The sequence below is a fragment of the Dasypus novemcinctus genome, chromosome 19 (assembly GCF_030445035.2).
Source record: "Dasypus novemcinctus isolate mDasNov1 chromosome 19, mDasNov1.1.hap2, whole genome shotgun sequence".
Lineage (NCBI taxonomy): Eukaryota > Metazoa > Chordata > Mammalia > Cingulata > Dasypodidae > Dasypus > Dasypus novemcinctus.
The window spans coordinates 82,538,104-82,676,275 of NC_080691.1; the positions used below are offsets into that span (position 1 = coordinate 82,538,104).

Below are 138,172 nucleotides of genomic sequence, written 5' to 3' on the forward strand. Positions count from 1 at the left end.
CACCATCGTCCGTTGTTCTTACCAGCTTTCTCTCCAGAGTAGCCCAGAGTTGCCAGATAGAAAACAGAATGTGTCATTAACCTTGAAGTTCAGATAAACAACAAATACTTTTTGATGATGTGTGTCCCACTTCTTCGTCTGACCTTCAAGGTGAACCACATGTCTTGTATTTTTAACAGCTAAATCTGGCAACCTTACACTGGTTGTATCTCGTGCCAAATTACAGAGAAGAAGGGAAAAAATGGGAGCAAGTTGCACATTGAAATATATTATTTGCCTGTCTTCTTGTTATTAAACGTCCTGTACAAATTCCTTTGAAAGTTACCCTTTTCCTCGGCTAACTAAGCGTGCATGTTCTATTTTACTAAATATTGTTCAGGCTTTCTAGTGCCTGTTTCCATCACAGTTGACATTGCGTTATGTATTGAGTTTTTCTTCTGTTTGCTTTCTATCAAAATCGCAATGCAGGGAGCGGATGTGGGCAAGCGGTTGAGCACCTGCTTCCTACCCGGGAGGTCCAAGTTTCCGTCCCCAGTGCCTCCTGAAAAAAAAAAAAAACAAAACAACAAGCAAGCAAAAAGAACAACTTGGGGGGAGCCGAAGTGGCTCAGTGGTTGAGCGCCGGCTTCCCACACACGAGGTCCCAGTTTCAATCCCTGGTCCCTGGTACCTCAGGGGAAAAAAATGCAATCCAAGTGTTTCTCTTAGATGTTATAGATTCATTTTTTTTTAAGTAACAGATCTGTTGAGATACAAGTCACACATGAGTCAGGAAAAGATGAAAATTCAGTGGTTTTTGAGATAGTAACGGGCTTGTGCAACCATCTGCACTATCACCCTTGGAACATTTTATCACCCCCAGAAGTCAGCCCGTGGCCATTGGCCATCACTCCCCGGCCTGCTTCCCCGTGCTCAGCAGCCACTTGCCCCCCTCTGCCTCTGTGCATGTGCCTGCTCTGGGCATTTCCTGTAAACGGACGCACACCTAGATGGCCTTTTGTGTCTGGGTGTCAGCGTCCGGTTTTCAAGGTTCAGCCGCGCTGCGGCGTGCACCGGGGCTGCTTTTCACAGCTGAGGGGCACTCCTTCATGCCGATGCACCCCCCTTGTGCATCTCTTTGTCAGTGGGTGGACGTTTGGGCTGTGTCCGCTTTCTGGATGTTACGACTGATGCTGCTGTGAAATCCATGTATTTGCTGCAGATTAGGAGCCGTTGTTTAAAACAGCTAACTTATATGCTCTGATGTCTGTGTGTCCCCAGTCTGTTCTCGTGCTATTGATCATTTAAACCCGGCTTTCCTAGCCTTGGCCTTGTTGACATCTGGGGAGGGGCCGTCTGGGCACCGGGGGAGTCGAACAACCTCCCTGGGCTCCCCCCACCTGGTACCAGAAGGTACCCCTCCCCAGTCGTGCCAACACAGCCCAGATGTCTCCAGACATCCCCAAGCGTGGCTGGTGGAGGGGGGTTGCCAATGATTTTTTGAATTAAAACAATGTTTTAAAAATACCAATGTTACAAGGTACTCAGTTAACACAAGGTAGTAACTACAATGGCAATAAATCTGCTTTAGTCAGTGATTGCTCTCCCCACTTTTTTTTTTTTTTTAAAGATTTATTTATTTTATTTAATTTCCCCCCCTCCCCTGGTTGTCTGTTCTTGGTGTCTGTTTGCTGCGTCTTGTTTCTTTGTCCGCTTCTGTTGTCAGCGGCTTTGTCCGCTTCTGTTGTCGTCAGCGGCACGGGAAGTGTGGGCGGCGCCATTCCTGGGCAGGCTGCACTTTCTTTCGCGCTGGGCGGCTCTCCTCACGGGCGCACTCCTTGCGCGTGGGGCTCCCCTACGCGGGGGACACCCCTGTGTGGCAGGGCACTCCTTGCGCGCATCAGCACTGCGCATGGCCAGCTCCACACGGGTCAAGGAGGCCCGGGGTTTGAACCGCGGACCTCTCATGTGGTAGGCGGACGCCCTAACCACTGGGCCAAAGTCCGTTTCCCCTCTCCCCACTTATTTTTGGTCACTCCTCAGTCTTGGGGGATTTTGGAAGATGACCCCCCTGACTGCTTCCGGCTGAGAAGGGAAGGCGATCTCGCGGGGCAGCAGAATGGCAGTGTTTCGCTTGCAGTTGAAGATACTCCTTGCTTTGGGGCTGGAGCTGGTCGGTCATCGTTGTTTTGTTGGTTGTCCAGGGCAAGCCCAGAGAACGGGAGAGTAGGAATCGGCGGCAGCTCTGTAGGGTTCCAGGGTTCAACCAGCACAGGAACCATCCAAAGGCTTTACGTCTTTGAGAAATATGCTCAATGGGTAGGGTAAGTTACAAGTTATAGATTCAAATAAAAGAAGGAGAGGAATTACGATTAGGGGGTTATAAATGAGTACAACTATGTCACATTGGGGAAATAGATTTTCATTTATTCCCAGATAGAGCCCGCTGAGGGAGTGCTGATTTCATGAGGCCATGTGGCTTGCCTCTGGAATCTGGATGTCCCCAGGGCCCTCAGGAGCACTTTTGTTGGAGGCTTTGTTTACTGGGGCACATTGTAATGTCTGTCTGAGACCTGCCCAAGTGTAATCTCCAGAATGACCTCCAGACTCACCTTGAAATCTCTTAGCTGTTAAAACTCTATTTTATTTTATGTTTCCCACTTTTGATCAAGGATTTCTTCCAAATACATCACTGATTAATGCCTGGTAATAATCTCTTGGTGCCAGGGAGGCTCATCCCCGGGAGTCACGTCCCATGCCAGGGGGAAGGTAGTGAGTTTTTTTTTGCAAAGTTTGGCTGAGAAATAGGCCACATTTGAGTAACAAGGAGGTTTTTTTTTCAGGAGGACACTGCTAGGCATTAATTATAATTGGGCTCAGTTTCCTTATTATAGGAATAAGGTTCATAGGCGCAAGCTTTAAGATCGAGGGCTTGGCTGATTAGCCTGTCTTCTTTTTTAGGCAAGGGTTATATATTCCAGAGCTTTTGGCCATCTTATTTGAGGAAGCAGCAGGATTTCCTCATGAGGGAAGTTTAATATTTTGTTAGCTACTGTGAGGGCCACTATCTATCCAGAAAACATTCCTGTGGCAACAAGGACACATTTATATCCCATAAAGTATGTAGCGATATGATGTTCAAGATGTTCAAGAGGCCCTTTTGGGACACCTGGCTGTGTCCCACCTTTGCCTTCTTACCACCATGATTTGAATTGGTTCAACATTTTCCCTTTTGTCAAATCACAAGAAAAATCTTTCTACATAAAATTCCCTTCTGTTGTATGAACGTTTTCAGAGCTTTTTTTTTTTTTACATCTGACAACCATTTACTGAAAGGGGATTTTATCTGCACTGGCTGAGAGTGTCTGTTTCCCCCCATCTGTACCAGCACTGCCAAGTTTGGGTTTTTGAAATATTATGATCAGTGCTATGTTTGATAAGTACAAAGTGGCATCTCACTCAACCTTTTATTTTCAAATGCTTCTTTTGATTGTGCAACAGGCGCAGACTTCAGCAGCCCCCGAAGAAGCCAGAGATGGAGGGGAGAAATTCAGAGTGTTCTTACCTTACTTTGAAAATGAAGCTACGTGTTAAGTTCCCAGGCCGGCTGCTGGTAAGCTGGGGATATTCTGCAGGCAGGGATTTTGTAGCTACAACCCCATTTTGAAGAGCAACTTGGCAAAAACCACTAGGCCAGCCGTGCACATCTTTAGAAATATAAGGCAAGCCATGTATGTAATTTTAAATTTTTTAGGAGTCACACTGGAAAAAGAAAGAAATAGATGAAATTAATTTTAATAATGTATCTTATTTCACTTAATATAGCCAAAACATTGTAATTTCAATAGGTCATCAAGGCTAAAAATATGAACAAGAAACTTTACATTCTTTTCTTCATATTAAGTCCTTGAAATCCACTGAGTGTTCCATACTTGCAGCCCTTCTCAATTGCATTGCAGAAATTTCATCAGAAATTTCATCTAAATGTGTGTGGTTAGAGTTCATAAAATCTACAGTTGAAAAGTATGTTTGCATGCCCGAGTAGTTCCAAGCATTTTTAAAAGTCTTCCGAGGTTCAAAAAAAAAAAAGGGGGAGGAAAAGAGTCTTCTGAGAAGCGGATGTGGCTCAAGTGATTGAGCTCCCGCCTACCACACGGGAGGTCCCAGGTTCAGTTCCTGGTGCCTCCTAAAGAAGATGAGCAAGATGGCGAGTTGATGCAATGGGCTGGTGTGGTGAGCTGATGCAACAAGAAGATGCAACAAGAAGATGCTACGAGGAAAACGATGAGGAAACCCAATGAGAGACACACCAAGCAGGGAGCAGATGTGGCTCAACTGATTGGGCGCCATCCTCCCACATGGGAGGTCCCGGGTTCAGTTCCCGGTGCCTCCTAAAAAGAAGAGGTGCATACAATGAACAGACTCAGAGAACGGACAGTGAATGCAAACACTGAGCGTTGAAGGGGAATAAATACATGAATCTTTAAAAAAAAAAGGGTCACGTGAAAAAAAAAAAGCTCTTCTGATACCTGAATCAAGTTTTTAAACATAAATGTATATTAATTAAAAATTTGAAATTAGTAGTAGAGAAACCGGAGACCAAACTCAGGGGTCGTTGTTATCGCCAGAAATGGGACAATCAGACATCCCCACGTGTCCACGAGGACACGACATCACACCTGTGGGACACCTGCCCAAGGGCAAAACCTCAGCCTAATTGTGAGAAAACACCAGGCAGACCCAAAGGAGGCACAGCCTACAAGATACTCCTCCAGAGCGTCGAGCCGTGACAAGGAAAGCCCCAGCTTGGCGGGGACCTTTGGTCGAACGCTACATGGGCTCCGGGATTGTGTCTGGAACAGAAGGAGTACACACCTGGGAAAACTGGTGAAAGCCAAGACAAGTCTGTCACTCAGTTAAGAGAATTGCTCCAGTGCTAACTTTTCCGTTTTGATCGCTGTTCCCTGAGCACATGGAAGATGTTAGCATTTGGGGGCTCTGGAAACCCTCCTTCTTACCTGTGCCGCTCTTCTGTAAGTCTAAGATTATTATTTTTTTTAAGTTTAAGGATTAAATTGAAAATCACAATCCTCAGCTGCACTGGCCACGTTTCAGGCCTTGTGGTACTGCTACACCTGCGTTTCCACAGCGGCCACACCGTTTTCAGTTTCCAACAATGTACGCGTGTCCTCGCCAACACTTGTTCTCAGTTTTTAAAAAACAGCCGTCCTAGCGGGTGGATATGGTAGCTCCTTGTAGCTTTAATTTGCATTTCTTTAATGGCTAACGAGGTGGAGCATTTTTCATATGCTTCTTGTCCATTTGCATCTCTTCTTTGGAGGAGTGGGTATTCAAATCCTTGGCCCATTTTTTGAAAAATGGGTTGTCTGTTTTTTTGTGGTTGAGTTGAAGGAGTTCTTTGTTGACTCTGAATAGCAAACCCTTATTGGATATACGGCTCCCAAATATTTTCTCCCTAAACAATCGTTCTGCTAAGGAAGAAGCAAAAGCTCTAAATGCTCTGCAGAGGCAGCTTTATACCATCAGAGGAGTTTCAGATGATATCAAATGGTTATAACAGGGAGGTGGACTTGGCTCAATGGATAGGGCATCTGCCTACCGCATGGGAGGTCCACGGTTCAAACCCCGGGCCTCCTTGACCCGTGTGGAGCTGGCCCATGCGCAGTGCTGATGCGCGCAAGGAGTGCCCTGCCACGCAGGGGTGTCCCCCGCGTAGGGGAGCCCCACGCACTAGGAGTGCGCCCCGTAAGGAGAGCCGCCCAGCGCAAAAGAAAGTGCAGCCTGCCCAGGAATGACGCCGCACACACGGAGAGCTGACACAGCAAGATGACACAACAAAAAGAGACACAGATTCCAGGTGCCCTGATAAGGATAGAAGCGGTCACAGAAGAACACACAGCGAATGGACACAGAGAGCAGACAACTGGGGCGGGGGGGAAGGGAGAGAAATAAATAAAAAATAAATCTTTTTAAAAAATAGTTATAACAATTGAGCAATTGCAGAAAAGAAGAGTGGTCAAGTGAAGACACAGGAAAGAATGAAAGCATATACAACCACTCACCAAATTGGGGGAACTCAGCGTCTGACCTCTCACGGGGCTGGGGACCCCCTTTGCAGCCCACCGGACTCCCGATTGGAGAAACCTTGCCAGGCCCCTCCTGGGGGAGGCCCCGAGTGGCAGCGTGGGGACCAGATCTTTTAAACTCCAAGCTCCAATGAGTCTCGCGACCGTGAGCGATGGCCTCGTGGAAGGCGCCCGACTTCCTCGGGTGGGCTGCGCCGTGTCCGGGGTCTTCGCTCTCTCCTGTGTAGGTACCGGAACAGAATCGTAAAGGTTTTCGGCTTCCGGCGTCACGGGGGCTACATCCAGGACAAACGTCGCCTCTGGTGACTTGCTCCTTCCAAACGTTGGTTGTTTGGGTCACGGGTGACGGGTGCCCGCGCCGCAGGTCACGACGTTCCAGAGGACAAAGGACAAGTGACTCATTCCCACCTCCAGGCCACGACAGCAGACACTCTCGATTAGAAAGCTTCGGAAGCCGCACTTCTTCATTATAATTCTCTTATAGCCCATCAACGATATCCTTTTTTTTTTTCATAAATCAATTTGATTGATACCTATTAATAAAGCAGAAAGCCTTCCAAAGCGGTGGATTTTCTTAATTCACGGGATTCGGTGAGTCACGTATTTGTGCATCCGTCACTTCCATCATTCTTGGAGCACTTGCATGGTCACAAAAATCATGCTAAACCAACAAACAAAACCCATCACCTCTCAATCTCTCTATACTTCCCCTGCCACAAATAGCTTTTCTTTTTCCTTCTCTCTAGGATATTTGTATTCATGTTTTGTGAAAACAGACTTACAGAGGCAATGTCACCCATAGTGGTATTTTACGTGGGGTTTCCCTGTGCTCCACAGTCCACGTCACAGTGTTTAGCTTTCCTGCTAGCAGGACACGGGACCTTAGGCTTTCCTCTCGGCCACTGTCACACCCTTATAACTGCGCGGCTAGTTACAGCACTGCCGTGTGCTGTCACCATTTCTAGTCAGTTCCAAAGATATACAACCCTTTTTTTTTTTTTTTAACAATTCTGCACAGATTAACCCTCAGCTCCCTTCTCTACCCTCCTCCTATTTTCTGGCGACCTCTCTTCTAGTTACTGACTCCACGAGTCAGCACAACATATATGCTTCATAGTAACCCGATCACACAGTATTTGTCCTTTTATTTTATTTTTTCTCTCTCCCCTTCCTCGCCCCCCCCCCCGAGTGGCCGATCTCTGTGTCCATTTGCTGTGTGCTCTTCTGCGTTCGCTTGCATTCTCAGCAGCACCGGGAATCTGTGTCTCTTTGTTGCGTCATCTTGCTGCATCAGCTCTCCGTGTGGGCGGCTCCACTCCTGGGCAGGCTGCACTTTCTTTCACGCTGGGCGGCTCTCCTTACGGGGCGCACTCCTTGCGCGTGGGGCTCCCCTACGCGGGGGACACCCCTGCGTGGCAGGGCACTCCTTGCGCGCATCAGCACTGCGCATGGGCCAGCTCCACACGGGTCAAGGAGGCCCGGGGTTTGAACCTTGGACCCCCCATGTGGTGGGAGGACGCCCTGACCACTGGGCCACGTCCGTTTCCCAGTCTTTGTCCTTTTGCACCTGCCTTGCTTCACGCCACACAATGTCTTCCAGGTTCATCCACGTCCAAACACTATACTTTTAAGGGAGAGAGAAAAAATTATTAATTTTTAAATAATTAATAGGTATCCATAAAATTAATTTGTGAAAAAAGGATATTGTTGAATGGACTATAAGAAAATTATTATTAAGAAGTGTGACTTCCTAACAATAGAAAACAAGATGGGCAGACGTCACAATGCCGGTTTTATTTAAAGCCGTCTGTCTGCACATGTTAAATAATATTAACAGGAAGAATTCCAGAAGCGTCCGAGGACAGCAGCGCCGGCCGCGGGCGGGGCCCCCGGGGCAGCGGGGCCTGGGCCCGCTCCTGGATGCCCAGGCGCTGCTCGTGGAGCCAGGACGAGCCGAGCTGTCCCCCGCCCGGTGGGACGGGGCGTGGAAGGGGTGCCGGGCAGCGGGCAGGCCTGGGGGGCTCTCCGTGGCTGAGGCCCTGCGGGGGCCTGCTCGCTGCTCCCGCCTCTTCCCCTCCGCGGGGACGTGGGGTAAGGGCAGCTCCTGGCGGGAGGGACACGGGGGGCGAAATCCTTCTGGGAATTAATTCCCAGCTAAACCCCTTCCCAGCAGGAGAGGGTCTCGGGTGGGCCAGGGAGGGGGAGCCCCGGGGCGCTCGTCGGGGCCTTCCGAATCCCAGCCAAGGCCCGGGACCCCCAGCTTTGGGAGAGACGGGGTCCCACCCCGGGGAGCGGGGGTCCAGCTACGTTCTCCCGGCTGGTGCCCTTCCAGGAGCCCAAAGGAGCTGGGGAAGGTAGACCAGAAGCCCCTGTGGTAGCCAGAGGGTGCTGACGGAACATGCCAGAAATGGGTTGGCTTTTATCAAGGGTATTTACTTGGGGTAGGCGCTTACAGACACCAGGCCGTGAAGCATAGTCACTTCCCTCCCCAAAGGCTATTTGGAGCAAGAGGCTGCCAATGTCTGCCAGGGCTCAGGCTTCCTGGGCTCCTCTCTTCCTGGGGCTGGCTTCTCTTCCCTCTGTGCGCTGACTTCCCGGCGCTCCAGCTTAAGGCTTCAGCATCAAACTTCAACATCAGAAACCCCAACTCTGTCCTTTGCGCTTTACCTGGGGGCCCGCGCCCTTGGTGGTGGGAACGCAACGCCCTAAAGACGCAGCGCAGTCCCAGCCCCGATCATAACTCAGTGACACCAGGTGCAGACCAGATGACAAACATAATCCATACCTATGGAACTCTTAACCATGCCAAGCCCCTCCAGCCCCTCGCAAGGAGCCCCAGCTGTGCGCCCCGCGGCCCCTCCACCCGCACCGCCCCCACCCCCCCAAATGTGGGCGGGACTCGCTGCCGGCAAGCAGAGCGGGGAGAGAGACGGTTCCCGTGGGCAGCCTGCGCCGGGGCCAGAGGTCAAGGTCATCGTCACCCATGACCCGTGGGTGGCAGGGCCACCGAGGGGACGGGGCAAGAAGGACCTCTCGCCTCCCAGAACCCGTTGCCCCGGGGCGGTCACGGGAAGACGGCGGGCAAGGCGGGGGGGGGGGGCTTCCACGGGACCCCCGGCCGGGCGTCCTCAAGGTCGTAGGAGACAAGGAGAGCCTGGGAGAGCGCCAAGGCCCGCAGGAGGCCGAGGGCACCGGAGGAGGGGGTGCCGCGCGGGCGCTGGGGCAGGGCCGGGGACACCCCGGTGAGAGGTGGGGTTTCCCTGGGGGCACATCCACATGCCAGCGGGAGCTCGCGACGTGGCCCAGAAGTGGCTGGCAAAGCTCTCTGGGTGAGGGTCGCTCTCTGTGACTCTTAAATGCTTCCAGAGTTTAAAGTTTATTTTTAAAAAATTAAGGCAAGAAGAAAAGGAATTTAAGCCAGGTCGCATCCCTCCTCTGCCTACAGCCCTCCTTGGCTCCCACCTCCCCCAAGATTAAAGCTCACCTCCTCCCTGCAGCCCTCCGGGCTGTGCACGGCCCCCAGTCGCCTCCCTGCCTCCCGCGCTCCCCCTGCTCCCGCTGCTCCAGCCCCGCAGGCCTCCGGGCTGAGCCTCCAGCATGGCCAGGCCGGGCGCTGCCTCAGGGCCTTTGCACAGACCGGGCGCACTGGGGATGCGCTCTCCCCAGATCCCCCTGCAGCTCCCGGCTTGCCTTTTGAATGTGTCTCGCCCCTCAACCTTGCCCGCCCCCCACTGCCCACCCCCGATGCTACTCCTTAGCTCCTGCTGTCACGCCGCACTCAGCACCCCCCCCGCACGCCACGCAGACGGACTCGAACCCCTCGCTCACCCCCTGTCCCTGCCCCCACGGGTGGGGACTCCCGTCGCTGGCGCATTTTGTCCCCTGCAGGTGGGGCAGCATGTGCGCGTGTATGAGTCACTGCCTGCTGCGTAACAAACACATCGGACGGTCCTGGTATCAGAAGTCGGACACAGATTCCGCGGGGTTCGCATCGGGGTGTCGCCGGCGCTGCCTTACTTCCGGGGGCCCCGGGGGGGGGGACCCGTTCCTTGCCTCCTGCGCGATCTCGAGGCGCCCACGTTTCGGAGCCCGTGGCCGATGCTCCCTCCGTCCTCGAGCCCGGTGGCGCCTCTGCGCCTTTGTTCCGAAGTCGCAGCTCCCTCTCGCTCCCTCTGCCTCCCGCTCCCCTTGGGATGACATCGGGTCCCCCCCCCCCAGGCCCTCCAGAACCATCTCTCCACCTTAGGGCCCGCTGCTTAGCCCCTTGGGTTCCAACTGCACCCTTAAATCCCCTTTGCCGTCCGACACACCACGTTCGGGGGCCTGAGGCCGGCACGTGGGTGTCTTTGGCGTCCCTTTTTCTGCTGACCCCAGGGCTCAGCAGAGGGATGTTGGGCATGAAGGGTGCAATGAGTGAAGCAGCCAGGAAATGCTGAGGGTCTCAGGGGACCCCTGCTGGGGGCCAACCCAGGCAGGCTTCCTGGAAGAGAGGACGTGTAAACTGGGTTTTGTGGGGCATTCCCGGAGGGGAAAGCTCAGACGGCGCTCTGAGGAGGGCAAGGGGCAGGCACGGAGGCAGCGGGGAGGGGCGCTGCAGGCGAGGCGCCGTGCAGGGGGCTCCCCGAACCTCGAGCCTGAGAATAGTGCAGACCCATTTCTCAGAGGGGGAGACCGAGGTACAGGAAAGAGAAACGAAGCTGCCGAGTCCCTGCTGGGCCCGATCGGATGAGGCGCCTCGCTGCAAAGAAGCTCCGGTCCTCGGGGGTGACTCCGCGGCGAGATGGCCCCGGCCAGGCGCGGCGCCCAGGGGCACGCCAAGCGCCTCAGGGAGCGGGATCCGGGTCGGGACGCGGTATTTTTAAAAAACCAAAACGAACGCCAGTGACTTCCACACCAAGCCCGGGGTGAGTGCCTCACTCGCCTCACCCTGCTCCCAGCCCTGAGATCGAGGAGGCTTTGGAGGGAAAAGCGCAGGCCTGGAGTTGGGTTCGTCGGGGCGCAGGAGCCGTCCCGGCTGGACCGTGCTCTCGTGCAAGACATAAGGGGTGGGGGGCAGATGTGACTCAGGCAGTCGGGCGCCCACCGCCCACTCGGGAGGTCCTGGGTTCGGTTCCCGGTGCCTCCTAAAGAAGACAAACAACGAGCAGACATCGAGAAAAGAAACAAAACAACGAGCAGACAATGAGCAAAAACATAAAAATAAGCAGGGAATGGATGTGGCTCAGGCACTTGGGCTCCAGCCTCCCACATGGGAGGTCCCGGATTTGGTTCTCGGAGTCTCCTAAAAAAGGAAAACAAACAGGCAAACAATAAGTAGACATCAAGGGGAAAAAAACCCACAACAAGCAGACAATGAGCAATGAGAAAAAGCAACGTGCAAACAACGAGCAAAAGACAACAAGCAAACAATGAGCAGGCAGTGAGCAAAAACAAAAAACAAAACGAAAAAAAACAAGCAGGGAGCGGATGTGGCCTGGGCAGTTGGGCACCTGCCTCCCGTCCAGGGTTCAATTCCTGGTGCTTCCTAACGAAGAAACCAAGCAGACAACGAGTGAAAACAAAGAGCAAGACAGACGCAGGAGCCTTCTCAGAGGTGGGGGGGAAAACAGAAGCAAAGTACAGAAAAAAAAATGTAAGGGGCAGCGGAGCACCAAAAAGATGCAGCCGCCAAGAGAAATGAGACGGCGCTCGATGCCAGGTTCGTAAAAGTCAAAACTGACGCCCGCGACCCAGGGTGAGCGAAGCCTCCGTGTGTGGCTCGCGCCTCGGGCGCCCGCCCCTGATCCCGGGCTTGTGGGCTCCGCCTGGCCCTGCGAGGTGGGAAACCCCACGGGGCTCCATCCGCGCTGGGGGGTTATTCCACCGTCAGGGGGACGAAGCGCTGACCCCCGAGGGGACACGACGACCTCGATGCAGCCGAGCGAAAGCAGACACCGCGGGCCACTGGCAAGAAACGTCCAGAAAAATGATAAAAAGGCAGTAAAACCACAACAGAAAAGAAACATCCAGAGGAGGCTCCCCGGGGGGACGGGAGGGAGATTCGTGGGGGCCGGGGGAGGGCGTGGGGAGTGACCTTTTGGGGAGCTGAGAATCTTCTGGAACTAGATAGCCGCGCTGGCTACGCCACTCTGCGACTACACCGAAGCCCGGTGGACTGTACATTTCGAAGGGTTAGAGCGTTGTGGTACACGAATGAGAGCTCAGTAGAGCTGTGGCTAAAAACACACAGGGAAGTGGGTGTAGCTGACAGTTGTGCGCCTGCCTCCCATGCAGGAGATCCTGGGTTCAATCCCCGGTACCTCCTAAAAACACACACACGATGTATTTCGATAAAATTTTATTTAAAAAAAATTAAAACACACACACTCAAATATATCAATATAATTTACCAAAGAGCTGGGCTGGGCTGGGGCGTGGTGTTTGATGACTGACTAACTGAAGGTATTGTGTGACTTGGGGCGGGGATGGAGCGTGAAATAATACACGAAAGCAGCCAGCGGTGGCCGAGCGGTTATTTCCCAGGGATCCGCCAGGCTGGGAGGCAGGGACCCCACCTTCGAGCTGGGGAAACTGAGGCCTCCAAGCCGGCGTCTTGCTTCCTGCGTGCCGGAAGGGGCCTCTTCCTCCAGGAAGTCCTACGGGATGCCACTGCGCCCCCCAGCGGCCACGGTGCCCCCTGAGCGCTGCCGGCACCCAAGGGACAAGGCCAGACAGGGAACGGCCCTCTGGGGACGCTCTTGGCCCTGGGGCCCCCTCTCCCGGGGCTCCGAGCCGCGCGGCCTGGTGTCCTGCCCGCCCCCGTGGAGGGGGCGCCCCGCGGCCGCCTCGCTGGCCCCTCCCCTGCCTCGCCGATTGGCCGGTCCCGGGCACCTCCGGCCACCTGTCCCTGTCCGTCTGGGGCCACCATCCGGGGGCTCCTTCCTGCTCGCCAGGCCCAGCGAGGCGGCCGTGGGGTAAGGGGGCCCTGGGGAGGGGCGGGCAGAGGCGGGGACCCCCGGGGTCTGGGGGGGCACGCCTCCGAGGTCCACCGGGGTCCCCCGCTCCTGTCCCCCCATTCACACACACCCCCGGCCTCCTCCGCCCACTGGGCGCCCCCCAGTCCTGGAGCCCCGAGAAAGGGGTGCCTTTCTCCCAGGGATGGGGAAGCAGGGACCCCAGGGCGTGGACACCCCAGTCTCCTGCCTCCGTTTCTTTTCCTGCTGAATGGGAACAGCCGTAGTAAAAGGCGGGGGGTGCCGTGCTGGGTTCGGGGGGCCCCTGAGACCCTCCCTGCCTGTCACGGGCACAGCAAGGCTGGTTCTGGCTGCTGAGGCTTGAGCCCCGAGATTCAGGGGGGCAGGCGGGGGGTACAGCGCCGGGGCTGGGGGGTGCCAAGCCAAAGGGGGTCCCTGGAGCTCAGGCCTGTCCTGCTGGCCTTGGACGTGGGATAAAAATAGCCCCTGGGCGCAGGGACCGCCCCGCCCCAGTTGGGGCTGTGTGGGTGACTCATCGCTGTGTGACCTTGGGAGGGTCCCGGCCCTCTCTGGGCCCCCGCAGCCTCTGCTCAGGGATTCTGGGGGCTCCAGAGGAGCCAGGGGGAGGGACCCAGAGATGGGGGTGTCCCCGGGGGTCAGGGACCCTCCCGGGGCCGGGCCGTGCGCGGTGGCGAATGTGCTGGGTGGGGGTCGCTTTGGGCAGAAGCACCCCCGTGACTGGGAGGTGGGTGGACCCGTGTCCCCGGAGCCCCCCCGGTCCGGCCCAGGCCCGGAGCAGGGGTCCGGGGAAGGCAAGTCCACGTCCCTTCCGCCCTCTCCCGTGCAGCCCCGCACCCGCTGCTTCTCTGGAAGATTCCATGGCCACCCAAGCCCTGGAGGAGCTGGACGGGGGCCTGGGCGCCTGCGAGGCCGGCGCGGACCCCTCGGCCGAGCCCTGCCCAGGCCGGCCCAGGGAGGACAAAGCTCGAGGTACCCGCTGGGGACGGGGGCTCCCGAGGACGCGGCCCGCCCGGAACCTTCCGCCGAGCCTGTTCAGGGAACGGGGTTTGGTCTCCCCCGTTGGGCCGACTTAAACCGCGCCCTGGGGTCCCGTTATTGCCTTTGGGGTCTGCGAGGTGCCTGATGGCCCCGGTTCCCCATCCTGGGGGTCCGCCGACGTGCTGTGTGCCTTCGGGCAGAGTGCTTGCTGTCTCTGAGCCTGCCTGCGTGGCTTTCTCGCCGTCCAGTGGGCGCGGTCAGCCGACCCCGGGCAGGGGGCTGGGTGGAGGATGGAGTGGGGTGGACGGGGGTGGGCCCGGGCACCCCACGCCCTTCCCTCTGCCCCCAGCAGCGGCGACGGCCAGGCTGACTGACCTCAGCGACTGGCCCCACGTGAGTAGGCGGGGCCCCGCTGGGCAGGGCGGGCGGGTCTCTGCCGCCCCCTGGGAGGGTGTAGCTCCCTCAGAGGAAGGACCCAGGGTGCCTCGTGACCCCTGCAGGGCCCCCAGGAGCCGGAGGCTGAGGGCACCGCGGGGGGCGTGCACACCAAGCCCAAGAAGCTGGAAAAGGAGCCCCAGGTCCGGCGGGCCCCCAGCCCCGCCAAGGAGAGGCCGAGAGCTGGAGCAAGTGCGTTTGCAGGCGGCAGGGATGAGGCGGGGAGGGTGCGGGCTGGCCCTGGGGTGGGGGTGGGGGTCCTGGGATGGTGGGGGCAGGGGTGTGATGGGGTCCCCGTGGGCGGGTGGCAGGGACAGCGGGGGGGCTAGAAACTGGGGCTAATTCTGTTTTAACTTGTGAAACCACGCGGCCTCCCGGCCAAGGGGGCCTGGAGAAACTGAGGCACAGGGGCTCGGGGCGCTCAGCCAGGCGGGGACGCAGCTGGCTCTGGCTTCGCGGGCCGGGGTGCCGGGGGCCCAGCGAGCCGCCAGCCCGCGCTCGTCCCGCCCGTGCTCCCGCAGGCCCCCGCAGCGCCCCCGCGCGGAGGAAAGCGCAGAGCGCGCCGCCGCCGCCGCCGCCCCCGAGCGAGGAGCTGCCGTGGCGGGACCTGACGCTCAACCAGTGCCTGGTGCTGGCCTCGCTGCTGGCGCTGCTGGGCTCGGCCGTGCAGCTGGGCCGGGGTGAGCCGCGCGCCGCGTCCCAGGAAGGGCCCGGCACCCCCCCCCCCCCGGGGCGGGCCTGGGGGACCCCGCACCCCTCCTGCACCCAGGGACCCGCCTCGGCGGCCAGGCCTGGGCCGGCAGCTCTCGAGGACGGCGCCTTCCCCGGCCCTGCGCACCCACGATGGGCCCTGGGTGCCACCCCCGCGGGCCTGATCCGTCCCCTGCCCCCAGGACGCGCGGTGCGCGCCCCCCTCCGGGAGTGCGCCTCCTCGGCAGGGCGCGTGGGGAATGCGGGGTGCGCGCTCAGGCTCGCCCTGCCCCGGGGGCGCGGGAAGAGCGGGGTGAGGGAGCGCGGGGCGCGCCCGCAGCAGAGGACACCTGCAGGGGGCCCGCCGGCCGCCCCAGGGCCGCTGCAGGCCCCGCGGAGGCGGGGGGGCCCTGGGCTGACCTGCGTCTCCCCCACCCCACTCCCAGACGCCCTGGCTGGAGAGGCGCCCGCCCCCACGCCGGCCCCCGAGCCGTGGGTCCCGCCAAGCGCGGCCCCGAAGGAGCGAGAGCCGCCCCCGGTAAGCGCTTCCTTCGGGGACGCGCGAGCCGCGACGCCTCCTCCAGGCAGGCAGGGGCCGAGCCCGGGAGGTCGGCGCTGACCCGGGGCCCCCGCCCGCCCTGTCCGCGCTGCAGCCCGAGCCCGCGGCCTGGGCCCCCGCGGCGGAGCCGCCCGCGCCCCCCGAGGAAGCCAAGGAGAGGCCCGAGGCTCCCGCCGACGGAGAGGCCGCAGAGGTGGAGGCCGCGGAGACCAGCGGGGAGGACGCCGCGCCCCTCGGCGACCCCGGGCCCCGGGAGAGGCGGCAGGGCCGCGAGCGCAGGAAGGAGGCGAGGCCGCGGAAGGAGGAGCGGCCCCGGCGGGCCAGGAGGCCGCGGGCCGCCGGCGAGCCCCGAGCGCTGGGCTCCCGGCGATGGGAGGTGCGCGAGCTGGGCCGCCGGCCGGGCGCGCGGGACTCCGGGGCCCCCGAGCGCAGGCGGGGGCCGGGCCGGGCCTCCCCGGGGAGCCGGGCCGAGGGGGCCCGCGCGCTGGGTCGCCAGCCGCGGTGCGCGGGCGGGGCGGCCCAATAAAGCGAGTGCCCGGCCGCCGCGCCTGCTCCTTCGCGCCGCCGCCCGCCCCCGGGCCCCAAACACGCACGGACGCGCCCGCGGGGTCCTGGCGGCCTTTATTGGGGCGCGAATAAATACGGGGGCTCAGCGGCAGCCGCACTCGGTGGCCACCATGTTGGGCACGTGGCGCGCGCTGATGCGGCCCCCCGCCAGGCTGATGAGCAGCTTGCCCGCGTAGGCCGTGGGCGCGCAGCAGGGGGGCCGCGCCAGGGCGGCGCCGCGCGCCTGCATCTTGAGCAGCAGCACCGCGTGGTTGCCGTAGCGCGGGCTGCGGTCCGACTGCGGCCACGCGCACGCGCCCTGGCAGTTGTTGGCCTGGTAGGTCTCGGGGATGAGCACGGAGCGCTCGGCGCGCAGGTCCACGCTCAGCTCCCGCAGCGCGCACGGGCCCTCGGCCGCCCCCGCGCTGCGCTGCGCGCGCCCCGCCGCCCGCTCCCGCCCGCGCCGCTCGGCGCGCAGCCCCTGCAGGGCCTTGAGCAGCAGCAGCGCGCGCAGCGCGGCGCCGGGCCGGGGGGGCGCCGTCGCCGGGGCCCGGGCACAGCGCCAGCAGGCGCGCCAGCAGCGGCGCGGCGGCGGGCGGCAGGTCCGGGAGGCCCCGCAGCTCGGCGGCCACCCCCTGCAGCTCGGCGGCCACGCGGCGCGCCAGGCCCGCGGCCCAGGGCTCGTCGGCGGGGCCCGGCGGGGGCGCGGGCTCCCCGGCGGCGGCGGCGGCGGCGGGCGGCGGCAGCAGGAGCAGCAGCGGCTCCTCGCCGTCGAGCAGGCGCTCCAGCGCCGCGGGGTCGGACAGGTTGACGACGTCCTGCGCGGAGCCCGCCAGCGCGCCTGCGTCCAGGGCGAGGCGCGGCGGCGAGCCCGGGCCCGGGGGCCCCCGCAGCGCGCGCACCAGGCGCGCCAGCGTCTCCAGGAAGGGGTCGGCGCCGAGCGGCGGTTCCTCGGTCTCCGGGGGCGGCCTGGGCGGGAGGGGGGCGTGAGCGGCCGGCCCGACGCGCGCCCCGCAACCCCCCACAGCCCCCGGGCCCCGGGCGCACCTGGACGGCGGGGCGGGCGCCGTGTCCAGCCGGCCGTGTGCGGGCAGCGGTGCGGGCGCGGGCGGCGGCAGCAGGAGCAGAGCCGGGGGCCTCCGCGTGAAGCAGCGGGGGTCGGGGCCGAACAGCAGCGCCTGCAGCTGGGCCGTGCTCAGCGGGGGCCCTGCGGCGGCGGGCGGGGCTCAGGGGCGGGGGCGCGCGGGGCCCGGGGTGCGGGGGCGCGCGGGGCCCGGGGTGCGGGGGTTGGGACCCGGGGACGCCCGCCACCCCGATCCTCCGCCCCTCCATCCTCCGCCCGTCTACCGTCCGCGCGGGGCCGCAGGGTCAGGGCGAGCCCGGAGCCGTGCCAGGCCCCCGCCGGGCGGTCCACTGCCAGCGCCAGGTAGCGGGTGTCGCGGGAGGGGCAGAGACTCTGCAGAGACGGGGTTCAGCCCGCTGGGGTCCTGGCCCGCACCCCGCCTGCCTGGCGCACCCGCAGCCTGGCTCGTGCCGCCCTCGCGCCCCCCGAGGTGACACCCTCCGGCCTCCAGCACGTCTCCTCGGCAGAAAGCCTTCTGCGTCGCCGCCCGCGCCCGCCCCCCACCCGCCAGGGCTCCCGGCCCGCAGCCCACCCCGCAGTCCCTGGCAGGTACCTGGACCCCCGGCAGCCCAGCTCCTGTGACAGTGACCTCAGGGCCCGAGCCAGGGTACAAAACCAGCAGTGCCCGTTCCGGGGGCCCGGCTTCCCCAGGCGGGGGCTCCTGGAACCTCAGCGCCAGGGTCGGCTCCCAAGTCACTGCAGCCAGGATGGGGGGGTCCTGAGCCCCAGGCCTGTCGCTGCCGGGCGCCAGGCGCAGGGGCGGTCTTGGTCCCCCAGCCCTCGGGGCCTCTGGGCCTGGGCTCCCCGGGGGTGGGGAAGCCCCCTGCACTGGTCCTCCCGGAGGGCAGCGATCCCTGGGGACAGGAGTGCGCACAGCAGCTCCTGGTGCGTGAAGACCCCGAGCCTGAGCACCGATCCAGGCGCTGCGGGCAGGACAGGGAGGGGCGCGGCCCACGGACACCCTGCCCCAGCCCTGGCACGGAGCCGCGGCTGCGCACACCAGGTGGGGGTGCACCTCGCCGAGCGTCGGCTCCAGGGCCTGTGCGCGCGGGAGCCCCCACGTACCTTCCTCCAGCTGCAGGACCACCAGGCGCTGCCCCCGGGGCTCCCGCAGCCAGGCTCCCAGCCGCTGCAGCGGTGCCAGGGCCGCCTGCCTGTCGCCAGGGCTGCAGGCCCCGAAGGTGGCCAGGTCGCGGGACCCCCAGCGGGCGCCCCCCACAGCCTCCAGGAAGGCCTGCTCGTGGCCGCTGAGGGTCCCTGCCACCTGCAGAGGGGCGCTGCCCCGGCCGGCCGTGCCCAGCGTCACCAGGCACAGGGGCTCTCGGGGACTGCCAGCCAGCCCCATGCCGCGGGACGGCCGCTCCCAGTCTCCCCCAAAGCTGGGCTCTCCGCTGAGCACAGCACCCCCGGGTGCCTCCTGGGCTGAGGCAGGGGTGCCGGGGGCCTCTGCGGCCGCCAGCATGGCCACCGTGGCCACGAGCACCAGGGCGAGAGGGGGCAGCCAGCGCATGGTGGGTGCAGAGTGCCGGGCCGTGGGGCTTATATGGACGGGCGGCCGCCGCCTCCTGAGCGTGACCTTGGGGCCCGCGGTGCTGTCTCAAAGGCCGGTCTGTTCTCCGCAGCCCCCTCCACTCCCCAAGCGACAGCGCCCCGTGGCCTGGGGTGGGCGGCTGTCCTTGACCAGCCCTGCCTCGAGACGGGGTGGCCAGGGCGGAGGGGATGCCGGGCCCACCCGCGTAGGGCAGGGGCTCTGCCCGGAGGAAGCTGTGGACTGAGGTGGGCCCGCCTCCGGGCTCGAGGGCGGGCCCCACGCCCCCCACCCCCTTCTGGGGCCCCGACAGCGCCGGCGGCAGCGCATCTGCTCTTCCTCCCTTGGCAGGCTCCAGACATAGGTGAACCCACAGCAGGAACCCCAGCCCTCCCTACCCAGGCACCCCCATGGCAGGCGCCCCAGCCCTCCTTGCCCAGTCAGCCACGTCACCCCACTGCAGCAACACAGTTTAATGAGCTCTGGGGACACAGCAGGCCGGTACAGAGGCAGGGGACCACGGGGCGCCGGCCGGCCCTGCGCGGGGAGGGGCTGCTCAGTTGGCTGGAGGGGGGGGCGGCAGGTTCCCGGGGCCATCGGAGGGGAGGGGCGGCCTCAGCATCGGGGGCAAGGGCGAGGGGTGCACCCCAGGGTTTGCTGGGTGGACCCCAGGAGGCTGGGGGTGGACACCCGGGGCCTGAGGGTGGACGCCCGGGGCCTGGGGGTGGACCCCAGGGGCTGCAGGGTGCATGCCTGGTGCCTGGGGATGGACGCCCGGGGCCTGAGGGTGGACCCCGGGAGGCTGGGGGTGCACTCCCGGGGCCTGGGCGTGCACTGCAGGGGCTGGAGGATGTGCCCCTGGGGCTTGGGGGTGCACTCCAGCAGAAGGGGGAGGGTGGACCCCCGGGGGCTGGGGGATGGACCCCAGAAGTGGGCGGGTGGACCACTGGGGCGGGGGGATGGACCCCTGGGGCTGGGGGATGGACTGCAGACGCTGGGGGGTGGACCCCTGGAGCCGGGGGGTGGACCCCAGGGGCCGGCGGGGGCATCTGGGGTGGTCCTGGGGGCCCGGCGGGGGCAGGCCCGGTGGGAGGCATCGGTGGCAGGGGCAGGCCTCCTGGTGGGGGTGGGGGCAGAGACTCGGGCAGGGGCGGCCGAGGGGGCAGACCATTCATCAGCGGGGGCGGGGGCCGCTTCACCCCGGGGGGCCCGGCGGGCAGGCTTGGGGGGGCAGGCGGCTTCTCCATCTTGAAGTGGAACTGGAGGAAAAACTGGGGCGAGGCGGAGGCGGCTCAATGGGTGCCGCCCCAGGCAGTGCCCGAGCCCCCGAGCCCCCGGGACACCCGTCCCCGCAGCCCCAGGCCCGACCGTCGGGGGTCCGGGGATGCGGCCAGCCCCCCCGCCCTGCTCACCTGCTTGGTCTCCCTGTTCCAGTGAGTCCAAAACTTGCCTTCGGCCTTGTCGATCTCCCTGCTCGGCACCTGGTGGGAGGGCGGCGGGGGCGATGGGCCGTGCCAGGGACCCCAGCGCAGGGGCTTCCCGTGGAAGGGGACGGGACTTGGCACCCACCCCCATCCCGCGGCCTCGAGAAGCCACGGCTCGTGTTTCATTTTGGGGCCCGGCCACACCAACCCTGCCAGCCATCCCACATTGGGGGCGTTTCACTGTGGGGACAGCCCCAACCTGGATGCAGTCCGCCCTGGGGTCCCCACTTCCTCCTGGGCCCAGCGGCCCTGCCCGGCCCCTGCCTGGAGGGCGGCCTGCTACCTTGAAGGCGATGGTCTCGTAGGGCTCCGCGGCCATCAGCAGGTACTGCCAGCGCCTGTCGGGGGGCTCGATCCTCTGCTCGTAGGCGGACATGAAGCGGTGCCGGGGCACGATGCCCTCCGCGATCTCCGGGTAGTCGATCTGTGGGGATGTGGCAGGGTGGGCCCTGCTGCGGCAGGTGTGGGCACCCAGGGCCCCTCCCGGTCCTGATGGGCAGGCCTGGCTCACCTGGAAGAGCAGGCTCTGCTGGCCCATCTCCGTCTCCCTCTGCTTGGTCACTGCAAAGGACGGCGGCTCTCAGGTCCTGCTGCCCCGAGGAGGCAGGACCCCGGGTGGTCTCGCCCACCCAGGAGCGGCCGGTGGAGCTCTGCGCCCGGGGCTGAGCCCTCCGGTAGCTGCCCTGGGGCTGCCGGCCTCCAGGTTCCTGGGTTGGAGCGGGGCTGCAGTGGGCAGCGGCTCTGAGCAGCAGGAGGCGCGGGGGGCCAGGCCGGGGGTGTCCTCGCCGGAGCCCTGCGCCCAGGCCGTACCTGCCTTCACCGGGCTCCAGGGCCCCTGGGCCGCCCCTCCCGGGATCTGGTCCCTCTCGCCTTCTGCCCAGGCTGCCCCGGGGCCCTGCGAGGACCCGCCTAGCACGCCGTTTTAAGACGCTTTCCCTCCTTCTCTGAGGTCCCACGTGCTGGAGCGCAGCGCGCGCTGCATCTCCCACGCAGGTCTCTCCCTGGCCTCGCCACCCCCTGGGTCGGAGCTGGGTGGACCCGGGACAACAGGCTGAGGCCGTCCCTGTGCGTGAGCCCACGGCGAGGACTCTGCAGCGCGGCTCCAGCTACTGCCCAGCCCGGGGGCACCGTCCTGACGGGAGTCCCAGGGGAGGGGAGCTCAGGCAGGAAGCCAGCCCCGAGAGCAAGGGCGGAGGCCAGGGGACCCCGAAGAGAGAGGGGAGACCAGGAAGTCCCCCGTGTGCCCTGCTTGCCCCCTGGCAGGGCCCAGGATGCCGGCGGCAGCCCCCGAAAGCATCGTCCTGAGGACACCTGGATCTCTGGCTCCGCACCGAGCCGGGCGAGTCCCACCGTTTACGCCACGCCCCCCCCACCCCAAAGTATTTGCTTGAGCAGCCAAACAAAACCTCCAACACCTCAAAGGGTGACCAAGGCCCTTCCTTGTTTTTGATTTTAAGAAGAAAATGCCAGGGAAGCAGATGTGGCTCAGGCAGTGGGACATCTGCCTGTGACACGAGAGGTCCTGGGTTCGGTTCCCAGCGCGTCCTAAAGACGATGACCAAGGCAGCAAACCGACACGATGGGCTGATACAACGGGATGACGCAACAATGAAACACACAGGAAACCCAATAAGCAGGGAGTGGAGGTGGCTCAAGCTGTTGGGCGCTGCCTTCCACACGGGCGTCCTGGGCTCAGTTCCTGCTGCCTCCTAAAAAATGACGAGTGCCAACACCGGCAGGGGGCGGGGGGGTAAATAAATAAGAGATTTTAAAAAGTGCCGCTTCACACTCCTCTCTCGATGCTGCCACACTACCGTCACCACCACAGCCGGGGCCCTGGGCCACCACGACTGCTCCGAGCTGCGGCTGTCTTCCAGAGAAAACCTCATCCCCGGCAGCTCTCCGGAATTCGAGCGCGCGCCCAGGGGCAGCGCCTGCCGCGTGCTGGAGCACGAGGAGCCGTTCCCTGCTACGTCACCTGTGGCGGGAGGCACGCCTGTCCTCAGGAAGCTTCTGGAAGGGGTCGGCACCCCAGGTCCAGGTCCGACAGGCGTGCCCTGCTCCCCCATGGGGAGGAAGCTGCCCTCTCTTGCTTTTTGGGGGCAGGTGGGGGAGGAGGGAGGGTTTGAAGAAATCTAACAAAGCCCAGCACCCGGCTGCAACGTCCAAGGAGAGGGGCGGGCCCCAAGCTGCCCTCTCGCCCGTGGACTTGACCTCCACGTGGAGCTAAAGCCCCGCCGCGAGTGTCAGCGACACCCCGACAGGAGAGGGGCAGGCGGGCAGGGTGTGCGTCCACCCCAGCTCTGGGGCCCGGGAAGGCCGGCCTTAGGCCACAAAGACCCTGAGAGGAAACGAGCACAGCGGCTCCCAAGGACAGTGCGGGACTCACGGAGGCCAGGTGCGACGGCGGCACCCACTGCCGGCGGGTTATCAAGCCCCGAACAGCTGCGAGGCCTGTGGGTGTCGGTGCTGGGGGGCGGCGGGCCCGTTCGCAAGCCGGGGGCAGCTGCGGGGGGCAGCGGGCTCCAACCGCCGCTGGACAGACCCACCTTTGTAGCCGGGGCGGCCAATCTTGACAAACTTCTTCACCTCCACCTTGACCTTCTCCGGCGCCGGCTGGGCGGGGGCCTCCTTGGCCTCCTTGGCGGCTCGCCGGGCCCTGCGGGCGGGAGGGACATGCTGTGGCTGCCGGGCAGGCTGCGCCGCTGGGGCTCAAGGCCACAGCCGCCTGCTGGCTGTGAGCCGACCTCGGTCACCAGGGGAGCTCATCTGAAGTTAGGGGACGAGGCCCAGGCAGTTGGGGTGGGGTCCTGGGCTTGAGGGAAGGCAGGGTGGGAACAGGCGCGGCCCAAGGAAAGGGGCGGGGAGCCCCTCACTGTCCCCCGCAGTTCCTGCCAGGCCCTGAAGGCGCCTGCCTTCTCTCGCTCGCCACTGCGCTCTCGTGGCAGGGGTGGGGGTGGGGGGTGGGCTTGCTCTCCGCACAGGCGGTGCTGCGTCCCTCCTCCCACCCGGCCACAGCCACCCACCCCGGGCCGAGCCCTCGCGCACCAGGAAGGGTCCCAGGTACTCACAAGTTCGTCTGGTGCTTCTTCCCTTGGGTGTGCGCCAGGTAGCTGCCCTGGAGCGAGACAGAGGCCACCTCAGCTGGCCAGCCACGAAACAGGGGCGCTCAACCTCCACCCTCCCAGCAGACGGCGCTGGGGGGTGGCTCAGATGACAAGGGGACCGGGCACCGGGCCGTGCCTCAACCCCCTGGGCATGACGCAAGGCAGGCACCTGGCGGCTGCCGAGGAAACGAGCAAGACACGGGTCGAGAGACCATGTGGGGCTCGTGCCAGCGGATCTGCACTAATGGGAAGTGCAAGGAGAGCCAGAGGGCGTCAACGTCCCCAAAGCGCCAGGGACCGGCACTGCTGGAAAGCGGCGCTCCTGCACACTGGGGGCGGCCAGTCAGCTGGACCGCACACAGCTCCCTGGCAACGTCTGGCGGATCAGGAACCAGCAGTCGTGTGCCCCAGCGAGTCACACGTGACCACAGGCTAGAGCCCCCGCCCCCAAAAGGCACAGGATGGTGCGTGTGCGGGGGGGCTTGGCCGGGAGTCACTCTGCCTCCAAGCTCACTTGATGGTGCCCAGAGCCATTTGGGGTGGTCACGACTGGGGTGGGGGCTCCTGGCCTCAAGAGGGGGGACCAGGGAGGCTGCTCCAGGCGCCACAGTGCCAGGACGGCCCCCAAGAAGATGTGGCGCCGATGCCAGCTGTGCCGAGGGCGGACGCCCGGGAAACGAGACTGCTCGTTTCTGCACTATGCGTGGCTACAAGCCAACTGAGACAAGTGACACGTCCAACTACGGGGAAAAAGAGCAACAAAATCTACGCGCTCACTGAGAGCAGCGCAGAGAGGATCTAGAGCTACGGTCCCTCGTCAGGATGAACCAAGCTGCCCAGCGACGCGCGCCTGCTACTTATGGGCAGCTCACACAAGGTGCTCCGCTGCTCCCACGGCGGCTTTTGTTCACAGCTAAACCTTTGTGTGAGCCCACAGTATTAAAAAAAAAAAAAAAAGGACCAGGAAGAGTCGGGGTGAGTCCCCGAGCGTGGCAGCCCTGGGCGCGTGTGGAGACCACGGCTGGGGACAGGAGCGGGCCTCCGTGTTCACCGGCAGCGCGGAGTCTCCTATTCGGAGCGGACGCTCCCGCAGGCTCGCCGCCGGCTCTGGGGCCCAGGCCAGCGCGCCCTCCGTCCTCCCTGGTGCTTAGTAAGAGCTGCCGAGGGAGGTCAGGGCCGCCCCCGGGGCGCTGCCCAGAGCGCCGTGTCGCGCCGCCAGCAGCCCACGCGGCCGCGAGCGGAAGGCACGCACCTCGTTGTTGTGAAGCGTCAGGCAGAGCTTGCACTCGTACGAGCCCAGGTGGTTTTTCATGAAATATGGGTCCTGGAGAGAGGGGACACTCCGTGAGATGGCCGCACCCAGAGAACGAGCCGCGCCCGAATGAGACCGAGCCGAGGGCGGAGGGGCCTGGTTTCCCCCCAGCTCCGCGCCAGCTGAAGTACAGCGGCGCCTTTCGGCTGCACTCCATACGAAACCCGGGGCCCTCTGGCTAATTAAAACAGCCCTGCGTGCTGAACAGAAACCTTCCGCGCTGGGGTGAACCTCACGGCTGAGCTCTGGGGTGACACCGCAGCGAGTGCTGCTCCGTCCTGTCCCCGCTCACAGGTGTGGCGCTCTGGGGCGCCGGGCGGGAGGGCCTGGGAAGGGGTCCGCACGTGTGCACAGGCGGCTGGGGGACTGAGAAGAGCCGCGCGGCGCTGCGGAGCTTCCGAAGCAGCGGGGCCCCCACGGTGCGGGGCGGCCTGCGCCCCAGGCCCCGCGGCAAGCCCCCGCAGCGCCCACCTTGTTGATGTCGATGGTCTCCAGGGCCAGCTGCCGCAGGCGCTCCCTGCGGTCCCGGTTGCTCTCCGAGGAGGAGGCCACCCCTCCACTCCCGGTCTTGCCCCCGGGGCGATGCTGGAAGTCCATGGCGAGGGCCCTGGTGCTCTACCCGCTGCGGAGAAACCTATGGAGGCCAAAGGGAGGGAGCCGTCAGGTTCCGGAAGGTGGGGGCCGCCGCTGGGGCGTCCTCGGCCCGGACACAGCACCTGGAGGCGGCAGACCGCCTGGCTCCCCCTCTGTGCCAGCCGCCCCGGAGCCTGACCCCCCCACAGGCAGACTGCTGGACAGGCAGACCCTGTGCGCTGCCCTGTCTCCCCCAGCCGCCGTGCTCTCCTGGGGGCTGAGAGACCGCCAGCCCCCCTGGGGAGAGGACACCGCCACCTCCCGCAGGTTGTTCCTGCACCGAGAGGGAGGGTGCTGCGACCAAAACCCAGCACCGTGCCACGGCCACTGTGGGACGTCACAGCAAGCGCAGGGCGCTTTTGTCTTCTCTGCGGATGTGCGCAGGGCCCTGGACGGGGGCTGGGACGCAGGACGCCCACACGCGCCACTCCCCCTCCCCACAGGGAGCCTGTTACTTTCACGGGGAGGAAGCATCCTCATCCTCCCCGCGGCTGTCCTTTCCACCCCCTCCTGGCCACCCCAGGGCGGGGCGTCAGCCCGGCCGCTCCTCCCCCTCCGCAGCCCTGACCAGGGCCCTTCAGGACCCACTACAATTCCTGGTGAGAAAAGACTCAGAGGACAGATGTCCCCAGGGGACCCCTCTCAGGACGGGGCTCAGGGGCGTGGCGGGACGAGAGGCACAGCTCTGGGGGCGGGAAGGTCAGCAGCTCGCAGAGGCCAGGCTACATGGACGTGCTGACTTCCCGTCAAGTTTTAGTGATGTCTCCATCACTAAACGGCTGGGGAGAGCTGCTAAGGGACTTGAAGTCAAACTGCTAATCAAGCTCAGTTCAAACCAGCTTTGGGATGAGCCCAAGTGCATCTCAGCCAGCCAGAACGAAGCCACGGGCTGCCAGTGACGGGCTGGGAGTGGGCTCCTGGAGCCACGGAGAGCACGTGCTGAGAGCAGCGGGCCGCTCGCGCTCAACTGCGCAGCTCCTGCTTTCAGATCAGGAGCGCTTCTCCCTGGGCGTACTCGAAACCAAACCCGCGACTTGCAGCCACTGAACACCCCCAGCCAACTGCAGCGAGGGCTGCCCTGTCTTCTGGAAGGAGAGGGGACAGGGAGCTGAGCTGGCGGATGCTGGGATGGAAATGCCACAACTGGGGTGCACAGTGTGGCATGGGCGAGGGGGGCGACCTGCCCAGCAGAACGTGGAAGGAACTGGGGCCCAGAGGCCGGGAGGAGCAAGGGGTGAGGCCAGGGTGCAGGCGGGAGGGCGCCCGACCTCTGGGCGGAAGGTGGGGTTCCAGGACCCCGCCCTGCGCATGTGAGAATGGCGTTCGCTGAAGAACTGAAATGGAGGGAGGCAGAGCAGCTCAGGACCAGGGAGCCCAGCTGTCCCCAGCACAGGGCTTCAGAGGGCAGGCCCCGCCCGGGCGCAGAGCAGAGGGGCCTCTTCTCGACGAAGAGCCCAGACAAGGTGTTCCCGGATGCAGACGTCTGGGGTTCCTTGCACCCCAGCTCCTCCCCGGGCCCCTCAGGATGAGGCTCACGTGATGGAAGCACTGCTCCGGCACAGGGCTGCTGACCTGGTGATTTTACAATACACGCAGGGGTTGACTGCCTGCCTCCCACGCGTGAGGTCCTGGGCTCGATCCCGGAGCCTCCTGAGAGGAGGGAAAGAACCCGCACCTACGTATATAAACACACACAACAGCCGAGGTGCCCTGTCGGAGGGGAAAGGAAACCTGACGGAAACCTCAGTGAAAGGTGCTAGCGCCCTCCTCAGCTCCAGGGAAGACACTAGAGCGGGTGCCAGATACGAACAGGTCGACTGAAACCTGACGATGGAAGACATGGCAAAGCTCTCCAAAGACATCTACAGAGTCACCCAAACCCTTCCAAAATCTCAATAGCCTTTTTTAAAATTTTTATTTTACAGAAATGGAAAAGCCAATCCTCAAATTTCATATGGAACGGCAAGGGACCCAAACAGTTTTAAAAAAGGAAAATAAAACAGGAGATCTCAGACTTCCTTATTTGAAAACTTACAACAAAGTTACAGTAACACAAACAGTGTGGCACTGGCATAAGGACAAGCAAAGTGACCAACGGAACAAAGGTAAGAGTCTAGAAAGAGACCCGCACATCTAGAGCCAGCTCATCTTCAGCAAGGTGCCAAGTCCATGCAGTGGGGAAAGAACTGTCCTTCAACAAAAATGGTGGTAGGACACCTGGACAGTCACGTGGAAAAGAAGAAAGTGAAACTAACTGTGCTATTATTCGATTGGATAAATGACAAATATAAAAGCTGGGACTCTAACACTTCTGGAGGCAAGCATGGGGTAAATCTTTTTGGCCTCGGATCAGGCAGTGGAGCTGAAATATGACACCAAAAGCATCAGTAACACAAGGCAAAACAAAGAAATCAAACTTCACTGAAATTAAAAACTTCTGTACGTCAAAGCACATTATCCGAAAAGTGAACATACAACCTAGAGAATGGGACAAAAAACCTGCATATCCCATATTAGATCAGGATTTAGTAACTCAAAATAAAGAACTTTTAAAACTTAACAAAAGGACAAACCATCCAATTTAAAAATGGGCAAAGGATCTGAAAACTAAGTGTTCCAAAAATACACAAATGGCCAACAAGCAACGACAGGATGCTCAACATCATCAAAGACATAGAAATGGCAGCCACAGCGAGCCGGCACTCCACACCAAGGATGCGTGCAGCACCGTAAAGGAGCCGGGGCGCTCCCAGGCTGCTGGCGGGTCGTGCAGTGCTGCAGCTGCTCTGGAAGCGGCAGTTCGACCCTGTGACCCCGTAACTCCCCTCCTGGTCTACCTCCAGGACTGGAGACACGCCCACACAGAAACCTGTACCAGGAGTATCTACAGCAGCAACATCCGGAATAGCCAAAAAGCAGTAGCCCAAAGGCGCACCACAGGTGAGGGGATAAACAGATGAGCTCTGTCCATAAAACGGAGCACTGTTCAGCCAGGAAGAGAAGTGGAGCTCTGCTGCAAGGCACAGCTCAGGTGACTCTTAGAAACACTTCCAGACAGGAACTGGATGCAAAAGGTTGCAGACTCTGTGACTCCACTGACAAGAAATGTCCACAAGAGGCAAATCCACAGAGACAGAAAGGGGTCAGCGGCTGCCAGGCGAGGGCTGGGAGGACGGGGTTAAGTCCTGGCTACGGCTGGGCTGGCAGGGCTTGCAGGGCGGGGAAGGTGGCCTTGGGAATGCACTAAGCGCCTCTGAACTGCCCCTTAAAGAGGTTAAATGTATGTTACTTTACTTTCACTTCAGTAAAAAAAACAAACAAAAAACCAGTAACTTAAAAAAAAAGTAAAAGGTCAGGCACAAAAGGACAAACACTGAATGGGACAAACACTGAATGATCTTACTGATAGGAAACTGAAATCGTTAGATTAAAGAAACTCCTAGGAGTAGAATCTAATATACATTACCAGGGGACAGGGTGGGTGGGGATAGGGAAAGTTAAGGCTTAAAAAGCACAGTTTCTCTCTTTGGGATGATGGAAACGTTCTGGTAATGGTTGGTAGTGATGGCAGCAAATTTGAATGTGGTTAAAGGGGAACTGTTAAGTTGTATATATATTACTGGAATATAAATTAAAAATATCCAAGAAACTGCACAACACAGTGAAGTGTAAATTAAGCCATGGACTACAATTAAGGGTACAAGTAAATAAATGTGCTGTCGTCAGTTTTAACAAATGTTCCACACCAATGCAAGGTGTTACTAATAGACTAGCATGTGGGAACCCTGTATTTTTGCATGTTTTTTTTTTCCTGTAAACTCATAACTTTCCTAATAAAAAAGCTTAGAAAAAGAGAAAAAACAAATCAGAACACCTGAAAAGTAATAAACAGGATGAGTCTTCCAAGGTGAAGAGTCAAGCAATCAAATCTCTTCAAAGAACAAAAAATTTTTTTTAATGAGAAAAAGTGAACTTAAATGAAATTCCAAAGAGCAAGAAGTGAAAACAAAACAGAATGTACAGAAGATAACAGAGAAATTGAGAGACGAAGAATTTTGTTTGTTTTTTCTTATTATTATTGAAATACTGAAAATGCTGTAACAACAATTGACATAAGTAGCAGACCTACGTAATTATATCAAATACCACTGACAGTAGTTTGGATAAATTGTATGCTTTATTAATATTTATATATCAATAAAACTGACTTGTTCAAAGAAAATGAGAAAAGCGAACAGATGAAATTCCAAAGAGCAAGAAATGAAAATAAAGCAGAACGTACAGGAGATAATTTTCAAAGAAATAACATGAAAATATTACCCAAGTAAATTTCCCAGGACTGAAGGACCAAGTTCTACAGATAGAAACGAGCCACCCACCAAATGCCCAGATCAACGAATTTTACAAGACCCCCAGTAAATGGATTGTGAAAATTTAAACCCCAAGGATGAAGGGAAAATATTAAGCTTCTACCAGAAAAAAAGACAACTGGTCATAGCAATGCCTTCACAATTCTGAGCAATTAGAAAACTGATTTCCAAAGCAGAATTTTATCCCAGCCAAACTCTAATTACGGGTGGGGCCAAATGAAGCCATTTCCAGACAATCAAAAGTGAGTTTATTTCTGCAGCAGCTCCCAGGAGATGTGTTCTCTTGGAATGAAGGATAGAAAGACAGGCTTGGGCCCCAAACAGAAGCCCACGCCGGAGAAGAGCTCTGCTGCGAGGCTAGAAGCAGCCAGTACGAAGCGGAGAAGGGGGAAGGTCTGCGCGTCTCCAGAGTGGGGAAAAAGGAATCAGCTTGTTTGAACTCATGGAAAATATAACTAATAGGAGCACAAGTTGCGAAAAGTTTTGAGGAAGAAACTGACAACAGGTTCAAAGACAATCGGGCACCTAGGAAGAGGAGGAAAGTAGTCTCGGAAGAAGGCACAGATTAGCAGCAAACAACACTTCCAGCCCTAGAAAACGAGACTCCAGGTCTGGCTAAAACTTGTGACGGAATCACCTTTATGTGGACAGGGAAGGCGGGGTGGGCAGGAAATCAGCCCATTAGGTCTAGCTTTTATTTTTAGTTTTATCTTTCGAGGTACCAAGGCCGGGGACTGACCCCAGGATCTTGTTCGCGGGAAGCCCGTGCTCCAATCGCTGCGCTACACCAGCTCCCCGCTTAGCTCTAAAACTTATACACCAAGAAAGAAGCGTGCGGACCAGAGTCGACAACAGTATTTTAATATTCTTCCATTAATTGTAACAAAGGTATCACACCAATGCTAAGCGGCAATAACGGGTGCGGGCGTAAGGGGCACGGGGTTTTTCCTTTTTGGAGTAATGAAAACGTTCTAAAATAAACTGCGTGATGAAAACACAACTCTTTGATTAAACTGAGAGCCAATTATGGTACACTTTGAAGGGGTTGTACGGCGTGTGAATAAAACTGCTTAAAGGAAGAAAGCAGCATGTTATTTATCAAGGTAACACGGCGCACGCCTTTAAGTGAGGTGCTCTCTGGGGTTTTTTTCATCAAAAAAGCCGCCATTTCCTCAACCTGGCACCCGTTTTCAGAGTTTCTCCCGGTTCTTCCGCCTGCCTAGGGGAGACGGGAGGCATCAGGTGACACCGGGGCTCCTCCGCTCAGCGGCGCCAGCTCTCATTTTTTGGGTGCCCTCGGCGGGGGCGAAACGCTTTACCGACAGAACCCTATTTAATTGGGTCCGGAGGCCCCGTTTTACGGTTACGGGAACTGAGGCGCACAGAGCCCCCCCCCCCCAACGCCGAGATCCCAAAGCCAGGCAGCCGAAGGATAACTAGCTCCCAGCAGAGCTCGGTGCTCCGGGGCGCGCCCGCCACCACTCCTACAGCGACGACCGTGAGCCCGCGGACCCCCCCACGGGCCTTCCGAGGGAGAGCGGGAAGGCGGCAGGGGCGACTGGCCCACCACGGCGCCGCGCCGCCTCAGGCCCGCCGGCGGAGCCCGGGGGACACCACGGGGCCGCGCGGCCCGTACAGGCGCCGCCCCCCCTGCATCCGCCCCCTCCTCCGGGGAAGCCCAGGACCACCACCCGCGCCCCGCACCGCTCCTCACCCGAGTCCCCGGCCGCGCCGCCCTCGCCTCTTTTCAGTCGCCGCCAAGATTCCGCCCGCACGCGCGCGTCGCGGGCAAACAAAGCACTTCCGGGGAAAATCGGGGCCGGTCCTCCCTTGTGCGCATGCCCGGCCCGCTTAGCTGGCGCGTCAGCCACTCCCGAAGCCCGAGAGAGGGCAGGTTGGGAAGGCCGGAAGCAGCAGTGCGCGTGCGCACAACAAGGCCCCGCCTTTTCAGGGAGGGCGCGCTTAGACTCGTCCCCTCCCGCCCTAGTGAACGGCGCTACCCATCGCGTGGTGGTTCCCCCGTTTTCACCCCAAGTCATTTATTCTAGGCCTATCTAACGACCGTTCATCTTCCCTACGAGCCTCTCGACTCCGGACCCTTGCGCCAAGCGCCGGTTATTGACAGGCAGGCCTCGCCGGGAGCGCGCAGGCGCACAGGCTGCGGCAGCGCTTCCGGGACTGCGCGTTGAGACTTTTTTGGCGACGGCCGCGGCGGGAGAGGGGACGGCGGCCGGGAGGGCGTGTGCCCGGTTCCGCGTTCTCCCTCCCGGCGGCGCCATGCGCTACAACGAGAAGGAGCTGCAGGCGCTGTCCCGGCAGCCGGCCGACTTGGCGGCCGAGCTGGGCATGCGGGGTCCGAAGAAAGGCAGCGGTGAGCGGGACCCGAGAGGCTGGGGCGTGCGGTTTCCGGACTTCGGGGGGGCCCGGCTTAACGGGGTCCTCGGGCGCGGGGCTGGCTCCTGGGCCGCCTGCCTGAGCCCGCCCTGTGCCCGCAGTGGTGAAGCGGCGGCTGGTGAAGCTGGTGGTAAATTTCCTCTTCTATTTCCGGACGGACGAGGCCGAGGTAGGGGCGCCGTCCCCGGAAAGGCGGGGGGCCCTGGGCAGGGGTGCGAGGGGGACTGCCCCGCGCCCCCGGCCTCTCCGTCCCCCCAGGTCGTCCGGCCCGGGGGTGCCTCGGCTTGGCTCGGCGAAACTCGTCTGCAGCGGTCCGCCTTCCTTTCCTCCCGGGCCCGCCCCTTGGCTGAGGCCAGGGAAGGTGCGAGCTGTTTTAGAAGGGGGCGAGGTCCTGGCCGGCCCCCCCGCATCTGCCCCTCCACCTGTCCTCCAGCCCATCGGAGCCTTGTTACTGGAGCACTGCAGAGTCACCAAGGAAGAGCCCAGCGGCTTCTCCATCAGTGAGTGGGACTGGGGGACGAGGGCTGCCCACTGCCCCCTCCCCAGGCACCCGAGGCCCCAGCTGTCTCCTCCGCCCGACGCTACCCCTGCCCCAGAAACAAAGTACTTTTTAATCTCTGGGCGGTTCAAGGTCCTGCTGTCTGGGGCGGTGACCGTGTCAGGCTGGGCCCCTCCCCACCTCCTTCCCTTGCCTGGCCCTGGACTTTGCTCTCCCCTGCCCAGCCCAGACCGTAATCACGGGGCGGAAGGGATGGCATGCCAGGAAACCACCACACCACCCAGGCCGCTTCCCTGGCAGCTACCAGAACGCCATGGGACCTGCCCTCCTGGGTGTGCCTGGGTGCTTGTCTCCCTCCGTGTCGGGATCTGTGCTGCCACCAGACAGGATTCTCCCCCAGGCTCCTTTCTTGAGGGGTTCACGGCTTCAGGGGGAGATGGACCCAACAGAGACTCACCCAGCTCGGTGTGGGTAGAGCTGGGGGTAAAGGCAGTAAGGCTGCCTGGAGGAGGGGGCGTAGGAGCCGGCCTTCAGGCAGGCGAAGGCCCATGAGCAGGGCCACAAGGCGCCAGAGTGCAGTGTTGTGAGTGGCCCACGGGAGCCCCCTGCGTTTTGCTTGAGTCTTGGTTGTTGAGCATAGAAAGGCTGGCGGCGGAACCTCTGCTCGGGCCGCGTGGCTTGGTGCGGGCTGGAGCACTGTGCCTCGCGTCTCCGGGGTAGGAAGAGATGCGCCTGGGCTGGGCCCGGGGCGCAGGTGGCAGCCGTGAGCCCTGGTAAGAGGAAGCAGGGACCAGTGTGGCCTGGGGGGTGGGGACGGACTCAAGGCTGCTCCCTCCGCAGGTTTCTTCGAGGACGCGGAGAGGAAGTACCACTTCGAGTGCTGCAGCGAGGAGCAGTGCCAGCAGTGGATGGAGGCCCTGCGGAGGGCCAGGTGCGGGGCAGTGGGGGGCGGGGGTGGGCGGGGGCCCGCACGGGCCGCAGGCCAGCCCTGTGAGCGGCTTCCTTCTCTAGCTACGAGTTCATGCGGAGGAGCCTGATCTTCTACAGGAACGAGATCCAGAAAATGACGGGCAAGGTGGGCGAGGGGCCGATGGGAGGGCGGGGGCGGGGGCGGCCAGCCCGTGAGGGCCCCGGGGCTCACCGCCGCTGCCCGCCCCCCCAGGACCCCCTGGAGCAGTTCGGCATCTCCGAGGAGGCCAGGTTCCAGCTGGGCAGCTGGGAGGCGTGAGCTCCGGGCAGGGCCGCCCTCAGCATCTGCCACGGGAGGGGTTTGCTGCCCCGGCCCTCCCCCTCCTGTGGCTTAAATGCTTGAAAAGCCCGAGACTGGGAGGGCGGGCAGGGGCTGCCTGTTCTGGAGGACGCCCCGGTAAGCCTCCCGCCCCCGTGCCCGGGGCCCACGGGACAGGCTCGCACCCCACGGCGGTGCCTTGAGCTGCTGCTGCTGGCCTGCGGGGACTTGGAAGCTGGCCCCGGGCTCTCGTCCCTGGCCCTGCGGCACCTCCGCTGGGGGCCCGGCAGGTGTCCTGCACAAGCGCAGCGTACGAAGCCGGAAGATGCTGTGAAGCGGCGGGGACGGCGCCTCCCCGCCTGCCCAGGTCGGCGTGCCTGTTGTGCTGAAATAAACATACCTCTTTTTTCACTGGACGCTGGTGCTGTGACTGAGGCAGGGGCTGGGGGCCTGGCACATAGAGGTTTCCATGCCCAAGGGGTGGGTGCTGAGTCAGCCGCCGGAGTGGGGGTAGCCCTGGTGCAGGGCGGGGGCTGGGACCCACTCCTGGCCCGTCGAGTGTGGCACAAGTGGAGGAACGCTGCCAGCGTGGTGAAGGCGCGCCTGGGACGTTATCTCTAAGTTGATGGAAAGGGGGTGGGCGGGCCTGGCCTAAGCAGGTGGGCCCGACCCCACGTGCCCTGGCCCTCCCTGCCGGCTTCCCCGTGGGCTGCTGTGTCGGCTGGCAGCCACAGGGACTTGAATTCTCCGGGCGCCCTGAGCTTGGCACTTGGACCCGGCCAAGGCACGCCCAGCCCGATGCCCAGCCCAGGGGAACTTGGGTGGCCGCAGCGGGGAGGATGTGGGGCCCGGGCTCCAGCAGGTGGGGGCCGCTCCTCCAGGGATGGCCTCACGCCCGGGCCATGTCCAGCCCAGCAGAAGGCCTGGGCTCTTGCAGAGGGGACCCCCTCGTGATGCTTTTGTAGCATTGATGCACATGTTCGTCTTTCCCCAAGTGAACCCCTTTTTTTTGAGGGGTGCCCCGTAAAGGGGACGTGACAGGGTGTGGCCACCCCGCGTGGGGCCGACGGTCACTGCAGAGAGGAAGCGGCACTGTTGAACGACAGCCGAGCGAAACATGTTTATTATAGCGTCTGGGGGAGGGGAAGGCAGCGGGATTCCAGTAGGAAGGGGGTTAACCGCGTGGCCCCCCAGGGACGGCTCGGAGTGACGCCCGTGACTAGGATACAGGCTTTGGGATGTGAAGACACGCAAATTGTCGCTGTGGGGGCGTGGGGCCCGGCCGTCCATAAGGAGAGTGGTGCGGGCTGGGGGGGGCGAGGCGGCAACGTTTGCGTCGCTGGGCACCGCCACCTCCCCCGCAAGCAGAGGTGTGGACACGCAGGTGGCAGGAGTCCCGGTGGGCCATGGGCTTCCACGCGGTGCCCCCACCCCCCGTGCCCAGCGCAGCACGCTCGGTGTTGGTTCGACAGATTCCTGAGCAGGAGCCGCTGACTGCCGACGCCTGGCATTCCCTGACCCCCTGGCTTTCCCTGAGAGCTGCCCGTGGCCGGCGGCACCACGTCCCCCGAGCTGCCGCCTCTACGTGGGCGAGTCTCAGTGGCTCACCTTGGAGGGGGACAAGCAGGCACAGCGGGCAGTCCCGGGGCGCGGGGGGCTGCTGGGGACGCCAGCCGGCAGCCAGCCTTGGAGCAGCAGCTCGTGCTACCTGCTGGCGTGCCAAGCGGCGCCGCGGCACTGCTAAGTGCAGCGCCAGCCCAGGCAGGCAGCAGCCGCGTGTCCTGAATGAGCGATTCTGTATTCCCGTGCTCGAGTCCTTGGGCGCTTAGTCTCGGGGTGGGGGGCGATGCAGGGGGCTCGCTAGGGTGTGGGGAGGGGGCTGGCGGCTGCGGGAGGCGTCTCAGGCTGGGCCCCCGAGCTCTGCGGGCGGCAGGGCCCGAGCCTGCAGCGTTCAGCGAGCCTGGGACCGCCTGAGGGAGGCCCAGCACCCAGGGCCGAGCACCGACGCGGAGGGGGCGGCTGAGGGTGGTGGGCACCATCGTCGGGGCTGGCAGTGGGGGCAGGCTGGGTACTTCCAGACCCAGGGCGGGCACAAGGCCGCAGCAGGGCCCAGGATGGGGGGGCATCCTCTGCCGGGAAGGCCATGCTCTAGGGCCCCTCCTGGCAATGAGGTGGCGGCAGGGCTGGCTGGCGGGCGTCGGGCACAGGTGGGGGGACGGCGGGCAGCTGAGGGCCTGGAGTGCACGCCTGGGCGGAGCGCGGGGTGAGAGCTTAGGGCTGCTGCACGAGCAGCAGATTTGAGCCTGGGTGGGGGAAGGCGCCGCGGCCCCTCCACAGGGGGCACCCAGCGTGCAGGGATGTGTCCTCTGGATAGCACCAGCACGGCCGCTAGGACAACCCCTGGGCCAGAGAGCGTGGGCAAGCCGCCACACTCTGGGGACCTGAGGACCTTGTCGGCGGCTTCTAGAAGGATCCGGGACAGCCCCCTTGCCTTTGTAAGGCGCGCCCTGGCCCGTCGACGTGTGGCGACGCGCTCCTGTCCAAGCACTTCGCGGCTGCTGGGGTGGGGTAAGCGGGATGGAGGGGTAGGTGCGGCCCACATGGGCGACTCGGCGGGGGCGGGGGTGGGAGGGGCCTGCTAGGAGCCGGGGGGACGCTGCTGGCGGCTCCTGCGTGCCGCGGGCCACAAGCCGTTTCTGTGCACTTTAATAAATAAAAAGGGTTTCTCCCTCCCTCACCTTCCTTTGTTTTAGATTTTTGTAGGTTTACTGTGCATCGTACAATCTAAAAATAAGTGAAATAGAGTCTATGACATTTATAAATTTCCATCCCTTCTCTATAAAATACTGTCACGCATCAGTGTGACTCTCTTTTGTACAGAAACACCAGGGCCCCGCGCACCTGCTGAGCATGCCACGCGCATCGCGTGTGGGTGGACAGCGGCAGAACCTAGTGAGAGCAAAGAAACACGCCGCCACGCACTGGCCGCGCCGCCCTCCTCGCAGGTGCAGCCTCAGCTCCCCGCCCGCCCCGCCCCGCACAGGCTTCCGGCGGAGTCTCGCAGGCGACGTTCACAGTGACGGCGCCGGCCAGGATGCGCGGGGGAGCAGCTGGGCCCAAGGACCCTGCCCGGGGCGCGGGGCTCGGCAGGCGCGCCGCCCTCCTCCGGGACGGGGGCCTTTGGTATGTGAGGCGGCTGGGATGGAGGCGGCTGGGATGGAGGCGGCGGGCGTTTCGGGACGGGCTTGGTGTGGGTCACCCTCCACGGTCAGCACCAAGGGAGCGTGCGGCAGGCGCGGCCTGACGACGATAGCACCGCGGCCGGGCTGGGCGCCGCGCGGCCAGTCCTCCGAGGGACGTCCTCGCGTGGTCTGCTCGTGCGGGGACGCTTCTGTTTCTGAATAAGTTGTCTTTCACGACTTAGATGGAATAAAATAAGTCAAAATTGTTTTTACTTTTTAGAAAACGATAAATACTTTATCTAAACTATCAACGGTACAAACTGGAGCCGCGCGGGGCAGCTCCTCCGGCCGGGCGCGGCTCGGGCTGCAGCGGAGCGCGCTCCTCGGCGTGGCGGTGGCTCCTGCCGTCCAGTCGTCAGCGGCGGCCCCGGGGCCGGGCGAGCACTGCCGGGCGGCGGCACGCGTTGGTCCACACACCCCGTCCTTGCATAGGTCACGCGGTTGAGGTAGAAGGTCTAGATACCTGGGGGCACACGGGAGAGGGTGGTGGTCAGTGTGGGCCACCACACCCCGCCTTGCCTGAGGGGCTGGGCTTCCGCAGCCGGCCCCGCCCACCCGTAGAGGGGGGCCGCGCGGGGCAGGGTGACCGTGCCAGAGGCCCTGGCCCATGGCCCGAGCCTCCAGGAGCCAAGGTGGGGAGGGTGGTGCATGACCGCGCCGCTCCCGGTCCCCATGGCTGTCGCTGCTCCCGCTGCCACGGGCAGCCCCGCTAACGGGTGGCGACGCTGGGGGTGGCAGTGGCTGGGGCACAGCCAGGCAGCACGCCGTCGAGCGTGGGTGGCTCCTAAGATGGGCCGGGTGTGCCCGGGCGGCGTGCACAGGTCCCCCGCGGGGCACGCGGGGCACCCCGAGGAAGCCAGCCCTTCTGACTGCACACGTCCTCCAGCGAAGGCCGCCCCGCTCGCTAGCGCGTCTCAACGGGACTGCAGCACGTCCACCCCGGCCTTGGGGGGCCTCTCTCCAGCTTGCACCCAGCAGCCACGCTGGCACGAGGCCTACACCCGCTGGAGAGGCGGCCACAGGCCCCCTGCCCTATGGGGCCGGGCGGGCCCTACCGGGCCCCTCATCCCAGGGCCATGACTGCAGGCCCAGGCGGGTCTCCTTGGGTCCTGCAGGGCGGGTGCAGCCTCCCTCCCACCGAGCCTTCTGTCTCTCCCGTCCCCCTCCTGCCCCAAAGGGGACAGCTGCCTACGCTGGTCTAGAAGTCACCACACGGAGCAGAGTCCCAGGAGGGCACAGCGGAGGGACGATGGTGACTTGGGGCCCGCGCCAGGGTTAGAGGCTGGAATGCAGGCCGTGCCAGCCGTGAGGTGACGCCGCTGGGCGGAGGCTCCTGGTGCAGAGCCGCCTGCACCCCCCACTCGCCCCTGCTCCTCTCTGCACCCCTGGAACCCACTGCAGGGCCTGCCCAGCGCTGAGGGACAACTCCGTCCAGATGGCCAGCTCTGTACCTGGAGCCCCAAATGCATTTCAGCGGCAGAGCGGGGCGCACCTGGGACGTGGGCTCCCCCTCTAAGCCTCGGGGCACCCAGGACGTGCCCCACCTGCCCAGCTCGCCTGCCCAGCTCGCCTGGTCCGCGCCTGAGCTGGCCACTGGGGCAGGTGAGGACGGAGCAGAGGCCGTTGCAGAACAGCCCTGCGTCGCCCACCCACCACGAACCCCTCCCACAGGGCCGATGTGACAGGACACCCAGGGGCCCTGGTTGGCGGGAGTCCTCGGGGACGTGGCGGTCAGCGGGGGCGGCGGCCTCGGCCCTCTCCTGCCCCCCGCTGGCCCCGCCGTGCCGGGAGCACAGAGGCTGGTGCTGCAGTCCTGCCTCGTGCACAGAGGCGCCCCGTGCCGCCCTGGGCCTGCTTCCCCTCTGAGCCTCTCCAGACCGGCCGAGGCGCAAGAGGCCCCCGTGCCAGCCGCTGCAGAGGCCGCTGCGGGGCCTAGCTGCCCCGTGGAAGAAGGCAGTTCCCGCATGGCCCCCTCATCGGCTCCGGCCTTACCTTACGAGACACGCACTGCTAGCTAAGCAAGGTCTTTATCGCGGCTTAACCCCCGAAAGGTGCGAGGCATAGGAAGGCGGCATGCCCAGGGAAACCCACACGGCGGGCGGCCCCGCGGCGCTGGCCGGCGGCATCCCGGGCGCGGCCGGCGCCAGGGCCAGCCGGGGCAGAGGCTGGTGGTGGACCGTGAAGGAGGGCCGGGAGCCCTTGGCAGGCAGGGAGGCCAGCTTGACAGACAAAGAGGCGTTAGCGGGCGGCAGCGAGGCGGCAGCGGCCGGGGGCGCGAGCGCGTGGTTAGCGGGGACGGGCGCGAGGCTCTGCAGAAGCACGGGCTCGGAGTTAGGCGCGCGCAGCGGAGGCGGGGGAGGCAAGGCGGCGTTAGGAGGGGGGGCGTGGAGGGCGGGCGGCACCGCAGCTCGGGGGAGGTGCTGAGGAGGAGGAAGCGGGGGGCGCGGGGGCAGCCGCGGCTCCGCAGAGGAAGGGGCCTGAAAGGAAGAGGCGGCGGGGCTGGCGGCCGCCGGCAGCGGGCTTAAGCGAGGCAAGGCGCCGCTACAGACAGCAGAGCTGCCGCAACGGGCTCCCAGCGGATGAGCAGAGGCAGCAGGCACCGCGTGGTTAAAGGCACCTGCAAACAGGAGAGAAACGAGCTTCAGCAGCGGGCACGCGGCAGCGCACGCAGCGGGCGAAGCAGGAGCGGCCCGCCCGTCGCAGGGCAGGTGGGCAGCAGGCAGCAGCGGTGGCGGTGGCTCCCGCGGCCAGGCCGGGCACTTACCTGTGGGTGTGGCCGGGCCCCTGGGCCGGGCCCGAGGCGGCGCCCCGGAAGGAGGGGCAGCCCTGGTGGCACAGCCCGGCCGTGGCCCCGGGCATGGTTCCTTGCACCAGGCTCCCCCCGGCCCCCCGACCAAGCCTGTCTCCTGCGTGCCTCCTGCCTCAGCCGCGTCCCACAGCCGGCGGCGGAGGGGCTCGCAGGGCCTTGTGTGCCCCCAGCCAGCGCCCGGGCCTGGGCCCAAGGGCGGGGGTCGCTCTTGGACGACCTCCCGGGGGGACAGCCCCAGTTTCACACCCCGGTCTTGGACCCCAGGGTTTTCTGTAAACAAGAGGGTACGTTACATCCGGTGAGCCCAGGCTGGCTGGGCCCGCAGCCCGCGGAGCTCCTCGACGGGGCAGCCGCGGCGCATGGCCTGGCGGGAGTGAGCGGCTGGCCCACGCACCACAGGGCGCCCTGGAAGGGAATGTGTGAGCGTGCACTGCTCCCCGGCCGCGGGGTCGGCCGCCTCCCCTGGGGCCCGGGGCCGCGCAGTCTGCCTACCTCCAACGGCCCCGCCCGACACCCCGGAGGGGAAGGTGCCCATGGCGTGCGAGTTGGTCAGTCTGGTGGCGGCGGAGGACGCGTGCACCAGGCCCGCGGCGGCCGGCACGGAGCTGAAGAGCGACTGCAGCATGGACGAGCCGGCCACCGAGCCGAGGTTGGCCTGCAGCGACACGGGGCCCAGCGCCAGGGGCGCCGCGGGGGCGAAGGTGCCGAGGAAGGGGCGGTGAGCCTGGGCGGAGGGGGCTGCACTGCCCACGGAGGACGCCACCGTGGCGAGGCCAGGGCCGCTGAGGAGGCCCCCGGCGGGCACGGCGGCGGCGGAAATGAAGAGGTTGTGGCCGTTCTTGAAGTCCAGCTCGCGGTCCCGGGCCCTGCCCGCCTTGCCGCCGTGCGGCAGGGAGGCCTTCTCCGGGGGCGCGCCCGGGGGCAGCCCGAGCTCGCCATCCCCCTTGCCGCCGCCCAGTCCGTCCAGCTGCCGCTTGTGCAGGAAGGGGTTGGCCTCCGGGGCGCCCCCGTCCTTGGCGCGCTGCGGGGGGAAGCTCGGCGGGGCGCCAGGCCCGGCCGCCTCGGGGCCCTTGTGGGGCAGAGAAGCACCGTCGTGGCAGCCGTGGAAACCCGGCTCTGCTGCCAGACCAGCAGCGAAGGGGAAGCCGCTGGGAGGGTTGGCGCTGGGGCTGAGTGCGTCGGGCCCCGCCAGTGTGCCGGCAAAGCCCTTCCTGGGGTGCGTGGCCGTCTTGGCTTCGGTGGAGCCGGGGTCCTCCAGGGCGGGCCGGAAGGCAAACAAGGAGCCCTGGCTCAGGGCGGAGCCCGCCTGCAGGGGGCTGTCGGACTTGGCAAGGCCGAGGTCAGAGATGGGCGAGAAGGTGGACTTCCACTTGCTGCCGCTGGCCGGCTCGCTGGCGGGCGCCAGCTTCCTGCCCGCCAGGCCGCCTCCTGCCCGGGGGAAGGGCAGTGCCCGTGAGGCCTCCTGGGGCCGCCCTGCAGGCCTGCGCTGCCGCCCGTTCCTTCCCCACGGCCGCCCATGTGGGGGTCTCGAAGGAGGGCGGGAGGCCTCAGAGGACCCGCCTTTCCACGCGAGCACAGGGGACCCCGGGCTGCCCTCGAGGCCAGAGAGCAGCATGGAGGAGGCGGCAGCGTGTGAGGGGACCGAGGCCCCTAACCAGGCCGGGTGCCTGGGTGACCCGTGGCCGTGGAACGTGGATGGCACGACGGGGCTGGGGACGCGGCCCCCGAAGCCCACCAGGCTCCCGGAAGGCGTGAGGCCCGGCCCCAGGGCGCGGGGGCTTCAAGGCCACAGGGACAGGCGGGGCCCGGTGCTGGGGTCCACGTGGGGGGGCCCCACAGGCCCCCGGGAGCCCCCGGGCAGGCAGCCCCCTTGTCACTCACCGTTCTCCAAGCTCTTCGGGGGAGATTTGCTCTCTAAGGAGATTGTTGCGATTTTTCTCTCAATTCTATTTTAAAAAAAAGGAAAGAGTGTCGGTGCCTCCAGCGCAAGCGCACACGGGACGAGCCGTGCACGTCAGCACAGGGCGCAGGAAGGCCCGGGGCCCAAGTCCCCACAGCGCCCACCGCGGCTCCCGCAGGGCCCTGGCAGCCCGGGGCGCCCCAGCAGGCCCAGCCCGCCCGCGGCAGAGTCTGGGGAGGGGCGGCGGCGCGGGGGCCGGGCTCGGCGGGCAGCACGGTGGTAAGGGAGGGCGGGGCCGTCCCCGTGTGCAGGGGCTCGCGCAGTCCCCAGCCCCGGCTGCCGCTGTCCGGGCGCACTCTGTGCCGGCAGGCACCTGCGCCAGGCACTCCTGTGCCCGGAAGTGCCCGAGAACAAGCTTCTCCCCCCCAGCTTCCCTGTGTGGAAAGGAAAGAGGGGAACTAATCTAGGCGGGACACCAAAGGCAGGAGCAGGAAGAGAAAACCTGGAGCTCTGGAAACGGTCGTGCCTAGAGGACGCCGTCGAGAAACGGAGGACAACCCTCACACCGGGAGGAAGGTTGGCAAGTCGCATGTCTGGTAAGAGGAGCATGTCACAACTACAGGAAAGCCTCGTGGGCGCGGGGCAGGCTCGAGCCGTTGAGCTCCCGCTCCCCACACGGGAGGTCCCGGGTTAGGTCCCCGGTGCCTCCTAAAAAACAAACCAAAAAACCAAACAACAAGCAAACAAGTGAAAAAAAAAACAACTCAGGGGGAGCTGACGTGGCTAAGTGGCTGGGCACCGGCTTCACACATACAAGGTCTTGGGTTCAATCCCCACCCCCGACACCATGAAAATAAATAAAAGAACTTTGCTATCAGCAAATAAATATAATGAGTAAACGCAGAGTTAATATCTAGAAAATCACCAGAGAAGAGAATGTGGTTAGAGGATGGAAAGCGAGGTTTAATCTGTGCAGAACTGGTGAAAGGTTGTTCATAAATGAGTGGAGATGGAGCGAGCACACCCCAGGGTTCGTGCTTAGTAACACTGGCACGTGGATAGGACAGTGGTGGTGTTTTTTGAGGTACCAAGGCCAGGGATTGAACCTGCGACCTTCTATGTGGGAAGCTGGCACTCAACCACTGAGCCACGTCGGCCCCCCCCGTGTTAGCTTCTCCTTTGTTTTTTTGAGGCCTTCCATGTCGGAGGCAGGTGCTCAACCACGCGAGCCACGTCCGCTCCCCGAGTGGTTTGTTTTTTGATGATTTATTTTTTGGAGTGATAAAAATGTTCTAATACGACTGAAGTGATGAATGCACAACTCGGTGAATATACTAACTGCCACTGATGGTGCACTTTAGATAAACCATACAGTTCACAAACAAAAAAACAATAGGGTGGGGGGACACAGGACACACAGGGTACGGACTGGAGTTAGCAGTGCTACTTGGACGATCTCTTTCCTAACTTACCACAAATGGCTCACAACGAATGGTGCCGGTGGTGGGTGACACGCGGGAGCCCTGTATGCTGTGGTGCACGTTTGCTGTGTAAGTTCACAACTTACACTGCTCACTTATTGTTTATGTATGTTCATGTATGAATGATATACTTCAATAAATAGTTCTTAAAATTTTAAAAATACATATAAAAAGTCTTGTAAAAAAAAAAAAAGAAAAAAACAATTGAAAAGTGGAGAAAAGGCTTGAATGGATGATTCAAAGGTGATATCTGATGTGGCCAGAACGCACAGCACAAGAGGCCACTATTATTGGCACCTGTAAGAACTCAAAATCCCAGGGACACCACCTCACTCACACGCACCGACAGCTGTTATAAACACAGCCTGGCAAGTGGGCGTGGCTCAAGTGTTTGAGTTCCCACCTACCACACAGGAGGTCCTGGATTTGGCTTCCAGTGTCTCGTAAAGAAGACAAGCAAGACAGTAAGCTGATGCAACAAGATGACACAACAAGAGACACGAGGAGGAAAATATAATGAGACACACAACAAAGCAGGGAATGGAGGTGGCTCAAGTGATGAGGTACCTGCCTCCCATGTGGGAGGTCCCGGGTTCAGTTCCCGGTGCCTCCTAAAAAGGAGATGAGCACACAGCCAACAGACATAGCAAATGTAAACAAAGAGGGGGTGGGGAGAAATAAGTAAATAAAATAAACCTTAAAAAACAAAAAACCACCAGTGCTGAGGAGAAACTGGGGCCCTGATCCACCCTTAGCAGTGCATCACTCAAAGGAGGCTGGCGGGTCCCCACAAAAGGAAACCTGGAGTCACCAGGAGACCCAGCAACTCCACCGCGGGTGCACAGCCAGGAGAAATGAAAAGGTACAGCCACGTGAAAACGCATACGCACGTGTCCTCCAGCATAATTCCTAATCACCACAAGGTGGAGACAACCTGACCGCCCCCCAAGAGGCGACGCATCCACAAGCGTGGCCCCCTACTCGCTGGACTGTTACTCAGCACGGAAAGCATGGGGCCCTGATGCGCCCTGACGAGGACGGGCCCTGGAAGCGCGGTGCTCAGGGGGAGCCCACGAGAGGGCCAGCGACCCACTCCAGGTACAGGGAATGCCCAGCACGGCGACGCTGCAGCCAGGGAGCAGGCAGGGGGCGGCAGGGCTGTGGCGAGCGGCGAGCGGCAGCCCACGAGAGGGCCAGCGACCCTCTCCAGGTACAGGGAATGCCCAGCATGGCGACGCTGCAGCCAGGGAGCAGGCAGGGGGCGGCAGGGCTGTGGCGAGCGGCGAGCGGCAGCCCACGAGAGGGCCAGCGACCCTCTCCAGGTACAGGGAATGCCCAGCACGGCGACGCTGCAGCCAGGGAGCAGGCAGGGGGCGGCAGGGCTGTGGCGAGCGGCGAGCGGCGAGCGGCAGCCCACGAGAGGGCCAGTGACCCTCTCCAGGTACAGGGAATGCCCAGCATGGCGACGCTGCAGCCAGGGAGCAGGCAGGGGGCGGCAGGGCTGTGGCGAGCGGCGAGCGGCAGCCCACGAGAGGGCCAGCGACCCTCTCCAGGTACAGGGAATGCCCAGCATGGCGACGCTGCAGCCAGGGAGCAGGCAGGGGGCGGCAGGGCTGTGGCGAGTGGGGAGCGGCAGCCCAAGGGCACGGGGCCTTCCTCTGGGTGAGGAAAACGCCCTGAGCTCGACGGAGGTGATGGCTGCGCGCCCTGGCGAGCGTGCTGGACGCCACGGGCTTGGCGCCCGGCAGGTGGCTGTGTACAGCGATGGTGGCATCTGACTGAGCGGCTGTCGGCCCGCCCTGGGAGCACGGCCAAGAAGGCTCGGCCTTCAGAGGCACCCACTCCTTCGACTCAGCCCCTGCCCGACAGGCCCGGGACGAGCCCGACGGTGAGCTCGGCTGCGGTGGAGGTGGTTCCGGGCCCCGAGGTGCCTCCCTGAAGGCGCTTCCTGCCAGCAGAGACCAACACGGCCCTGTGACGCAAGTGCCGCGGCAGCGCCCGGAGGCGGCGCACGGCGGCAGCAGGGGGTCCGGGGCCCTCTCACAGGAGGCTTCGTGGGGCCAGGCCCTGAGGGCAAGGGGCCGCCCACGTTCTCAAGGCCACAGCAAACTACAGGCGAGAGGGTGAAGGCCACAGCAGGGACCAGGCCAGGCCGCCCCGTCCCCACGCGAGTTCACCCGCTGGAACCTCTGCCAGGGCAGGCGGGCAAGGGGACGAGCCACAGGCCATCCCAAGTGGAAAGGAAGAAGTCAAAGCACCCAGGCCCAGGGTACAAAACCCCACACACGGACAGTCCTAACGATCCACAAGGAAGTTGCTAGAACTAATACACGAATTCAGGGAGGCTGCAGAGATAAACACGCAGAGAGCTGAGTCTCTACACACCAGTAACAAACAGCCCGAAGACGAAACCAAGAAAGCAGTTCCATTTACAAGAGCATCTCCAAGAGTACAATGCTCGGAACAAACTCAACCACGGAGGGGAAAGCCTGGCGTGCTGGAAACGACGGAGCGTCCCTGGAAGCCAGGACCTACAAACAGAAGACGCCCGCGTGCACGGACGGGAGGACCTCCTGCTGTTCAGGTGCCCTTACTGCCGAAAATGACCTACAAGCTCAAAACAATTCCTGTGGAAATCCCAGGAGCCTTTTCTGCAGAAACAGGAAAGCGGATGCTCAAATTCACGAGGCTTTGCAGGGTCCTGGACAGACAACTCCCCTGGTGGGTGAGGGAAGCTGGAGGACCCCCGCTTCCCACTGTTGGAAGAGGCAGCGCAGGCCAGGCCCGACGACAGCACGAGGCCAGCGGAGAGAACCGCGGCCAGGCGTGAGGCGCACGGCCATGGCCACGGCCACGTGACCTGCCACGAGGCGGACAAGGCCTCCCGGCGAGGAGGAAAGAGGGTCTCCCACACACGGTGCTGGGACAACTGGGAACCATGCGGCGGAGAGGGAGCATGGGCCTGCACTGCGCCAAGTCGACTCAGAACAGCCCAGAGGCCTAAAGGGAGGAGCTGGTTTACAAAACGCTTACGAGAAAACCGAGGCAGACAGCGTCAGGACCTGGCAGGAGGCAACAGGTTTCTCGACTTTACAGCAAAGCACAAGTGACAAAGAAAGAAGAGGCAAAACGGGCTTCAAAATAAAAGAAAACGCGCCGGTCTCCAAGGGCATTAGCAAGAAACCTAAGAGGAGCGGAAGTGGCTCAGGCAGTTGGGTGCCTCCCTCCCACATGGGAGGTCCTGGGCTCGGTTCCTAGTGTCTCCTAAAAAAAAAAAAAGAGCAAAAAACAACAAGCAAGACAACAAGCAATCAATGAGCAGGTGGGGACTAAAAAACCCTAATGAGCAGGGAGCGGAGGTGGCTCAAGCAGCTGGGAGCCCACCTCTCACCTGGGAGGTCCTGCATTCAGTTCCTGGTGCCTCCTAAAGAAGAAACCAGCAGACAACGAGCAAAAGCAACAAGCAAACAGATGGGGAAGCCAGTTTTGGACAGACTTCCGGCAAGATGGTGGCTGAGTGAGCTTGCCTTGCCGTCTCTCCTGGGAAGAGGCAGCTGGGCGACGCTGGAGATTCTCCGGGACCAGGCTTTTTTTGGATTTTTGCAGGGCAGGAAGTGTCTGGACATCGATTTGGTGGGAAGGTAACGGAGAGGATTGGTCTATAAGATATAATTTGGGTTCTATTGCCCGGAGGTGAGACCTGCACACGGGCCGCTCCCTCCTTGGGGGTGGGCGGAGCCGCGGAACCCGCACTTCTGCCGAGCTTTTTGGTGGCTCTGTGGAGCAGGGGAATTTGAGAGTCCTGGGCGGGCTATTGGGGGGGTTGATGGGACGGGACGCCTTTGCGGATCGATTTGGGGAGACAGACGGTGTTTTGTTGTGAAGTGGGGGGAATTTTTGATTGCGGACACAAATAATAGCGCTTCCGCCTGGAGCCCCGCCCCCATAGGCCCGGCTGCCGATCTGAAACGGAATTAGATAGCTGAATTGACGAAATATCCACATAAATAAACCCTAGTGAGTAAGCGAATTGCAGGGCTCAGACATAATATGGAGTTTGCGGATCTGACTTCCCCCATAGGGCTGGCACCCAGCTGCGGGGATCCTGAGGGCTGTGCTACACTGCGGGGCTCCCAGGCTTCCTGTTGACCAGATTAGAGGTTGCCAGGTCTGAGTCCCCTAAACTCTGGTGGCCCACACCCCAGACTCACACCTCTTGAGTCTTCAATATCTCAGACTTTCCACCCCTGAATCCATCACGCCCTGAGGTCCATCTGAGGTCCTTGAATGCCCTAACTTCAATGTTTGCATTTTTTCTTAACCGTTTCATTTTGTTTTGTTTCTATTTTCATTTTATCTTATTTTTTACTTTTTTTAATGTCTTGAGTGCTAATATTGCATTATCCCCTAGTCTTTTCTCCCAGCGTATTCCCCAAAGTCTTTTTTTTATTCAGTTATTTAGGTTTTTTTTTTGTTGTTGTTGTTGTAGTTGGTGTTGCAATTGTGGTTCGTGTATATCTGTTTTTTTCTTCCTACTACCTGTTCCCCACCCTTTGCCCACCCCCCTTTTTCTTTTTTCCTTTCTTATCTTCTTTTCTTTTTCTCTCTCTCTTCATTTTTTGTTCTTTCTTTTTTTGTTTTCGCTCTCCCTCTTGTCCCTCATTTTCTACTTATTTTATTTTAACTCAATTATACAATAGGTGCTGCAGGGAACACCTCACATTTGCTGGATTTTCTCATCCTCCACTGCCTCATTTCTTTTTTTTTTTTTTTTTTTATTTTTTATTGACTTTGTAATAATATTACATTAAAAATATATATGTGAGGTCCCACTCAACCCCACCCCCCCACCCCCCCCCTCTCCCCCCCCAACAACACTCGTTCCCATGATCATGACACATCCATTGGATTTGGTAAGTACATCTTTGGGCACCTCTGCACCTCATAGACAATGGTTCACTGCCTCATTTCTATGTGAACTGATTTAGGCTACTTATACTATCCCCCTTCCCCTACATCTTGATATCCGCCATCATCTACTGTCTCTCCTATATTCCACCTCTCATCTCCCTTTCTTTGATCCACAAAGTATCTAACTCTTAATTCCTAATACTCTTGCTTTGTTTTCTGTCTGTTATCCACTCTTGAAACTATCACCTTTCTTTTCTCTTTCCCTCTCTCACGAAAGCAATAGCTTTTTAGCTCATACCATATTCCTCCCATATTCAGTTAGCTACCTCATAATAGGTACTCTACCTACTGCTATAACTCTACACAATTTTACATGAATCTAACCTCCATCCTCCCAGATCTCATATTCTTGCTTTGTTACCATATATCACCAATACTACTTTACACTTTTTCCTTGCTTACACAATTACCTTTCCCCCGGCACTAATACTTTCCTTTAAAGTGAACTTAACCAGCAACAAGAAATTAGAATAAGAAGAACAAAGTGACAAAGAGAAGATATAACACTTACGCAAAAACAACAGCTAATTAATCTCCAAGAGTAGACAAAGAAGCTAAGGAACTGATTAAACCCGTCAAGATAAAATGATGACCAGACAACAACAAAAACCTACAAACCAAACCAGCAATCAGGAAAACATGGCTGAATCCAATCAACAAACTAAAAATCAGGAAGGGGAGCAGAACTTTGCTCAAGCAATGAAAGATTTCAGAACATTTATCACCGACAAATTTGATGAAGTAATGAAAGAGGTTAACAACATGAAGATAACACTCTGAGGGGAAATTGCAGACATACACAAAAAGATAACAGATATGATGGGAATGAGCACCACAGTTCAAGAAATCAAAAATACACTTGCAGCAAATATCAGCAGACTAGAAGAGGCAGAGCAGAGAATTAGTGATGTGGAAGACAGTACATCAGAAATCAAACAGATAGCAGAAGGGGTCGATAAAAAGATAGAAAAAATCCAGCTAGGACTTACGGACCTGAATGACAATGCAAAACGCTCAAACATACGTATTATAGGCATTCCAGAAGGAGAAGAGAAGGGAAAAGGGTCAGAAGGAGTGTTGCAGGAAATAATGGCTGAAAACTTCCCAAATCTACTGAAAGACAGATGTACATATCCAAGAAGCACAGTGCACTCCACTAGTCATAAACCCCAACAGGCCCACCCCAAGACATATACTTCTCAAATTATCCAATGCTCAAGACAAAGAGAAAATCCTAAAAGCAGCAAGAGAAAAGAAAACCATCACATATAAGGGAAGCTACATAAGATTATGTGCTGATTTCTCATCTGAAACAATGGAGGCAAGAAGGCAGTGGTATGATATAGTCAAGGTACTAAAGGAAAAAAATTTCCAACCAAGAATACTCTATCCCGCTAAACTAGCATTCAAACATGATGGAGAGTTCAAAATATTCACAGATAAACAGAAACTGAAAGAGTATACCAACAAGAAATCTCCCCTTCAAGAAATTCTAAAGGGAGTTCTGCAGGAAGAAAGGAAAAAACAGGACAGGCAGAGTTGGAGGAGAGTATAAGAGCAACAAAAAAAGACAAAAATAGAAGAAAAAAAAATACAAACAAAATATGACAAACACAAATCCAATCAAAATATGGCTAGCACAAATAATTCCTTGAAAGTAATAAAACTGAATGTCAATGGATTAAACTCACCTATCAAAAGATTCAGACTGGGTCACTGGATAAGGAAATATGACCCATCCGTATGCTGTCTACAAGAGACACATCTTAGACCCAGAGACGCATGGAGATTGAAAGTGAGTGGCTGGAAAATAATCATACAAGCAAACAGTAACCAAAAAAAGGCAGGAGTAGCTATATTAATATCAGACAAAATAGACTTTAAATGTGAAACAATTGTGAGAGACAAAGGATACTACATTTTAGTGAAATGGAAAATCTGTCAAGATCGAACAATCATAAATATTTATGCTCCTAACAAGGGTGCCTCTAAATACGTGAGGCAAACGCTGGAAAAACTAAGTGAAACAATACATGCATCTACAATTATAGTGGGGGATTTTAATACACCACTATCTACCTTGGACAGAACATCACAAAAGAGAATCACTAAAGAAACAAAACACTTGAACAGTATATTAGAGGAGCTGGATCTAATAGACATATATAGATCATTACACCCAAACACAGCAGGATATACATTTTTCTCAAGAGCACATGGGTCATTCTCCAAGATAGACCATATGCTAGGCCACAAAGAAAAGCTTAATGAATTCAGAAAGATTGAAATCATACAAAACAATATCTCTGACCACAGTGGAGTCAAGCTGGAAATTTGCAAGGGACAGAGGCCCAGGTTTCACACCACGATGTGGAAATTAAACAGCACAATCTTAGAAAAATGGTGGGTCAAAGCGGAAATCTCAAAAGAAATCAATGACTACCTTGAAACAAATGATAATGATAACACAACATACTAAAATTTATGGGATGCAGCAAAAGCAGTACTGAGAGGGAAATTTATAGCCATAAATTCATATATCAAAAAAGAAGAAAGAGCAAAAATTGAAGAACTGCACATTTGAAGGAATTAGAAAAACAACAACAAAGTAACCCAACAGGAAGAAGAAGGAAGGAAATAACAAAGATAAGAGCAGAACTAATTGAAATAGAAAATAAGAAAGCACTTGAAAAGATAAACAAGACCAAGAGCTGGTTTTTTGAGAAGATCAACAAAATTGACAAACCTTTAGCGAGACTAACAAAGAAAAAAAGAGAGAAGATGCAAATACACAAAATAAGAAATGAGAAAGGCGATATCACCACTGACCCCACAGAAATAAAGACTATCATAAGAGGATACTTTGAAAAACTATATTCCAACAAAAATAACAATTTAGAGGAAATGGACAAATTCCTAGAAACACATAAGCAACCCATATTGACGAAAGAAATTGATGATCTTAACAAACCAATCACAAGCAGAGAGATAGAATCAGTCATTAAAAATCTCCCAACTAAGAAGAGCCCAGGGCCAAACGGCTTCACAGGTGAATTCTACAAAACATTCCGGAAAGAACTAACACCAATCCTGCTGAAACTATTCCAAAAAATCGAAACAGAAGGAACATTGCCGAACTCCTTCTATGACGCCAACATTACCCTAGTACCAAAGCCAAACAAAGACACCACAAGAAAGGAAAATTACAGACCAATTTCTCTAATGAACCTAGATGCAAAAATACTTAACAAAATACTTGCTAATCGTATCCAACAACACATTAAACGAATTATACACCATGACCAAATGGGATTCATTCCGGGTATGCAAGGATGGTTCAACATAAGAAAATCAATCAACGTAATACACCATATAAACAGATTGAAGGAAAAAAAATCACATGATTATATCTATAGATGCAGAAAAAGCATTTGACAAGATACAGCACCCTTTCTTGATAAAAACACTCCAAAAGATTGGAATACAAGGAAATTTTTTGAACATGATAAAGAGTATATACGAAAAACCTAAAGCCAACATTGTTTACAATGGAGAAATCCTAAAATCCTTCCCTCTAAACTCAGGAACAAGACAAGGATGCCCATTGTCTCCGCTCCTATTTAACATTTTCTTAGAAGTACTTGCTCAAGCACTGAAGCAAGAACCAGATATAAAAGGCATTCAAATCGGAAAGGAAGAAGTCAAAATTTCACTATTTGCAGATGACATGATCCTATACATAGAAAACCCTGAGAGAGCTACAACAAAGCTTCTAGAACTCATAAATGAGTTTAGTAAAGTCGCAAGTTATAAGATCAATGCGCAAAAATCAGTAGCATTTCTGTACACCAATAATGAGCAAGATCAGGATCACAATAGTAAATAAAAAAATCAAATACTTAGGAATAAATTTAACTAAAGAGGTAAAAAACTTATACACCGAGAACTATACAAGACTGTTCAAAGAAATCAAAGAAGACCTAAATAAATGGAAGAATATTCCTTGTTCATGGATAGGAAGACTGAATATTATTACGATGTCTATCCTACCAAAACTGATCTACACATTCAATGCAATCCCAATAAAAATCAACACAGCCTTCTTTAAGGAACTAGAAAAACTAACTATGAAATTTATTTGGAAAGGAAAGAGGCCCGAATAGCCAAAGACATACTGAAAAAGAAAAACGAAATTGGAGGAATCACACTACCCGACTTCAAAACATACTACAAAGCTACAGTAGTGAAAACAGCATGGTATTGGCATAAGGAGAGACACACAGACCAATGGAATCGAATTGAAAGCTCAGAACCTCACATATATAGCCATATAATATTCGATAAAGCCATCAAACCCTCTCAACTGGGAGAGAGTGGCCTATTCAACAAATGGTGCCTGGAGAACTGGATAGCCATATGTAAAAGAATGAAAGAGGATTACCGTCTCACACCTTATACAAAGATCAACTCAAGATGGATCAAAGACCTAAATATAAGAGCCAAGACCCTAAAAACCTTGGAAAGCAGTGTAGGGAAACATCTACAGGACCTTGTAATAGGAAATGGATTCATAAACATCACACCAAAAGCACGAGCAGCAAAAGAACAAATAGATAAATGGGACTTCCTCAAAATTAAAGCCTTCTGCACCTCAAAGGAGTTTGTCAAGAAAGTAAAAAGGGAGACAACACAGTGGGAGAAAATATTTGGCAACCATATATCTGAAAAGAAACTTATAACTTGCATATATAAAGAACTCCTATATCTTGAAAATAAAAAGATAAACAACCCATTTAAAAAATGGGAAAAAGATTTAAACAGACACTTCTCCAAAGAAGAAATACAAATGGCTAAAAAGCACATTAAAAAAATGCTCCAAATCTCTAGCTATCAGGGAAATGCAAATCAAAACTACAATGAGATACCATCTTACTCCCATAAGATTGGCAGCTATGAAAAAAAAATAATAATACAAATGCTGGAGAGGATGTGAAGAAAGGGGAACACTCATCCACTGCTGGTGGGAATGCAGAAGGATCCAACCATTCTGGAGGACAGTTTGGCGGTGTCTCAAAAAACTAACCATAGATTTGCCATATGACCCAGCAATACCACTGCTGGGTATATACCCAGCAGAACTGAAAACAAGGACATAAACCGATATATGTACACCAATGTTCATAGCAGCATTGTTCACTATTGCCAAAAGTTGGAATCAACCCAAATGCCCATCAACAGATGAGTGGATCAACAAAATGTGGTATATACACACAATGGAATACTACTCAGCTGTAAGAACAAATACACTACAAACACACGTGATAACATGGATGAGTCTTGAGAACCTTATGCTGAGTGAAGCAACCCAGGCATTGAAGGACAAATACTACATGAACTCAATGATATGAAATAAGAAAGCTGCCTCAGAGAGCTAGAGACTGAACGACAGGCTTACAGGAAATCGGGGGGTGGAGGAAGGATGTGAGCCGACGTCTGCAGGGGAGGAATCTATGATGAGCTGGTGGTAAGTATGAACACAAAGAAGAGATAAAATGGGGGTAAGGGGCTGCCTTTGGGCGGGGCTTTGCAGGTTTGAGGGGGGCTGGGGATGGGCAGATGGGTAATATTGCCCAAAAGTGGGGGGAGGGAAGGGTAGCATACAAACATAGGAGAGTGTCAGGTGTTGGTCGAGAGTAAAATGCTGAGAAAATCATATCAAAATATAATTAAGAGGGTTACCTGTTTAGGATGCTCGGAGGGGATGGTCGGATGCGGGACGGGCTCCTGGGGAATGTCTGAATGCTCATTTTGCCAGAGTGGGTGGTACCATTGGGTAGAGACCCAAGTAGTGAGAGTGGGGGTGGACCCACATCCTGGGGAGGACTAATGCCATCAGATAGAGGGAACTGTATCTCTCGAGAGAAAGGGTGGCTCCCAGGGCATTGGGGTAGTTGAGCAAGTTAGGCCCTGAACACTGTTGCAAGTGTCTCTGGACGTGGCTCCTCGGGAAACGGAGGCTGGCTGTCACTGTGGGCACCAAGGGGATGGGAAAATGGATGTTAAATGTGTGGAACCAAAGTAAATGTGGGGTAAGAGAGGAGATTCACAAGAGTACACAAGAATGGATATAAAACATGTAATATTACACCATAAACATATAGGGGACGACAGACTAATAAAGTAAACCATAATGTAAAACATAGGATAACTAAAAATTTAGAAAACTGTGTATCCTAAAGTATGGAACACAATGTAAGCACAGATGTCACCTTGTTTGAAAGCTATTGTCTCAGAGTCTGTACATCACTTTAAGTAAATATGATATGAATAAGTTATAAGAATATCGCTATGGAAGGGAAAAGGTTTAATGGTAGATGTGGGGGAGTACTGTATATTGTATATATGAATTACTGTGGTCTAGGGCTCTTGTGAAGAGAAGTTCAATAATTAGGAAAAAAAAAAGACAGGATGTAGAATTTCTCCAAGTCAACACGTATTTTATATCTAACCTTTAAACCCTTCGCTATATGCCATTTTACTAGTAAGGGACCCTGACATTATATTGGGCTTCAATTTTCAGGGAAGTTTTGGATCACAGAGTGGTTCAACAATGGCAGCGGAGGAATACTGGTATAGGATACTATGGACAGGTGATATATGGCTGACAGCGAGCTGTAAAGGGCATATGCCCAGGGTGCATGGTAATGTTTAGATATACTCATAGTGGCAACAATTAAAAACTACAGCTGGGGGGGTACTGAGTTCCTGGCCGGGGGTGCTCTGCCGTGGTTCCTAGGGGAACAGCGGCAGTCCCCCAGGTGCAACGGTAAGGACCAGGAAGGAATGAGGGCCCAACAGTGAGAGCATGATACTAATGACTATGCTTGTGAACCTATACACCTGAAATAAAAACAAGGCCTAGAGCAGCACCGTGCCTGGGAATTTCCTCCTGACAGCCTTCATGTTACTCAAATGTGGCCAGTCTCAAAGCCAAACTCAGCGTGTAGATGCAGTGCATTCCCCCCAGCGTGGGACATGACACCCGGGGATGAGCCTCCCTGGCACCAAGGGATCACTACCAAATACCAGCTGAAGATGAAACTAGAAAATGACCTTGAATTAAAGGTTCAATGCGGATCAGCAGAATATCCCTGTCTACATATAATAACATGACTTTAAAATGCTGTTTGACCCAATGTAAGGGGGAAATGGAAAGCAGAAATGAGTTTATATGGCTATGAGTCTCTAAAAAAGAGTCTGGAGGCTGTCAGAAGGATTGCCCTTATGCACAACTGAGCAGAGTCTAAGAGACAGATAAAGTAGATACAATCCCCAGGTATTGGTTCCTTTGAGGGCTAAAGAGACCCACGGGTTCTATGGTCATGGCAGACGGGGTTCATTGCCATGTCAGATGGCCCTTCTTTGGAGCTGGTGTTTCTGCGTGATGGAACTGGACTCAGATGGGATCTCTTTTCATAAGATTTTCATCCTACTTTACTGGAATTGTAGTTGGTGTTGGGGTTTAAGATATATTTAGGGGATTTGAATCTCTGGACTGACAATATGATAGCCAGGCCCTGAGCGTCAACAGATTCCAGCTCCTACAATCTGATTTACTGGACTCACCTCACTCAGCTAAGATGGAGTTGAAGAAGGACAACCACCACACCATAGAGCCTAGAGTGCCTACAACTGAAAGCAGGATTGCATCTAGTATCCATGTGGAATCTGAGCCTCCTCCTGACATAGAGGTGCAACGGACACAACCAATCCAAGGCCCACAGAGAAAAGGTGGCATTGGAGTGGGAAGGGTGGCCATGGTGGCTGCTGGGTGCGGGGAATGGGAGGAAGAGATGAGATGTGGAGGCGCCTTCGGGACTTGGAGTTGCCCTGGACGGTGCTTCAGGGGCAATCACCGGACACTGTAAATCCTCCCAGGGCCCACTAGATGGAATGTGGGAGAGTATGGGCCATGATGTGGACCATTGACCATGAGGTGCAGAGATGCCCAGAGATGTACTTGCCGGGGGCAATGGATGTGTCATGATGAAGGGAGTGTTGCTGGCGGGGGAGTGGTGGGATTGAATGGGACCTCATATATATATATATTTTTTTAATGTAATATTTTTACAAAATCAATAAAAAATAAAAAAAATTAAAAAAAAAATGGGGAAGCCATCTCGGGGAAAGGAGGAAAAAAAAAAGGAAGTTAAAAGACAAGCCACAGAATAGGATATACTTGGAAACCATACGTCTGCTAAGGGCCAGTATCAAGGATATCTAGAACCCCAAAAGTCAACACCAAAAACACAACCCAGCTGAAACATGTGCCAAAGATTCGCAAAGACATTGCTCCAAAGAAGATACACAAGCAGCCGATAAACTAAGGAAAGACGCTCCACCTCACTAGCCGTTGCAGAGGTGCGAGTTCAACCCCGAGCTTCCACGTCGCCTCCCGGGAGAGCGGCCGTCGCACATACAAGGCCAGCGCTGGCGAGGGCGTGGAGCCACAGCAGGCCCGCGCCCCACTGGGGGCGTGTAGAGCGGCGCAGGCACCGGGGCAGATGGGATGGCGGCTCCTCAGCGCTCGACACGGAAGTGCCGCCTGGCCTGGCGTGGCCACCACTTGGCACAGGCCCGGAAGCGAGGGCAGGGCCTCCGGCAGGCTTGCGCACACACTCCCCGCGGCAGCGCCACCAAGGCCTGCGCCCTCAGGCCGGAGCTGACTCCGCGTGGCTCCCTGGCCCCCGGGCTCCCTCCCCGCGTCCCGCCTCGTCGAGGGCGCCGCGCCCAGCACGCGCTCCGGCTCAACCCCGCCCGCGCCCCACTTGCCTGGTGCTGCCGGGCTCGTCCCCCGAGCCGGGCTCCTCGTCCGACGTCAGCGGGGAGTACTGCGCCCCGTTGGCCTGGCTCAGGGGCTTCTCCTTCTTGAGCACGGGGGGCTGGTCATTGTCCTGGTAAGGGACAGGGGAGCTCTTCAGGGAGTTTTCAGGGGACGAGATGGCCGTGATTTCCAGAGGCTGGTTAATGTTGTTGACCTGGGAGGCCAGAGACAAACACACACGAACACACCCGTCAGCGGAGCCCGGGGGGAGCCAAAGCCCGCGCGACCGCACCACCTCTGCGCCACCTCCACACCCAGGGGCCCCCCCCCCCCAGAGCAGGGGCGCACCCCCCAGGTTGAGAGCAGCCCCGACGCCCGAGGCCCCGGAGCCTGCGCGCAGCCCCCGCCCCCGCCCTCTCGCCCGCTGCCGTCTCACCATGGAGCTGAGGTTGAGGGGGGAGCCCGAGGACTGCGTGAAGAGGCCGGCCACGGAGGGCAGGGCCCGGCGCTTGGGGGACACCCCTGCGCTCAGGCCGGGGGTCCCTGCCGAGGACCGCTTCCTCCGTCCCCGCTTGCGGCTGTCCTGCCCGTGGCTCGAGCCGTAGTCCCCGCGGGCACCGGCGGCCAGGGGGCTGTGCTTGCTGGAAGGCGACTGCTTGGCGTTGCCCGCGCCGGCTGCGGCGGTGAAGACGATCCTCCTCTTGGCTTCGCTCTCGGGGTCAGAGAAGCCCGGGTCGGAGGGCAGGTCCCCCTTGCTGGCATCAGGGAGCAGGCCCTGGGGAACTCCGAGCCGCGGGCTGGCGGCCAGCTGGTGGGCAGGCGAGGCGGGGCCCATGTTGCGGGGCGGCAGCAGCAGCGCGGGATGCTGCGGCGTTGAGCTGCGGGACCCCACGGCCGTGAAGAGGCTCCCCGAGCTGGAGGACTCATCCAGGGCGGCGGGCTCCGCGCCGGGGAGTGGAGCCGGGCTGCCCGCGAGGACCCCGCTGATGGCCACCGAGCCGGCGTAGGAGAAGCCTGCGGGGAGGGCAGGCTCAGGAGTGGCCCAGCCGCCCGCGGGGCCCTGTCTGAGGGGACACTCGAACACAGGCAGGGCGAGGGGCCCTGGGCCGCGCGCTGGGAAGCCTCCGGAAGCTCCGGGGGACTGGGAGAGGGCCCGCGAGTCAGACGTGCCTCGACACTCCCTGGGGTGGCTCTGGAAGGTTCCACTTCACCCCGAGAAGGCGAGGCAGAGCCCGGGGGGGCGGGGGAGGTGAGGCAGGGCAGGTGTCCTCCCCACTGCGCTGCTCCCCACGCTGCCCCCCGCCCCGCCACAGAGCCCTGGCGCACGCTCTCCGCTCTGCCCGCAGTCTGCCCCAAGCAGCCATGCTCTGCCTGCCAGCACAGGACCCGGTGCCGAAGCCCGAAAACCTCTCCGTCTCCCTGACAAGCTGCTGAGGCAGCACCCACCGCACAGGGGGTCTCGGGTCCCCGTGGGGGCTGTTCTCTGTGGGGGCTGCCAAGGTGAACCCCCCTGCCCTCCCTGCGCTGGGCAGGACGCCCTGCGAGCGCAGCCCATGAGTGAGCGGCCGCAAGGGCCCTCGGCCCCCGACCCCGGGCACCCTGCCTCGGTGGGCCGCTGGCGGCACAGGCTGCAGGGAGCGGCTGCCACGCCTGCTGGTCCAGAGTGGCTGTGGGGCAGAACCCTGCCGGCTGCCGGGGACAGCAGCCCCGTGGCCTCATGCCACCGCGCCTAGGGTGCCGGCTGACCCCGAGGGGCACGTGGGGACAGGGCAAGGGGCCGCCAAGGTCCGGCCCCCCCACACCCACGGGGGGAGGCAGCAACACCCGCAGACGGACGTGGCTATCCGGGCACAGGGGTCCCGTGTGAGGGGCCGCCACGTGCTTTATGCAGGAAAAGGACGAGCTGCACCCATGCGGGGGCTGTGGGGCCTGGTGCGGGCCAGGGAGGGGACGGCAGGGCCGCAGGCCCCACCTCAGACCCTGCAGGCGCAAGGCCAGCAGGCGCACCCATGTCTCTGGCAGGCGGAAGCTGAGGAACCCAGAGGCGCAGGGCTCTGCTGAGGCCTGGGAGGTGCTCTGGAAGCAGGGGGAGGCCGTGGAGCCCCCTCGGACACCCACGGCCCCCGGCCCGCAGGCTCAGCACATCGAGCCCGTCACAGACCCCTCTCAAAGGTTTACAGACTCCCAGATAAATAGAGGGTTAAAAAAGAAGGAAAACCAAACAAGTACTGACCAGACAATCCAGACGAGACAGAGAAATTCCTAGAAGAACCCAAGGCACCTGCATCTGGCTCGAGAAGAACCAGAAAGGCTCAGGTGGCTACAGGTTCAGCAGGTGACCGAGAACCACGCCCACCAAGACAAGTGGAGGGCGAGGCGGCCTTGCTGCGGACGCCGCCGAACGCCCGAAAGGGGAGCAGAGAGGGGCGAGCGCGTCCCGGCTCGTCTGCGGAAGCCGCAGGTGCCGGCCCGGAGCCTGGCAGACGGCGCCAGGAGAAAGCTCCGGGCCCATTTCCCCTACGGGGACAGGTACAAAAATCCTTAGCAAATCAGAAGCAATTTTAAGATGACACAGCAGGACCGGGTGGCAATTTTCCCAGGAAAGCCAGGGTCACTCGAGGGCGAGTGCCTCTGACAGAAGCCAGCGTGTCTCTTGTGAAAAGCCCTGGGCAGTGGGGACTGGAAGGGGACTTCCTCCACGTGTTCAAGGGCATTCTCCAAGAGCTCGTCACTGAAGAGTTGAGGCTGGGAGACCGGGGGCCCCGGGACTGGGAACCCAATGGCAAGGCCTCCGGCCCCACGGCGACCGCCCCGCGCACTGCAAGCTCAGCCAGGGCGACTGGGCAGGAGGAGGACACCAAAGGCACCTGAAGCGCGAAGGAAGGAGGAGACCATCCGTGAGCAGCTGACATGGTCTGACCCCAGAAAATGCCAGAGATTCCCCCACAGCTGACCAACGAACACGGCAAAGAGGCACGCGACGAACAGGCCCAAGCCCCTGAGCCTCCCCTCGCTTGGCGCGAGCAGCGAGTGATTCGTAGGGAGTGGAAGGAAACACCCGCGCTTGCGAGGGCGTCCACGAGAAACGGCCCGGGAGCAAGGCCGTCCGGGAGGTGGCAGGCACGTGCCGAGACCACAAGGCGCCGGGCAAGGAACGGACGTCCGCAGACTGGGCGACTCGACAGTGCTGAGACACCAGAAGGCTGCAGACCACCCACGCCCGCGACGCGACCCTTTCAAGACGGACTTCCTCAGAAAAGGAAAGCCCCATCCTCAGGCTCACCTGGAATCGCAGGGTGACCTGAACAACCAAACCCATTTTGCAAAAAAACAAAGCTGGAGGAATCACACCTCCTGGTAACAAAAGGTACTACCAAACAGTAACTTAAAAACTTAAAAAGAAACTTAACAAATTATTGAAAAACCAAAAAGGTACCGCATAGCAGCAGTCGTCAAAACTGAGCGGAGGGAAGCGGATGTGGCTCAAGTGACTGGGCCTCTGCCTACCGTATGGGAGGACCCGGGTTCAATCCCTGGGGCGTCCTGGTAGAGGTGTGCCCACACGGAGAGTCAGGCCCGTGCGGCGAGCCGTGCAGCAAGGTGATGATGCAATAAAAAGATACGAAGGGGAGAGTCAAGGTGAGACACAACAGAAACCAGGAACTGAGGTGGTGCGAGTGACAGGGGACCTCTCTCCCTATCAGAGGTCCCCAGGATCAAATCCTGGTGAATACTAGAGGAGAAAAGATGAGAAGACAGAGAGAAATAGACATGGATCACACAGCAAATGGACACAGAGAGCAAAACAACAAGGGGGGAGGACAGGGGAAAAAAACGAGTGGCGGCAGGTACAGCTCACTGGTTGAGTGCCTGCCTCCCATGCCCGAGGTTCTGGGTTCCATCTCTGGTACCTCTTAAACAACAAAAACAACAGAGTGGTAGTGACATAAAAACAGGCCAACATACCGATGGGACAGAACTGCGAGTCTGGAAGGAGTCATGCTTGCCAGTGCAGTGGCCTTCCACGACTGCCGAGTCGCACAGTGGGGAAAGCAGTCTCCTCCGCAGGTGGCACTGGGCGGCTGGAAACCGCCCTGCAGCAGAGCGGCTGCCAATGCCGACCTCAGGGCACGCATAAACGTTAATGCAAAGCAGAGCAAGGACTGAAAGAGAAGAGGTAAAGCCACACAACCCATGGAAGACAACACGGGGCAGATCTTCACGACGGGCACTCGGCAGTGGGTTCTCAGCTACGACACCCAAACCATGAGGAGCAAGAAAACGATAGAGAGCTGGACTTGGGCAAAGCTAAAGGCTTTGTGCGTCACAGGCCATTACCAAGAAAGGGAAAAGACAGCACACGGAGCAGGAGGAAAGCTACAAACCACACCCAGGATAAAGAACTTGTAGAACACAGCCAACGAACAGGAGCAGAGACACAGGCCTGTCCCCCAGGAGTGTGCAGGCACCCAGGAGCACGAGGAGAGGCGCCACATCTTCAGCCACCAGGGACTGCAGCAGGGCCACGCCGAGGTCCCGCCTCCCACTCCCGGGGACGGGTGCTGGGGGAACAGGAAGCTGAGACAGGCGCTGCCCAGGACGCGGAGACCGCAGCCCACGAGCGCCGCCGATGCGAAGGTGAACCAGGGCAGCGGCGATGGACGGTTAAGCGCGGAGCGGTCGGGTGACCCGGGAGGCCGCTCCTGGCGTGCGCCCGGAGAACGTCACGGGCTCTCTGGGTCCACTGCAGCATCATCCACAACCACCAGGTGGCGGGAAGCACCCACGCCCCGTCCAGGGACGGGCGGATGAACGAAAAGGGGCCGCGTGCCACGAGCATTACGCAGCCGTGAGCGGGAATGGAGCAGTGAGCCAGGCCGTGACCCGGAGGGACGGCGAGGACTCGGCAGGACGGCAGAAGGGAGGACACGCAGCTTTGGCTGCCACTTACGAGAGCCGTGGAGGGACAGAACCATGAGAACACAGAGGAGGACAGAGGCACCAGGCGACAGACGGCGAGGATGAAGGGGAGTTCTGTGGATGGTGAGCTTGCAAATAAAAGTCCATCTCAGACAAACCCAACACCCGTTGGCAGGGAACCCCTCAGCAGAGCGCTAGGGCTCGCCCAGCGAGAAGGTCACCCCGCTGCAGCCCGGCCCGGCCTGCTCGCCGCGCTCCCGGGGGGTCTGACCTCAAGGCTTCTCCTGGGAAACCGCTGGAAAGTGCTGCCCCAAACGAGAAAGCCTCCTGCCTAGCTAGTGCCTCTGTGTTCTCTTGTATCTCTAAGGAATAACGTGTCCCCACGAGGGCCGGCCAACTCCAGCCTGCAGGCCACGGCCGCCGCCAGTTCGCGGGGATGAAGTCTCACGGGCACGCGGCCGTGCTCGCTTGTCTCTGCGGTGTCCGAGGCTGTGACAGCCCCCCACGCTGCAGAGCCGAGGCTGACCTGACCCTGTGCTTCTAAACACAAGCCTTCCAGAAACTGGAGCCCCGGCCCCACGCGGCTGCGCGAGTGACGACACCACCCAGTGGGGAGAGGACGCAGGCCATGGGACAGAGTCCCAGCAAGGAAACACAGCAGGGGCGGATGGCACTGGGAGGGATGGAGGTGGGGGCGGCAGTGGGCCACGTCCCGAGTCAGCGCACGCCCGCCCCCGCGGGGGGAGCCGGCGCCCCTCGGTGGTCCCCTGCCCTGAGCCCGGCCCGGCGGGCGCGGAGCGTTACCTGCGGGAGCCAGGGCCAGGCCCCTGCTGGCGGCGCTGCTCCCGGCGCCGTGGGGGTTAGCACCAATCTGCTTTTCAAGTGTCGACAAGGGGTCTCGGCTCTGTGGCACGGGACTGGGGGTGCTCCTCTGCCAAAAGAACAGGACGTGGCGGGTCAGGCCCAGGCAGGGGCGCCGGGAGGGGGGCTCGGGGCAGAGCCACGGGGGGGCAGGGGCCTGAGGGAGGGAGGGCCGGCAAGCGGCCGCCCGCGTGCGGGAGGGAGGTGTGCCAGGGCCTCCCCGCCGCCCGCCCGCCCACGCCACCTTTACCAGAAACACCTGAGGTCGGCTCGGCAGAGCGGCAGCACCCCAGCGGCAGGAGGCCGAGCCGCCACGGCTCGCGGCTGGGAGGGAGGACTCCCCTCTCGCGCCAGCTGGGCGCCGCCAGGCGCGGCCGGGACTCACCGCCCGCTCGGCGCGGCTGGGCAGCACCACGCTGGCCAGGGGGATGCTGACCGGGAGCTTGTTGGGCTGCACGGTGCTCAGCGGGATGCTGACGGGCAGGCTGGTGATGGGCTCGCCGCCGCCGCCGTACGGGCGCTCCCGCAGCGCCTGCGACCACACTCGCCGTCACCGCTGCGGCCACCACCCCACGCGGGCCCAGAGCGCCCTCAGCGTCCGCCGCCCGCCCCGCACGGGCCCTGGAGCGCTCTAGGCGCCCGCCGCCCGCCCCGCAAGGGCCCCGGAGCGCCCTCAGCGCCTGCCGCCCACCTCGCGCTTGGCCCCAGGCACCCTCAGCGCCCACCACCCACCCCGCACGGACCCCTGAGCGCCCTCAGCGCCTGCCGCCTGCCCCATGGCGCCCCTCAGGAGGCGTCCACCGAGCACAGCCTTGCACGGGGCCACACCCCGACTCGGGGAGCCGCACGTGGCAGGGAGCTCCTCCCCTGGGAGCCCGCCCAGCACGCCTCGGGTGCTGCGGGGAGACAGGGCTGCGAGGGCGGCGGGTGTCGCGGGCAGCCCGTGCGCCTCCTCCCGCAGGCGGCCCCTCTGACTGCCGCCTGACTGCAGCACCCTCAAAGCCGGAGGGCCTCACCTTCTCGCTGCCCTTCTCTCCTGGCACCTGGAAGGCCGCGGGGGACGAGGGCCGCAGGTCCTGAGGGCTCAGCTTCAGGCCGTGGGCAATGCTGGCGCTCTGGCACGGGAGGCCATGCTCCTTGGCGTGCTCGGCCCTGGAACGAGCATGTCTGGTCAGCCCCGGGCGCCCCGTGCCCGGCAGGCCCGTGTCCAGGGCTACCGGCCCGGCCTGGCGCTCCCTGAGCCCCGGGCGCCCCAGCCGGCCCTCACCGCGGGAGCAGCTCGCCGGGGGCGGCCTTCCCGCCGGCCGCGTGGTCCTGGCCCAGGTGCCTCCTGAGCACGATCTTGGCCGGGGAGAGTCGGGTGTAGTCGGGCAGGGACAGGCCGGACACCTTGTCGGGCCTGGGGCGGCTGCCGTGGCTGGGGGTGCAGGGGACGACGTCGGGGCCCAGTGGGGAGGCCAGGTGCTGGGGCGTGCTCAGTCTGGGCGGGGGCCTGCCGGGCGCCCCGCAGAGCTCGTAGGCCGTGGCGTGGCCGTTCATGGACAGCTCAGGGCTGAGGCTGCTGAAGGGGGGCAGCGCGGCCTTGGCGCAGTCCAGCTCCGGGTGGGCGCGGCCTGGCTCGGCCTCCGGCTCGCGGCCCAGGGCGCTCCTCGCGCGCAGGTGCGTGGACATGCCGTCGTCGGGCGGCACGCAGGACTTGAGCTGCAGGAGCTCCTGCTGCCGCTGGCTCTTCTCGAGCTCCACGATGCTGATCTGCGGGCGGGAGGGGCTTCAGGAGCGGCTTCAGGGGGCTGCCCGGGGCCCCCCGCCCCCCATGGGCCGGGCGGGGGGCTGGCGCGTGCGCGGGGAGGCCGCTGTGAGGGGTGGATGCGCCGGCCTGAACACACGCTCCCCCCAGAGCCAGCCGAGAGGGACCCCAGGACGATCCCGTGTCCCCAACAACAGGTTTGTGCACAGCGGCTGTCAGGGGTCGTGGAAGGCTAAGGCCAGCTGGAAGGAACCGTCCCTTTCTCTCGTCTGTCCCCAGCCCGGTCCTTAGAAGGAACGCACGTCATTTCTTCAACACGTAGGAGCAGAGTAGGACAGAGAGAGCCGAGACTCAGACGCCTTCCCTCACGAGGGCGTCCCTTCCGGGTGGCTCGTGAGAACGAGGCCCGGCGAGGGCGGAGGAGGAGGAAGCGGGTCTCTCTAGGAGGCTCGCTGCTGGGCGGCTGCTGGGGAGGCCACGGCCATGCAAGGCGCCGGCAGGGGCGCGGGGGGCACAGCAGGGCTCCCGCCACTCTGGGAAGCGGCCGGCGGCTTGGGACGGACCGCGAGTGCTTGGCACCTCCGGCCCAGCAAGCCCAGCTGGAGGAATGTACCTTGAAGTACATTTCCCAGCGCACCCCTAAAATGAGTCTCCTGTCAAATAAATTCCCCTCTGTGATTTCTTTTTTTAAACCAAATCATCTAGAAAAACCTTAAGATCCAAAAGCAGAATTCTCAAGATACACCGTGGGACCGCGTTGAAGAAATGACCTGCGCACCGAGGCCGGCCCACGAGGGCTGCGCAGCGCGCGTGCCAGCGGCATGAGGCCGCTGTCGCCTCCCTGTGCTTGCGGAGGTGGCGAGCGCCCCGGCCGACACTGGAGACGGCGCTTTCTCACTCGCTCGCTAGTGACTGCCTTTACCAACCCCGTACTCTCAGCTAAAACAAGGAAATGTCTTTTCAATTCTCCTCGGCAACTGTGTCGAGGGTGATTTCAGAGGCAGCGCGGAGTGGACCCAAGGGCCGGGCCCAGCGAGCCCGGGGGTGACAGGGCCGCTGGCGGTCAGGAGAGGCGGCTCGGCGGGGGCCGGGGTAGATGGCCAGGCCATTCCTGCCCACAGCCCCTGCCCGCAGGCCCCACCAGCTTGTCGGCCCGAGCACCAGCTACACCCGCACCACGCCCGGCGCCCGCCTGCCCGCCCTGCCCGTGCCCACCTGCAGCTCCAGGCAGTGCCGCTGCTTCTCCGAGATCTGGCTCTTCAAGGCCTGCTTCTCCTTCACCAGGTTCTCCAGGGACAGAGTGGCCCAGTCCAGCTTCAGCTCCTCACACCGCGCCCTGAGCTGCCGGGGCGGGGCGGCGCAGCCGCGCTGAGCGAGTGCCCTCCACTGGGCTCTCCCTCTGCGCGGAGGACGCCGAACCCCCTGGCCTCCCCTGGGAGGGACCGCCCGGGGCACCTCTGTCAGGGGCCCATGTGCTCACGGCACTCTCTGGGAGGCCAGGCTAGAAACGACTGGGGAGACACATCTCTGCCCCCCCTGGAGCCAGGTAAGGGAGGCCCGAGCACCTGAGGGCCCTGGAGCCAGGTAAGGGAGGCCTGAGCACTGGGGCCCGAGCACTGCGGGCCCAAGCAGGGCCTTGTGTCATCTCTGTCTGGGGCCTGGTCCTGGCTGACGGGGGACCAGGCAGCACGGGCTCAGGCCCCTGGCCTCACGATGCCGCGCGCCTGTGGTGACCGGGCACGGCCCGAGAGGCTGGGGCGGGAGCTCACCAGCTGCAGGCTCCGGGCACGGAGCTCGCGGGTGTCCTTCTCGAGCTGCTCTGCCTGCTCCCGCAGCCGCTGGTTGTGGGCGGAGATGGCCGTCTGCGCTTGGAGCAGGTCGCCGTAGGTCAGGGCCTTCACGCCCAGCTGCGGAGGGCACGGGCATGGCAGGGGGTGGCCCACAGCGGCCAGGCCTGCCCCGAGGGGCCCCGGCGCCCCAAGCCCGACAGGCACTGAAGACTGTGGGGGATCAGGGCCGCAACGGGGTGGGAGAGGGGGCTGGCAAGGACCGGGAGCCCCCGAGAGGGGAGCGAGCGCAGGGCCAGGGCCCCGCTGGGCGCAGAGGCGCAGCCCCAACCAGGCCCCCGCCCCCGGGTCCTACCTCGTCCAGCTTCTGCTGGAAGAGCCTCCTGACTTCCTCCCGCTGGGCCTGGCAGTGGCTGGAGAGCTGCTGTGCCGTGCCGCGCAGCTGGGCGTTCTTCTCCTGCAGGGCGGGGCGGGCCGGGTGAGCGTGGGGCCGCGGCAGCTCTGCTGAGGGCCCCACGAGGATGGGGGCGCTGGCCAGGAGGCGCTCTCGGGCCAGAGGCGTGGGGAAACCGCCACGTGGCTGTGCTGCTGCCCGTGGGCCCAGAGCGCAGAGACTCTCAGCCCTTGCCGAGCCACGTGGGGCCCGCATACCGGGAAAACCCGATGACTCCCCGTCGCAGGGAACCCCAGAAGCGTCAGTGTTCCAGGAGGCCCAGGCGGGCAGCCCCCTGGGGAGGCTGTGATGGGGATGCGATGGAGGCAAGAGGGGCCCGCGCCAACAGCCCGCGGGGACCCGGGGACCCCAGACCACAGCGGGACACGGGCTGTGGCCGGGTGTAGGCCCAGGTCAGGCCACGTCCCGTGACCGGGATGAAAGCTCTGTGCTGGAGGAACGCCCCGCGAGGCCGGGGGCGGGTGGCCGGGCGGCGGCTCACCTTCTCCTGGTCCAGCAGCTGCTGCAGGTTCGCCTTGTACTGAGGGGTCTTGGTGTACGCCAGGAACTGCAAGTACTGCACCCTGAAGGACTCTGTCGGGACAGGGCGGGCGCTGGGCGAGGGGCCAGGGCGTGGCCGGCAGGCTACGGTGGGGCGGGGGCGCGTGGGGGCGGGGCGGGCCGCCGAGGGCGGGGCTCACCTAGCAGCTTCTGCAGGGCCGGCGGGGTGGGCGCCGCCAGCAGGCGGTTGGACGACTGCCGCTGCACGGCGGGAGGTAGCGGGTACAACGGGCTCTGAGGGGAGCTGCACGCACCTGCGCGGAGGGGCACGGCGGTCAGCGGCGCCGGGGGGCACCTGCAGCCCGCAGCCAGGCCTAGGCCGGTCCTGGGGCCCATGGGGTCCGCCCTGCAAGGCGGCACTGTGGCACGGGAGCAAGACAGCAGCTGCGGGCCAGGCCATTCAGCTCGCACTCAAGGGGCTCGTCACGGGCTGGACCGCAGAAGCCCACCGGGGCATTAAGATACCGAGACCCTCAGCGGCCCAGAGGCCGGGGGGAGGCGGAAGAGGCTGTGGTGGCCCATCCCGGAACCCTCCGAACTGGACCCCACCCACCAGGTGCGCCCAGGGCCCGGGTCCCCCATCAGGCATGCCCAGGGCCCAGCCCCCACTGGGCGTGCTCAGTGCCCGGCCCCCCACCGGGCACGCCCGGGCCCTCACCCTGAGGCGAGGACGCCGCCGTCGGGGACGCCGTCTGGGCGTGCAGCAGATCCAGTGCAGTTTGGCTCTTCTTGGGCTTGCGCTCGGGGTTCGCAGTGCTCATCTTCTTGGGGCGCCCGCGCTTTCGGCCGGCCAGCTTGCGGCCCTTCTTGCTCAGCTTCTTCCTGCGCGCCTTGCAGGGGGAGGGCCTCTTCACGGCGGCGGCCCCAGCCTTGTCCTCCTCGGCACCGGAGTCCTGCAGGCACGGGGCAGCCCAGAGCAGGGGCCTGTGACGGGCGCCGCGGGGCGCGCTGCCCGCCCCCAATCCCCCGCGCCTCGGCCCAGTGCGCTCACCACGGGGGCATCCGCGGGCACGGCCGCCTTGCCCTCCTGGGCCTTGGTCGGCGTGGCCGTGGTGCTTTTGCTCTCGCGCTGCTGCCGGCGCCTAGCTGCCTCTTGTTCCTCCTGGAAGGGAAGCAGGCAGAGCCAAGGGGGAAACTGAGGCACAGGGCAGCCAGTGCACTGCCCCTCGCCCAGGCCGGGAGCAAACAGCATGCCCCGACTCGCGAACTGTGAAGAGGCAAGCCATGACGATGAGAGAAGAGAGACTGTGAAGAGACGCGGGCACAGGCCAACGCCATCACGTCGTGCACCCTACGTTATTCGCGAACGCGCTGCGGCACCCCCAGGCGGCTACGTTTTCTACATGGAGCTGTGACATTGTTTCAGATGAGCGTTAACTGTAAACACCCACGGGAAGGGAAGCCTGGGAAAGCGCCAGCCAGGCAGGGTGCTCCGAGCTAAGCCCTGACGCCTCTGATGCGCAGGAGCGAGACGCTGCCCCACCCGCACTGGGCCGGCCCAGCCAGAGACCCGGGCAGCGGGCAGAGGCTTCCCGGCCCTGACGCTGCTTCAGCCCCCCAGAAGGGAAGAACACCGGGTTCTCGGCTCTGGAGGCAGAGGAGCAGGGAACTGTGAGCCCAGAGGAAGCAGCACCTCTTCCCCGTCCTACAAGAGGAGCCCAAAGGAAGCAGGTATCGGGTAAGCCAAGGACGGACCAACGGAACTCAGGCTGCCTCTCTCTTGAAGGTGCCAAGTCACCAGGGGTGGCGTGGCTGTCCCCAACGGGGGGCCTGCCTGTGCCAGGGGTGGTGTGCCTGCACCCAGAGGGCCATGCCTGTGCCCACGGGGGCCTGCCTGCACCAAGGGGGCCGTGCCTGCACCTGGGGGGCCGTGCCTGCACCTGGGGGGCCGTGCCTGCACCCGGGGGGATGTGCCTGCACCCGGGGTGGGGGGTGTGCCTGCACCCGGGGGGGCCATGCCTGCACCCAGAGGGGATATGCCTGTACCTGGGGGGCCGTGCCTGCACCCGGGGGGGGCCGTGCCTGCACCTGGAGGCCCGTGCGTGCACCTGGGGGGCTGTGCCTGGACCCGGGGGGGTTGTGCCTGCACCTGGAGGGTTGTGTCTGTGCCCAGGCGGCCATGTCTGTGCCCAGGCGGCCGGGCCTGTGCCCGGGGGGGCCATGCCTGCACCTGGGGGGCCATGCCTGCGCCTGGGGGGCCGTGCCTGTGCCCAGGGGGGCCGTGCGTGCACCCGGGTGGCCATGCCTACACCTGGAGGGCCGTGCCTGTGCCTGGGGAGGCAGAACCTTCCAGACCCCAGGAAAAGCTCGCCCTCAGGCGGACTCCAAGGGGCGCCAGGGGTCCAGCGGTGACGCAGTGGCAGCCCCTTGGCTCTCTGCGCTTTGAGTATTTCCACCGTGTTACGAGAGACTCTCTCCTCGGGACCCTGCCCGGCTTGACCACAAAGCACCGAAGTTACCAAAGATAAAAAGCAAAACAACACAAAAGCCTCGCCCACCACCCTGCTCCCCCACCCAAAAGGCGGGTAGTGTTGGCAGGGGCTCCACCGAGCCCGTCAGGGAGAACAGGAGCCTGAGGCGCAGGCAGGGTACCAGCCCCCCTTGGCACAGCCACGCAGTCAAATCAGGAAAAAAGCAAACTTACCCTGAGTTTTGGGTTTTTCAGACTAGAAAAATAGTTTTCAAGCTGGAAACGAGGGAAGGAAAAGGAAGAACAGCATTAGCAACCACCCCCCGCAGCCCGCAGCCCAGCAGGGAGGAGCCTCCCGCGCCCCCACACCGCCGAGGGCGGCCCGGGCCGGAGGCCAAGCGCCGCGAGAGGGACGCGCTCTGCGGCCGGCTGCCGGGCGAGGCTGAGCTGGGGGCTCCTGCCACGTGCAGGGCGACCTGAAGCGCGGCCCGGGTGACGGCGGCCGGCCCCACTTACGCCAGAGCGCCCCAGGGCCGGCCCGCGTCCAGCATCTGACGGGCAGTGGGCACATGGGGAGACGTGGCCACGGGCGGCGAGGCCCTCCTCTCCAGTGGCGCGAGTGCCCAGCAGGGCAGGACGCGCAAGGCGCCACGGCCGAGGACGGGACTGCGCTGGCCGCGCCCAGGGAAGCCCAGGGACAGCGCCGGCGGGCAGGGCAGGGCAGGCGCGGCCGTGACAGGGCAGGTGCGGCCGTGCAGAGCCCGCGTGCGCCCCCTGGAGGAGGTGGGGCTCGGCACAGCCGAGCCCCGGGCAGCGACCCCCAGGCCAGCGCCTGCCGACTCCGGGCCTAGCCACCGGGCCGCTCGGGGACAGCGACGGGGAAGGCCGCGCATTCCGGCAGGCCCGTGGGGGCGGCAGGGGCGCAGAGCGGGGCGCCGGGGGAGGCCCTGAGGGGCCAGGCGGGCTACTCACTATGGTCCGGTCGATAGTGTGCAGGTAGTAGGAGACCGGCTTCCCTGTCCACGAGACGGAGCCCTTCAGGGGTGACAGCTCCACGACTCGCATGATGGTGCCGATATCTGCGCACAACAAGCCGCATGTCAGTCGCGCCCAGCCCAGCACCCAGCAGGCCCTGGCCTCCACCTTCCAGGGAGGCCCGGTGGACAGAAGCCCAGACTTCCGAGAACGCCCGCCCAGCCTTGCAAGCCGGGGAGGCCCGTGCGGCCCGTGACACGCCGGTGGGGGCAGCGCCTGACCCAGGGGTCCCACCGAGGCAGAGCTCCAGTTACTCTGGACGTGACCAGCAAGCCCCTGGACTGTGGCCGCAAGGGCACAAGCCCCCGAGCAGGACGCAACACCGAGGCTGCAGCCCCATGGCGGCACGCTGCCCTGGACGCAGGCCACCCGCGCGTGCAAGACCCCTCCCCGCGGGCTGCTGCGCCCAGTCCCTTCTGCGGTCACGCCGGCCGCCCCGGCTCAGGCCATCGAACACGATGCCGAGGACGTCTCCGCAAGCAGCGCAGTTCTGCTCTCCGTCAACCGCTCTGGAAGCAGGGGCTCTCCACGGGGCAGGGGAGGCTACCCAGGGGACAGCGGGGACGTTTGCAGTTGTCACAGCTGGGGAGGGGAGCTGCTGGCCTCGAGTGGGGGGAACCCAGGGAGGCTGACCACACCCCACCGTGCCTGGGATGACCCATCCCAGAGAACGCCCGGCCCCAACGTCCGCCGTGCCCAGGCTGCCAAATGCCACTCAACGGACACTGCAGGCTTAGGATCACATTCATCTTTCAGCAACGGTCAAGCTCCTTACCACTCAAGTTTCTACTGTTTATTCTGAAGTTTAGAGGTGCAAAGGGTTTCGAGGACACGATTCTGCCACCTGAAACACAAACAGCTGATTACACCTGTCCGTCGGGACAATGCGGACGCGCGACAACAGGACATGGACTCGGCGCGAGGAGGGGAGGCCACAAAGCACGAGAAGAGCTCGCGCCATCCAGAGCAGGACTGCACCTTCAACCCGTGCCCACCAGGACCTTCCCTTTAAAAAACGTCCTCGCATTCCCGCCGCACACCCCGGCCCTGACCTCTGACCCCAGGCCCTCCCCCAGCCCCCACCGCTCTGCGCGGCCCAGCGGGGCTCGAGGAGACGGGACGTCCACAGGTGGAGGGCGGCCGAGGACATGGGCAGCGCAAGGCTGCTGCGCCTCGGGGGTGCTGCGGGCTTGGCTGATCGGGGTTTTCTTTACAACCCGCCGCGAGGACAGCCGGGGAAGGGTGCCCTCACGTTCAGCGCAGCCCGAAGGTGGCGGGAGCGCCTCCTCCCCCTCTCTACCTGCAGGTCCCCCAGGGTCAAAGCCAAAACAGAGCATGAGTGGCTAAGAAAAGCCGGTCCTGAAAGCGCACACAGACGGGCACGGGAAACAGGCGTTTCCAGAGACTCCTAATGCGGCCCCAGCGAAGGTGCTGGCGCGGTAAACTCAGAGGATGGGCAGAGCGGGCCACGACCCCCAGCACACGCCGCAGGCCACCTGCCGGCGGGAACGTCAGTGTCCAGGCAGGCACCGTTTCACATGTGGTACCAAGAGGGCAGCGCCAAAGCACAGCGCCAGCAAGACGACAACCAGGTTCCAAGAGCCAGGAGGACGATCGGAAATGTCACCCGGAAACGTCCAAGGGAACCCATTTAAACGCACGCCCCCGACACCCTCCCGTTCGACACACACCCACACCCACACACGGGCGCCCCTGGCGCAGTGGGTAGCGCCCGCGGCTCGCTGCTACTACCACCCTAAACGCGGAGCGGCGCAAGGCGCTGACGGGGTGTCCACAGGGGCCCTGGGCTCCCACCGACTGTCCTGCACACCGACAACCTCCTCTGAGGACAGGGCCCCGAGGCCAGGCCCGCCTCCCCTCGGCCAGTGCGGGGAAGCAGGGCCTCGGAGGCCTTCAGAGCTGCGGAGAACGAGCCGTGGGCCGGGGGCGCCCCAAGACCTGCTAACCCTGGACCTCAGAAACCACTAAGACAACCCTGAGAGTGGCCAGCGCCCCGGGGCCCTACTGGGGCCGCCGGAGGACCCTGGAGAGGCGCGCGACGCCTGCGCACACTGCCCGCAGCTACGTCCCCGCCGCCCCGCCTGCCCTGTCCCGGGGTGGGCTGCCCACGACCGCAGTGGCCACAGTCCATGCGGCGAGAAGCTGGGGGCTCGGCCGCTTCGCTGGCAGACAAGAACCCTGCGGCGTCCACGCCGAAGGCCCCAGGCGAGCGCGGGTGTGGGGGTCTCGGCAGCCAGCAGGAGGCGGATCTCGAGGGGCTGCGTTTTTGCACTCAAGATGAAACCTCGGCTCCAGGAAAGGCGGCGGGGGGTGTGGCCGTGGCGTCCTCAGTCCTCGGTCCTGGGCCCAGCGTCCTGAGCGTCTGCTCACACACAGCTCCCGACGTTGCTCCCAGAGAGAACCACGCGGCGCGAGGCTGATGCCCCCGTCCAGGGAGGCACAGCGGCAGGAGCAGGGCAGGGCCTCCCGCCCGCGGGCCGCGGAGGGGTCGTGCCAGGCTGGTGTGGGCGCTGCGGGGAGGCACGTGCACGGTCGATGCTCCCTGCCCGCGCCTCCCGTCACTGAATCTCAGGAAATGAGGTGAGGAGAGCAGGAAGGGAGAAGGGCGGACAGGACTTTGCCCGCCGTGGCCTCTTCGTTCCAGACCACCCTGCGCAAAAACGGCCTCCTAGCACCTCGCCATGCCTGGGGCACGGGCTCCGGGAAGCTGGCGCTGGCCACGCTGATAGGGTTGGCCCCTCCTGGCTCGCCGTGCTCAGGAAGGCCCGTCTCCGAGTTCTTCCCTTTCCCAGGACCCTGTCGTCAGCGTGATGGAGGGCGGGATCCTCTGGCACCAGCTCAGGATTGGAGTCCACGTAGGCCCAGCTAACTATTTAGAAGGTTCTAGAACTGGGTATCAGACTGACGTCCATATACACGAGGACGCCCCAGCACAAGGAAGGCAGAGCAGACGCTTGGCGCTTGCTGTCTGGCCTGAGGAGGGGCGGCCTGGTTTTGGGCACAGAGGCACTTGGCTCCTGGGGTGCTGAGCAAGCACACCGTCGAGGGCGCCCCTTCCTCCCCCTTCGCTCCCTCCGCCCTCCCCGCCTGCCAGCCTCTTTCTTTTTTTCCTTCCTGTGGTTTACAGAGCAATTGTACATAAAACAGGATTCCCACCCCACCCCACTCCCCGTCATTAACACTTGCACTGCAGGGTGCCTTTGTTAGGGCTGACCATGGCCACTTCTGCCACAGCTACCAGCCATCGGCCACGGCTAGCGACAGCCACTCTGCCACCGCTACCAGCCATCGGCCACGGCTAATGACAGCCACTCTGCCACCGCTACCAGCCATCGGCCACGGCTAATGACAGCCGCTCTGCCACCGCTACCAGCCATCGGCCACGGCTAACGACAGCCACTTCTGCCGCTACCAGCCATCGGCCACAGCTAACGACAGCCACTCTGCCACCGCTACCAGCCATCGGCCACGGCTAACGACAGCCACTTCTGCCACTGCTACCAGCCATCGGCCATGGCTAACGACAGCCACTTCTGCCACTGCTACCAGCCATCGGCCACAGCTAACGACAGCACTCTGCCACCGCTACCAGCCATCAGCCACGGCTAACGACAGCCACTCTGCCACCACTACCAGCCATCGGCCACAGCTAACGACAGCTGCTTCTGCCACCGCTACCAGCCATCAGCCACGGCTAGTGACAGCCACTTCTGCCACTGCTATCAGCCATCAGCGACGGTTTAACCTGATAACAGCTGCTTCTACAACTGCTACCAGCCATCGACCATGATTTAACTTGACAACGGCCATTTCTACAGCTTCTATCAGCTCTCAGCCACAGCTAACCTGATGATGGCCACTTCTACAACTGCCACCAGCCATCAGTCACGTCTAACTCGACAACGGCCACTTGTACAGCAGCCATCGGCCACGTCTAACTTGACGGCCGTTTCTACAACTGCCAGCAGCCATCAGCTGTGTTTTAGCCTGGGGTTCGCTGTGTAGAGCAACTCCATGGATTCTTCTTTAGGCTTTCTTTCTCTTCGTGTACACTGCCTGGCGTTTCCCCCCGGTTGCCGCCTTCAGCTCTGCACTCGCTGCTGCCAGCCTCCCTCTCCTCCTTCCTCCTTTCTCCCTTCTTCCCCTCCCTCCCTCACCCCTCCTCCCTCCCCAGGGGCCACCTCGCTGCCTCCTGCGCTAGACTCCAAGTGGCCCCAGCTGAACCGAGCGAGGGCACACGCGCCACAGGGTCAGAGATGCCAAGGGCGTCCGCGGACACCATGCTCAGGACCCCACATGGCCCAGGGCTGGACGCTAAAGGCACGGGTGTGTCCAAGGCCAGAGGGCCCAGCGAGGCCCAGGTGGCCGAGGAGGACGGAGGCACCTCCGGGAAGACAGAGGCTCGGTAGGCACGGCCAGTGCCCCTGCACGCTCAGGGCAGATGCCAAGAGCAGAGCTCAGGCTCCACGGAGACGCGACGCAGTCCCAAGGCAGAGGCTGCACCAGCACCGCACACAGGCCCTGCTGGACACTAAGCCCCCGGGCAAACACACTGGGCACCCCCGGCTGCTGCGGGACGAGCTGCCCTGACGCTGTGGGGGGATCTCGGCCGGCAAGTCGGAGGCTCAGCCACAACCCAGAGCGCTCCAGACAGAACCCGAACAGGGGCTCCTGCTGGGGACCGGGCAGGGGGCAGGCGGGCTGGGGGCAGGTGGGGGCAGCCCCAATGCCGGAGTCACACGGGAAGGCCCAGGGAGGGCGGCAACGGGGCCGCCCAACTGCCCCGGTGACCAGACACGCTGGGTTAGGGTGCCAGGCAAAGCGGGGCGCCTGGCAGAACTAGGCTTCAGCGGAACATGAGTAACTGTTCACCGTAAACCGGGACATTCTGATATTCCCCGTTCTCAAGTCCATGTTTAGCCTGCAGCCTGTACTTGAATGTGCTGAATCTGTCCTGCCCGCAAGTCCCCGGCCAGGAGGCCTCGGTCAACAGGTGTGAAGATGGCAGGTGACAACGCGGGGCGGGCAACTGGAAGCCGGCCAAGGGGCCTGGCTTGGGCGATGCCCAGGCTCCTGGCCTCGGGGTGCCAGGCTGGGCAGCCTCAGGGGACGGCGAACACCCCGCTAAGCAACACTGGCTCCCAGGGAGCTCTGCGAGCTGCGGTCCAGGTGAGCGGGACCCGGGCTGCACTCGGCGCTGTGGGCTGCTTGGGGAGCTGGGCAGCTCCCCGCGTGGGGGCGGGCAGGGGATACCGTACCTTCCTTCATGTTGGCAAATCGCTCCTTCAGCTGGTGATCCACCTCAGGACCAAAGGCAAAGTTATTCACAAATATAACACTGCAAAACAATGTTCCAGTGAGGACCTCGGAGGCTGCACCGCGCAGAGACCCGCCCCCGCCGCCCGAGCACCCTGCTGGCAGCAGCCCCCGCCACCCACACACCCCACTGGCAGCAGCCCCTGCGGCCACCGCCCACCCTGTCCCGCAGCCCTCGGCCCACACCGCCCCGGAGAGCAGAGGGTCCCAGGGCAGCGGAGGCCAGGCCCCAGTCCTCCCCGCCTCCCGCAGCCCTCGGCCCGCACCGCCCTGGAGAGCAGGGGCCCCGGGGCACCAGCGGCCACGCCGTGACTCCTCCCCGCTTCCTGAACCAGGCTCGCTTCTGGCCCCTGCCTGCCCCTCGGTCCTCGCGCTTGCCAGCTGGTCCCCAATCTGGGTGCTGAGTTCCCAGGAGCATGCCCGGGGGAGTTCACGTGGGGAGGGCACCAGGAGGGCAGGGGGGCGCCTGGCGCTGACCCCGGGCTGAGCACGAGGACCTGCTCCCTGCCCGCCGGCAGCCCTGCGCACGAGCCATGCCCGCAGCCCCTCAGTGCGCACTTGGCAGGGAAAGCTCGTGGAGCGCACTGGGGAGGCTCGTGGAGCCTCATCGCCGGCTCTTCCACCAGGGTGGATGCCCGAGGGGCCACTGATGCTGTGCAGCTGCCCGTGAAGCCACGGAACCGGGAGCTCCGTCCTGAGGAGGTGCTCGTCCTGCCTCGTGGCTCATGAGCTGGGGCCTGGTCTGCAGGAGCGCGTTGTGGGGTGCTCACGAGAGCCTCCTCCCACCGTGAGCTCCGGAACCCCAGCCACCTGCCCACGCCAATGCTCCTCCTCACTCAGGACCTCAGGGACACACTCTCTGACAGGAAGCTCTAGAAACTTCCACGCAGCTGGTCAACCTGAAGACCCGATGGTGGGACAGACCTTCCCACCTTCCGTTTGGGTGGTTCCTCTCTCCTGCCTCAACTGCCCCCAGGTTACGACACCTTGAACAGCAGTGGGGGCTGCAGGGGACGGGTCACGTGCCCTCTGGGGCGTGATGCGCGGCGGCAAGCCCGTGTCAGCCCCGAGCTGCCGGCTCGGACCCCTAACCAACTTCATGGCTGGGGAGGGGGCCTCAGCCCGCACGGGTAGAGAACCGCCGAGCACCTGAGGGGACGGGCAGAGGAGCCGGGACAAAGGCTGCTCAAGACCCGGCGGCGTGAGGGACACCCAGGGAAGCAAGCCCTCGTCCTCCCCTCCCGTGAAACGCCGCAGCCGAAGGTGGCCGAGGCGAAGCTCGGGGCATCAGCGGGCACCATCCAAGGGGCACCAAGACGCGTGGCTGCCGGGCCCCTCGGTGCTCCCACGGGCGCCCACAGACCGCCTCTGCCAGGGTCTGCGCTGACCCTCTGGGCTGGCCGGGGAGGCAGCAGAGAGAGGTGTGCTCCCGGCCAGGAGAGGCTCGGAACCGCGTGGGGGGGCGGCTCAGCAACGCCTGCCTCCCGAAGTACCCCAGAACCCCCGCCCCAGGCCTCAGGCGCGAGGGAACGAGGACACGAGCCAGCGAGGCAGGCAGCGCCCAAGGCCCGAGCCTGAGCGGCTGGAGGGGAGGGAGCGGCCCATCTCGGGGCGCCCACCAGCAACCCTGAAACTAAGGGAGGCCGCTGACGGCTCCTGGGCGGGTCCCAGGAGGAGGCCTCTGGCCCGGCGCCCCCGGCCGGCGCGTGCGGGGTGCACCAGTGGCTGCGGAGGTCCCAGGGACAGGACGCTGGGGGCCAGCTTCTCTCAAGAGGAGGCAGGGCGCCTGCCCTGCGGGGACAGCGGGCAGAGAAAGCCCTTTCTAAAAGGGAATCCCGTCTCCTGTCCCTACAGGACCGGCGGCGGGGGGGCAGCGCAGCGACGTGCACCAGCGGGACGTGGAGAGGGTGTGGGCAGGCGTGGGACACACGGGCGCCAGCGGCCCAGCGGACACCATCCCCTGGAAGGACGGGAGAGGGGCCGGCCCAGCGGGGAGGCTCTGAGACCCCTGGCTCGTCCACCGACAGCCACGCTGCTGGCCTGTCGTGGCGCCGTGTGGCCGACACCGCCCACAGGCAGCCATGGCGCGGGACGGGGGCCCAGGACCCCGCAGACGCCCTGCTGCGAGGCCCGACGCAGGGCTGGGGGCAGGTGCCGGGGCGGAAGGCGGCCGGCGGAGGGAGCAGGGCTGAGCTCCGAGGCTAACCAGCCCGGGCTTGGCGGCGCAGCACGCGAGGCTCCAGGCGGGGCCAAGAAGGGCCAAGCGAGGGCTGCCCGCACGCCCTGACGGAACTACCAACCAGCAGCTCCAGTGAGCAAAGACCCCCGGACTGGTCCAGGGAGGGCGCCAGGCCCCGGAGCAGAGGGACCCAGGGCCGGCGGGGCCCACCCAGGGCATGGCCGGCCACAGGCCCACAGGCACACTGGGCGGCGCTTCGCGCCCTCCTGCTCCCCGGCTGCACCGTCAGCAGGGAACGAGCCCCGTGCAGGTGGCCGGGCAGAGGAAGGACACGCCCTGCCCTCGCTCCCCGCGCTCCACAGGGCAGAGGGCAGGCCTGAGGCAGAGCAGGGCCCTGCAGCCCCCCGTCCCGGGGTCCCACAGGCTCCTGCCCCAACCCCCGCCGCCCTGGGGTCCCCGGCCCCCCCAGCCCAGCGCCGTCCTGCGGGCATGAGGACACGGCGCCCCTCCCGAGCGCTGGACTCACGTGCACTCCCAGGGCCGCCGCCCGGCTGTACCTTGTGTTCGCAATCCGCTCCCTCCACTCCTCCGAGAGGAAATCGCCGCGCTCCAGCTGGCAAGAAGCAAAGGGGACGTTTACTCTCAGGGCCGCGCTCGGCCCGCGCCCCAGCCTGCCCCGCCGAGAGAAGATGAATGAGCGGGGCCACCCAGGGGGACGAGCATCGAGGGACGGCGTGTGACAACGCGGGGCTGTGCAAGGAGAATGAGCATCAAGGGACAACGTGTGACAACGCAGGGAGGACGAGGGTTGAGGGACGGCGTGTGGCGACATGGGCTGAGCAGGGAGGATGAGAGTCGAGGGACGGCGTGTGACAACACAGGGCCGCCCGGGAGGATGAGCATCGAGGGACAGCGTGCGACGGCGGAGCACTGCGCAGAGAGAACGATCGTCAAGGGATGACACGCGATGGCGCAGGGCCGCCCCGGAGAAGGAGCGTCGAGGGATGGCGTGGGGCTGCGCAGGGAGGACGAGCGTTGAGGTACAGCATGGGATGGCAGCAAGACGCGCCATCGGCCTGCACCTCAGCAGCCACACGCACGACGCCGTTTCTCAAGGTACAGGCGGGGAGCCCCGCGCCCACCAGGACTGGCAGGGGTGCTCCGAGGCGCCGTCCGTGCCCCCCGCAAGGGCCCTGCCCCCGGCACCAGGCAGGGCCAAGGCAGGGAAGGGCGGCCAAGGCCGCAACCCAGGTCAGGGCTGAGGTCGGGGGTGCGTACCGAGGGGTCTCCCACATGCCTGCAGGGCTGTGCGGGGTCCTGCGTGGGAGCTGCTCTCACGCCGAGGCACCTGTGCTGGCAGCTGACAGCCTCGCGCCTCTGCCCCGCGCCACGTGTGGACACACGGATGCCCCTTACCCGGTGCAGCCAAGGCAGCGAGGCGCAGCACACCGGGAGCCTGGCTCTATCGTCTCCACAAGACCTCCCAACCGGGGACGCGGACGGACGCGCCACTGCTCACGGGGGCATCGCGCACAGGCGTCAAAGGGCAGGGGCATCCCAAGGGCCCGCCACGCGGCGAGCAGAGGAACGCAAAGCGGGGTAACAAGGCGGCACGCCACAGGGCCATGAAGGGAGGGTGGGAGCGACGGCAGCATGCGGGGGCCTTGGAGACACGTGGGGGGGGCGAGGAAAGCGCCACGAGGGCCGCGGGATTCCACGGCGGGGCCACGGAGGCGGGCGAGGCCGGCACGGCAGCCTCCAGGAGCCACGCTGGGAGACGCTCTGCGCTGAGCACCGGGCTCTGCTCGGGAGCGGGCAGCCTCGGGGAAGGCGGGGCCTGGCGGCCGCCAGGTGCCACACTACCGAGCAGGGCGCATCCCGAGCAGGGGAACCAGCGGGGCCCTGCCCGGGCAGCGGCATGCGAGTGGCCGGGACGCAGCGGGGGCCGCGGCGAGTGGGCGGGGGGGGGCCTCCGGACGAGGTGTGGCCACGAGAAAGGGCCGGCAAGGCAGGAAACAGCCCTGGTCAGGCCAACAGCGGCCACAGGCGAGGAGGCCGGGGGGCGAGGGGCCTGGTCTGGCTGCGCCCAGAGGAGTTCACGGGGCCCGGACCCCAGAGGTCAACAACGGCCTCCAAGGCCGCCCACTCCCGCGCAGCCACAGCCCTCCCTGCCGCTGCCCACTGCCGTGCTCGCCATCCTCAGGGCCGCGAGGCCGGGGCCTGCTCGGCCACTGCGGGGCTTGCTCCACCACCTATGCCCAGAGGCCCAGCGCACCGTGAACACACCACGGGCCCGCCCCCACTGCCGCCGCCCCTCCCGCGTCACTGCGCAGGCCCAGGGGGCCGAGGTCGGCCCGGACGGAGATGTGCCCCGCGACAGGGGAGGCCCGGGGCCCGCTGCCTGCATGCCTCCAGCAGCCTGACCAGGGCCGAGGCCCACCAGGAGCTCGGAGCGCCCGGACGTGCCCACCGGGGGTGCGGAGGTGGAGGGGCTCCAGCATGGACGCGCCCAGCGAGGGGGGCCGCGCGGCACACCCGGGGCGAGGGCACGTGTCACCGAAGGACAGCCCAAACACCAGAGGGCAGCCCTGCGGGAGCACGACAGCAGAGCGGGCAGCAACCTGGACGGAGCAGCACGTCCAGCGCAGGGGCCCCTGCAGCTGGGGGACCGCCGCCCACCTTCGGGGCCCCGGCACAGGCTCTCCAGCCAGCTTCTCGCCCGCAGTCCTGCTGGCGCGTCAGCGAGGTTTTGCCGCGCAATCGCGTGCGTCCCTACTGCTGCATAAGCGAGGACGTTTCCATCTAGATGGTAGTAAACTAGCGAAGGAAGCCCAAAACCGGAGCAGAGAAGAGCAGGCGGAAGCAGGCGCGTCGGCAGGTAGGAGGCGCTGCGCCCCAGGAAACCAACCTCCGCGCGGGAGACAATGGGGCTCCTGGCCGCTCCCACCTGCCCCCATCCTGGGACCGCAGTGACGAGCGCGCTCTGTGCGCGCATGTGGCAAAGGGGGCAGGAACACGGCCTGCCTGTTCCGTTATGCATGTTGTAATCGTTTTGGCAACAAACAAGAACTGCCTTTTGAAATTAAAAATAACTCCTCAAAAAAACAGTAAGATAAAAATAAAACAGCCCTGAACCGAAAGTAGCAGCAGATTCACCATCTGAACCGTGACTTCCACTGGCAGGAACTGTGCTTGAGGTTCTGGCACTGAGAAAACCACCAGCACGTGTAACCGCGAGCCCAGTGCTAGAGGCGGGCACGATGTGCCGCAGGGGGCAGACCCTTCGCTGCCCAGGATTCCTGTGACAAGAAACCCCTCTCGAACCCTGAGATGCCAAAAAACAAGCGAGGAAAGGTCCAACGAGCCCCTGCTGCAGGAGCTCCCACAGAGCACCCACTTGGCCCCCTCAAAGCTGCCAAGGTCATCGGAAACAAGGAGGGAAAGTCTGGCCGCACGCTCTGGCAATCCCACTTCCTGGTGTCGCCCGACTAGGCGGACAGCTCGTGCCCACACACAACCCCGCGCGTGCCCGTTATGCTCGGTCACGGCCGCCCAAAGGCCCCTCCGCAGGTGGGCGGACGAGCCCACGGGGCCCGGCCACACGAGGGGGCACCGTGCAGCAATGGAAAGCCACGGAAAGCCACGGAGGCACCTCGGACGCCTCCTGCCCAGTCCAAGAAGCCCGTCTGCAGAGCCCACGCCCTGGAGAAGTCCAGCTCCGCGAGGCTGTGGAAAAGGCTGCGAGAAGGCCAGGGGCTTGGGGAGGCCAAGGGGGAGCCCAGGCCTCCCGGGGGAATGGAATCTCCCAGGGGACAGCGAAAGGGTGGGTGCAGGACGCCCCGCCTGTCAAGAGCAGAGAACCCAGGACACACAGGGGCAGCCCTGGCGGCAGCTGCGGCCGCTGCACGCCGACTGTGCAAGCTCCTCAGGGCGCGTGTGCAGAGGCAGCGGCTGTGGGCGTAGGACCACCTGCTCACACGGTCCACAGACCTGAGAAACTTCGAAAACTTCAACGCCGCCTTTAAAGCCATGAAAAGACAGCGCCAGCACTTCTCGCTGGACGCCCCGGGAGCAGGGCGGCAGAGACAGCGGCTCACCTGCGCTGTGCAGGTCCCACCCCGAACCTGCTGCGCCCGTGGCCCTGCGCCTCCCGCAACCCCGCAGCGAGCACAGCAGCGCCCTCTCCATTCCTCGGGGTACGGCACACAGCAGGCCCCCCCGAGACCCAAGCGGAGACACAGCGGCCCGTCCTTCTGGACAGACCGAAGTCTGTGCACAGCCGAGCTCACTGCAACCGGCCGTCCTGCCTCTCCCTGTCCACGACGGCAGCGACACGGCCGCCCTGCCTCCCACGTCTCACTCCCGTCCTGCCTGGTCAGGCCTCCCTCCCGCGGCGCATGTGTGTAGCTTTGCGTTTTCCCACCTCCTCTAGTTCTTTCCCCTTTGAGCCAGCATCTCGTGTCTCAATGGCCACACGGTGACATGGAGGTGGCTCCAGTGACTGGGCACCCGCCTACCACCTGGGAGGCCCCTGGTTCAGTTCCTGGTGCCTCCTAGAGGAGACAGCAAGCTGGCCCGACGGGCAGGCACGGCAAGCTGACACGAGACCCAAGAAGGAAAACATAATGAGGGATACAAAAGAGCAAGGAACAGCGGTGGCTCAAGCGATTGGGCGCCTCTCTCCCAAAGCAGAGGTCCTGGGTTCGGTTTCCGGTGCCTCCTAAAAAAAACACGGAAGATAAACAGACACAGCAAGTGAAAACAGTAAGGAGGTAAGAAATAAATCCTCAAGGAACATACAAAAAAAACCTCGCACAGCGAGCCTCGAGAAGTCAATGTTTTTGAGCTCGTGACTGGTAAGTGCTCAGTCGTCTCTCCCAGGAAGCTCCGAGAAGCGTCCCCGCTGGAAGCGCCTGGGCAGCAGCACACCTGCCCCACGCCAACTGCTGGGAGCAGAGCTCAGCTCACGGGCTCCGGGGGGCGCCCTCCCCCCGCTGGGACACACCGCACGTCCCGCTCCTGCTGACTGCCCCTGGCGCTGCACTTGAACCGTGCTCCCCCACGCCCACCCCAGCCGCACTGCAGATGTGGGTGTCACGTGGTATAAAAGGCGCCTCTTGCTTTGTGGAAAGCGCAGCTCAAGCTTCACAGGCACCACGCTCTCCGCCCGCCGCCACGACGAGGATTTAGGCCACGACCTGGCTCGGACCCTCCGAGAGGACACCCCTCCGGCCAGTTGGCGGGGCCCGGAAACGCTCTTCCGCTCGCCGCGCTGGACTTGCCGCATCTTGGGCTGATGCGTCCGTTTGGTGGGAGGCCGCCATTTCACACGGCTCCCTGCGCCCTCGGAACGCGCCCCCGGGTGCCAGGGGTGCTGCGTCGGTGCCGTGGGGGACCCGTCCCGCCCTCCAGGCTGCCTCTGGCCTGCGGTCTCGTGATCTGCTATCTCCCCGACTCAGTAAGGAACGCCGACTCCAGCTCATCGGCGTCCCGGGAAACACGTGGTCCAGACTGGCAGCCAGGGAGGGGGGAGTGCAGTTCTAGGAGCCCGGGAGAGCAGTGAGCAGGGAAGCCGCTGGACCTGGCTGGCCGCGACAGCCCTGGGGACAGGCGGGTTGCCCGACACGGGGGAGCAGAGCCGGGGCAGGCAGGGGTCCTGCAGCCACGGAGGTAAGATGGTGGCGGCATGGCACGTGTGTGCCCAGGACCCCTCCACCTGAGGCGGCGCTGAGGACCCGGCTCCCGGGCGCGCAGGCGAGGCCAGCGGGCCAGCTCCACTGGCTCCCGAGCACGGAGTCGCCCACGACCCCCGGCCGCTCCTCCCCTCCAGGCCCCGCGCAGCAGCCGCGCTCTCCCGAGCACTGGGGCCAGAACCCGCCCTTCCCACAGGCGGGTGGCGCGGGCCTCGGCATCCACGGCCCTGCCCCTTCCATCGTCCTTTGACCCTCGCCGTCCCCTTCGGTCCAGGTGGCCATGGCTCCGTCACACAAACTTCGGAGAAACCTGGTCAGCTCTGCGTGCAGTTTAGGAGTCCGAGCCATCCCACAGAAGCTTCCAGACCCTTCCCGCGCGCCTGTGCTTCCAGTCCTGCCGTCCGCTGAAAGGGCCGGCTGGGCCCACGTCCAGTGAAAGCTCCCCTGGAGCGGCTCCGGGGACTCGCTGTCCCGCCCTGGCGGCGCCGCTCCGGCCCGGCCTCAGGGCGCGCCCTCGGGACAGGCCCAGACTTTCCAAACAGTTTCCAGGGCTCTGTGCCCAGGAGTCCAGGCCCCGGTGCGCGCCTTCCGCTCGCGCTCCACGCTGGGCTGCGAGGAGGCCGCGGGCGCTGCCCCCTCAGTGGGGATCTCTCGGCTGCGGGCCCAGGCTCGCTGCCTCATGCCCACCCTCTGCCCAGAGCAGGCCTCGCCCCCACCAGGGTCCCTGCCGCCGGGGACGGGGCGGCCTCGGCCCGGCTTCCAGCCACACGCTCACCACGTCCCCGAGGCCTCGGGGGGTCCTTGGGTGCCCAGGTTTCTACCAACAGCCTCTTCCAGGCGGCCAGGCCTCCTCTAGGCGCCTCCCCGCCCCTCCCACTCCCCCGTCGCCCAAGTCCGGGGTCATTTCCACAGCAGGGGGATCTCTAATAGCAGCAGCCAGCCCCCGGTACCCCAAGTTCCAAAACCACAAGTTCCTCCTCACTAAACCAACCCAGTACCCCGCCATGGGCAGGCGTGAACAAAGGGCAGGTGTCGGATCGTGGCCTTGAGGCCCGGAGTCCAGGGCCAGGACAGCGTTGGAGCAAGGCGTCCTGGGCTCCGTCTCGGGGGTGGCGGTGCTCGGGGCTGGTGGCCCGCTCCCCTGGCTCCTGGGTTCCTCTGTCCCGGGCAGGCACACAGCGGCCCCTCCGGCCTCGCCCTTTTCCCAATTCCGCTGACCCTCGGCTTCAGTTGCCCCCAGGAGGCATTTTCCTCTGTCATCTTCCCTGCAAGCAGTGGGACTCGCCTCAGTAACGGAATTACGGCCCATCACCTGGGCCCACCTCATCTGAAGTTCCTTCATCAAGATGCCCGGTTTACAAGGAGCTCAAGCCCACAGGAATGGGGGAGTGAGGATTTTTTTCTGGGGTACACGCAGTTCCAAACCACCACAGCCGACACCTGCCAGAGGCTGTGGGAGGAAGGGGGCAGCCGAAGAGGCAGCTCCGCCGTGGAGGCCGCGGGGCTCCCCTCGACCCTCCTGCTCTTCGCCCCGTGGTGCTGCGGCGGGAAGACAGCTCAAGACGCAGCAGCAGCTCTACGCCTGGTTCTTCACTGCGTGAGAGCAGGGGAGGGGGAAGGAGGCGACAGGCGTTCCTTACCAGGTGCGTCACATTTTCTACCATATTTGAAGTATTTCCTAGTTTTAAAGTATTCGCACAGCAAACAACAAGGACAACCACAAAAAAGCAGGGATGACTTGGCTGAGAGATACTCTGTCAGCTGAAAGAAAGAAAGGAAAAGAACCGGAGGTGCTGACAGAAGAGCGTGCCCTGGGCGAGGCCCATGAGGGCCACACAGGCCCCTGCAGAGCCGTGCGGACGTGTGCCCCACACAGGGGCTCTGCAGCTGGCGGCTCAGCACGCTGCGGCCTCCTGGAGGCCAAGCAGGCTGGCAAATGGCAGCAGGCCCCACGAGCTCACGGAGCGCGGAGGACACGGCGAGCAGCACAGCCCCCCGACGGCCCAACCCAGGAGGCCGAGCTTCCAACAGAGCAGAGAGGCGGCGGCGGAGGCGCAGCGGGGCGAGGAGGGGAGAGGAGCAGCGGGCTGGCCGCCCTCGCTCGGGGAGGGGCGATGGCACTCACTGTGTATTCGGCATGCTTTTTTCCATACCATTTCATCCACTTCCTGAACTCTCGGTCCATCGTCTGCAAAGAGAAGCCGCAGGGCGGTCACAGGGCTGGGCGGGGCCTGGGCCGGCTGCCCCCCCGCCGCCCCCAGCACTGCCGGCCGTGCCCCCAGGGTGGTGCGCAGGTCGGGGGAGACTCGCTCCGGGCCCCACAGGTGCCAAGGCTCGGGGAACCTCGGAGCCTCATGGGCATCTGGGCCCCTGCTGCCCCATGCCAGGCAGCTGCCAGGTGGCCCACAGCACACAGACCTGGCCTGGGCCGACGGGGAAGACAGGCGCGCAGGGGCACCCGGCGCTCTGGGCGCAGAACCCGGGGCGGGAGCAGGGCCAGGCCGGGGGGCGCTGGGTGCACCCCTCCCCCGAGGGGCGAGCCATCATCCGGCACGCCCACAGCCAGTCTCCCACCCAGAGCACCTGTCTCCCACAGGCCCCCAGCCCAGGGACTTCCCTCCAACCAGGGCGAGAGACGCCCTAACACCACCGGCCCGACCACCCTGGGCCTGCGCTGCGCCAGGCGTCTGTGCCAGCGGCTGCCGCACGTCACTGATGGCGCCTCTACGCGGCAGTTCCTACAAACGCCGAGAGGTGGGCTCCGCCCCCGAGGCTGAAGAGACGCAGCCGAGACGCCAGCAGTGTGCCCCTACGAGACTCGTGAACTCAGGAAATCACGTGGCGCTGGCCGGCGTCCAGCAGACACACCGTGCGGCGGTGCCCAGGGGGGCGACCACCCCAAGCCCCCGACTCAAGCACCCTCGCCACCGACCCAGGCGTGAGCGGTGGCCCCAGCCCTCGGGAGGCGTTTCTAACCCACAACCCCACACGGCGCATCCGAGCCCATCGAGTTGAGAAGATCCGCCGCCAGGACGGGCGTCCTCCTCTAGAGTGGGGACGCGCCTGCTGGAGGGAAGTGTGACACGGCCTCGGCCTCCCGGCGCCTGCAGCATCCGGCCCCCTGAGGGCCACGGGGCCGCGCCGGGGCCTCCGCACGTTACTCACCTCCGCGTACTTGGCTGGGATGTCAGCTTTCTCGACGCCGTAGTGATGCTTGCAATTGGTGGCCGCGGCGACCTGCAGCACAACCTGGCCCACACCTGCCGCGGGGAGACGCGCCGTCAGCCCAGGGACCACCCCGCGATGGCACGCAGCACGCAGAGGCCTGGGGACGAGCCCCGGGCAGGGGTCTGGGCTCTGACCTGGGACAGGGTGGGGGCAGGGCGCCTCCCCGCCACCCATCACAGTAACGGCTGGTGACCCATCAAGCGCACGGAGCTCACAGACCCAGCGCCTGGACGTCCAGATCGTCTGGACGAGGTGCCGCACGCCTCGGGGCCACTGGCCTAGCTGGAGGCGGGAGGGGCGGCCTGTAAGCACGGCCTCCTCGTCTAGTCGGGCCAGTCCTGCGGCTCAGGGAATGTGCCAATTGCACGGGCGCTGGCCCGGGGACGTGGCCGCCGATGACCGCCTCCGCACGGGGCCGGGCTGCTCACCGCTGCCCAAGTCGACGAACAAGTCGTCCTCGGTCATCTTGATCTCGTCGATCATCTGGGCCACCAGGTCGAAGGAGGTCTCCCCGTACACCTCGGGGGAGAAGGGCTCGTAGTTGTTGAGCTTCTCGGGGTCCGTCACCGAGTGGTTGTAGACCTGCTGCAGAATGTGCCGGAGGAGCCCGTTGGACGGCCGCGTGTTCAGCTTCATGGGCTGCGTGGTCCCCTTCCACTAGAGTACACGGGCGGCACGGGCGCCGGTCAGCAGGACCGCCCGCCTCTGGAGAGCGCAACGCGGCGGTGCGGGCGCACGGCACAGGCACGCGTGGGCACAGGCGCGCGTGCACGTGGTGCACAGCGCGCGCGGGGCACGTGCGCTCCCCTCCGGGCGCGCCTGCTCGCGGGGAAGAGGGTGGGAGGACAGCACCTCCCCACCGCCCCTCGCTCTGCGCCCTTTTGGGGCGCGTCCTTGCGTAGGTTCCCCCCTCAGTGCCCCACTGCCTGTGCGGGCAAACGAGCGCGTCGCGGGAACAGGCTCCCATGCAGATGGGCTTGGGCCTCTCCTCCTGCCCCAGGAGCCTCTTGGCAAGGCTCCCGGCAACATCCCGGGGCTCCCCAACCCTGTCGGCTTGGGCCCCAGCCTCAGAAGCCCCGCTGGGGGAAGGGCCCGCCGAGAGCCCGGGAGGGGCTGGCAGCCGCGCGGTTGATGCCGCAGGCCCTGCCAGGACGCAGCCCCAGGAGGGACAGAGGCGGCCAGGGGCCGCCCCGCAGGAGCTCCCGCCCCGGAGCAGGGCGCTCAGGACTGCACCCACGCCCACCCAGCCCGCCCGGAGCCGGGCCGTGACGCTGCCCTCCAAGGCCTGCCTGTGCCCGAGACGACAGCCACTGATGCCGCAGCGCCAGCCACGGAACCCCTGCCGCTGACCTACGGCCACAGCCCACAGCCTCGGGGGCCTCGCCGAGGGCAGCGGCGCAAGTCACCCTCCGCACAGCTGCTTCGGCAGCTGGTCCTGGGACCAGGACGAGGGGCGCTCCGGGTCCGCTGCAGAGAGCAGCCCCCGGTGTCCCTCTGAGGACGCCCCCATCCCGCCTGAACCCCAGCTGTGAGCCGCCACTCCAGCCCAGGTGGCACAGGGGAGCCCCAGGCTGGGGGCTGGCGGGGAGGGCACCTACCAGCTGGTGGATGCTGTCGATGGCCCGGTTGTACTTGTCGCAGAGCCTCTGCATGCTTTCGAAGCTGGAAGAGCAAGGGAGAGGCACAGTCACCGCCCAGCTCAGCAGGGGCCGCTGGGCTAGTGAGGGACAGCGGTCGGGGCACAGCCTCGCCACGCCGCACGGGGCCTGTGGGGAGGAGGCCGCTCGGGGCCCCCCCGCGCCCCGGCAGAGCCGCATCCCACCCCCACCCCCACCCCCACCTGCAAGGGCCCTGCCCTCAGCCCCCACTCAGACAGGCGAGAGCAGCCCCGGGGGTCTCTGGGTCTCCAGCGTGGCAGGCAGAGGCCAGGGGGAGGCCGAGGGGTGTGACACACAAACGCGCCTTGGGGACAGGAAGCCTGTGAGGACTTCAGAGGCCCAAGCAGCAGGGGAGGGGGCCGGCAGGCCGCGCTGGGCGCCCCACGGCCACTCTCTCGGGCCTGGGACCTGCACTGCCTCCCCTCCCTGCTTCTGGGGGGCTTAGGGGCTGCAGAGGCCGAGGCCGGGGGGACCTAGCGGGGGGACCCGAGCCCCGGGAAGAGGCTGAGCGCACGGGCACGGCAGCCGCCAGCCCTGGAGCCTCGGGGCGGCGGCGCACAGCAAGAACCCTCCAGCGCAGCCCCCGGGCGCCCTGTGTGTCCTCCGGGCCGCAGCCGCAGGCCGGCAGAAGGGGCAAGCGTGCTTGTTCCGCTCCCCTCAAAGCCTTCAGAAGGAGAGAGGGCAGCCCACCACCTGGCGACTACACAGGCAAGGTCTTCACCCGGGCTGGGGACGCCTGCGGCTGTCGTGCCGGGGAGGGGGTGCCCCTGACGTCGTGGGGGAGACCCAGGGCCCTGCTCAACAACCCCGTGCCCAGGACGCCCCCACAGAGAACGCCCCGCAGAGAACGCGCCCGTGGAAGCAGGGGCCGCGCAGGGGCTCCCCCGCCCCCCGCACATGGCAGCGCGGCGCTCCCCGCCCCCACCGCGCCGCCAGGAGCCCGCAGCGCTTCAGCGGTGCCAGCGGAACCAACAGCGCCTCCTGGCGCCCCGCGGCCCCACGGCCCCAGCCCCCGCTGGACCAGGCGTCTGCTCCCCCCACCCCTGCCCCACCCGACCCCAGGCTTTGCTCCTTCCCTTCCTAATTAAAGCAAGGAGAGAACCGAAGCCGGCCCCGCGACAGGTTCACAGCGTGCGGAACAGCTGGAGGCGAGAGAGCAAGAGAGCCCGAGGGCAGCGGGGAGCGGACGTGGAGGACAGGACAGGCTGAAGCCGCGCTGAGGGCCGTGACAGAAGCGCACGCGGCCCGGCCGGCCTCCCCGGGCTGAGCGCAGAGCGACGGACACACGCTGGAGCTGGCTTCCCTGCGTGCTGAGCGGCTGGCGCAGATGCGGTCCGGGGGGCGCGGGGGCTTTGCGCCTGACGCTGGGCAAGCACCGGGCGAGGCAGGGCTGGTGGGACAGAGGCGACGTCGCAGCCCTCGGGGTTCAGGCAAGGGGGTGACCCCGGGTCTCGCCTCCGCGGGGAGCCGGCAGCCCGACGCCCTGGCTGGCCTCTGCTCGCGCGGCTCGGGGAGGAAGGACGCCCCGCTGCCCTGCACGTGGACTTCTGCTCTGCCCACTCCTGAGGCCGCTCACAGCCATGGGCCCCTGAGGAGGCCGCTGCCCAGAAGGGCGTGCGAAGGCGGCGGCCGGAGCGGCAGGGACCCGGGGGCCGGACTGGGCCACGGCCCTGCCTTCTGCCTCTGTGGGCCGCTGTGGGGCGCAGGCCAAGGCGAAGGCGCCTCCACTGCCCGGGCCTCAGGACATGGCCCGGTCTTTCCGACCCAGCACAGGGCTCCGAAGGGGAAGGACATGGAGCAGAGACACCTGGAGGCGACCGACGGGCAAGACGCCTTTCAAAGCCGGCTGCTCGAGGGCAGACCAAGCACAAACCTGTGACCCCACCACTCGACTCGGAAGGAGGGGCGGCGCGGGGCGCCTCACCAGGCGGGGCAGTTTTCTCGGGAGGACCGCCTCTGGGCGTCTACGTGGGCCCTCTGAGGCCTAGGAGGGGCGGTGAGCGCAATCCCCTTGCCCGCAGAGCGGGGCTGCCGCCTGCGAGGGAGGTGGGTGGAGGAGGAGGAGAGCTGCACGCGCTTTAGCCGCTGAGGACACAGGCCAGCACGCACCGCCAGCATGCCCTCCCAGGCGGGGTGGGGAGCCGGTGCTGGGCCCGAGGCGGGCCTTGCGGGGAGCTTGGGGCCCTACTGCAGTCCAGGGGGAGGCTGCTGGGTCCAGGCCCCCCAACCTCCCCTTCCAGGACAGGCATGGAATGTGCCCCCCTTCTCAAGCAAAACACAGCTTCAGGGAGGCATTCCAGAGCACACCGCGCCCTTCTGCGCCCGCAGCTGCTCCGTGGGGAGAGCTGGAAGCCACCCAAGGTCTGGAGACACCGGTACTGACCAGGGCCCGGGCGGCCAGAGGGCCTGGGGCTGCCCATGGCGGCCGACACCCGGCCCCCTGGCGGGAAGAGCGACTCCTGGCACTGGCCTGCGAGGACAGGCGCGGCGCGGTTAAGTTCACACATTCCATTCCAGCCTCTCCAGGCGATTCCAATTACCGCCTCACTCTGACAGCCTCTGCCAATGTTTGGTCAACACTCCCTACCAAAATAACTCCACAACGTCTAAGCCAGCTCTAAAAGGAAACTCAGATCAGCTTGCACCATCTAAGAATAGCTAATTAAAGGCTGGGGCTGTCCTCCGAGGAGGAGGAGCCCAGCCGGGACCCCGCTTACCTTTTGGTATCATAGTCAATTAAAACATAATTTTCCATAGCAAGCTTGAGATCTGGGATTTCTTCACAGACCCATCTGAAATGGAAACGCAGAAATAAGAGTGAATATTATTTACGACTAACGGCCCGCTTTTTTCTCTCAACTTTCCTAAACGCTGTTTACGCTCAAGTATAAAAACAAGTCCTGGCTGATGACCTCGAAAAGGGGGACGCCTCCGGGCCACGCATGGAGGGCGCCTGCGCCGCACAGACGCCAGGGTGCCAGCCGCGGGCACCGTCAGAGGTCGGGCGAGGGAGCGGTCAGCCCAGCGCACGTGCCAGGGACTCGTCTCCTCAGGACGAACGGACGGCGGTAGTGGAGGAACTAATCAACCCTGAGACACCAGACAGGGCCTCCTCACAAACACCAAGAGAAGAGACGGACGGGACCCGCAGCTCGGCCGGGCCTGGGAAGCGTACGGCCCAGGTGCAGGACACCAACCCTGCTTGGATCCCGACAGGAGCAGCCCAGAAAGAAATGTACGACACAGGAGTCACTGGCACAGAGCTCACGAGTGACAAAAGGAAAACACGGGATGTGACGGCAAATGGCAAGACAATAAACTCAACAACTTAGAGGAAATTAACTCCTTAAGAGACAGCAAAGACCAGAACTGACCCAAGAGAAACAGCATTTGACGAGCCCTGCCCCTGTCACAGAACTTTGTTTCCTAGACGATACCTTCCCACAGAGGACACCCCAGAACCAGATGGCTTCACTGGTGAGTGCTGGCAAATACTGAGGAGGAAGTAACACCAGCCCCACAAAAACTCTCAGAGTCCTACGAGGCCAGACTGCTGACCCCAAAACCAGACAAACTCACTGTGAGTGAAAGGAAATCGGCAGATCACCATCCCTCATGAACACAGACACAAAGACCCTTTAGGACTCCTGCAATAGCAAGTGGAGCCAGCAACGTATCAGGACCAAGCGTGGTTACCCCCGAGGCCGGCTAACACTCTGAAACCAGTCCCTGTAACTCACCCATCGACAGAAGCAAGGAGAAAAACATGGAGCCTTGCGAGGTGCAGAACAGCACATGACGGAACAACTCCTGATGGGAAGCAGATGTGGCTCAATGGATAGAGCGTCCGCCTACCACACGGGAGGTCCACGGTTCAAACTCCGGGCCTCCTTGACCCGTGTGGAGCTGGCCCATGTGCAGTGCTGATGCGCGCAAGGAGTGTCCTGCCACGCAGGAGTGTCCCCCGCGTAGGGGAGCCCCACGCGCAAGGAGTGCGCCCCGTAAGGAGAGCCGCCCAGCGTGAAAGAAAGTGCAGCCTGTCCAGGAATGGCGCCGCACACACGGAGAAATGACGCAACAAGATGACACAACAAAAAGAAACACAGATTCCCGTGCCGCTGACAACAGCAGAAGCGGACAAAGAAGACGCAGCAAATAGACACAGAGAACAGACAACTGGGGCTGGGGGGGAATGGGAGAGGAATAAATAAGTCTTTAAAAATGTATATATACACACAAAAGCAGACAAGCCAGAAAAACCGAAAAAGTCCTGAAGCACAACGAGCTGGAAGACTTACGCCACCTGGCTTTGGGCCTCACCACGAGCAGGGCAACGTGGTGCTGGCACAAAGACAACAGAGATGGACAGCACGGGCCATCGAGCGCAGGACAGAGGCTGACTTGGTTTATATTTTATCCCTCCCCCAAGAGGACCCCTGCTCTATCTGCTCGTCTTCCTCAGCAGGCACTGGGAATCGAATCCAGGACCTCCCAAAGGGGAGGCGAATGTCCTCCCGCTTGAGCTGCTTCCACTTGCGGCTTGTTGCGGCTCATTCTTTAGGAGGCACCGAGAACCGAACCCGGGACTCCCATGTGGGAGGTGGGCACCCAGTTGCTTGAGCCACATCCACTCCCCCAGATGCCATTTACACAACTGACCCGACAGAAGCACGACAGATTAACTGGGCGAGGAAAGACTTCAACAGGTGGTCCTAGAACAATACCAAGTGGAAGAGGAAGTGTCTCGTCCCCACCTTACAACATAAACAAAACCTAATTTATAACTGACCTTACACCTGAACACGAAAGCTAAAAACCACAAAGCTTCTAGAAGAAAACTAGACTCTGGAGTAGGCAAAGACTTCCTGGACACGACCCAGAAAAGCCAAAGTTAAAAAGCCTCCTCAGGACAACCACGACGGCGGCCAGCACGCGCAACACAGCACGCGATGGAGCGCCAGAGAGCTCCAGCAGACACCAGCCCTGAGGCTGGGGCACCGAGAGCCGCAGCCGAACCCAGCAGGCTGGGCGCCGGGCAGCGAGGCAGGGCCGCCGGGCAGCGAGGCAGGGCCGCCAGGGGGCTGGGGGCCGGGCAGCGAGGCAGGGCCGCCGGGGGGCTGGGCGCCGGGCAGCCAGGCAGGGCCGCCGGGGGGCTGGGGGCCGGGCAGCAAGGCAGGGCCGCCGGGGGGCTGGGCGCCGGGCAACGAGGCAGGGCCGCCGGGCAGCGAGGCAGGGCCGCCGGGGGGCTGGGCGCCAGGCAGCGAGGCAGGGCCGCCGGGGGGCTGGGCGCCGGGCAGCGAGGCAGGGCCGCCGGGGGGCTGGGCGCCGGGCAGCGAGGCAGGGCCGCCGGGGGGCTGGGCGCCGGGCAGCGAGGCAGGGCCGCCGGGGGGCTGGGCGCCGGGCAGCGAGGCAGGGCCGCCGGGGGGCTGGGCGCCGGGCAGCGAGGCAGGGCCGCCGGGGGGCTGGGCGCCGGGCAGCGAGGCAGGGCCGCCGGGGGGCTGGGCACCGGGCAGCGAGGCAGGGCCGCCGGGGGGCTGGGCGCCGGGCAGTGAGGCAGGGCCACCGGGGGGCTGGGCACCGGGCAGCGAGGCAGGGCCGCCGGGAGGCTGGGGTCCGCCAGTGGCTGGAGCTCCCCTCTCAGAACAGCTCAGTCCGAGGGGTCACAACCCAGAGAGGGAACGCACGACCCTGCCAGGAAGCCGTCCTCAGCAAGAGTTCCGATGAGCGAGTGTGGGAAGAACCAGGGAACTGGAAAGCCACCGTTTCACCCCCAGAGTGACCTGTGGCTGCAGGCGGGACTCAGGGCGCCTGCCCCTCATGGATAAGGACGGGCCGGGGGCCCCGCTGGACCAGAGGGTCACTTAGCTCAGCTTAGCGGCCCCACAGGAGGGCCCCTCGGGACGGGATTCCTACCAGATGCTCCCCCTCGATTTAACCGTGAGGACGCAGCCGACGCCCCCAGGGAAAGTCGAGGTCGGGAAGACAAGCTACGACTGAGGCACGGCCCCCAGCTGGGGGGGGCGATGCGGCCTAGTGCACGGGGCTCCAGGCTCAGCCCTGGGGGAGACGAGGGCCTCGGGAAGCCAGCGAAGCCCAAGCGCAGTGCCACCTAGGTGCAGTCGGTGTAGTCACAGCGTCGGCCCGTGTCAGCGTCACCAGCTGCGCCAGGCACTCAGGGACCTCTGCGCCGTTTCAGCGACTTTTCTGTACATCTAAAATCAACTCAGTGCAAGTTTCGAAAACACAGAGAGGGCAAACGGCGGGTTAGGCACACCCAAAGGAAGAAGGCAGAACAGTCAACGGGGAAACCGGGCTGACCCCGTTAGGCCTGGGGGAATTACAGCAGGACCCCAGCAAGATACCCCGGCGAGCTGGTGGCACCAGCCCACCGTCCACACGTAGAAGGAGCCGGGTGGAGCCGGGCGGGTCTCCAGGTCTGTGCCGGGGCACTCCTGCACGATCCCAGCCACACAGTCTGGACAGTGCAAACCACCCTGCATGGCAGAAGGCTGTCCAGCAGCTGCCTGGGGACAGGAGTGGAGAGGGGGCCGGACACGTGATGTCTGCCACCTTCCTCGCTTTGCAGGCGTGTACACACCCAAGCGTGTCCTGCTGCGCCCTCACACACGCGTGCCATCAACTACAGCCCGGCTGCGTTTTGGAAACATGTAAGAGCAAGGGGGAGGAGAGGAGATGGAAGCAGGGTGAAGCGGCCCGGCCGTGGGCAAGCACAGCTGGGGACGGTGACAGGTGTCCTTCCGCCCTCCTGGCTACCTCTGAGCGCTGCAACGTCCCCCGTAAGAGGACGCGGGAAACCAAGGTCACCAGTCCCCCCAGCCAACAGCCCGACTGCCCGCTGGGGGAAGAGGGAAGGGAGTGACCTGCCCCAAGCCACCCCGAGGACCGGGCCAGCGCCAGCCCCGGGAGTGGAGCCAGCCCTCCCAAGCACCCAGCGCCGCCCGACGCGAATCGAGCACACGAGTGAGATGACCGCGCGGGGGCGTGAGCTGAGGGCACAGCGGGTGGCAGAGGACCCTTTCTAAAACCCAGCGACTGCCTGCCTTGAAGCCAAGCTCTCGGCAAAACCCATCAATCACAAACCCGCCCGCGAAGTCGGGACACCGGGAAACGAGCGGGCGCACGCGGTTCCAGCTGGTCCTCCCGGGACACCCGGCCGTGCCCGACGGGACAGGAAGCGCTGCGGCGGCGCCGGGTGGCCGAGGGGGCCGCCCTCACGTGACGGAGGCGTGGGGAGGTGCTTTGTGGGCATGTTGGCCCGGAGCTCGGAAGAGCACCAGCGGGCAGGTGCTGCGTGAGGACGCGCAAGCCTGAGTGCCTGAGACCTGCCGGGCCACCGCCTCCGGGGAGGACGGAGGAGCAGTGCCCGTGCCGAGCAGGGCGCGGCCCAAGCGTGCCGCAGGCGAGGCAGGGAGGACAGAACCCCGCACGGGCCCCACATGCCCGAGCCCTCCCAGAAGCACCCGCCAGCCCCACAGGTCCGTCCCCGCCAGCCCCAGGGGGGCCGTCCCCGCCGGGCCCAGGGGGTCTGTCTGAGGAACCTCCAGGGGAGCCGGGCGGGGACCGCAGGGGAAGACTTAGCCACCCACGGGTGCCTGGGGTCTCCCGGCTCTGGGGTCCTCTCCCGGCTCCCTCCCACTGTAAAGGGGAGCATTTCACCCACAGACCTCAGACGGCTGCCACGCAGCCCGAGAAGGGGCGGCTTCCCCACGGCCCCGCGCTAAGACGCTAAGAAGCTACGGGGCCAAAGGCCACCTGGGCGGTGCTGGCAGGGAGGGTCAGGCGTGCCCCAGCCACCCCCACCCCAGCGCCCCCGCCAAGGGCTGCTGCAGGCCCTTCCCCAAGGACGCGCCTCCCGGGGACAAGGGGAAGCAAGGCGGGTTGCTGCCAGGGAAGGTTCCCACAGTCAGAAGTCGCGCAGCTTGAACACGCCATTAGCCGAGGATACGCCGCACCCGGAAGGACAAAGGCCGCGGTGCAGGGCTGGGGGGCGCAGGGCGGGCGGCGATGCGCAGGGCCTGCCCAGGAGGCCGCCTGCTGGTGCTGCTGGAGCTGGGCGTGTCCTGGTGGCGTCTTGGCACAGCGTTCCCAGGCCCTCTGGCCGGCGAAGCCCCCGCAGGGGCCTCACAGGGCCGCCTGCACTGCACCAGCAGCCTTCAGGAGGCCACTGGCCCCGGCAGCTGCCGTGGAGTCCCAGCAGACCGCGATTCTCAACCCCGAGAGCCTGCCCTGCCCGGCTCACCTGGGGGTCTCCCTCGCCCCCTCGCCAGGGCCCACCGCACCCGCCCGGGGCAGGGAGGCTTTGGGCAGCCCGGGAGGGGCAGCAGAGCAGGTTCCAACCAGGAGGCGCAGCCCACCGGCCGGCACGACCGGGACCGCTGCGCTGCCAGCTCCTGCTGGCGGCACTCAGGAGGCGCCGTGGCTGGCTCCATGTCAGGGGCTCCGAGGAGTGGCACGGTCCTGCGCACAGCCGTGCTGCAGGGACTAGAAGGAACGTGGCTTTCCCCGTGGCCTCACCGCTCTCTGGCGGCCCCAGGACCCCGAGCCGGCTGTTCTGGGAGCTTCCTGGTGGGCAGCACGGGGACAAAGGGGCCCTGCACCCCTCCCAGGGCCCCGACGTCCAGGGCTGTGGTGGGCCCGCCCCTGGCCGCAGCCTCCGCCACGCTGTCTCGCCCGGGCGCTTACACGGCGGGCCCGCAGGAGGCCGCAGGGGCCCCAGGGCACGCTGCCCTCGAGGGGCATCTTGGGCCCGGGTGAAGCCACCGGGGGCACAGGCCGAGAGGGCGCCCGGGAAAGGGAGGAGGAGGAAGGTGAGTTCCTGTGGGAACCCTGCAGCTCGGAACGCTGCTCCCCGCATCACACGGAGGGAAACTGAGGCTCAGAGCAGCACACTCCGGGTCGTGCTGCCAATGAGCGGAGCCCTGTCTCCAGCCCGGCCTACTCGGCTCTTTCTCCGCCTCATGGACGTCTGCGTGAGACGCTACAGGGCACGAGGGGCCTGCGAGCCGGACCACCCAGCGGGAGGAGCGCCCAGGGCGACGTGCCCGGCTCAGCCCCGGCCCACCCGGAGCCCGCCCCGTCTGCAGGGCAAGGCGGCGGGGGCGGCGCTCCCGGGCCCAGGGGCTCGGGGTGGTGCAGAGCGGGCACTAGGGCCCCGTGCTGGGGGCTGTGCCCTGCATGCCGGAGGCCCGGGCAACTCACCGGATGGTCTCGATGATTTCGTGAGCAGCATCGTGGTGTTTGTCCTGAAAGAGAAGAGGAGAGCGTGTGAGGGCCGGTCCTGCCACCCCCCGCGCAGTCGTGGGGCCCGGGACACCCCGCAGGGCAGACACCTGCGCCCCGGTGTCTAGTGCTGCCGCGCTGCTCCCGTCGGCGACCAGAACCGGCTTCCTGCCCAGCTCCCCCGCCCGTCTCTCCCCACGCTGCCGCCAGACGCTTCCAGGCCCACCCGAGGCAGGGGCCCCAGACGCACACACACGTGTGCACACCCCAGCAGCACCGACACGCCTGGGTGAGGGACGAGGACTGCGCGCACCCACCCGAGGGCTCGGCCCCTCTGCTGGCCCCTCGCCCCCGCGGCAGCAGGCAGCCCAGGGCCACAGAGCCCCGGCCTGCCGCGAGGCTTGCTTCCACGCGAGTGCCTGGCTCCGACCCTCTGACCCTCTGCTAGGCTCCGCGTCCCCGTCTATAACACGGCGATGCCGGGAAGATGACGACGGACTTGTGCGCAGACGGCACCTTCAGAGCCAGGACGTGGCGGCCCGAGACCACAGGCCTCCCCGCCCTGCCACGGACACAGCCAGGCCTCCCCGCCACGGACACGGCCAGGGCTCCCCGCCCCACCACGGACACGGCCAGGGCTCCCCGCCACGGACACGGCCAGGGCTCCCCGCCCCGCCACGGACACGGCCAGGGCTCCCCGCCCCGCCATGGACACGGCCAGGCCTCCCTGCCCCGCCACGGACACAGCCAGGGCTCCCCGCCACGGACACGGCCAGGCCTCCCCGCCCCACCACGGACACGGCCAGGGCTCCCCGCCACGGACACGGCCAGGCCTCCCTGCCCCGCCACGGACACGGCCAGGCCTCCCCGCCCCGCCACGGACACGGCCAGGCCTCCCCGCCACGGACACGGCCAGGGCTCCCCGCCCCACCACGGACACGGCCAGGCCTCCCCGCCACGGACACGGCCAGGGCTCCCCGCCCCGCCACGGACACGGCCAGGCCTCCCCGCCCCGCCACGGACACAGCCAGGGCTCCCCGCCACGGACACGGCCAGGCCTCCCCGCCCCACCACGGACACGGCCAGGGCTCCCCGCCCCGCCACGGACACGGCCAGGGCTCCCCGCCACGGACACGGCCAGGCCTCCCCGCCCCGCCACGGACACGGCCAGGCCTCCCCGCCACGGACACGGCCAGGCCTCCCCGCCCCGCCACGGACACGGCCAGGCCTCCCCGCCCCGCCACGGACACGGCCAGGGCTCCCCGCCCCGCCACGGACACGGCCAGGGCTCCCCGCCACGGACACGGCCAGGCCTCCCCGCCCCACCACGGACACGGCCAGGGCTCCCCGCCACGGACACGGCCAGGGCTCCCCGCCCCACCACGGACACGGCCAGGCCTCCCCGCCCCGCCACGGACACGGCCAGGCCTCCCCGCCCCGCCGTGGACACCGCCCGGCTCCACTGCTCCTGCCCCTGCCTCGCCCGCACCCCTTCGTCTCCTGCACCCCATCCTCTCTCGTGACTGGAGGCTCCCAAGGGTGACGCCCACTCCAGACTCCTCGCTCACTCGGCAAGCGTCTTCACTGAGCAGACAGCTCGCCCGCCACACACCCACGCATTTACGAAGCCACGCCACGCACCGTCCCGTTACCACAGAACGCAAGGAAGAAGGAAAGAGGAAGGGAGACGCGCAAGAAGCAGTGGAGCCCGCCCCATGTGGACGGTGGCGTGGACCCCACGGCGCAGGGACCCCGGCGCAGGTTGCGCCCCCCACCTCTCTACACCTCCCGAGCACCCGCCTGCCTGACCTCGACACTCCCCATGGCCCCGACCTGACCCACAGCTGTGCACAGCCTTGAAGTGAGAGCCACGTCCACCAGCCAGAGGTGCTGGCTCCCACCCACCCACGCCCACATCCACGGGGCACCCAGGCCTCTGCGGGCCGCGGCCTGGACTGCCGGGCCTAGGTCGGTCGGCGCCCCCCCCAGCTCCCCTCTGCACACAGGCCTCTGCACACTGCCCAGGCCCGCCCAGCCTGCTCCGGGAGCCGTGGCCACAGGCCCTCGGGCATCCCCGCTTCCGCCGCCTGGAGGGCCTCGGGAGCCCCCGCTTCCAGCACCTGGAGGGCCGGCGGCCTTGGCCTGCACTGCCCTGGCTGCGCCCCTGGCCAGGCGGGCGCCGAGCACCTGAAACGTGGCGGGTCCAACACGGGGTCTGAGGCTGGCAGGAGGCCTCGCAGGAGCGCCCACGGCGAGCCTGGTCAGCGCCCTTCCTTCAGCACGGACTCGGCCACGCGGGCGGGAGCGCTGACCTCACTGCCCCCTCGCTCCAGGCAGCCGCCTGCCCTCGGCTCCCCTCCGAGCAGCCCACCCAGGGCCCCCGGCGCGGTGCCGCTCCCAGGCCACGGGAGGCCATCGCCGAGGGCTGTCCTGCTCCACACCTCCGGGACGCAGCAGCCCGTGAGCCCAGGCCCCCCCAAAGTGGGGAGAGCGCGCAGGAGGAGCCCGGCCGTTCCTGCAGTTACACCTTAAAAGACGGAACTGCGGCCAGCAGGGTGAGGACGTGAGCCCGCCCGCCCGCCGCCCGCCTGGGAGCCCAAAACAAGCCCCACGGAGGAGCAGGCCGAAGCCGCTGCTGCCCATCACACCCGACGCAGGGCCGCGCAGGGGCACGGGCGCAGCCCTCAGCCTGCTGCCCAGCCCCACCATGGCAGCCGTGCTGGCAGCTTGCACCTGCACCTCTGCGGGCGCACAAGCCAACAGAGCCTCCCGGCACGCGGGGGACACACAGTGGCGGCACCCCTGAGCGCGTCTGCTGTGCTCCGTCTGGCTGCGCTTACGCAGCCGCAGTGAGCAGCGTGCAGGGTGCAGAGGAGAGCAATCTGCGCCCGCGCCCACCCTCGGAGCCTCACAAGCGACGCTGGTGTTCAGCAAAATTAGGAGCGTTTCGGCTTCAGAGAACACCACTGAGAAAGCGAGAGGCAGCCCCCAGGGAGGGAGGGGGCATTTTCAGGTCCTCCAGGAGTCCAGGGACGCAGGGCTACAACACATAGGAAACTTACATTCCACTAGAAGACAGGGAGCCCTGGCAGAGGGGCTGGTGGACACTTCTCCAGAGAAGAGCTGCGAGTGCCAACAAGCCCGCGGGAAGACGCCGGGCCTCATTCGCCACCGGGGAGATGCGAATCAGACCCCACCGAGGCGCCGGCTCGCGCCCACCAGGGCGGCCACGGCCAGGGCTGGCGAGGACGGAGAACGAGCGCCTTCGCACTGCCGGTGGGAAGGGGAAAGGGGCGGCCACCTCGCCAGCCATCTGGGGGTCCTCAAATGGCTGAACGCAGGGGCCAGGTGGAGCGCCGCGCCTGGGACTCGCCCAGGGAGGAGTGAGGACACGTCCACACAGGGATGCGTCCACAAACCTCCGACCTTAACAGCTGCCACACGGAGAAACCCCAGCGTCTGTCAACCGGTCAGTGGAGAAGGGGAAGCGCAGTGGAGTACTACTTGGTGAAGAAAAGGGCGAGGCTCTGAACCTCACTGCAGCGTGGAGGAACCGGGAGACCACGCAGCTCGCCGGGGAGGCCCCGCACCGCCCAACTCCACCTCAGCGCAGGCCCCAAACGGGCGAATCGCTGCCGAGAAGAGGCGAGACCCGTCACGTGGGCAGACTGTACGCCGCGTGAACCAGCTCTCCGTGGCGCTGCCGACAGCGGTGAGACCCCACGGGCGCGGGTGCCTCCCTGCTCCGAGAGCAGGTCCACAGCCCTGCACTGGCTCCGGCACCCACGGACCCTGCACGAGAGAGGTGCCACCTGTGTCTCGAGAGCCGTGGGAAGGACAGGCGGACCCCACGGCGGAGAGTGCAAGGAGAGGTACAGCACGGGGGCTCGGGGGCTCGGGGGCTCGGGGCACGCAGCTCCAACTCCAGGCGCAGCGGGGGAAGCAGCGACTCCAGCTCCGGTTGAGCCTTCAGACAGAGCAGCCCCACTGAGAGTGGGGAGATGCAAGCAGGACCCCCCAGCTACGCTGCTCCCCAATTCCCAAGCTTAGGAGATGGTGTGAAACAAGAAGTGTTTGCAGACCTAAACAAACAGAAAGACCTTCCGTGTTCATGGACAGGAAGAATAAATACCGTGACGATGTCAATTCTACCCCAACTGATTAACAGACTTGATGCAGTACCAATCAAAATCCCAATAGGCTACGCTACAGAATTAGAAAAGGCAGCTACCAAATTCACTTGGAACAGAAAGTCCATCCGAACAGCCAAAAGATTCTAAAACAGAAGTGTGACATGGGAGGAATTTCACTGCCAGACCTTGAAACATATTACAAAGTTACTGTAGTCAAAACGGCATGGTACTGGCACGAAGAGAGACATGTTGATCAGTGGAATAGAACTGAGAATCCAGAAATAAACCCTCGCCTCTATGACCAATCGGTTCTTGACAAACTTACAAAGTCAATGTTAACAGGACAACACGGTCTCTTCAACAAATGGTGCTGGGACAACTGGACACCTATAACCAAAAGAACGAAAGAGGACCCCTCTCTCACTCTCTATACAAGAATCAACTCAAAATGGATCAAAGACCTAAATATAAAAGCCAGGACCATAAAACTGCTAGAAGAAACATCTTCAAGACCTTGTGGGAGGTGATGGTCTCTTGGACCTTACACCCAAAGCACACACAACAAAAGGAAAAAATAGATAAATGGGATCTCCTCAAAAGTAAAACACTTTTGGGTGCAGCGATGCCTGGAGATGTACTAATCAGACGCAATGGATGTGACATGATGATGGGGGAAAGTGTTGTTGGGGGGGGAGTGTGGGGTGGGGGCAGAGGGGGCGAATGGGGACCTCATATTTTTTTAATGTAATATCTTTTAAAATGAATAAATTGAGTAGAATTTGGAAAAAAAGAAAAGAAATACTAGGACAATAGGAAAAAAAAAGTAAACACTTTTGCACCTCACAGGACTTTGTCAAAAGGGTAAAAAGGCAGCCAACTCAATGGGAAAAAACATTTGGAAATCACATGTCAGACAAGGGTTTAATATCCAGGATATAGGCGGCAGACTTGGCCCAGTGGTTAGGGCATCCATCTACCACATGGAAGGTCCGCAGTTCAAACCCCGGGCCTCCCTGACCCATGTGCAGCTGGCCCATGTGCAGTGCTGATGTGCACAAGGAGTGCCTGCCACGCAGGGGTGTCCCCCACGTATGGGAGCCCCTCGCGCAAGGAGTGCACCCCATAAGGAGAGCCGCCCAGCGCAAAAGAAAGTGCAGCCTGCCCAGGAATGGCGCCACCCACACGGAGAGCTGACACAGCAAGATGACGCAACAAAAAGAAACACAGATTCCTGTGCCGCTGACAGTAACAGAAGCAGACAAAGAAGAACACGCAGCAAATAGACACAGAGAACAGGCAACCGGGGTAGGGGGGGAAGGGAAGAGAAATAAATAAATAAATAAATCTTAAAAAAAAAAACCAGGATATAGAAAGAGATGTTACAACTCACAGTAAAAAGACAACCAATACAATTTAAAAATTGGCAAAAGACTTGAACAGACATTTGTACAAAGAAGAAATACAAATGTCAAAAAGACACATGAAGAAATGCTCAACATTACTAACCATTAGGGAAACGCAAATCAGAAAACTACATGAGATATCATTTCACACCTACCAGAATGGTGACTATTAAAAAAGGAGAACTACAAGTGTGGGAGAGGATGTGCAGAGAGAGGAACACTTACTCACTGCTGGTGGGAATGCATGGCGGAGCACTGTTGGGCAGTTCCTAAAGAAGTTGAACATAGACTTGTCGTGTGACCCTGCAATACCACTACTGGGTACACACCCAGAAGAACCTAGAGCAGTGACACGAACAGACAGCTGCACACCGATGTTCATAGCAACGTTATTCACAGTTGCAAAAAGTTGGAAACAACCCAGGTGTCCATCAACAGATAATGGATACACAAACTGTGGTGTATTCACACAATGAAACATTATGCAGCTGCAAGAAAAAATACAGTTGTGAAGTACATGACATGGATGAACCTGGAGGACATTATGTTGAGTGAAAGCCAGACACAAAAGGACAAATACTGCATGACTGCATCACTATGAACCAAATATATTGTATAACATGGATGGTTTAAAAAAAAAGAGGTATAGGTATCCTATACATTTGAGAAATATGCGTTTTTACTCAACCGTGTTTTCTTCTTAGTTTATAATTGCTTAATTTTCAATTATTACATGTACAAAATTAAATTAAAAAAAGTTTGGTGGTTGAAGCAGCTAAGTTGGGGGCTCGTTTGTTATGCAGCAGCAGATAACTCACACAGATATCTCAAGCTGGGCTGGGAGACCCCTCCAGGAGCCCTGCTTGAGCGAACAGGTGGGAGGTTTGAGACGACACAAGGAGAGCCCCTCGTCAAAAGCTTTTCATTCATTGTCCTCGCAAGATCACAAAACAGCACGCTCAGCCTGGTGAGATGCACCCCCGGGCTCGCAGCGCGCGCAGAGCCCGCACGGCGTGCACCGCACAAGCAGCGCGCGGCAGTGGCGTGTGAGCGCCTTACTCTCCCTCCTCAGGTCCCGACAGGGCCTCTCGGAAGCGAGCCCCTCACCAGGCACGTTTCTGAGGCTAAAACTCCAGGGTGACTTGCACACGCTCCCCCACCAGCAGCCCCTTGCCCACCACAGCCCCTGCTGAGCGCATCTGAGTCCAGAGACACAGAGAGGCCTGCAGCTTGGAACCTCCTCTGACGAGACGAAAACGAGTCTTCCCGGGGTTTAACGCCCGGGGGAGAGGGAAACGGAGAGGCTCGCGAGCGCCCCTCAAAGACCTCCACGTCACCCCATCGGGCCTGGCCCATCTCCAGACAGCAGAGGCGGGGAAGGCAGGGGCCTGCTGGCCATGGTCCTTCAGAGGCGCTCAGGGCTGACGGCGACCGCTCCCTCGGGGTCTCAGGCCTTTGGAGGAGAAGGGAGCAAGGAGCCGGCTGGGTGCTCTCATCCAAGCAGCGGAGGGACCCCGAGCTGCGAGCCCCCCGTCACACAGGGTGGCCCACTCCTCCCAGGGTGGCTTGTCACACAGCAGCAGGCGACTGCTACACTGCTCTAAATAAGGGCGTCAACATGCTGGGTACGTGGCACTGGCCGCAAAGCCGTCACGGTGAAGCTGCGGGAAAGGACAGAGGAACGGCGAGCTGGCGACAGCCAGGGCCAGTGCAGAGAGCAAAGGACAGAGCCTGCGGCAGAGCAGACGCAGGGGCCGCAGGTCCCGTGGGGGGCAGCCCCGGCTCTCCCTGCCCTGCTCCAGGCGCGGGCTCGCATGGCGGAGGGGGTGGGGCCCGCTGGACGTGGGCCCCAGGCCACCGCCACCTGCCCGCAGGGTTCCCCACCCCAGTGAAGTGACACAACCGGCTCCCGCTTGAAAAGAAGCCACAAGGGCACCTGAAGTGGCTTCCTAGGCCGCGACACTGGGAGCGGCCTCAAGCTGCGTCACCCACGTTCTAGGGCCTCAAGCAGCAGGGAGCTGCCTGCACGCAAGGGGCGCAGAGGAAGGTGCGGGGGTGCCTCCCAGCCCCGAGCAGGAGGCGAGGCCGAGCCCGCCCACGGACTCCGCTGTGAAGGCGGAGAGGCCACGGGCCAGCGTGCAGGCCGTGGGCGCGCCGACTCGTCAGCGGGAGGACGCGCCAGCCGAGCCCTGCCCCGCACCCCACGCTCGGGACAGGGCCGCGTGGTCACGGCAGCCCCCACTAGCCGCCAGGGCCCAGCCAAGGGGGTCGGGTCTGGCAGAGGACGCCCCGGGGGCTGGCGGCCCAAACCTGCCCCACGTGGCACAGGGGGGCATGGCTCTCTGCCCCGCCCGCCGCACTGCCCGCCAGCCAGGTCCCCAGTTCCAACGTGCGGCACCAGCCCCATTTCTGGGCGAGATCCCCTCGGGAGACGCACGCCCCTGGGCCTGGCGGTGGGGCCACCCCACGACGGCCGCAGGCCCCCTCGCGCTCCCCGCCTCAGGTGCTCCCGCAAGGAGCAAGCTCCTGCTCTGGTCCCGGCGCTCGAGGGCGTCTGCAAGGCCCCCAGGGGAGGGGGGCGGTCGAGGCGGAAGAGCAGAAGGGGGGCTCCCCACCCTGGTCCCGGCCGCAGTCCTCGGGTGGCTCTGGGGTGCCCGCCTCCCCAGCTCCACGGGTGCACTGCGCCTGCCCAGCCACCCCGCGCCCCTGAGGACAGAGCGGCAAGCGGCCACGAGCCCCCGCCGAGGACAGGGACCGTGTTCTCCAGCAAGAGGAGCCGGGCGGCCTGGAGACACAGCAAGGTCCAGGGCGCCGAGGTGACGTCGCGCTCCGTCCACTTCACCACCACGTTAGAAGATGAGGAAGAACAATAAAGGGGAACCGGGACGCCTCGGAGACACGGCCGACGGCGCTGGGCAGCGAGCGGCGAGACGCATCGGGATCCACCTACAGGGCCAGGACGCGGGGAGTGGCCAAGAGGACGGCGCGGGGAAGGCCCAGGGCCGCCCGAGGACAAGCCAGTGACGACTCCAGCAGGAGACAGGACAGTGACCACACACGGAGGACGGGCAGCCCGAGTCCTTCCTGAGAGGGGCACAGAGTCCTGCTGGGCGAGCAAACAAGCCGGGAGGACCACCTCCCCCAAAGCGCCGCGCTCGTCAGTGACAAGGGACAGGGACAGGCCAATGCACAGTGACGGCCGGCGGCCAGAGCCAGCGACACACAGAGCCGGGGTGCGGGCAGCCACAGGCCGCGAGGGCGCCCTCCAGGACAGGGGCCAGCGCTCCCTTGGGGAGGGGCTGGCGGGCACAGACCCCGCAGCGAGCCACGACGCCCAGGCCTCCTGACAGCACCCACGAGGGGCTCGGCGCCCGCGCCCTCCACCACCAGGAGGGGCAGCCCTGCAGGGTCGGTCCACAACAGTGACCAGGTCCCTCAGTCCAGTCCAGGCGTGTGGGACACTCGTCTCACCTCCGACACCAGCGCTCTCCCGGCCTGGAGGAGACAAGGGGACGCCACCAGCGGCGCGGAGCCAACTCCTGGGCCAGGGCAGGGGCACGGTGTGTCGAGGACACGGCGTCGGGCCCGCGCCACTCCCCGGGCTCGCGCAGTGGGGGTGCGTGGCCGGCGCTTGGCAGGGCCGGGTGAGAAGGCTCTGCTACCTTCCCGGCTCTTCTGCAGGCCTAGGACCTCCTCAGGACCACGTGTGAGGAGGTGCGTCGCCAGTGAGCCGGAAGCGGCCCGCCGCCCGCGTTACTACGCCACCCGCGTCACCACACCGCCCGCGTCACCATGCCGCCTGCCGCAGGCCGTTCGCTCCTCGCACTCCGCCGTCCCCATGAAGGACCACCCCCTTTCTCCTTGAGAAGAACACGGTGATGAGACCAGCAGCCCGCCAGTGGCCCCGCGACCGGCCCTGTGGCTCTGGCGACCTCAGCCTGAGGAGACAGGGACGCGCCACGAGGGCCAGCAGTCACGGCCCGACGCGCTGGGCTCCACCCATCTCACCAGGGCCCGTGTACCTCGCTTTCACCCACAGATGGGCGTCCTGCCTGACCCGACCCGCCAGCACCCAGACTTCAGCCCTGGTGGCCTTCGACCACCGGGCGCCGCCTCGGTCGAAGTCCGCTGGAGAGCTAATGAGCGAGAAGCTCGCCCCGGGAGCACAAGGAACTTACGGCTCGTTCTACCGTGACTGAGTCGAGCATTCATCACTGCAGCTGACCCACTCGAAGTCACCAGAAACACAAAGGGAAAGGCCCCGTGGGCACACACAGGGCCAACCGTGACCGCGGCGAGTCTGGGGCAGGGGCCGGCGCACCCCGAGGGCGTGCGGGAGCCGTGCCCGAAGCACAGCAAAGCCAGCAGGCTGCCCGCACCGAGAAGGACCTCGCGGCATGCGGGCAGAGGTGGCACCGCGGCGCCCGCCCAGGCCCGCGCGCTCTTCAGCTACCCCCGAACACGGCCCCCCGGGGGAAGAGGCCCAGGGCTGGCCTCGGGGCCCGCCGCAGGAGGAGCTGACGCCGGGGCGCACGCCCGCCTCCTCGTGAGGGCCGTCACGCAGGCCAGCAAGCCACGGGGGCCAGGGGGCACCGCGCCAACCCAGGTCAGAGCCCCAGCCGGTCCACCCGGCTCGACCTCGGGACCCCTGCGCTGAGCCTCCTTATCCAGAGGGCCCGGCAGCTCCTCCCTGGCAGCCCAGGGGCCCCAACGTGCTGGGCAGACACCGGGCCCAGGAGCCAGCACCCAGCGGGCGCATGACACGCGGCGTCCCCACCGCCCCTCGGCTGGCGGGCTGACCACCCACACTCATCGCCCTGCGGGCCCCGCCTCCCAGTAGGCCCGGGGGCCCGCGCAGCGTCGCATGGGAACGGTCCCTGACCGAGGGCAGCGGGAGCGCTGGAGCTGGGTCCGCGCCACCGCAGGAGTGCGCACGGACGGACAGCCCTGCGGGAGGGCTCTGGAGAGCGGCCTTTAAACTGGGCACGTGCAGGACGCACAGGGAGGGAGAGAGCCCGGCGCAGAGGACTGACGCGCCGGCGAACACAGGTGCAGCGCAATCAGTGACGCGGGGTGGGGGTCAGCGGGGTCACGTCTGCGAGGGCGGGCAGGACCCAGCCGCGAGAGGGAAGACGCCCTGGTCAGTGCGTGAGGACCTGGCCGCCACACTGGGTACAAGAGGCCAGGCTCCTGGAGCACGGAGGCCGGAGGCGGCGCTGCAGGAGCCCGGGGAGCGCGCCCGTTCGGGGGCAGGAAGGCGGTGGCTGGCGGGAGCAGGCCGGCTGCATGCGGCTCCTCTGGAGCGAGGGACAAGCTGGGGCAACGGAGGGCGGCAATGGAGGGCGACGACGGCACCACAACACAGCGAGAGTGGCTGACGCCGCCCACAGGAAACGTTCTCATGTGCGTGCTGCCGTAATAAAAACTTTTTTTAAAAGGTGGCAGGTCTGACGGGGTGAGGGTGGCAAGAGGAGGGAAGGGCGGCGGGCGCCGTGAGCCCCGGCTCCAGGATGTGTGGGCCCCGGGCAAAATGAAAGTGCAGGGCCTTGTTCAAAAGTGAGAGGGGTTCTGGGGGCGACCTGCGCGTGCAGCCCTGGCGTGGGGGTCTGCGGCCAGCTGGGCTGCTCCTCGAGAGGGACCACGGCCGGCTGGCTGCACCCCTGGGGCTCGGCACCCTCCTCAGACAGCCGGCCCCGAGGACCCCTCCTGCTGGTCCAGCGAGCCCACCGGCTCCACTTGGCCTGGAGACACTCGCTGGCCAGGGACCAGCAGACCCAAGGCCACCTCGGGGCCACCTGGCCTTGGCAGGGCGTGACGCAAGGAGCAGCAGGGAGAGGCGAGGCGGCACGGCGGTGAGGCCCGCTGGCGTCCTGGGTGGCCTCGGGGAGTCAGAGCAAAGCCGGGCGCAGCCCCGGCAGGGTGGGCTGGGCCCCGGGCACGACAGAGCCCGAGCGGCCGCGGGGCCCAGGCAGGGCTGGAAACGGGGCCAAGGCCAGCTCACTCAGTCGTCGCTGTTTGAGCTCACTGGTTTCAAGCGTTCCTCTGACGTGGCCCCCAAATTATGTCACGCTGCCGGCCCTCTGCCCGAGCCGGAGCTGAGTCAAGAGCTCAGGAGGGCTTTTCCATCACGCTTCCATGTGACTCATCCTGGCTCGCAGGGAATGTTTTCTGCTCAACTAAATGTAGCCGAGAAAAACAGCCAGGCACTAAGTCATCAGGAGGGGCCGCCAAGGATGGGGGCCACCCCTGCCTACGCCACTCTGACCGGGGCAGGCTCCCGGCAGACGGGCTGCTCAGGGGACAAAACCCACCCTGCAACCCCCACGGCACTCCACAGCGAGGAGAAGCCCCATCCACACGCCATAGGGCCCTGGGGCAAAAGCCTTTAGGAAACACCCAAAGCAGTGCTCCCAGGGCAGAAGAAAGGTCCGAGTCCCCAGAATTGCCGTGGAGAGAGGGGAGGGGGCGCAGGGCGCCCACCAGGCTCCTCTTGAGGGGAGGAGAAGGCAGGTCCACTAGGAGAATGAGCCCAGGGCCCTCCCGGGGCAGGTGGGGGTGGACAGGCAGGGGCAGGCGGGCACACACAGGCCGCCACGGAGAGGCCACGATCACACAGGTTTTCATAGATGCCCTGCCTCGCCAGGCAAGCTGAGCAGGAAGGCGGGTCTCCCGGGCCCCCCTCAGAGCTGGCCGGCCTGCACGGGCACAGCCGGGAGTCTGGGCCAGGCCCAGAGAAGGCCCAGAGCTGCGCTGTCCCCACAGGAGGCTACGGGCCCTCAGTGGCGGCCGGGCCCCACAGCGACGCCGACCATCAGGGAAGCACCCAGCAGGGCACGGCCACCAGCTACGGGTGCAGGGTGAAGGGCGGTATTTGGCTCTGCTAGGGTGGGCGAAACCATCACAAGATGTGACGTCACCTGTATCTTCGGGCCCTTTTACCATGGCTACTGCTCAATGTGAAGCAGGCGTGGGGCCCGGGGGGCATCTCTACCCCAGGAGCTATCTCCACTCGCGGGCACTGCGCAGTACCCGACCCGCCCTTTGCCATGGACAGAGCCTTTCAGAGCTGACCGCCGTCCCGAGGTCGAGAGGGCCTGGCCCAGGCCGCGCAGCCCTGAGAGCAGGCTGGGAACCGGGGCCGGCCGCCCTGCGTGTCCGGCAGCCTGCGCTCTGCAGGAACGGGGACAGGAGGGGAGCAGCTGCCCCGACCGACTGACAGAAGGGCAGGGCAAACTGAACCCCCTTTCCAGAGAGGAGGAAACAGAGGCTCGCAGGACCCCAAGCCTGGTGTATGCCGAGGCGGTCTGCGGGCCAGGGCCGGGGTCGTCACGTCCTCGCCCTGCGCCGCCAACGCCATGAGCCCCAGGGCCCTGCCGTGGAGCAGGAAGGGCGCCGTGGGCACCGACGTGGTACCGTTCGACGGAGGAGCAGGCAGAATCTGGGAAAGGGGAAGACTGGTGAGGAAGAGGAGGGCAGGAGAACGGGGCAGCAGAGGGCTGCGGGGCGGCGAGAGGCGAGCGCAGGGCGGGATGGGGTCCTGCGTCCCCAGCGCCCACGGGAGGGGGGCCCTCGGCAACGCAGCAGGTCCCAGAGCCACCGGTGCCCCGGCTGGGCTGGCAGGAGACCCCGTAACCCCGTAGGCTGCGCTGGGGACGCCTGAAGGGCAGAGGAGGCGAGCAAGGGGCTTCGGGGCGTGCAGCCACGAGTGGCCGAGAGCGCAGCCCGGCCGTTCCCCGCCGAGAGCGGCAGTCCTCCAGGCAGGGGCCAGGACCTAGCGGCGTGGACCCGGAGGCCGGGCCCTCAAGTCCCTGGTATTCAAAAGGGGACCCACAATCACACCGCACGCCCGAGCCTGACTGCACCGTCGGTTTGGCACGACACTGTCGGGGGAGCCCAGCTGTCGGGGGAGCCCAGCTACGGGGTTCGTGGGTTTCTGGTCTTAGTTCTCACAAAGGCAAGCAGAGCTACCACGAGCTCAAACAGGAGGTTTAATGGAGAAAAAAGGGGGCAGAGAGACTGGCCCGACGGGTTTCTCCGCGGCTCCGCCCGCCACCTCCCTCGGAACGCTCCCAAGTTCCCGGACTCCCTTCTGCTTCTGAACGTGACTCATCAGGTGGCATGTGTAAAAATCTACACTCCTGCACACAAACACGAATGCTCTGTGCTGCTGCCAAGCCTCCCCCGCGATCCTCTCCCTTTTACAGCAAGGACCGGCCTTACGCAGATGAAGGCCTCACAGGGTTAACCGGCCCCCCACGGGCGCTGATTAAGGGGGCCACCGGAGCAGCGGGCGCGCGCCTCGGCCCCACCGCAGACCACACGCGGCCTTTCCTGGGGGGAAGGGGAGGCGGCGGCGTGCTGGCAGGCTGGCTCCGCAGCCGGGGGAGGCCGGACCCCACGACGGGCGGATGCCGCCCACAGCCCTAATTACCCAGGGAGGGACCGCCCCGCGGGCGGCCGCCAGCGTCCTCCCACGCGGCACGGCCGGGTTCGTCACCACCTAAAATACCAGTGACTAAACACCCCACGCGCGGACGACATTACTAATAGGGGAAAATGTGGGAGGGGGCGTGGGCGCAGCATCCGGGAATCCCCCAGCCTTTCGGGGTAACTTTTCTGGAATCTAAACTTCTCTAAAGATAAACGTTTATTCTGTGGGGGGAGGGGGGGAACCCCTGCCTCCCTTCTGAGTGGGGGGCTCGGTCTCCCACCCAGGAGGTCCAATCTGCTTGAGACCCTCCAGCGGCGAGGCCCGGTCCGCCTTGAGTCTGCCGGGAGCAGGAACCCCGCCGGCTTCCCAGGCCTCCAGGGCTGGGCAGGGGCAGCTGCTTCCCCTTCCTCCTCCAGGAAGCCCACCCCGCCTCCACGAGGCAGACCCAGCAGGTCTCCCTTTGGGACCCCCACTGGCACTGTAAGCTCCCTGGCCTCAGTTTCTAGATAGTCTCCCTGCCTTCACCCCAAAAGTTCCTGGGGGGTCAGAGTCCTGCAGCACTGTCCTCCCCTCCCCCACTGGCGACGCTGTCAGGGTTCAGTGGGTGCCCGTGGAATGAGTCAGTGAGCGAGTGTGCTCCCTCCACATGTCGTCAGAGGAGGAAGCCGACCTCTCCAGAACTCGGGCTTCTGAAGTCATCCACTTTCTCGACACGGCAGTCACTGACCCGTCACAGAACATGAATGGGCACAAAGTGCTGCCACCGCACTTCCCGTGAGCAAGCCTGATGCCTGCACCGGGGTGCCCCACAAGACTGGAAGGAGGCTGGCCAGGGGCTCGGGGGCTGGCAGGGGGCAGCGGGCACCTTGGGGCCGGCCGCCGGAGGGAGGTACGGCGAGGGCAGGGCCTGCTGACGTGGGGCCCCTGGCTGCCAAGTGCGAGGGGAAAACCCTCCCAGCTCTCGGTTCACTAGAAAGCCGGGCCACGCGCTCTCCACACAAGGTCAGAGGCACCAAGGGGAGGCGGCGCTGGCGCCCGCAGGAGCCACGTGGTCCCAGCCGCGCCAGATACAACTTGACTGTGGCCAGGTAAACTCATGCTAGGGGAAAAGAGTGACGGCAACTCCGTCGGCCCTGGCCAGCCGCGCTCCCTGGAGGTATTTCTTACGCGCTTCAGGGCTCGAAAGCTGCGATTTTTAAAGTGCGACAGAGGCGAAGCGTTCGGGCCCCAGCGCTCTCACTCCCAAGTACTTTCCCAAAGAAAAAACTTAGGCTGGCATACGAACCCAGAGACAGGTTGTAGTGCTGCTCTAATCACCCCAAACTGGAAAACGACCCCCCTGTCCTGGGTGGGTGGGGGAGAGACTGCAGAGATTCTGGCAAGTCCGTCCCTCCCAGGGAATTCCACTAGGTGACAGCAAGGATGCGCTTCCAACCCACGTGACCACGTGGCCGCGTGTCAGCTACGTTTGGCGGAGCGACTTACTGGAACAGGCGCAGGCACGGGGTTAAGGAAGAGGCCAGCGGTTGCCAGGGGGACGGTGACCAGAAGGGACGGCAGGACAGGATTCTGGGGGTGCCAGAAGCGCTCCCTGTCTGCCCGCGGTGGAGCCGGCGCCCCGCCGGGCGCTGGTCACAATTCATCACGTGAATTACGGCGCACGCCGGCTAAAAAGCCAGGCAAAGTGGAGCCCAAGTCCTCCGGGGGGGCGTCCACGCCCGCGGCGCGCAGGGCGGGAGGCGGCTCCGGGCGGCGCCTGGCGAGCGGCCGGCGTTTTTGAATGAGGGAACCGGTAAAGCGCGCCCGCCCGCGGTCCCGCCGCTTTCGCTTCCGGCGGCCTTGGCCTTGGCCGGCCCCGTCCCTCCCCGTCCCGCGCCCGGGCGCACGCCCCGAGCTGCCCCGCAGGCTGCGCAAAAATAGCCAGACGCCTTGGCGCGCGCGGGCCCCGAGCCGCGCGCCCGGGACACCCCGGCCCTGGCCGAGGACCCGGCGCCGGGCGCGGACCCCGCCCCCCGGACAGACGGACACCCGCGCGGCCCCCGGCTCCCCACGCCTTCCATTCAAACTGCACGCCCGGGAAGCCCCGATCGCGGGGCCCGGGGGTCCGTGACCCCCGACCCCTCGGCCGCCCCCCGCGGCCCCGTCGCTTTCGGGGGCTCGGAGGGGGGCCAGGAGGGCCCAGAAACTCCCCAGTGGGAAAAAGTGGAGGGTGGGAGGGCGGAGGGAGAGGGACTGAGGGGCTCCCGGGCCAAATGTTCCCAAAACTCCCGAGCCGCGGGCTTGACAGCGCCAAGGTGGGCGCGGGGGGACGCGGGCCGGCCCCCCGCCCCCCGAATGGGCCACCTCGAGCCCCGGACGCCGCCGAGAACTCCCGGGCGGGGGCCGCCGCTCTCCACCCGCCGCCCGCGGGGGGTTCCGGGGGGTCCCGGGCCGCCCGCGGCAACGGCAGCCAGCCCGCGGGCCCCGCGCCCCCCAACGGCGCCCGGGGGCCCCCGACTAGCTCCCCCGCCGTCCCTCGGCCGGGGCGCCCCGCCGCTCGGGGGCGGGGGCGCGGGGCGCGGGCCCCGGGGGGCGACACTCACGTAGACCGGCAGCGGCCACGGGTAGACGGCGGGCTCGGCGCCCACGGGCGACTTGAGCCTCAGCTCCAGCTTCTCCCCCATGTCGGCGCGCGCGGCCGCCGCACCATGCTAGGCGGGCGGGTGGGGGAGGGGCGGGCGGCCGCCGCGGGCGCGCGCGGGGGGAGGGGCGGGGGCTGGGGGGGGGCCCGGGCCGGGCCCGGGCCTCGGCCTCGGCCGCCGCCGCCGCCGCCGCGCTCCCGAGCCGCCCCGGCTCCCTCTTTGTGGTCACAGGCCCGGGGCCTCCAGCGCCGCCGCCATCTTGGGCCGGCGTGAGGCGAGCACAATGAGCCGGGGGCCGGGCGCAACCACTGGCGGCGCGCGCGCGGGGGGGGCGGCGCGCGGAGGCGGCGCGCGCCGGCCGCCCCGCCCGCCGCCCCGCGCGCCGGCCCCCCCCCCGCCGCCCCGCCCCGTGGGCTCGCCCGCGCGTCCTCGGCTGCCCTCGGCCGCCCCCGCCGGCCGGAAGCGGGGACCCCGGGAGACCCCGCGGGTCCGCGGCGCGGCGGGTTCGAGGCCCGCTCGGGGCGGGGGGACCGGGACCCCGCCGGCTGCGGCGGGGGTCCCCCCTGAAGGCGAAGAGCCCCCCGCCCGCGCCCGGCTCCCCTTCGGCCGGGGTCTCGGTCGTGGGAAAATCACCCACAGTGGAAAAACGAGGGGGAAAAAAGTTCTAGGGCAGGATGCCCTGTATTGGCGGGGCGAATAATCAGTGATGGAACAAGGTTCAGGATGGAGTAATACTTTCCCGAGGAAATAAGGGGTGGTGTATCCTCTACTTTAATGCAGTCGTGGGGAAAGGATCACATCGTGACACTTAATAAAATAATGCATGACCCTTCGTGAGAAAATAGTAAAACATTTTGAGAGATGAAGAATTTTGTCTGTTGTTTTTTCTTATTATTGTCGAAATAATGAAAAGGCTCTGATAATGATTGAAGTGGTTCATGTAAGCTATGTGATTATACCAAATACCACGGAATTGCTTGCTTTCTTAATAGGTATAGATAAAGTGGATTCGTTTAAAATAAAAATAAATAAAGAATAATAATATAATAAATAATATTTTCAGGGAAAATAATAAGGTGAATATTTTAAAGTAATATAAAGAATATAAGATATAACATAATTTAATAAATACTATTTTCGTGGGAAATTAGTGATAAATAACAACACGGAGTGACTAATAATAAATAATAGATGGAATAACATTCCATGAGAAAGTAATGAGTAGCAATAATAGATATTAACTAGTAATGTACTGAATAATGCTTTCATGGGAAAATAATATATTGGTGAAGAAATGATATAAGGGTATATTTCATAATCAATCATTAATATAATACTTTCATGGAAAAATAAATAATACAATAATGAAAACTAATATATTTTTGGGGACAATAATGAGTAATCATATAATAATTTCAGGGAAAATGAGTAATAATACGATGAGTAATATCTTCAAGTAATAAATATAATAAATAACGTGAATATCTTCAAGATAAAAAATATTCACTAAAAATAAATAATCCAATTATTATTTTCGTGGGTGAATAGTAGCATAAAATAATAATATATAAGGTGGGTTTTCCCAGGAAATAATAATGAGCCATCATTACAAATGCTCCCGGCCGTTCTCGCGGAGCCCCCCTGTGCCAGCTGTGAAGCCAGGCACTTGTATTTTCAGCGTCTCGCTGGAGTGTCCCAGCTTCCCGGGAAGGCAGGTGACGCTGTCGTACGCTCTTTTCAGAGAAGACCTCCAAGGATCAGAGAGGTGCAGGGGCTTGCCCAGATTACACAGCGTGGGGGCTGGTTGGGCCCAGGTCGACTGCCATGGCCAAGCCCTGGGGCTAGCGGGTGCCTTCCTGGAGCCACAGGCTGGACCCAAACACCATGTGCCAGGGCCTGACGCAGGGGGCAGATGCTTGTGGGGGGACAGGCGGGGGGTCCGCTGCCCATGGGAATGGAAAGGGGAGCAGTCCTGCAGCCTTAGCTGGAACAAGTGGGAGCCCACAGCCATTGGGGTACGGGGTGGCCTCGAGTGCGGGGGCCCCAGGGAGGCCCCCCCACCCCCCGCAGTGCCCAGGATACCCACCACGACATCTCCACCTCCAGAGCCGGCGTTGAGAAGCTGTCCTCGACTTCTCACCACTTCCGCCCCCTCTGCCGCGTCTCGCCGGCCACCTCCTCAGGCGTGACTTGACCTGCCACGTTCTAGAAGCCCCGTCCACACCACCAGTCTGTCTTGCTCTGCCTAGGAGAGAGAAGACGGCAGACAGTCATTCTAGAACCATCTACCACCCCACCCGCGTGGGGCGTCCTCACAGTGTCGGGGGCAAAGAGCAAGGCTGGGAAGAGGACCCGGGCCCGGCTTCCTTCACAGGAGGTTCCGGAACAAGACAGGGTGTGAGAACCCCCCGGGGGGGGGGCAGGAGAGGACTTTCGCAGCCAAGCGTCTCCTGTTCCCTGACCGGGCGCTGGTCACACGCGGGGGCTGCGTTTGTGAAAATGTACCCGTTGAACACTTCAGTTAAAAGTTAGAAACGCAAGCGGAGCCCACGGCTTCATCTCCGAAGTTCAAGCTCAGCCCCTTCCCAGCCTTGGAAAACAGGAGTCCCGAGCCACCGCTCCTCCCCCAGGAGGGAAGGAGAGCCGGGCCCCGGGGCTCCAGGCACAGGGAGCTATTTTAAGCTTTGGCCCCAGCCAGCGCTGTTGTCCCAGGAATGTCCCTCCCTGTCCCTCTCGCTCTTCCTCTCTCTCCCCCTCCTTTGGCAGAAAGAGCCCGGGGGACTTCTCAGCCCCTGCGCCGGGCAGCCGGCCAGAGAGCTGGCCCCAGACACTCACTCCCCATCCGCCCCCCACGCCAGGCTCACCCCTTGCCGCCACCATTTTGATCCAACCCTTCCAGCCGGACCCCGGGCTCAGAGCCTTCGCACATGCTGCTCCCCCGCCCAGGACTCTTCCCCGCACACGTGCCTCCTGCCGTGTTAACTCCTGCTCTTCCCTCGGCTCTCAGCTCACCTCCTCCAGAGCCTTCCCAGGCGCCTCCCTTCCCCCTCCCGGGCAGGGCCACGGCTCAGGTATGCTCCCAGGACCCCTGCCGCCCGGACGTGCACTCCACCACAGCTGCCAGAACTCGAATCCTGGCCCCACGCCTTCCCTGCTGGGCGAGCTTGGCTGACTCACTTAGCCTCTCTGGTGCACTAGCACGAGAAGCCCCTTGGTGCCGGCCAGGACCCTTGAACACCCAGTTTAGGTGTGACCCTCGGCTCCATCTCCCATCACTCACGCAGTTGGAAAGGAAAGCTCCCCTCCTTCCTTCCTTCCTTGTAGCCCTTCGTTCATTCATCCCTTTGTTCCACTCCTCTATCCCACACAGGTTTATCGAGCGCCTGTCGACTACCTAGAGGGCACTTTTCTAGGTGCTGGGAAAACAACAGTGAAGAAGACGAGGCTTGCCCTCACAGTGGAACCGTCTACAGAGGGGCGCTGGCAGGCCACTGAGAAAATGAATGTTAGAGAGGCAAAGAAGGCGGGGGGAGGGGAGCGGGGGGCAGCTGTAACCGAGGGGCGGCCCCCCGCCCATCGACACGGGGTCCGGCATGGGGACAATTCCTGCCCGGGGACACTGAGCAATGCCTGGAGGCACTGCTGGGGACATGACTGGCAGGAGAGCTCCTGGCCTCACGTGCCCCTGGTCGGCTCTGCATCTTTCTTTACTTGTTTTAATTTTCTAATTTTTTTATTTTTAAAGAAGTTTTATTTTTATTTTTAAAGATTTATTTTATTTATTCCCCCCCACCCCCCGTTGTCTGCTCTCTGGGTCCATGCGCTGTGTGTTCTTCTGTGTCTGCTTGTATTCTTGTCAGCGGCCCCAGGAATCTGTGTTTCTTTTTGTTGCGTCATCTTGCTGTGTCAGCTCTCCATGTGTGCGGCGCCATTCCTGGGCAGGCTGCGCTTTCTTTCACGCTGGGCGGCTCTCCTTACGGGGCGCACTCCTTGTACATGGGGCTCCCCTACGCGGGGGACACCCCTGCGTGGCAGGGCACTCCTTGCTTGCATCAGCGCTGCGCATGGGCCAGCTGCACACAGGTCAGGAGGCCCGGAGTTTGAACCGCGGACCTCCTATATGGTTGGTGGACGCTCTATCAATTGAGCCAAATCCACTTCCCAGAAGTGTCAGATGACATAAATGTTACACTGAAAATACAAGGGATTCCCGTGCAGCCCCCTCCCCGCCGCCGCTTTCCCCGTTAGCAGCATCCTTCATTTGTTAGGGTCGATGGACACACTGACGCCGTCCTACCCACCGTGCTCTGTGGTCTACGTTGCGGTTTACACTCTGCCCCGCACAGTTTTAGAGGTTTTGACAAAATGTATTGCCTGTATTCATCATCGCAACATCATGCAGGACAATTCCAACATCCCCAAATGCCCCATGTTCCACCAATTCTCCCCTCGCCCTCCCCTCAGAACCTCTGGTGGCCGCTGTCCTTCTACCAACATTACAAGTTCTTCCATCACTAGAACAATCCTAAATCGACCTTGGGCCATAGCTGCATTCCCCGTCACATGTGTCCGCTCCTCAATCTCGAGGACTTTGGGGTGGCAACACCCACTCTGCTTCCTACGGAGAGGGCACTGCCTCTGTATCTCCAGACACAACCTGGAATGGTCCAGGCCATGTTGGGACAAGGCTTGGGGATGGGGAAGCGGAAGCGGGCTTGGCCCAGTGGTTAGGGCATCCGCCTACCACATGGGAGATCCGCGGTTCAAACCCCGGGCCTCCTTGACCCGTGTAGAGCTGGCCCACGTGCAGTGCTGATGTGCGTAAGGAGTGCCCTGCCACGCAGGGGTGTCCCCCACGTAGGGGAGCCCCATGCTCAAGGAGTGCGCCCCATAAGGAGAGCCGCCCAGCGCGAGAGAAAGTGCAGCCTGCCCAGAAATGGCGCCACACACACGGAGAGCTGACACAGCAAGATGACGCAACAAAAAGAAACACAGATTCCCCGTGCCACTGATAAGAATACAAGCGGACACAGAAGAACACACAGCGAGTAGACACAGAGCAGAAAACGGGGAGGGGGGTGGTTAGGGGGGGAAGGGGAGAGAAATAAATTTAAAAAAATAAAATGGCATCTATTTTTAAGAAAAGGCTCAGGGACAGAGGGTCAGATGAGGCCATGCCCACGGCAGCGCAGAGCGGGCAAAGGTTGAGGCAGACTCCACTCGCCTCACCACCATCACCTCCCCCCGCATTCCCTGCCCGAGCCCCTTCCTCTCCTCATGCTCACAGTCCCCTACCTCGCCATCCACCCACCCATCCATCTACCCACCCATCTATCCACCCATCCATCCATCTACCCACTCGCCCACCCATCCATCCATCTACCCACCCATCCACCCACCCACCCATATACCCATCCATCCACCCATCTATCCACCCACCCATCCATCTACCCACCCATCTATCCACCCATCCATCCATCTACCCACCCATCTATTCACCCATCCATCCATCTACCCACTCGCCCACCCATCCATCCATCTACCCACCCATCCACCCACCCACCCATATACCCATCCAGCCACCCATCCAGCCACGCCCCCATCCATCCACCCACCCATCCATCTACCCACCCATCTATCCACCCACCCATCCATCTACCCACCCATCTATCCACCCATCCATCCATCTACCCACTCGCCCACCCATCCATCCATCTACCCACCCATCCACCCACCCACCCATATACCCATCCAGCCACCCATCCAGCCACGCCCCCATCCATCCACCCGCCCAGTCCCAGGCCCCACGCTTGCTCTTAACCCTTTCCTATGCTGGAGAGCTTCAGGCGGGACTCGCGGCCCAGTGGATTCGTGCAGGGGAGGGGAACGTGGGGCCGTCTCATCCCACGCCTCTGGTCTCTCCCCCGACCACGGAGCTGGGGTCCTGACTGGGGAGGAGATGTTGAGCTTTGGGCGCACTGCGTTTGAGAGCTCCCTGGGATTCTCCAGAGGGGTATCTGGGGGTCGACGGGATGTAAGGTCCTAGAGGTGAAGAGGGAAGGTTCAGGGCTGTAGGAAAGGACAAGCCACATCCCCAGGGACGGAGGCGGCTGCTGGTGTGCTCTGACCTTCTCTCTTGGACGTGCCCATTTCGGGACATCCGACCGCCAGTGTCTGTGCCATCATGCTCGAGGCCTTTTCAAGTTGGGCATGCCTGGGGAGGTGGCACCGGTGGGAGGTGCTGTGAAAGCACTGCAGCTGCCCTGCCCCTGGGCAGGCTAATCTCAAGGCGTGCACTGGCTCCAGCGCCCTGAGTTCCTCTGGCAGCTCAACCTCCAAAAGCCCTTTGGGGAGGGGGTGGCTCTACACGGCCCCCCTGATCACCATCTCGCAGGACTGGCCCCCCGTGCTGCTCTCTGCACCTCCCAAATAAACAGCCTGACCTACACCCTTGCCTCAGGGTCACCACTGGGGAAGCCTTTCGATGGGTGGGCAGGTAGATGGATGGATGGGTGGGTGAGTGGATGGGTGGGTGGGTGGATGGGTGAATGGAGATGGGTGGATGGGGTAGGTGGATGGATGGGTGGAGGAGTGGGGGAATGGATGAGTGGATGTGTGGGTGTGTAGGTGGATGGGTGGTAGGTAGATTGGTGGGTGGGTGGATTGGAGGTTGGGTGGGTAGGTGGATGGGTGGGTGGATGGATGGGTGGTAGGTAGATTGGTGGGTGGATGGGTGGGTGGTAGGTAGATTGGTGGGTGGGTGGATGGGTGGGTGGATGGATGGGTGATAGGTAGATTGGTGGGTGGGTAGGTGGATGGGTGGATGGGTGGGTGGATGGATGGGTGGTAGGTAGATTCGTGGGTGGGTGGGTAGGTGGATGGGTGGGTGGATGGATGGGTGGTAGGTAGACTGGTGGGTGGGTGGATGGATGGGTCGGTGGGTAGGTGGGTAGGTGGATGGGTGGATGGGTGGGTGGGTGGATGGATGGATGGATGGGTGGTAGGTAGACTGGTGGGTGGGTGGATGGATGGGTGGGTGGGTAGGTGGATGGGTGGGTGGGTGGATGCGTAGATGGATGGGTGGTAGGTAGATTGGTGGGTGGGTGGATGGGTGGGTGGATGGATGGGTGGATGGATGGGTGGTAGGTAGACTGGTGGGTGGGTGGATGGATGGGTGGGTAGGTGAATGGGTGGGTGGGTGGATGGATGGGTAGTAGGTAGATTGGTGGGTGGGTGATGGATGGGTGGGTGGGTAGGTGGATGGGTGAATGGGTGGCTGGATGGATGGGTGGTAGGTAGATTGGTGGGTGGGTGGATGGATGGGTGGGTGGGTAGGTGGATGGGTGGGTGGGTGGATAGGTAGGTGGGTGGTTAATTGGACACATCTTCAGGTGGGGGATCTCATCTCTCTGCCTGGATTCCCACTGGGTTAGGCTTATGTTTCCCTGAAGTTAATCTATTTCCAAGTTCAGATGCATCTCACGGTGACCCCTTCCAGGATAGACATAGTGTGCTGAGGAATTTCCTATCAGGGAGGGTTAAGTGCAGACTTGGATAAATGCAAAGACAAACCACAAAGGGAAGGGAAGGGGGTCAGGAGAGCCTAAAGGAATGAGAAGGAGGGAGCCCAGAGCACACGCTAAAGAAATACAAACATCACACTATTAAGTCTTTCGCCTCTTCTGACTTCAGGAAATATTCAAAAACCCTCCTCCTTGAAATTACGGTCAAGAGGTGTAAGAGAATGACCCAGGAACAAGGGACAAAACTGGAGTTATGGGCTCCGGGACCCTGCTGGGCAGTGCCTCCGACCTCGGTGCAGTCCCGTCAAGATGGGCTTCTCTGGGGAGAACAGATCTAACGGGAAAGGGGCTTCTGGGGCCCCCTGCATCTCTCTCACAGGTCTCTGCTGGCCTTTTAGCTTCTCCAGGATCTGTCACCAGGGGCCTGAGGGCACTCTTTGGTGCTTGCGGATTTGACATGTAAACCAGCACGGCCTTGGGGGTGGGCGACTGAAGGGCCACTACCCCATCCCTCTTGGGGAGTGAGCCACACGTCTCCCTCTGCTGGAGTGTGGGTCACCGACGGCTCACTGCTCCTGCCCTCCGCCGAAGGGGGCTGCCTTGGTCATCGTGATAGCCCTGGATGGCGACACTCAATGGCTGGTCAATATGAGGGTACGAAGGCTCAGCCCCTTGGCTCAAGTGACCTCCTGCTCACCTTCCTTTAGAGAGGCGACCAAGCTCTCCAGCCCCCCTTAGTGGGTGGGCTCTGCCGAGGCTGCTTTGTAACTACGTCCCAGCCCAACTTCTCCCTCTGCCCAGTTCCACCTGCCTCCCCAGCAAAACACCTGCCTGCAACTTAAGCCTTCCCAGTGGACAGCGACTCTCCCATGTCATTGATCATAAGAAATATCCAGATACAAAAATGAAAAAAAAAGTCAGGCATGTTCTAATCAAGGAAACAGAGTATCATCTGTCCCGTGGGATCTAAGCCCTGCCTCATTTGGTAGCAGAGCGGGCAATACCATCCCCAGATCCTCAAGACTGAGGAAGGGAAGCGGATTTGGCTCAACAGATAGTGTCTGCCTACCACATGGGAGGTCCAGGGTTCAAACCCAGGGCCTCCTGACCCATGCGGAGCCGGCCCATGCGCAGTGCTGATGCGTGCAAGGAGTGCCGTGCCAAGTAGGGGATCCCCTATGTAGCGGAGCCCCATGCGCAAGGAATGCGCCCCATAAGGAAAACCACCCTGCGCAAAAAAAGTGTGATGCCACTGACAAGAATGTAAGTGGACACACAAGAACACACAGTGAAGGACACAGAGAGCAGACAACTGGGGGGGGGGGGTGAGGAAGGGAAGAGAAATAAATAAAAAATAAATCTTAAAAAAAAAGATTTGAGGGAGAACACACACACGGAAGAGGGGAATGCAACTCTGGACTAAAGTAGACTTATTATTATTCTAGCAATGGAAGAGCTTGTATCGTTGAAATGAAGACAGTGGCCACGAGAGGTTCTGAGGGGAGGGGGAGGGGAGAATAGGTATAAAGTGGGGCGTTTTGGGGCCACTGGAATTGTCCTGCATGGCACTGCAGTGACGGATACAAGCCATTACGTGTTTTGTCAAAACCCATAAAATTGTGCGATGCGAAGTGAAAACCGTAATGTAAGCTCTGGACCGTGGTTAGGATCAAGGCTTCAGTCCGTGTTCATCAACTGTGGCAAGTGCACCACACTAACGAAAGCTGCTGCTAACGGGAAAAGTGGGGAAGGGGGTGAGGTATATGGGAATCCCCTGTATTTTCAATGTAACGTTTATGTAATCTAAAGCATTGTGATGGTTAGACTGATGTGTCAACTCAGCCAGGTCATTGTGCCCAGTTGTTTGGTCAAGCAAGCCCTGGGCTAGCTGTAATACAAGGACATTGATGGACTTTAGTCACCATTGACTTTAATGCAGTGGTAAATCATAGCTAGCTGATTACAATTACATCAACAAAGGAGATCGCCACCAGTGGTGAGTGATGCGTTAGCCAATCGGTTGAGTGCCTTAAAAGGGGAAGTGATTCCAGCATCGAGAGAGAATTTCGCAGCCTGTCTTTGGGCAGCCGACGTCTCCCAGAACTCGTCAAGAACCTTCCCTGGACGTTCACTGCAGCCCCCGGTTGCGCCTGCCTGCAGAACCTGGACTTGTGCGTCCCCACGGCTGCGTGAGAGACTCTTAGAGAATTGCATACTATCGACAGAGATCTCTTTTTTTTTTTTTTTACAAAAGAGAATATAACCAGTAAGTTTATGAAAAGATTGACAACATGAATAGTCACCAGGGAAATATAAATTAAAGTACAATGAGGAATCACTAAAACAGTTAACTTTTAAAATACAGACAGTTCAAAGTACTGGCAAGGGCATGGAACAAGTAAAATTAACAATTTTACTTTTGGTATTATTTTCTAGCATTTTCCATTATAAAGTCTATAATGTCGAGTAAGATGAGAGCTGCATCTAAAGGACTTCCCACATTCATTGCAGTCAAAGGGTTTTCACCAGTATGAATTCTCCTATGTTGATGAAGAGATGAAGAGGTGTTAAAGGCCTTTCCACATGCATGGCATTCATAGGGTCTCTCTCCACTATGTGTTCTCTTATGAGTAACAAGGGAAGAGTGAGTACTGAAGGCTTTCCCACATATGCAACATTAATAGGGTGTTTCTCCTGTATGACTCCTCCTATGAACAACAAAACTGCATCTACAGGTAAAGGTTTTTCCACATTCCTTACATTCATAGGGTTTTTTACAGTATGAACTCTCCTGTGTAGAGTAAGTTGCATGCCCCGGGTGAAGATTTTCCCACAGTCCTTACATTGATATGATTTTTCTCCAGAGTGAATTCTCTGATGTTCAGTCAGGGAAGAGAAACGTGCAAAGGACTTCTTACACTTAATACATTCATAGGGCTTTTCTCCAAAATTAATTTTCTGATGTCTAATGAGAAGTGCATTTTGAGTGAAAGCTCTGCCACATTCCTTACATTCATAGGGTTTTTCTCCACTATGAACTCTTTGGTGATCAATAAGGGCTGAGGAACGGCTGAAGGATTTCCCACATTCATTGCATTCATGGAACTTTTCTCTGGTATGAGTACTCTGATGCTGAGTGAGATGAGTCATCTGGCTGAAGGTTTTCCTACATTCTTTACATTCATAAGGTTTCTCACCTGTATGAATTCTCTCATGCTGAGTGAGGTGTGCCCTTTGATTGAAGAATTTACTGCATTCATTACATTTATAGGGTCTTATCCCAGTGTGAATTCTTTGATGTTGAATGAGAGCTGAGTGACGACCAAAGTACTTACCACAATCTGAACGACTGAATTTTTTTTGTATATGCTTTCTCTGATGGACAGCAAGGTGGGTATGGTGGCAGTGACCATTTCCACATTCTTTACATGTGTTTTTCATGTGTTTTATCACCATATCATACTGGGATACATCATTAATATCATTCTTTGCAGGTAACTCCTTAACTTCCACAAGTGATTCCTTATCTTCAATTTCTGAGACTGCAGGCATTTGTAAAAACAGATATAAGTGTCAGATGATCAGATGACCAGGAATCTTTCAGGAGCTCAAATTCAAGGAGCCTCAATTTTTGCAAGTCCGGCCATGGACATTTTGCTTTTTCTTTCTTTGTTATTAAGGGCAGTTTCCCATGTTCCAATAGTGAAATCACATCTGACTCAAAAATGGAAAGTCCCAGGCAAACTAAGTTTTGATAATTCTCTAACATCACAGCTTTGTACAGATCTCTCTGAACAAGACTCAGGAATCCCCACTCTTCCTTGGAGAAGTAAATGGCCACATCTTGGATTATTATTGGTCCCTATGCCATGGATGAGCCTCACTTTGCTGGGTCCCAATTTTGAAGAAGAGAGGCCTTAGAATGCAAAGAGGCTCCGGAACCTCCACCCTCTCGACCTCTCCTCGCAGCGACTCCGAGGCGCGGCCGACCCGGCCCGGCGCGACACAAACCGCTCAGCCCACCGCATGATCCCACGAAAAGGCTCGACAGAGATCTCTTGTTGATTCTGTTTCCCTAGAGAACCCTGACTAATACAAGCATCTTGCAAAATTAAATTAAATTAATAAAAATAAGGAAATAAACTACAATCTTGTTTAAAACACAATTTTTATTTTAGAATGCTTAGATGTACATAAAGTACACAGAGACTAAGAAGCGTTCTCATTCCCATAAACCCTGTACCCAGTCTCCCTATTTTTTACAGCTTAGATTATTCTGCTACGTTGGCCACAACTAAGGAACCAAGATCAATACCGCAGTGTTAACACAAGTCCCCCCTTGGTCTGGGTTTCCTTCATTTTCCCCGATGTCCTCTCTGTCCACGTTTCCTCTGGGCAGTGACAGTGTCGCAGCTGTTCCTGGCTTCCGGTACTTTGAAGGTTTTGAGGAGTTCTGGTCAGATATCTCGTCCCTCGTGCTGGGTTCTTCTGATGTGTTCCTCACGGTTGCATTGGGGATACGGGTTTGTGGGAGGAAGAGCACGGAAGTAAAATGCCATCCTCCTCATATCGGATCAAGGGTACGTGCTATCAACATGACGTATTACCCGATGTTAATGTGGATGACCAAATCAGCATTATCTTTTTAAAAATATTTTTATTTATTTTTAAAAGATACACAGATCACATAAAATGTTTCCTTAAAAATATAGGACATTTAAAAAGGACAATTTAAAAAAAAAAAAGAAAAAAAATAGGAGGTTCCCATATGCCCCACTCCATGTGGCACACTCATTGCATTTGATGAGTACATTTTGGAGCACTGCTACGCAGCACAGATTACAGTTTATGTTGTAGTTGACGCTCTCCCCCAGTCCATTCAGCGGGTTATGGCAGGATACATAATGTCCAGCATCTGTCCCTGCAATATCATTTAGGACAACTCCAAGTCCCAAAAATGCCCCACATCACACCTCTTTTTCCCTCTCCCTGCCCTCAGCAACTACTGTGGCCACTGTCTCCCCATCAATGAAGTAATTTCTTCCATTGCTAGAATCACAGTAAGTCTATAGAAGAATACCAGTAAGTCCACTCTAGTCCATATTTTATTCCCCAATTCTGAGGACTCTGGGATGGTGATGCCCACTCCACCTGTTAATTAAGAGGGAACTTTTTTGGGGGGAAAGTTGTGTGTTTACAGAAAAATCATACAGAAAGTTCAGAGTTCCTATATACACCCCCTACGCACAGTTGTCCCTATTATTACATTGGTCATCAGTGTAGTACATTTGTTTGTTGTGGGAAACTGGCTTACCTATTAGTTGTTTCTTGTTATTGTACAAGATGTTCTAAGTTGCCTGCTGTTATTGTAAATTACCTTATCGTAGATGTTGCAAGTTACTTCTTGCTGTTGTACAAGATGTTCTTTTTTTTTTTTTTTTTGCGGTGCTTTTCTGCACGGCAGAAGTGTGCGTTGTTCTGCGGTCAGCAAAGCTCAGAGACCCAAAGTCCTCCTTAGCCATGCCAAGGCTTTAGGGTCACCATCTGCCTTTTCAGCAACCGTTATTCCCCCCGGGGGGTGCACCGTTCCTGGAGGTACCGCAATACCAGGTAGAATGTGGAGTGGACAGAGCAAGCCCCTAGTCCATCTCCCTGCTCCAAAAGTCCACTTAATATATTGCCCTCAGATAGAGGACGTGTCAGATATTAAACTGATAAGAACAGATACTCCACTGGATCTTAGCCAAAAGGCCAAGTAGCGATGTACAAGATGTTCTGAGTTGTCTCCTGTTATTGTAGATGTTGCAAATTGCTTCTTATGTTGCAATTTACTTCTTGCAGCCCACAGCTGCTCCTTAGCTTTCAAATAAATACAATGGGGAAACTAGGGTTGAGGCTCGCAGCTTCAAAAGCTGTGAAGTCCCCTGGTCCCATCTTTGTTTCCTCTCTTGTGTCTTTCTTTCTGTCCTTTTATTTCTTTAGTTCCGCGTCGTCTTCCCTTCGTGCAAACCTATTGCTGAGCTGGTCTCAGCATTTGTTAATTGATGGAACAATATTATTATTTTAATTATTTTTGTTTGCTAATGTTCATAGTTTACATTAGGGCTTACAATTCGTATGACACGGTTCCAGCTTTTAATTTTTTCTTGTAGTAAAATATATACAACGGAAAATTTCCTATTTTAACCAAGTTCAAGATTACAATTCAGGGAAACGGACTTTGGCCCAGTGGTTAGGGCGTCCGTCTACCATATGGGAGGTCTGCGGTTCAAACCCCGGGCCTCCTTGACTCCGTGTGGAGCTGGCCCATGCGCAGTGCTGATGCGCGCAAGGAGTGCCCTGCCACGCAGGGGTGTCCCCCGCGTAGGGGAGCCCCACGCGCAAGGAGTGCGCCCGTGAGGAAAGCCGCCCAGCGTGAAAAGAAAGAGCAGCCTGCCCAGGAATGGCGCCGCCCACACTTCCCGTGCCGCTGACGACAACAGAAGCGGACAAAGAAACAAGACGCAGCAAATAGACACCGAGAACAGACAACCAGGGGAGGGGGGGAAATTAAATAAATAAATAAATCTTTTAAAAAAAAAAAAAAGATTACAATTCAGTGGGAGTATTATCTTTTAAAATTAAGACGAGTGACATTGTTCAAGGGTTGTTTAGGATGCAGAGTGTCTGGAACTACCGCACGTTGCTGGCGGGAGCATGAATCGGAAAACTGTTGGGTATTATCTTCCAGGGCTAACTGGCTTACCCCACGGCTCGGCAATCCCTCCCCCCTAGATTATATGCCCGAGAGAAACAAGTGTCTGTTTCTATCAAAAGACTTGTACTGGAATGTTCTTCACAGCAGCTTTATCTGCAACACTCAAGAATTGGAAACAATTAAACTCTCCTTTCAGAGGAGAATGGATAAATAAACAGCAATATATTCATGCAGAGGATACCATACAACAACAGTGAAAAGAAATGACACACACCAAAGTGGATGACTCACAGATATAACGTTGAATGAAGGCAGTCAATGCCACAAAAGAGGGCAAGCTCGATAATTCCATTTATATGAAGTTTGAAAGCAGGCAGAACCAATTTATGGTATTCAAAATCAGATAGAGGGAAGCAGGCGTGGCTCCACTGGTAGAGCACCCGCCTACCATATGGAGGGTCCAGGGTTCGATCCCCAGGGCCTCCCGACCTGTGTGGTGAGCTGGCCCATGCACAGTGCTGCTGCCGTGTGCAAGGAGTGCCATGCCACGCAGGGGCCCATGCGCAAGGAGTGAGCCCCACAAGAAGAACTGCCCCATGCGAAAAAAGCGCAGCCTGCCTAGGAGGGGCACCGCACACACGGAGAGCTGACGCAGCAAGATGACGCCACAAAAAACAGTTTCCCAGTGCCACAGGATAATGTGAGTAGACGCAGAAGAACACACAGTGAATGGACACAGCAGACAACAGGGGGAAGGGGAGAGTAATAAAGAAAATAAATCTTTAAACAAAAACAAAACCAAAATCAGATAGAGGTGACTGATGGGAGGTATTGTCTGGGATGAGGCATGGGGGGCTTTGAGGAAGCTGGGCGTGTGGTCTCAGTTGTGATTAGATTAATGGATTTGGTGTCCCTTTTTTATTTTCTTTTCTTAAAGGAGGCACTGGGGATTGAACCCGGGACCTCATACATGGGAAGCAGGCACTCAACCCGCTGAGCCATATCCGCTCCCCATTTGGTGTCCTTTTATATGTAGGTTATACCTCAAATGAAAAAGAAAGAGAGAAGAAAAGAGTAAAATAAAAGATCTGCAGAGGAGTGAATATAGCCCAACGGTTGCGCACCCACTTCCCGTGTACCACGTCCTGGGTTCAATCCCACCCACTTCCTCCTAAAACAAACAACAACAACAACAACAAAACACAACTAAATCTGGAGACTCCAAGGATCTTGCGTGGTTGACCAGATGCCCCCTAGATAGTCAACTAGGTCATTCTTTCATCTCTCTTTTTTTCTCTCTCTTTCTCTTTTTCTTTCTTTCTTTTAATCAGCATGTTCAAACTGTCTGGTATAATTTGAGGCCAAAGCTTAGATGCTTGAGGTTATCCAGGTATGACCTTGCATAATTCCCAAGAGATGTGTCCGTTCAGGGAGGGCTAATGTCATCCATAGACCACCCTACTGTTCACCTGTTGAGAACCTCTCAACGTGAAAATGGCTAGAGATTCCAAGAAAGCTCCAAGCTCTCGGGCTGCCCTGGACCTCAAGGCCGACCCCTTTCTGGAGCCAAGGAAGGAAGGGGGCCTGGGGTTCACTGATCGAGACGAAGTCCCAAAGTCCCAGAAGCCCGGCCACGGATGCAAGCCGGGGGTCAGTTCAGGACCATGGAGAGCTCCACGCGGTCCTGAGAGGGCCAACAGTCCAGGCTCCACAGAAGGGCAGGGTTGCAGAGTCTAGTCAGAGTGGATGAGGAGGGAGCTGCAGCCTCAGGCCCCCAGACATTTTGGGGAGCGACATGGGAGAGTGCTGCCCAGTTTAGATATTGTTGCGCAGGTGCCAGGTCTCCATGGCTCCTTTCTCAGCCAACCACTCAAGGAAGTCAAGCTTTTTGTGTCCGGGAAAAGTTGCAGATTTATTATACCCTCCTGTCTGGTTTTGCTTTGAGATGTTATCTTATTCCTGTAAGGAAATCTGAGAAGATCTGACTCATCTCCTTCAACGTTCTAATTGCAAACAATAAACTTCTACAATTAGAGGAATAGAAAACTAGCTCAGTGTATTAAAATGTTCAGAGCTGCTTAGGTGAAGGTATTATTATTATTTTTTTAAGATTTATTTATTTATTTAATTCCCCCCCCTCCCCTGGTTGTCTGTTCTCTGTGTCTATTTGCTGCGTCTTGTTTCTTTGTCCGCTTCTGTTGTCGTCAGCGGCACGGGAAGTGTGGGCGGCGCCATTCCTGGGCAGGCTGCTCTTTCTTTCACGCTGGGCGGCTCTCCTTACAGGGCGCACTCCTTGCACGTGGGGCTCCCCTACGCGGGGGACACCCCTGCGTGGCAGGGCACTCCTTGCGCACATCAGCACTGCACATGGGCCAGCTGCGCACGGGTCAAGGAGGCCTGGGGTTTGAACCCTGGACCTCCCATGTGCTAGGCGGACGCCCTAACCACTGGGCCAAGTCCGTTTCCCTAGGTGAAGTTATTTTAACAAGCACATTTTCCAGCTCTCAGGGAGCATCTTCCAGCCTCTTTCTCTTGTTCTCTCTGACCTCCAATTCCCTCATGACGTTTCCTCTGACTCTGACCTTCCCATTTCTCTCATATAAGGACCCTTGTTATGACGTTAGACGTACCCCGGTAATCCAGGGTCATCTCCCCACCTAAGACCTCCTTTTGATCTGCTGCACCGCTAAAAGCAGTACATCAGAAATAGGTCGGCTTTTACCATGAGAATGGATTAGCGTACAAGCTTGTGGTTCCGAGGCCAAGAAAAATGTCCAGTGCAAGGCGTCACCAGGCGATGCTTTATCCCCAAAGACCAGCTGCCGGAGATCCTGGACTCTTCTGCCATACAACAAGGCAGGTGGCAGCATCTGCCAGGCTCTCCCTTCTCTTCCAGGTTGTGTTGCTTCCAGCTTCTGGCTTCTGTGGCTTTCTCTCTCTTTGTCTGAATGTTATCCTCTAATAAGAGATTCCAGTAAGAGGATTAAAACCCACCCTGAATGAGGTGGATCACAACTTAATTTAAGATGCTACTCACCAGGAAGTGGATGTGGCTCAAGCGATTGGGCTCCCATCTACCATATATGGTTCAATTCCCGGGACCTCCTGGTGAAGGCAAGCTGGCCCACGTGCAGCGAGCTGGCCCACGAGGAGTGCTGGCTTGCACTGAGAGCTGGTGCAGCAAGATGATGCAACAAAAGACACAGAAGAGGTACAATAAAAGCCACAGCAGACCAGAGAGCTGAGGTGGTGATGCAAGAGACTGAGCACCTATCTCCCACTCTGGAAGGTCCCAGGATCAGTTCCCAGCACCATCTAAAGAGAAGACAAGCAGACACAGAAGAACACACAGTGAATGGACACAGAAAGCAGACAGCAAGGACAAAACAACGAGGGGTTCAGGGAGAAATCAATCAATAACAATAATAAAAGATGCTACCTACCAAAAGATCCTATTTACAATGGGTCCACACCCACAGGAATGGATTAACTCAAACACACTGTATTAGTCAGCCAAAGGGGTGCTGATGCAAAATACCAGAAATCTGCAGGGTATTGTAAAGGGTATTTATTTGGGGTAGGAGCTTACAGACATCAGGCCATAAAGCATTAGTTCCTTCCTTCACCAAAGTCTATTTGGAGCAAGATGGCTGCCAATGTCTGCGAGGGTTCAGGCTTCCTGGGTTCAAATGTTCCTGGGCCTTGCTTTTCTCTGAGTTCAAGGTTTCTTTCTTCCTGGGGCTGGCTTCTCCTTCCTCTGTGAGCTTAATTCCCGGGGCTCCAGCTTAAGTCTTGAGCGTCAAACTCCAACATCAAAACTCCAACATCAGAAACCCCAACTCTGTCCTTTGCCATGCCTTCTATCTGGGAGTCCCCACCCACAAAAGGGCAGGGACTCAACGCCCTAATCATAACTCAATCATGCCCAGGTACAGATCAGATTATAAACAATCCAATATCTATTGTTGGAATTCATAACCATATCAAACTACTACACATACTTTTCTGGTGAACATACAGCTTCAAACGATCGCAGATCTGTAACTTCACCCCATCAGCAAAGTTCCTTTTGCCATGGAAGGAAACATATTCACAGGTTCTGGAGGCGAGGATGTGCGATAGGTGATGTCTGGGAATTCTGAGCCTTGAGAGTCCTGGAAGCTTCTGCTCTGATCCTCTTCCTGCCGTTGGTCCATCCTGATGTGAGGAAGCGGCTAGACTCCTAGAGGATGAGGCCACAGAGGAGCCAATGAGCCAGCCCGACTGAGTCCCTCCGGACCAACCAGCCCACAAAGCCAGCCTGCTAGTGACCAGCTCAAGGTCCGTCTAGCTGGACCCAGCCCAAATCCCTGGCCTATGGAACTATGAGCATATAAAACGATGGTTCTTTTAAGCCACTACATTTCGGGGTGTTTTGTCACACAGCAATAGACTGCAGATACACAACATTAAGCCTAAAAACAGTGGGACACGGATGCACATTTTAAATATATATATATATATATTATTTATTTATTCCCCCCCTTGTTGCTTGCTTGCTGTCTGCTCTTTGTGTCCATTCGCAGCACCTTCTTCTGTGTCTGCTTGTCTCCCGTTGTTGCATCATCTTGCTGCACCAGCTCTCCACGGGGTGCAGGCTGTCAGCTCTCTGCAGGGCGCAGGCAAACTTACCTTCACCAAGAGGCCCTGGGAAGCGAACCCAGGGCCTCCCATATGGTAGACGGGAGCCCAATCAGTTGAACCACATCCGCTTCCCAGGATGCAAACTTTTGCCAACTCTGAGATGAGCTCTTGCAAAGTCAACTGGCAAGGGCTGTGGATGTGTCTGGTCCTATTATAGAGAGGGAGTCGAAGAGGTGGGAAAAAATAGCCATCTACCACTTCTCCCTCCCAGCTACAACTACCGTTACGTTTCTTGCTTAGCCTTCCGGAGTGAGCCTGCTTATATATCAGCATGTTTTGTGTGTGTATATATGTATATACATGGATATATACTTACAAACGGTAGCATTCCACACTCCAGTCTGCTCCTTGCTTTTTTCACACAGTGTGCCTTATGCATATTTCCACATGCAGACATCTTTTCTAAGTTTCATCAGCCTGGATGAACTTAAACTTGACAGCCGTCCCTGTTGGCATGGATACATCCGTGCTTCTGAACTTGCCAAGGATGACCTCATTGTCTTCAGAACAAAGCAAACGAGGCCACAAAGTGCAGCAAGGGGATGGCAGAGCGCTCCACCTGACCTCGTGGGCAAAGCTGGCTCTCGCAGCACCGGTTCCGTTTGCTACCCCTGGACCTTAGTTAACTCTGGACTTATTCTTTTGGAATAAGTAGCACATACAGATACTAAATTCGAGATGCATCAATTATACCTACAGGGAAAAGCAAGTCCCTCTCCTGCTCCATCCAGGCTCCTCAGTTCCCTTCTCGGAACACCATGTGTCAGACGTCCTCCCAGAGCGGTGCGCTCCATTTACAGACACACGCGTTGCCCTGTTCCTCTCCCCCACCCAGACGGAGGCGTGCCTCACGCACCACCACTCTTCCTCACTTTGTGACAGGCCCGTGCAGATCTCTCCCAAGTCTATTCTCACCAAAGTGCATTTTAAATTTGACTTTGAGCCCGCTGGAATTTCTTTAAGTACGGAGGGTTCAGGAGGAGGTAGCCCAGATTTCGTTTTGTTTTGTCTGAATTAAAATAGCAAGTCATTTCGTAGAGAGCCATAGATCGAACAACCCGTTTCCTCCCGTTCATTTGAAATGCCAGGTCTAACACAGACACAGCCGGCTTCCATTTCATTTTCCTCTCTGTTTACCCATGCCCATGTCTCAAGCTGGGACGTAATACTTTGGTTGTATAAGATTAATATCTGAATGCTTCTCTCTCCCCCATCTGCGATTTGTGCCATATTCTTTTTTATTATAACAGCTTTTTGAGATATAATTTACATGGCATACATTTCACCCATTTAAAGTGTACAATTGGGTGGTTTTTTTGTATAGTCACAGAGCTGTGCAATCATCACAACGATATAATTCCAGAACATTCTCATCACCCCACGAAGAAATGTCATATCCATTAGCAGTCACTCCACTCTCCTCCCTTCCAGCCCCTGACAACCCCCGATCTACTTTTGTCTTCACAGGTTTACCTATTTTGGACATTTCCTATACATGGAATCATACAATATGTGGTGTTTTGTGACTGACTTCTTTGACTTAGCGAAATATTTTCAAGTTTCATCCTCATCCTATTCTTTTTCATGGCTGCATAGTACTCCCTTGCACAGAGGTGCCATAATTTTTAAGGCCTCAGTGAACAGACATCCAGGCTTTTACTCTACTGTGTCACATACTTGTGTTATTCTGCAGGTGTTGTAGGACAAATACCCAAGAGTGGAATTGCTGGGTCAAGAGGAGCCAATCCAGTGCTGGGGGGAAAATCAGGAGCTGGGCTGGCTGAGTATAAATCCAGACTCTGCTGCTTACTAGCTCTGGGATTTGCGGCAAGTTGTTTAACCTCGCATTCCTAATTTTTTTTCAACTGTAAAACAGCAATAATGAGAGCTCCTAACTCAGAGAATAATTATAAAAATTAAGTGATTGAATATTTAAAATGTACTTAGAGGGAGTAGATGGGGCTCAAGCAATTGGGCACCCGCCTCCCACATGGGAGGTCCCAGGTTTGGTTCCTCATGCCTCCTAAAGAAGACCAGCGGATGCACAAGCAGACACAATGGGCAGAGAAAATGAGCAGACACAGCGAGAAGACAGTGAACAGACAGACAAGGGAGCCATCTCTGGTAGCGGAGGGAGTGTCTAGCACATAGGACATATGAAATAAGCATTTGCCTATTCATACACATGCACATACTTGTGCCAAACTGTCTTTGTAATAGTTTCAGAGTATGTCTTCAAAGTTTTTGATCTTCCTTCTTTTGAGAGGTGGAAACTAACTCTGAACCCAGTGACTTGCTTCTTTCAGAAAGGATAAAGAAGAAATGATGGTGTGTGACTCGGAAGGCTAGGTGAAACAACTCCCTGCAGCTTCCTCTTCGCGCTCTCTTGGTCGGTCACTCTGGGAGAAGCTGTTCATCATGTCCCAAGGACTCCCAAGCAGTGAGGTGGAGCAGCCCGTGTGCTGGTGAGCGGAGGCCTCCAGCCAGCAGACCGTCCAGCCCCGGCCGAGCCTTCAGGTGATGCAGCCTCTGCTGAATTTTTTAATTCACCCCTTCCCCCCAGGTGGCTCCCTCACCTGCCTGCTCATTTTTTTGCACACTGTGCCTGCTTGTCTTCTTTAGGAGGCACCAGGAACCAAGCCTTAGACCTTCCATGAGGGAGGTGGGTGCTAAACTGCGTGAGCCATTTTCAGCTCCATGCTGGTCGTGTCGTATGCTGGTTGCTGAGTCTGCTGGTTGCAGCATCTGCTCATTGCGTCATCTGCTTGTTGCAGTGGTTGTAGCATCTGCTTGTTGTGGTGTCTATTCATTGCGGCATCTGCTTGTCTTCCTTAGGAGGCACCAGAAATCGAACCCAGGACCTCGCATGTGGGAGGTGGGCTCCCAAGGACTTGAGCCACACCCGCTCCCCTGCTGATGTTTTGACTGCAACCTCATGGGAGAGATTCCCAGTCAGAGTCAGCCAGAGAAGCTGCATCTAGATTCCTGATCGTCAGAGGCTTTGCACGATAATAACTACTGTTTTATCTACTACAGGGTGTTAAGAATATGGTGGCAGATTGGGAAAACACAACTAACATCCTTACAGGCTACAGTGAGCAATATTTTTGTAGCAAAGGCAAAGAAGTCACTTTATCAATGCTCAAGGTGAAAAAGGAATATGGGATTTACTATTCATGTTCTTCATTGACAAGGAGAACTTGGTCGTGTCATTTAATTAATCTGTGCTCATTTATTCATCTTTTGGAACACTGGAGAAACAACTGAGTTTGTTTTTAGGATTAAGTAAAATAGGTGTGGCTGCACGAGATTATTTTGAAGTGATGCTTCCATAATTCGTTAAACTGCCTTTTGTCTGTTGCTTCATTTTTTGAAGTTGACGTAAAGTTTTAAAACATGTTATCCATGCAAAAAAAAATGTCGTTTTAAGCTACAAAGTTTTAGATTAACTTGTTACACAGCAATAGATAATTGGCAGAGTCCTCCATGGAAGCTGAACCACTTGCACGCCCCAAATCAGCCGCACATAGAAGTACCTGAGCTCATGGTATTTGCCGGTTGGACAGTTTTTGCTTGTTGTCTGCTCATTGTCTGCTTGATGTTTTTTGCTCGTTGTTTGTTTGTCTTCTTTAGGAGGCACACAGGACCTCTCATGTGGAAGGCGGGCACTCAACTGCTTGAGCCACATCCGCTCCCTGTTTAACTTTTTAAGAAACCGTTAAGCTGTTTCCCAAAAGTGGATTCCCCATCTTAAACTCCCAGCACCAGAGTCATTCATTTTTTAAGTGCATTTTTTTATTTTGTAAAAGATACTTAGATTGCACAAAATGTTACACAAAAAAATACAAGGGATTCCCATATGCCCCCCTCCCCACCCCTCCTCACATTAACAACTTCTTTCAATAATGTGGTACATTCGTGAGAATTGATGAACACATTTGAGCATGGCTACTAGGCAGGGGTTATAGTTCACACTGCGGTTGACACTCTCTCCCAGTCCATTCTGTAGGTTATGGCAGGACATATATTGGCCTGAGTCTGTCATTGCAATGTCATTCAGGACAATTCCAAGTCCCAAAAATGCCCCCATATTACACCCCTTTTTCTTCTCCCTGCCTTAGCACCTGCAATGGCCACTGTCTCCACAGCAATGATAAATAGAGAGTAAGCCTGTGCAGAACTTCGCAGGTTTGCATTTCGATGACTTTTCTAAGGAAAGTGTCTGTATCTTTGGTCAGATTGCTAACGAAACCTGAGACCGCAAAACCCTTCAAGCCCCGCTGGGATTGCAAGAGGCAATATTGGGAGAACCTTCCAACTCTGAGAACACTATCGGCATTTCGAGCTGGATCATTCTCTGTGGCCGGCATTGTCCTGTGTCTCACGGGCTATTGAGAAGCCCCCCTGGTCTCTAGATGC

The 138,172-nt window shown here is 61.0% G+C and overlaps 5 protein-coding genes and 1 non-coding gene across 13 annotated transcripts; 2 read left to right on the forward strand and 4 right to left on the reverse strand.

Annotated features, from left to right (window-relative positions):
* The first annotated feature begins 12,728 nt into the window (after nt 1–12,728).
* JSRP1 (junctional sarcoplasmic reticulum protein 1) lies at nt 12,729–16,256 on the forward strand. Its single transcript, XM_058281071.2, has 7 exons — nt 12,729–13,039; nt 13,887–14,029; nt 14,388–14,431; nt 14,539–14,665; nt 14,995–15,153; nt 15,610–15,701; nt 15,748–16,256. Exons 1-7 carry the CDS (start codon nt 12,729–12,731, stop codon nt 16,246–16,248), a joined length of 1,377 nt encoding a protein of 458 aa, XP_058137054.1. The 3' UTR covers nt 16,249–16,256.
* A 70-nt stretch (nt 16,257–16,326) lies between these two features.
* Nucleotides 16,327–19,367, reverse strand: AMH (anti-Mullerian hormone). Its single transcript, XM_058282134.1, is given in 6 exon segments — nt 16,327–16,806; nt 16,808–17,237; nt 17,316–17,475; nt 17,616–17,724; nt 17,945–18,087; nt 18,457–19,367. Coding segments are annotated over 6 exon segments (1,722 nt in total). The 5' UTR covers nt 18,902–19,367; the 3' UTR covers nt 16,327–16,371.
* Nucleotides 19,368–19,377: 10 nt separating this feature from the next.
* Nucleotides 19,378–31,757, reverse strand: SF3A2 (splicing factor 3a subunit 2). The gene is given in 10 exon segments (XM_058282133.1): nt 19,378–19,827; nt 19,829–20,190; nt 20,332–20,400; nt 20,687–20,827; nt 20,915–20,964; nt 22,953–23,062; nt 23,475–23,521; nt 24,763–24,834; nt 25,294–25,456; nt 31,540–31,757. Coding segments are annotated over 9 exon segments (1,329 nt in total). The 5' UTR covers nt 25,420–25,456; nt 31,540–31,757; the 3' UTR covers nt 19,378–19,475.
* A 206-nt stretch (nt 31,758–31,963) lies between these two features.
* Nucleotides 31,964–34,362, forward strand: PLEKHJ1 (pleckstrin homology domain containing J1). The gene is made up of 6 exons (XM_004480320.5): nt 31,964–32,196; nt 32,321–32,388; nt 32,653–32,719; nt 33,559–33,649; nt 33,730–33,793; nt 33,881–34,362. The coding sequence occupies exons 1-6, from the start codon at nt 32,103–32,105 to the stop codon at nt 33,944–33,946; spliced, it is 450 nt and encodes a 149-aa protein (XP_004480377.1). The 5' UTR covers nt 31,964–32,102; the 3' UTR covers nt 33,947–34,362.
* A 679-nt stretch (nt 34,363–35,041) lies between these two features.
* On the reverse strand, nt 35,042–114,926 carry DOT1L (DOT1 like histone lysine methyltransferase). 8 transcript variants are annotated; one of them, XM_058282136.1, is made up of 29 exons: nt 114,812–114,926; nt 98,242–98,285; nt 91,740–91,814; nt 88,963–89,026; nt 87,793–88,021; nt 87,302–87,396; nt 86,290–86,324; nt 78,970–79,056; nt 76,207–76,286; nt 71,703–71,771; nt 70,865–70,971; nt 70,127–70,168; nt 68,474–68,584; nt 68,141–68,375; nt 67,623–67,736; nt 67,424–67,515; nt 66,844–66,945; nt 66,471–66,608; nt 65,917–66,042; nt 64,222–64,706; nt 63,971–64,106; nt 63,340–63,486; nt 62,898–63,024; nt 57,610–58,187; nt 57,182–57,387; nt 41,879–41,943; nt 40,490–41,425; nt 39,181–39,805; nt 35,042–37,651 (listed from the first exon to the last, which is right to left on the reverse strand). In XM_058282136.1, the coding sequence occupies exons 1-28, from the start codon at nt 114,890–114,892 to the stop codon at nt 39,216–39,218; spliced, it is 5,196 nt and encodes a 1,731-aa protein (XP_058138119.1). In that variant the 5' UTR covers nt 114,893–114,926; the 3' UTR covers nt 35,042–37,651; nt 39,181–39,215. The 8 variants fall into 8 exon arrangements, with proteins under 8 accessions (XP_058138119.1, XP_058138122.1, XP_058138118.1 ...); XM_058282139.1 differs by lacking the exon at nt 39,181–39,805; XM_058282135.1 differs by having other exon boundaries at nt 35,042–39,805.
* A 13,020-nt stretch (nt 114,927–127,946) lies between these two features.
* LOC111761078 (U2 spliceosomal RNA) lies at nt 127,947–128,136 on the reverse strand. The gene has a single exon (XR_002794546.1). It is a non-coding gene; the product is annotated as a U2 spliceosomal RNA (small nuclear RNA).
* Nucleotides 128,137–138,172: the final 10,036 nt, after the last annotated feature.

What these genes read in the sequence shown, in the direction of transcription:
- JSRP1 (XM_058281071.2), top strand. Translation starts at nt 12,729, where the DNA reads ATGCCACTGCGCCCCCCAGCGGCCACGGTGCCCCCTGAGCGCTGCCGG. An exon ending in CCCAGCGAGGCGGCCGTGGG is followed by an intron (nt 13,040 to 13,886) that starts GTAAGGGGGCCC and finishes TCTCCCGTGCAG; the next exon opens with CCCCGCACCCGCTGCTTCTC. An exon ending in ACCTCAGCGACTGGCCCCAC is followed by an intron (nt 14,432 to 14,538) that starts GTGAGTAGGCGG and finishes TGACCCCTGCAG; the next exon opens with GGCCCCCAGGAGCCGGAGGC.
- PLEKHJ1 (XM_004480320.5), top strand. Translation starts at nt 32,103, where the DNA reads ATGCGCTACAACGAGAAGGAGCTGCAGGCGCTGTCCCGGCAGCCGGCC. An exon ending in GCCCAGCGGCTTCTCCATCA is followed by an intron (nt 32,720 to 33,558) that starts GTGAGTGGGACT and finishes CTCCCTCCGCAG; the next exon opens with GTTTCTTCGAGGACGCGGAG. An exon ending in TCCAGAAAATGACGGGCAAG is followed by an intron (nt 33,794 to 33,880) that starts GTGGGCGAGGGG and finishes CCGCCCCCCCAG; the next exon opens with GACCCCCTGGAGCAGTTCGG.
- DOT1L (XM_058282136.1), bottom strand. Translation starts at nt 114,892, where the DNA reads ATGGGGGAGAAGCTGGAGCTGAGGCTCAAGTCGCCCGTGGGCGCCGAG. An exon ending in TCCCAGCCAAGTACGCGGAG is followed by an intron (nt 86,325 to 87,301) that starts GTGAGTAACGTG and finishes TTCTCTTTGCAG; the next exon opens with ACGATGGACCGAGAGTTCAG. An exon ending in GGCGGCGTCCTCGCCTCAGG is followed by an intron (nt 67,737 to 68,140) that starts GTGAGGGCCCGG and finishes CCCTCCGCGCAG; the next exon opens with GTGCGTGCAGCTCCCCTCAG.